The 144,179-nt window shown below is 41.3% G+C and overlaps 3 protein-coding genes across 6 annotated transcripts; 2 read left to right on the forward strand and 1 right to left on the reverse strand.

Annotated features, from left to right (window-relative positions):
* Window positions 1–30,119: 30,119 nt before the first annotated feature.
* LOC129815698 (replication termination factor 2-like) lies at window positions 30,120–97,948 on the forward strand. Of its 2 annotated transcripts, none has more exons than XM_055869736.1 (9): window positions 30,120–30,312; window positions 30,819–30,913; window positions 37,073–37,166; window positions 37,665–37,804; window positions 38,405–38,483; window positions 80,780–80,893; window positions 85,353–85,407; window positions 96,356–96,433; window positions 96,867–97,948. In XM_055869736.1, the coding sequence occupies exons 1-9, from the start codon at window positions 30,136–30,138 to the stop codon at window positions 97,076–97,078; spliced, it is 1,044 nt and encodes a 347-aa protein (XP_055725711.1). In that variant the 5' UTR covers window positions 30,120–30,135; the 3' UTR covers window positions 97,079–97,948. The 2 variants fall into 2 exon arrangements, with proteins under 2 accessions (XP_055725711.1, XP_055725710.1); XM_055869735.1 differs by having other exon boundaries at window positions 30,121–30,312; window positions 96,864–97,948.
* On the reverse strand, window positions 65,045–75,630 carry gcnt7 (glucosaminyl (N-acetyl) transferase family member 7). Its single transcript, XM_055869734.1, has 4 exons — window positions 75,288–75,630; window positions 67,333–68,326; window positions 66,506–66,601; window positions 65,045–66,305 (listed from the first exon to the last, which is right to left on the reverse strand). The coding sequence occupies exons 2-4, from the start codon at window positions 68,297–68,299 to the stop codon at window positions 66,067–66,069; spliced, it is 1,302 nt and encodes a 433-aa protein (XP_055725709.1). The 5' UTR covers window positions 68,300–68,326; window positions 75,288–75,630; the 3' UTR covers window positions 65,045–66,066.
* A 5,405-nt stretch (window positions 97,949–103,353) lies between the features above and the next one.
* Window positions 103,354–119,665, forward strand: tfap2c (transcription factor AP-2 gamma (activating enhancer binding protein 2 gamma)). Of its 3 annotated transcripts, none has more exons than XM_055869737.1 (8): window positions 103,354–103,915; window positions 105,054–105,512; window positions 105,727–105,778; window positions 107,440–107,523; window positions 109,440–109,662; window positions 114,049–114,167; window positions 117,617–117,758; window positions 118,092–119,665. In XM_055869737.1, the coding sequence occupies exons 1-8, from the start codon at window positions 103,868–103,870 to the stop codon at window positions 118,384–118,386; spliced, it is 1,422 nt and encodes a 473-aa protein (XP_055725712.1). In that variant the 5' UTR covers window positions 103,354–103,867; the 3' UTR covers window positions 118,387–119,665. The 3 variants fall into 3 exon arrangements, with proteins under 3 accessions (XP_055725712.1, XP_055725713.1, XP_055725715.1); XM_055869738.1 differs by having other exon boundaries at window positions 107,440–107,511; XM_055869740.1 differs by lacking the exon at window positions 107,440–107,523.
* Window positions 119,666–144,179: the final 24,514 nt, after the last annotated feature.

A 144,179-nucleotide genomic window follows, 5' to 3' on the forward strand; every position in this document is an offset into this window, starting at 1 on the left:
AACTTTTGCACTGTAATCGTTTTGCCTATTCCAGCAATCCCAGTGGTCAAGACAGTCTTGATCTTCTGGGTTTGAGACGAATTAAAGATGTCATCACTGGATTAGAGTAAAATGTGAATCCTCCATTCTGGAGGCTTTCTCAACCAATACCACCTCGGGCTCAAAACTGATGCCTTCAGTTCTACCCTCTGTGAGGTGGAGTTCTGTGTAGATATCTTAAAGACAGGCCGGGCTTTTTGCTATTCCCTGATGTATGTACTTGTTACTTGCTCTTCAATTTTGCTTTGTGTTTTCTTTGGGCTTCCTCCCAATGGGCCTCTGTTTTAGACACTGGAGACCACAGTGAAAATGACAATGTCAGAATAGGAAGTCACGCAAAATAGGAATCACAATGGCAATGACCCCCTTGAAACGATCCCTTATTAAAGGTCCAATGCAGCTGTTTATACCTCAATATAAAATAATTTCTGGGTAACAATTAAGTACCTTACTGTGATTATTTTCAATTCCAATGGTCAAAAATAAACAAAAATTGCTTCTTCGCAAAGAGCAATTACTCAGGCAAAATTTTTGCTTGGACTGTCTGGGAATGGTCTGAGTGGAGAGAGGAAAACGGAAAAATAGCTGTTATTGGCAGAGAGGTTTGGAATTCTCTTTCTTATTGGTTTAATTTACCGCAGGTCACCAGATGGGCCAAAACTCCATCCCACCAAAACAGGCAGAGATTTTAGGCAGTCTCACACTAAAAGTGCATTATTTATTTTATTTAACCTTTATTTAACTAGGCAAGTCAGTTAAGAACAAATTCTTATTTACAATGACAGACTACCCCGGCCAAAACCTGGACGACGCTGGGCCAATTGTGAGCCGCCCTATGGGACTCCCAATCACGGCCGGATGTGATACAGCCCTGATACGAACCAGGGACTGTAGTAACGCCTCTTGCACTGAGATGCAGTGCCTTAGACCGCTTCTCCACTCGGGAGTATGATCATCATTTTCATTATTTCCCAGTATAATCCCAACTTCATAGTGTGGAAATATATATAAAACACAAACAGATAAGCAGGAAAAGGGTAATTAAACGTGTGCATGTAAACATAGGGATTCTACACAGTGCTGACACTACACAATGTTCAGTGGGTGGTCAGTAAATCAAAACACAACCAGTCACTGACTATGTTATCCACACAATAATGGAAAAATCCCTCAGACTTCACCAATATAATTAATTATATTCTGTCCTATTCAGTTGTGTCATGTTCTTCTGAAACTCACCATTCTTATGCTTCCCCTCCAGTGATTTAGCGAGGTCATTCCTGAGCAGGGTTTCGCTCCTCAAGACATGCAGCATGACGGACAGGGAACCATCACTGCCATATTTCTTAATCACCAGGTCGACAGTGTCTGATTTATCCAGACTATTTGGGACTCTAGTGGCTTTAAAAGTTGATCAACTATCAAAGTAGAATTACTTTCCCATTGCTCCTCAACTGTAGTGTATGATATACCATTTTCTAGCTCTGAGTCTCTACTTTTATTCATTGTAAAAAACACAATTTTAAATGTTGCTACATAAGACTGAATCAAGCCGGTCAACAACCAATATAAACACAACATGCAACAATTTCAAAGATTTTACTGAGTTACAGCTCATATAGGGAAATCAGTCAATGAAATAAACTCATTCGGCCCCAATCTGTAGATTTCAACTGACTGGACAGGGGGCAGCCATAGGTGGGCCTGGGAGGGCATAAGCCCACCAACTTGAGTGCCAGGCCCACCCACTGGGGAGTCAGGCCCAGCCAATCAGAATCAGTTTTCCCCACTAAAGGGTGAACATTACAGACAGAAATACTCCTCAGCACCCAATCATACGATCCCACAGGTGAACAGGCCGGAGATGTGGAGGTCCTGGGCTGGCGTGGTTACACGTGGTCTGCGGTTGTGAGACCAGTTGAACGTACTGCCAAACTTTCTAAAACAACGTTGGAGGCTGCTTATGGTAGAGAAATTAATATTAAATTATCTGGCAAGAGCTCTGGTGGACTGCAGATGGTGCTGACGGAGATGGTAGCATAGCGACTAGCTCTTAGAAAACGTTTCAGTATTTAGATTTTTTATGTACTATTTTTTACATTAGTAGGACAGGAAATGTTTTGCGTCATTACATACAGCCGGGAAGAACTATTGGATATTAGAGTGGCGATAACTCACCAGAACTACCATCATTACGACCAACAATACGATATCCCTGGAGCAGATCCTTTGTTCACTCTCCCCAGAGCGATCAAACTTATTCCATGCTCTATCGGAGTCAGTAAAGCCAGCAATATTCTCAGTACATCGCGCAGACAGGAATAAATATCTCTCCGGGAAGCAGAAGGGAGGAGGGGTGTGTTACATGATTAACGACTCATGGTATAATTCTAGGATACAGGAACTCAAGTCATTCTGTTCACCCGACCTAGAATACCTCACAATTAAATGCTGACCATGTTATCTCCCAAAAGAATGAATCTCCGTCATCGCCACAACCATTTACATCCCATCTCAAGCCGAAACCTCGACGTCCCTCAAAGAACTTCACTGGACTTTATGCAAACTGGAAACCACATATCCGGAGACTGCATTTATTGTAGCTGGGGATTTTAACAAAGAAAATCTGAGGACTAGGCTGCCAAAATCCAATCAACATATTGACTATCCTACTAAGACTCTCGACCATTGCTATTCAAACTTCCGGAGCGCTCACAAGGCCCTCCCCCGCCCTCCTTTCAGCAAATCTGACCACGAATCCATATTGCTCCTCCCGTCCTATAGGCAAAAACTCAAATAGGAAGTGCCTGTGCTTCGTGCTATTCAACTCTGGTCTGACCAATCGGAGTCCACGCTTCAGGATTGTTTTGATCATGTGGACTGGGATATGTTCAGGGTAGCGTGCGAAAATAATCTTGATGCATACACGGATACGGTGATTGAGTTCATAAGGAAGAGGAGATGTAGTACCCACTGTAAATGTTAAAACCTACCCTAACCAGAAACCGTGGATAGATGGTAGCATTTGCACAAAACTGAAAGCGCGAACCACCGCATTTAACAATGGCAAGGCGACTGGTAATATGTCAGAATATAAACAGTGTAGTTATTCATTCTGCAAAGCAATCAAACATGCTAAATGTCAATATAGAGATAAAGTGGAGTCGAAATTCAACGACTCAGACACAAGACATTTGTGGTAGGGACTTCAGACAGTCACGAACTACAAAAGCAAAACCAGCCACGCCGCTGAGATCGACGTCTTGCTTCCGGACAGGCTAAACACATTCTTTGCACGCTTTGAGGATAACACAGTGCGGACTGTGGGCTCTCCTTCTCTGTGGCCGACGTGAGTAAAACATTTAAACGTGTTAACCCTTGCAAGGCTGCCGGTCCGGACGGCATCCCTAGCCGGGTCCTCAGAGCATGCGCAGACCAGCTTGCTGGTGTGTTTACGGCCATATTCAATCTCTCCCTATCCCAGTCTGCTGTACCCACTTGCTTCAAGATGGCCGCCATTGTCCCTGTACCCAAAAAGGCAAAGATGACTGAACCTAATGACTATCGCCCTGTAGCACTCACCTCTGTCATCATAAAGTGCTTTGAGAGACTAGTCAAGGATCATATCACCTCTAACTTACCTGCCGCCCTAGACCCACTTCAATTTGCTTACCGCCCCAATAGATCCACAGACGTTGCAATCGTCATCACTCTGAACACTGCCCTATCCCATCTGGACAAGAGGAATAGCTGTAATAATGCTGTTTATTGACTATAGCTCAGCATTCACAACCATAGTACCCTCCAAGCTCATCATTAAGCTCGAGGCCTTGGGTCTGAATCCCGCCCAGTGCAACTGGGTCCTGGACTTCCTGACGGGCTGCCCCCAGGTGGTGAAGGTAGGAAATATCACCTCCACTCTGCTGATCCTCAACACTGGGGCCCCACAAGGGTGCGTGGTCAGCCCCTTCCTCTACTCCATGTTCACCCATGACTGCGTGGCCAAGCACGCCTCCAACTCAGTCAACAAGTTTGCAGATCACACAACAGTAGTAGGCTTTACCAATGATGACGAGACAGCCTACAGGGAGGAGGTGAGGGCTCTGGGAGTGTGGTGTCGGGAAAACAACCTCTCACTCAACATCAACAAAACAAAGGGGATGATCGTGGACTTCAGGAAACAGCAGAGGGAGCACCCCCCTATTTACATCAATGGGACTGCATTGGAGAAGGTGGAAAGCTTCAAGTTCCTTGGCGTACACATCACTGACCAACTGAAATGTACCACCCACACAGACAGTGTGGTGAAGAAGGAGCAACAGAGCCTCTTTAACCTCAGGAGGCTAAAGAAATGTGGCTTGTCACCTAAAACCCTCACAAATTTTTACAGAGGCATAATTGAAAGCATCCTGTCGGGCTGTATCACCGCCTGGTATGGCAACTGCACCGCCCGCAACCACAAGGCTCTCCAGAGGGTGGTGCGGCCTGCCCATCGCATTACCGGGGGCAAACTACCCGCTCTCCAGGACACCTACATCACCCGATGTCACAGGAAGACCAAAAAGATCATCAAGGACATCCACCACCTGAGCCACTGCCTGTTCACCCCGTTATCATCCAGATGGCGAGGACAGTACAGGTGCATCAAAGTTGGAACCGAGAGACTGAAAAACATCTTCTATCTCAAGGCCATCAAACTGTTAAACAGACATCACTAGCACATTAGAGGCTGCTACCTATAGGCATAGACTAGGAATCACTGGCCACTTTAAGAAATGGAACACTAGTCACTTCTTCGGGATCAGTGTCCCTTCCATGGGACGGTTAAGCTAACGTAGGCTAATGCGATTAGCATGAGGTTGCAAGTAACAAGAACATTTCCCAGGACATAGACATACCTGATATTGTCAGAAAGCTTAAATTATTGTTAATGTAACTGCACTGTCCAATTTACAGTAGCTATTACAGTGAAAGAATACCATGCTATTGTTTGAGGAGAGTGCACAATTTTGAACATGAACAGTTATTAATGAACAAATTAAGCACATTTGGGCAGTCTTGATACAACATTTTGAACAGAAATGCAATGGTTTATTGGATAAGTCTAAAACTTTGCACATACACTGCTGCCATCTGGTGGCCATAATCTAAATTGCACCTGGGCTGGAATAATACATTGTGGCCTTTCTCTTGCATTTCAAAGATGATGGTACAAAAAAAAGAATGGTTGTTTTTTTCTTTGTAATATCTTTTACCAGATCTATTGTGTTATATTTTCCTACATTCCTTTCACATTTCCACAGACGTCAAAGTGTTTCCTTTCAAACGGTACCAAGAATATGCATATCCTTGCTTCAGGGCCTGAGCTATGGGCAGTTAGATTTGGGTATGTCATTTAAGTCAAAAACTGAAAAAAAGGAGCGGCTTCTTAAGAAATCTTGCATTACTCATCTCATATGTATATACTGTTTTCTATACTATTCTACTATATCTCATTCACCTAATAATGCTTACATATCTTGCAATACTCATCTCATATGTATATACTGTTTTCTATACTATTCTACTGTATCTTAGTCTTTTCCGCTCTGATGTCGCTCGTCCATATGAATATACAGTGGTTCCTCCTTTAAAAGTTGCAAGCTTACACCGCGGGACTTAGAGGTACCCAGCGTCATGGCTTCATTGCTCCAGACCACCGCAAGTGAGAGTTAGAGCACTCATTAATGCATTTGGGTCCCAAGGTTTTTATATGACCAATCATATCGAGTGGATCCAACGACGAATTTGACGCGAGCCACCCGTCCCTGGTGAATTTCTTCAGCAAAGATGGCTGACAAAACATTTTGGGGGAAGCACATTTAAGTAATTATAACGTCATAAAGAGTCAAGCAAAACATTTACAATTGAGAGGAATATGTTAGTTCATGTAGAGACAAACGATTGTGCATATTTCTTTGTCATAAAGTTAATTTACAAAATCGCTATTTAGCAAGTTTTTTTCCCAGTCATATCCAATAACAGGATATTTGAATGATGTATTACAATTATACACTTCAACAGTGTTTACCACTCTTACTCCTGGGACATTATTGATTACACATTGTAACAATGCAATAGACTAGAAACATGATTTAAGTAAAGGCAGATTTGTAATTGATATATACAGAATAAAAAATAGTGCATGTCATCTTAATTCATTCCTACTTAGATTTGTGTGTATTGGGTATAGTGTGTATTGGCTATATTGTGTGTATTGGGTATAGTGTGTGTATTGGGTATATTGTGTGTATTGGGTATAGTGTGTGTATTGGGTATATTGTGTGTATTGGGTATAGTGTGTGTATTGGGTATATTGTGTGTATTGGGTATATTGTGTGTATTGTATGTAATTTGTTAGATATTACTTGTTAGATATTACTGCACTCTTGGAGCTAGAAGCACAAGCATTTTGCTACCCCCGCAATAACATCTGCTAATCATGTGTATGTGACCAATACAATTTGATTTGATTTGGATAATCTTGCATTCAGCATGCCAAGGGCACGCTCCCTCAAAACTTGAGACATCTGTTGTGTGACCAAACTGCACATTTCAGAGTGGCCTTTTATTTTCCCCAGCGCTACGTGCACCTGTGTAATGATCATGCTGTTTAATCAGCTTCTTGATATGCCAAACCTGTCAGGTGGATGGATTATCTTGGCAAATGAGAAATGCTCACTAACAGGTATGTAAACAAATTCGTGCACAAAATCTGAGAGAAATCAGCTTTTTGTGCATACGGAACATTTCAGGGATCTTTTATTTCAGTTCATGAAACACGGAATCAACACTTTACATGTTGTGTTTATATTTTTGTTCAGTATATATTTGTAATGAGGAATTTTCAAGGTGGTAGCACCAATGACATAAAACTTAGGGACATTATATTTGTAAAGAAATAGGTATTTTAATAACCTTTTCTGTTTTTATTGATCTATACAACGTCTATGTTATAGAGCACATATGTCAGAGTCAAGGCCCGCGGGCCACATCCGGCCCGCGAGAAGGTTTTTTACGGCCCCTGGGATGATCTTGATTTATTATTAGAACCGGCCCGCAGACCGCAGCAAGCCGGCAGCCCGCAGATCTTTTACACGCACCAATACTACATTTCCCACAATGCAACGGTGACGCACCGAGCAGTAGGCTGCTTCATTTCAATATTTATTGGCACAGCAGTCGTCAGCATCACAGTAAAATTAACTTTCAGATACCCATCAAAAATGGCAAAACGGAAGGTGGACACTGAGAACCGGGGGTTTCAAACAAGGTGGGAGTCGGAGTATATGTTCACGGAGGTAGCTGGAAAACCTGTGTGTCTTCTGTGTGGAGAAAGTGTGGCGGTACTGAAAGAGTATAATCTGAGACGACATTATGAAACGAAACACGCGGACAAAAACAAGAATATGGACATGGAACAAAGGCTACAAAAGGCAGAGGAATTAAAACCGAGGCCTCAAATCTCGACAGGCTCTGTTCAAAAAGCCAAATCACAAGGCCAGGCTGCTGTCAAGGCCAGTTTTATTTTGGCAGAAGAGATCGCTAAATCAGCCCGGCCATTTACGGAGGGGGATTTCATCAAAAACTGCATGATTAAAGTTTGTGACGAAGTTTGCCCAGAAAAAAGGCAACTCTTTTTAAATGTGAGTCTGAGCAGAAACACCATTGCCGAGAGAGTAGACCAGTTGTCCATCAATCTAAAAGAGCAGCTTGTGAAAAAGGGAAAAGATTTCATTGCATATTCCTTGGCTGTGGATGAGAGCACCGACATTTCTGACATTGCCCAGTTGTCAATTTTCATCCGCGGAGTGGACTCCAGCCTAAGCGTGACAGAGGAGTTTTTGGCTTCACGTCCTATGCATGGCACAACTACGGGGCATGATTTGTATGAAGATGTGTCAAGATGTGTAAATGAGATGGAGCTGCCTTGGGAAAAACTCGTGGGTTTGACAACCGACGGAGCACCTGCGATGTGTGGACACAGGAGCGGACTGGTGGCGAAGATACGGGAAAAGATGCAAGAGGAAAACGCGACAGGTGAGCTGACAGCTTATCATTGTATCAAACACCAGGAAGCGTTGTGCGGTAAAGCCTTGAAAATGGAGCATGTAATGAGCATCATCACGCGCACAGTTAACTTTATCAGAGCCAAAGGTTTGAATCACCGCCAGTTCAAGGCATTTCTGACGGAGTTAGAAACGGAGCATGGTGATTTGCCTTATCACACAGAGGTGCGATGGCTAAGCCAGGGAAAGGTGCTTCAAAGATGTTTCGAGCTTCGTGAGGAGATTTGTCTGTTCTTGGACAGCAAAGGGAAAGACACAACACAACTCCGAGACGAAATGTTTCTGTGTGAAATGGCTTTTCTGTGTGACATTACGAGTCATCTGAATGCAATGAACTTGCAGCTGCAGGGTCGGGATCATGTCATCTCTGATATGTACAGTACAGTGAAGGCATTTAAAACCAAACTGACTCTGTGGGAGACGCAGATGCGGAAAGAAAATTTGAGCCACTTTCCCAGCTGCCAGACCATGAAAGAGAAGCTCTCTACCAGTGCGTTCCCGAGCGCACAGTTGGTTGATAAAATAGGTATGCTTGCCGCTGACTTTCGACGCCGATTTGCTGACTTTGAAGCACAAAAAAGCAGGTTGGAACTGCTCGGTAACCCATTTGCTGTTGACGTGGAAAGCTCACCACCAAACCTCCAAATGGAGTTGATTGACCTCCAATGCAATGATGCACTGAGGGCCAAAATATGCGGCAGTGGGTGCTGCGGAGTTCGCCCGTTTCCTCCCCGACACAATGCCCCAGCTGCGCATCCAGGCTGCTCAAACGTTGTCTATGTTTGGCAGCACATACCTGTGTGAACAACTGTTTTCTTTGATGAACCTGAACAAAACATCACACAGAAGTCGACTTACTGCTGAACACCTCCACTCAATTCTGAGGATTTCCTCAGCTCAGAGCCTTACCCCGAACATTGATGAACTTGTGGAAAAGATGGGACACCACCAAGTATCACCCTCAACCTCAAACAAGTGAACATTACTGTGCAATCACATATTTAGAGTTTTTACTCAGTTCAAGTTTAAAAGTTCAAGTTTAATATTTGTTTTCACTGCATGTTACTTCTCCTTAAACAAAGTGTTGTTTTTGATTAATAGATTTTTGCACTTTATTTTATTGTATTTCAATCCAATTATATTTTAAAAATATTTCAGTTGAGTGGATGATAGAAAATTGCTATTATTGTTTTTTTCTTTGAAGTAAATTTAGCCCACTTTTGCTAAAATAGAAAATATAGGCTACTGATGGTGCCTTGAATACCGGTTTCTTTCATTTAATGTTCATGTAATGGGGATTTTTATATAAAGGAAATTTGTCTTTTGTGTCTGTTGAAAATTAAAGATTACTGACAGAGCCATAAGAAAATATTGCTTTATTTATCTGATCATATTGGAATATATTTGTTAGGTTTTCAGTAGGTTCAATTAGGTTCACTAGACTATATGCGTCATTTAAAAAATTTTCAATGAACATTCGAACAGTCCGGCCCTCGGCTTGTAGCTAAATTTTTTATTTGGCCCTCCGTCCATTTGACTTTGACACCCCTGTTATAGAGTGATAAATGATGCTGACTCATCTAACCAATAGGCGGCGCTATCACCGTTCCTAGGTTGGTAACTGTTCTTTGAGCAATAGAGAGAGTTAGTTGAGTAGTTGAGTGTTGGTCTCCATGATAGATAGTGGTGTAAAGCAGTTCCTAATAAATGACAAGCAAAGATTACATGATGTGTCCTCCAATTATATGTTGGTCTATTCAAGATACTACAGTCTACTTTCTAGCATTCCAAATAATAGATAGATATCTGTAAATCCACAAAACATGCCACTACAACTCTACTGGGTCACTATTGGGACAAGCCAATTTGCTTACCCTAAGGACTTAAACTTTGACAATGAATAAGCCTTTGTAGTATAACAGACTTGCATTGTTGATAAACAGTTCAATATAAACAAAAACATGTATGATGTGTAACTATTTGTCATTTTAAAGTGTTTTTCATGGTTGCAAAGGGAAGGGATGCAAATGCCACCAAGATTCAAGAAGGACCTTAGGCCTACTGAAACACGTGTTGATGGCTACAGCTTGCTCACTCTGAGAGAAATCTTAGTTGACACAGAAAGAGAAGTGAGTCAAGCAGGATCACTAAGAACAATGACTTGCTATTGTCTACCTCAGAAGTAAAGCAAACCCATATTACAAATGGTCTTCTCATAACACAACACACTTCTCATTTCCATCCCAGTGCATAGATCAATGACGTTGCTTGGTCGCTAGCTCAGGTTGGCTATCCTACCCTCAGACAATTTCAAAATTCTCATTTGAACGACAGTACAACTCCCGCAGCTTTGTTGGCCTGCTAGATTAGACGTCACACCTGAGTCCCTCGAGCTGAAGACTCACATGATTCTAAAATATGCGTTTTATGTTAGATTATGTGTTTGTTTGTTTTACTAAACGTTGCCAGCCAGTACTTCACCACCTGGTTTTGACCTGTAAGCTTTCGAAAGAGAGTCATTATAGATCTGGTGGGAGTTGTAGTTCAAGTGTGAAATGAGAAACAGTTGTAACTTTTCGGCTTCATGCTTCTTCTTGGTCATCAAATATGTAAAATATGTGGAATAACAAGTCTTAACAAGTCACATAATAAAATTCACTCTGTGTGCAGTAATAGTGTTTAGGATGATTTTTGAATGACTACCTTATATCTGTACCCCACACAGACAATTACATTTAAGGTCCCCCAGTCGAGCAGTGAATTTCAAACACAAATTAAACCATGGAGGTTTTTCAATGCCTCGCACCATTGGTAGATGGGTAAAAAAAAAGCAGACATTGAATATCCCTTTGAGCATGGTGAAGTTATTGTATCAATACACCCAGTCACTACAAAGATACAAGCTTCCTTCCTTACTCAGTTGCCTGAGAGGAAGGAAACCACTGGTTGGCTTGTTCCGACTAGCCGCTGGACTGGGGGTGGAACCCGGAGGACAGGCTGGCCGATGACCCAATGAGGGTGCAGAACCCCTTCCAGAACCGGGATGAGAACTGAGGACTGTCACTCCCTGACCTTAGAGAGCCTTTTTATGTCTCTAGTTGGTTTGGTCAGGGTGTGATTTGGGGTGGGCATTCTATGTTTTGGTTTCTATATTTCTTTATTTCTATGTTTTGGCCGGGTATGGTTCTCAATCAGAGACAGCTGTCTATCGTTGTCTCTGATTGGGAATCATACTGAGGCAGCCTGTTTTTCCACCTTAGTTGTGGGTAGTTGTCTTTGTTAGTGGCCTGTATAGCCCTAGTAAGCTTCATGTTCGTTTTTGTTGTTTCTTGTTTTTATTGGCGACATTCAAATAAATGAAAAATGTACGCTCACCACGCTGCACCTTGGTCCGGTCATTTCCCTGACGACGTTCGTGACAGTGTGAATACTTATGTAAATGAGATATTTCTGTATTTCCTTTTCAATAAATGTACTAACATTTCTAAAAGCATGTTTCCACTTTGTCATTACGGGGTGGGGATTGTGTGTAGATTGGTGAGAAAACAAAACAAATGTAATCCATTTTTAATTCAGGTTGTAAGACAACAAAATGTCTAACAAGTCAAGGGTATGAACGCTTTCTGAAGGCACTGTAAGTATAATTGTTTTAATATTCCACTTATGAAATGTAAGCCCATCAATAAATTGTACAGTTATAGAGGGGCAATACAGTAAAACAGAATTTTACGATAGCTCATATCCTATCTTTGTACCCATACAGAATCATGAATCAGAATCAGTTCTGTCTAGAACTGGCTGTAGTATCCCTCTGTCTAGAACTGGCTGAAGTATCCCTCTGTCTAGAACTGGCTGTAGTATGTTTGTGTATTTGGTTCGTGTGTGTGCATATGTATCTGGACTGGGGTCTAGTTCTGGCAGCCCTTGCCAATCCAAACAGAGTAATTCCTTCCCAATCTGAAACTCGAAATGCATTTGACTAGGTGCCCTGCCCAGTCTAAAACTCCACTGGCTGGTTCAGATGGATACAGTCACAGTTCAAGGCCAGCGGGGGGGTCAGAGGTGACGTGGACGTTCAGGGGTTGTGGCTGCCGTGTGTGACCTTAATAGCAGCACACAGTTATCTATTGTTGTAGCCATCAGGGCTTACATTTACATTTAGAGGGGAGGTTCTGCAGGGTTTGAGGGGAAGTACTGCAGGGTTTGAGGGGAAGTACTGCAGGGTTTGAGGGGAAGTACTGCAGGGTTTGAGGGGAAGTACTGCAGGGTTTGAGGGGAAGTACTGCAGGGTTTGAGGGGAAGTACTGCAGGGTTTGAGGGGAAGTACTGCAGGGTTTGAGGGGAAGTACTGCAGGGTTTGAGGGGAAGTACTGCAGGGTTTGAGGGGAAGTACTGCAGGGTTTAAGGGGAAGTACTGCAGGGCAGTTGATGATGACATTACATCGCCACAGAGGATGGACTATAGAAACATTGATAACTGTACCATTACACAGGGATGTACTGTCACAACAATGTGAAAATGTCACTTGATTTTCAGGTGAATGACTCGTAATAATGTTAACGTGCTACTGTAAATATGCTACATTTTGTTTGCATCAATATTTGGTACATCGCTGTCACGCTGCGGCTTCCCACTGGGCAAAACATGGTTCAAGATAGTTTTGTTGTTATTACAGTATGTACAGTTCAATGTATTAACATATACCTGTTGCATGAACGCAGCTAATGGTTGGATTTTCAAAAAGTCATCAACCTGCATAGTTTTCTGTCAATTTAAACCCAGATTTCAACCAGAAATCAACAAGTCTCAGGTTGAATTCAAGTTTGTTGACTGCTCAATCAAATATCAACCAAAATGGTATGGTTTATCTGACGTCTTTGCCCAGTGGGTTGAGAGCTAAGTAATTGGGTAAATAACACAGTGGTAGAACACCAGGATGAAGCTTGGAGGCTTGGTTTGCTTCAGCCTAGGGAGTTTCAGTATTTCGAAAGATAGTTTACTAACAGTGAGAGCACTCCATAGCCTAATGAAAATCCATACCTCAAAACATTTAGCTGTGTGTGAGAGAAGGAAATGTAATAAGACACATAACACAATTTCTGAATTACAGGAAGGCCTAATCGAACCAGCCAGCATAATGGAGGAGCATATGTCTTTGTTTGTCTATTCCTTTATTTTGTATTTTTGCGTAACAAAAAATTACTGTATTACAATGGTGACCTAGGAAATCCCCAGAAATCTATTTCTTGCCCCGTATTAAGTTCAAATCTGTTGTTTTTTTCTGACCTGCATTTCCAAACAGCAAATCAATCATGTGGCCGCAGACGTCTACACAAAGGTACCATTCCACAAACTAATGGTCACTCTCCAACGAGGACGTCGATGGTAAACTAATCTTAACGCTGGAAGGCACAGGAAGCCGATCTTGTTAGCACTCAATGAGCTATCTTCCAAGGAAACTTTTATCTTCGAACCACCCTGACAAAAAGCCTAAGAGCAAGTCTAATGTCACTTACCACTTCTGTGTTGAGACCGACTATACTTACGGATGAGTCGGTCAATAACAGGCTGAAGACATTGTCAAGCAGCGCAGGGGCTCCAAACCGTTGTTTTCTCCCATGGCCCCAAACAAAAATAGATAAAGGGTCTCGGTAGACCCCCAATAGAATATTAGGCCTAAACACAAAGGGTATAATAATAATTTGGTGAGTGCTTATATTTGTCCTATTAGTTAATGTATCTAGTGGTAGTTAATGTAGCTAGTGGTAGTTAATGTAGCTAGTGGTAGCTATTGTCAGATCAATTGCACATGAAAATATAAACATTGATTAACATGAGAGTAGGCTACACATTGCACCTTTGTTGGTGACATGGCATGGTAAAAGTAGGTTATAATATCGATTTTGTGATTGATATGTGATTTTCGTGCATCATTGTCTTTTTGGCCTGCCAGTTTCGTGAAATAAATCCAAACTATTATTTAAAGTGGGGAACCAGTTTGGAAACCTCTGAACTAGAAAAAAAGGATTAGTTATTTTGAATTAAGGTGTTGTTGCTTAAAACTATTATGGGGACTTTCACTTTTACTCAACTTAATTAAGAGTCTATTGATGCACCCGTGTGTCAATCTAAGTAACATCATTAAAAATTCCCATCAAAATCTGTCAGTTTAAGATAGAGATATCAGTTGTTGTGCATCAGCCTATGTCAGCCTTTCGCATCTGCGGTGGAAGGTGGCCGCGCTACTGTCGTGTTTGTCAGACCATGAGACATCCCAAAGTCTTCTCACAAAAATGTCTGTGGAGTCCCATGGGACTCATGCGACCCGTCTGAAGGTAACCCATACAAATGAATGGAAGTATGGGGATATATATATATATAGATATTAAACCTTCATCTGAAGGTAACCCATACAAATGAATGGAAGTATGGGGATATATATATATAGATATTAAACCTTCATCTGAAGGTAACCCATACAAATGAATGGAAGTATGGGGATATATATATATATATAGATATTAAACCTTCGTCTAAAGGTAACCCATACAAATGAATGGAAGTATGGAGGTAGTTTTGTGCAAACAAAAATAAGGAGTTAAATATGTGTCCCAAAAAACAAAAATATTTCCTGAGCTTTCTTATATCGCCTAGATATAGGACAGACACTTCAAAACCTTATTCCTAATGACTTATTGATGTATTTTTTTGGCCATTTATGAATACGTTATTCAATGCGTTTCTATGTGTAGTAAAGGCCAAGTTCAATATTTTATCAAATAATGTTCAAATATATATTTGTTATATCTAAATGGGTTCTAAAATTCATAATCAAATAGCTAAATGATCCATGATAGGGCCATCTTAAAACAACTCCATATGTTCAATTGGTAGACCCCCCCCAACAGCTTAGACTGTTAAAGGTTTTTAGTGAGGGAGGGAAAATATAACTTGCACATTAGGAAAGAGGTTATCCAGAGCCGTTTCTGTCTTAGGTTTATCCCTCATCATCAGGTGTCCAGTAATTACCGGTTGTGTTCATTCTGGAGACGTTTGGTACTCTTTATAATAACTTCATCACCAATTTGTGGCATTGAAACAATTCATGAGAACAGAAAGGAATTGTCCTCTCAGCCTCCCCATAGTCAATGTAGAAGTTGCTTACTAAATAATGATACATTGAAATTCTAATACTTTCAGAACTCGCATATACACAGTCCAAGTCAAAAGTTTGGACACACCTACTCATTCAAGGGCTTTTATTTTTTTAAATGATTTTCTACATTGTAGAATAATAGTGAAGACATAAAAATATGAAATAACACATATGGAATCATGTAGTAACCAAAAAGTGTTAAACAAATCAAAATATATTTTAGATTCTTCAAAGTAGCCACCGTTTGCCTTGATGACAGCTTTGCTCACTCTTGGCATTCTCTCAACCAGCTTTTCCAACAGTCTTGAAGGAGTTCCCACATATGCTGAGCACCTGTTGGCTGCTTTTCCTTCACTCTGAGGTCCAACTCATCCCAAACCATCTCAATTGGGTTGAGGTCGGGTGATTGTGGAAGCCAGGTCATCTGATGCAGCACTCCATCACTCTCCTTCTTGGTCTTAATGTCACGCCCTGACCGTAGAGAGCTTTTTATGTCTCTATTTTGGTTTGGTCAGGGTGTGATTTGGATGGGCATTCTATGTTAATTTTCTATGTTTTGTATTTCTTTGTGTTTGGCTGGGTGTGGTTCTCAATCAGAGGCAGCTGTCTATCGTTGTCTCTGATTGAGAATCATACTTAGGTAGCTTTTTCCCACCTGTGTTTTGTGGGTATTTGTTTTCTGTTTTGTTTAGCACCGGACAGAACTGTTTCGTGTTGTTCCATTTTGTTATTTTGTCTCAGTGTTCAGTTTAAATAAATAATCATGAACACTTACCACGCTGTGCTTTGGTTCGATCCTTCTCATTCCGACGACGAACGTTAAACTTAAAGTAATGATTGACTGTCATTTCTCTTTGCTTATTTGAGCTGTTCTTGACATAATATGGACTTGGTCTTTTTACAAATAGGGCTATCTTCTGTATACCACCCCTTTTATTTTTATTCTTATTTCACCTTTATTTAACCAGGTAGGCTTGTTGAGAACAAGTTCTCATTTACAACTGTGACCTAACCAAGATAAAGCAAAGCAGTGCAACCATAACAACAACACAGTTACTCATGGGATAAACAAAAGTACAGTAGAACAATCTATATACAGTGTGTGCAAATGAGGTAGGATAAGACAGGTAAGGCAATAAATAGGCCATGGTGGCAAAGTAATTACAGTATAGCAATTAAATACTGGAATAGTAGGGTGTGCAGGCGATGAATGTGCAAGTAGAGATACTGGGGTGCAAAGGAGCAAGATAAGTAAATAAATACAGTATGGGGATGAGGTGGATTGGATGGGCTATTTACAGATGAGCTATGTACAGGTGCAGAGATCTGTGAGGGAGGTAAGAGTCTCCAGCTTCAGATATTTTTGCAGTTCGTTCCAGTCATTGGCAGCAGAGAACTGGAAGGAGACGCGGCCAAAGGAAGAATTGGCTTTGGGGGTGACCAGTAAGATATACCTGCTGGAGCACGTGCTACGGGTGGGTGCTGCTATGATGACCAGTGAGCTGAGATGAGGCGGGGCTTTACCTAGCAGAGACTTGTAGATGACCTGGAGCCAATGGGTTTGGCGACGAGTATGAAGTGAGGGCCAGCCAACGAGAGTGTACAGGTCGCAGTGGTTGGTAGTATATGGGGCTTTGGTGACAAAACGGATGGCACTGTGATAGACTGCATCCAATTTGTTGAGTAGAGTGTTGGAGGCAATTTTGTAAATGACATTGCCCAAGTCGAGGATCGGTAGGATGGTCAGTTTTATGAGGGTATGTTTGGCAACATGAGTGAAGGATGCTTTGTTGCGAAATAGGAAGCCGATTCTAGATTTAATTTTGGATTGGAGATGTTTAATGTGAGTCTGGAAGGAGAGTTTACAGTCTAACCAGACACCTAGGTATTTGTAGTTGTCCCACATATTCTAAGTCAGAACCGCTCAGAGCATTGATGCTGGACGGGCAGGTGCGGGCAGCGAACGGTTGAAGAGCATGCATTTCGTTTTACTTGCATTTAAGAGCAGTTGGAGGCCACGGAAGGAGAGTTGTATGGCATTGAAGCTCATCTGGAGGTTAGTTAACACAGTGTTCAAAGAAGGGCCAGAGGTATACAGAATGGTGTCGTCTGCATAGAGGTTGATCAGAGAATCACCAGCAGCGAGAGCGACGTCATTGATGTATACAGAGAAGAGAGTCGGCCCGAGAATTGAACCCTGTGGCACCCCCATAGAGACTGCCAGAGGTCCGGACAACAGGCCTTCCGATTTGACACACTGAACTCTATCGGAGAAGTAGTTGGTGAACAAAGCGAGGCAATCATTTGAGAAACCAAGGCTGTTGAGTCTGCCAATAAGAATGTTGTGATTGACAGAGTCGAAAGCCTAAGCCAGGTCAATGAATACAGCTACTCAGTAATGTCTCCTATCGATGGCGGTTATGATATCGTTTAGGACATTGAGTGTGGCTGAGGTGCACTCATGACCAGCTCTGAAACCAGATTGCATAGCGGAGAAGGTACGGTGAGATTCGAAATGGTCGGTAATCTGTTTGTTAACTTGGCTTTCAAAGACCTTAGAAAGGCAGGGTAGAATAGATATAGGTCTGTAGCAGTTTGGGTCTCGAGTGTCTCCAATGTACTCTCTTCCTACCATACCTTTGTCTGTACATTAAGCGTTGAATCTATGCTATCGTGCCCAGAAACCTGCTCCTTTACCTCTCTGTTCCGAACGTGCTAGACGGCCAGTTCTTATAGCCTTTAGCCGCACCCTTATCCTACTTCACCTCTGTTCCTCTGGTGATGTAGAAGTTAATCCAGGACCTGCAGTGCCTAGCTCCACTCCTACTCCCCAGGTGCTCTCATTTGTTGACTTCTGTAACCGTAAAAGCCTTGGTTTCATGCATGTTAACATTAGAAGCCTACTCCATAAGTTCGCTTTATTCACTGCTTTAGCACATTCTGCCAACCCGGATGTCTTAGCCGTGTCTGAATCCTGGCTTAGGAAAACCACCAAAAACCCTGAAATTTCCATCCCTAACTGTTACATTTTCCGCCAAGATAGAACTGCCAAAGGGGGCGGTGTTGCAATCTACTGCAGAGATAGCCTGCAGAGTTCTGTCTGTACCAAAACACAACACAACTGATTTGGTTAAACACATTAAAGGAAAGAAATCCCACAAATGAACTTTTAACAAGGCACATCTGTTAATTGAAATCCATTCCAGGAGACTACCTCATGAAGGTGGTTGAGAGAATGCCAAGAGTGAGCAAAGCTGTCATCAATGCGAAGGGTGGCTACTTTGAAGAATCTCAAGTAGAAAATATATTTTTATTTTTATTTGTTTTACACTTTTTTGGTTACTACATGATTCCATATGTGTTATTTCATAGTTTTGATGTCTTTACTATTATTCTAAAATGTAGAAAATAGTAAAAATAAAGAAAGAACCTTGAATGAGTAGGTGTGTCCAAACTTTTGACTGGTGCTGTACAAGTGTATTATCGTTCATGCCTAACTAATGATTGCCGTAATAAAGGTCTGTTTTTGTCAGAGTAATTTTTGGTATCCATGATCAAAACAGTTCAGTGAAAAACGTAACTAACCTCCTACAAGGTTATTGTGCACATTGTTACAGATAAATTAATTGATGATAAATAATACACAAATATGTAATATGATATACATTGATTGTACAAAACATTAGGAATGGTCCATGACATAGCCTGAACAGGTGAAATCTATGATCCCTGAATGATGTCACCGGTATATCCAATGAGTGTAGATGAAGGGGAGGAGACAGGTTAAAGAAGAATTGTTAAGCCTTCAGGCAATTGAGAAATGGATTGTGTATGTGTGCCACTCAGAGGGTGAATGGGCAAGACAAAAGATTGAAGTGCCTTTGAATGGGGTATGGTAGTAGGTGCTAGACACACCGGTTTGAGTGTGTCAAGAACTGCAACGCTGCTGGGTTTTCATGCTCAACAGTTTCCTGTGTGTATCAAGAATGGTTCACCACCAAAAGGACATCCAGCCAAGCATTGGAGTCAAAATGGGCCAGCATTCCTGTGGAATGTTTTTGACACCTTGTACACACACACACACACACACACACACACACACACACACACACACACACACACACACACACACACACACACACACACACACACACACACACACACACACACACACACACACACACACACACACACACACACACACACACACACCTTGGCTGAGGACGTCTACATTCCCCTCTGCCTCCTTGGACTTCTTCTTGCAGGTATCATCGCTCAGCTCATCCTTGGGTTTGAATGTTTTAAATCCTGGAAGGTACTTCTCCTGTTTAAAAAGGTTTATTGAAAATAGATAAAAACTTAGATCTAGCTAATCTAAACTGGGCTCCCAATCTGCAGAGGAGATGGAAGGGGTTCAGCTGATGCACAATTGTCATATAGCTCAAACAATAACAACATTTTTTAATATTTAGGCTTTTTGTATTTGGCAGCCTATGGTTAAATTGCTAAGTAATGACATCCTACGTCATCCTTTGTCTATAGGCATGATTTAGCACCTTGCTATCTCTTTCTACACAAAATGAACTGATGCAAAATCCTTACCAGCTCAGAGCAGGGTGGAAACAGCAGTCATTATGATGTCATGATGTAGCTCTTTCTGGGTGTAGATTGTGGCTCCCCCCTCCCCACCCCCCCTCTCTCTCCTAAACCAGGTTTTATTATCTCAGGTCATACATTCCCGGCAGAGACTGTCTCCCCCAGGTCATGCAGGAATAGATGGCACAGAGAGAGAACAAAGGACTTAACTTGGCCAAACTCCTGAATCCCCAAAATGGGAGAATTAAACAACATTTCTACTTTTGAGAATGTGGGAATAGTCCGTGGACACTTAGGGGACAGTTATGACGAGTGTATTTCATTTGGTGACCTCATGAAGGACAGGAAACACACATAACGGTATCTCTTAAAGTGTACATTTCCCAGCTGTCAGGTTTACATCAAAATATTGTGAAACGTATGTGATTAAACATGAAACTATTCGTGAAAAGATGTAACGTGTTATTAACCTTCTTAATGAGAGTATGGATTTTCATATCAAGATGAACTAGTCATTGGCCACACCCCCGTGAGCCCAGACATCACATTAGGCATCATAGAACTGCCCCTTCTTCGACAGAGGATAAAACCACTGCTGAAGAAATTCACACCAGACCAAAACATGCCGGGTGACGCTGGTGTGTGAAGTGGTTTAAACTACAACAAGCCAAAGAGACCCACGGTAAGATGGACGTCTCGAATGGTTAAGAAATCTACAAACAGTAAGACTAGAAAACCATCCCACGTGGAGCATTGGCTACACGGCTGGAAATGGTTAAACTCTGACACTATTGATTCACTACAGAAGGAGCAAATTCTAGATGACACAAGTTACTAGTCTGCAGCTAGAAATGACTTAAACCTAGAACGAGAATACCAACAACCGCCGAAGCATCAATTCTATTAGAACATTTCCGGATGATATTCTGAAGTATCCATTCTAACCACCTACAACCAGCTATGACTTTGATCATCAGGTAAACGCAACCAGAGACTTTTCTCCAGCAGATGGACTGGTGACCACAGAGAGAGACAGCAAGAAATACACTCGTAAATATGTAAATTGCAATGTATTTTCGAATGAGCGGTCATTCGTGTAAAGTATTAGCAATTTCTATGAGTGTAGTAAGCCTCTATGAGTTTCTCGCTCTTGAACTGCCACACCCCTTTTCTTTGTCTACCAAGCCGTCATATCAGTTTTGTCCACCAGGGACTTTTCTTTGTATCATATAGCAACCCAATGTATGAACTAATTGTGTGTGTTTTTATGTATTTCTGTGTTTTGATTAGTTAGTAAATAAACATTTAAGACAATTTGTATATCACTGATTCATAATTTATGCTAAGGTTCGTGCAGATAACCAAGAATTTTACAACGTTTGGAATGAGTCTAACAAGGTAATAATAATACATTAATGAGAATGACTAATCTATTAGATATTAAAATATCTGAAGAGCTATATTTGGAAAATTATAGCTCTGTAAATCAACATTTTCCCGTGGTGCCCCGACTTCTTAGTTAATTAAGTTTACATGAGTAGTTTAATCACGTAATAATAATTACACATAGAGAATTGATTTAATAAAATAACAGTCTTCACATTTAATGATAGTAAAGACACGACAATGGGCATCACAGCCCATATGTCATGACTTCCTCCGAGGTCGGTTCCTCTCCTTGTTCGGGCGGCGGTCGGCGGTCGACGTCACCTGTCTTCTAGCCATCGCTGATCCATCTTTCATTTTCCATTGGTTTTGTCTTTATTTTCTACACACCTGGTTTTCATTATCCAATTACATGTTCATGTATTTAACCCTCTGTTTCCCCCATGTTTGTTGTGCGTGATTATTTCTGTGTTCAGTTCGGTTCATGATGGCTGGTTTTTCGACGGGTGCTGTGTTCACCCTCTCGTATTATTTACCGTTGGTTATTGGTCAAGTGTATTTGTTTACCTTGGGCCTTTATTTTTTGAGTAAAGTACGTTGCTCACTCATTTTGCTCTCCTGCGCCTGACTTCATACACCAGCTACACTCACCTTCTGACACCATGTTTAGATCCTGAATCAGGCCACTTGAAGCTGTTTCAGCACTGGGCTTGATGACCTCGTCTTTCAGGTCCTTTAGGAGCAACTCTATGGCGGAGGGTGATCCAATACTGCCGATTGGCTCCCACACATCTATCTCATCAACCCATAGAGAGATGCTATTAGATGCTGGAGAATATGGGTATTTATCACTGAATATCTCCACATGGCACACAGACTTAGAATGTAGTCTTGTTCCAAGCCAATGAAATCATTGACATATGACCGTGTCATTCGGAGTCCATGCTGAAAGATACACCATAGCACCACAAGGCAAATAAATGATTTCAGCAATAACATTATTTTCTCATTCTTATCCATGGTTGTCATAGATTCAAGAAAATATTGACATTATTAATAAGGTCAATCACAAATCTCTCTAACTTTAGGGCATCAGTATTTGGTAGGCTATCCTATAGTTATTAAACCACAAACACAGACAACAGGTCTAATTAAAAAAATAGGTATACCTTGATATACAGTAACTTACTTCAAAAAATTGTTTTCCAATACATTTCTTTCTTTAAAATGTTGAATTAGAATTATTGAATTTGTCTCACGTAATGTAAATGTTTTCCCCATATTTGTGTTTTGTTTGAGAAGATTGTGATATTAAAGATATTGAAACTGAATAAAGTGGTGTCTTTATTGTTTGGTATCTTGAGAATTCTGTGAATGAATTCTGTGTGATCAAAATCTAAACAGTTCAGTAGTATCTAACAATTCACAACATTACACACAAATCTAAAAGTAAAAGAATGGGATTAAGAAATATATAAATATTAGGATGAGCAATGTCAGTGGCATTGACTAAAATACAGTAGAATACAGTATATACATATGAAATGAATAAAACAGTATGTAAACATTATTAAAGTGACCAGTGTTCCATTCTTAAATTGACCAGTGATTCCATGTCTATGTACATAGGACAGCAGCCTCTAAGGTGTAGGGTTGAGTAACCGGGTTGTAGTCGGCTAGTGAAAGTCACTAAGTTCAGGGCAGAGTGCTGGGTGGAGGATGGCTGGCTGGATGGCTATTTAACAGTCTGATGGCCTAGAGATAGAGGGTGTTTTTCAGTCTCTCGGTCCCAGCTTTGATTCACTTGTACTGACCTCGCCTTCTGTATGATAGTGGGTGAACAGGCTGTTATTCGAGTGCTGTAGGTGTCGAGGAGGCAGGCAGTGTGCCTCCGTTAATGCTTTGGGCAGACCACACCACCCTCTGGAGAAACCTGTGGTTGCGGGCGGTGCAGTTGCAGTAACAGGCGAGGATACAGCCCGACAGGATGCTCTCAATGGTGCATCTGTAAAAGTTTGTGAGGGTCTTAGGGACCACGCCGAATTTCTTCAGTCTCCTGAGGTTGAAGAGGAGCTGTTTTGCCTTCTTCACCACACTGTGTATGTGGGTGGACCATTTCAGATTGTCAGCGATGTGTATGCCGAGGAACTTGAAGCTTTTCACATTCTCCACTGTGGTCCCGTCGATGTAGATGTTGGCATGCTCCCTCTGCTCTCTACTGAAGTACGGAATCAGCTCCTTAGTTTCGTTGACATTGAGGGAGAAGTTATTTTCCTGGCCCCATTCCGCCAGGGCCCTCCCCTCTTCTCTGTAGGCTGCCTCGTCATTGTTGGTAAAGTACATACAGCACATTTATACAGTGCCTTCGTAAAGTATTCAGACCCCTTGACTTTTTCTACATTTTGTTACGTTACAGCCTTATTCTAAAGTGGATTAAATTGTTTTTTTCCCTCATCAATCTAAACACAATACCCCATAATGACAAAGCAAAAACAGGTTTTTAGAAATGTTTGCCAATTTATACAAAATATATAAACTGAAATATAACAATTACTTTAGTATTCAGACACTTTACTCAGTACTTTGTTGAAGAAACTTTGGCAGCGATTACAATCTTGCGTCTTCTTGGGCATGACGCTACAAGCTTCGCAAACCTCTATTTGGGGAGTTTCTCCCATTCTTCTCTGCAGATCCTCTCATGCTCTGTCAGATTGGATGGGGAGTGTCGCTGAACAGCTATTTTCAGGTTTCTCCAGAGATGGTTGATCGGGTTCAAGTGTGGGCTCTGGCTGGGCCACTAAAGGACATTCAGAGGCTTGTCCCGAAGCCACTCCTGCGCTGTCTTGGCTGTGTGCTTAGGGTCATTGTCCTGTTGGAAGGTGAACCTTCACCCCAGTCTAAGGTCCTGAGCACTCTGGAGCAGGAAGGATCTCTCTGCACTTTGCTCCGTTCATCTTTCCCTCGATTCTGACTAGTCTCCCAGTACTTGCTGCTGAAAAACATCCCCACAGCATGATGCTGCCACCACCATGCTTCACCGTAGGGATGGTGCCAGGTTTCCTCCAGATGTGACGCTTGGCATTCAGGCCAAAGAGTTCAATCTTGGTTTCATCAGACCAGATAATCTTACTTATCATGGTCTGAGAGTCTTTAGGTGCATTTTGGCAAACTGCAAGTGGGCAGTCATGTGCCTTTTTACTGAGGAGTGGCTTCTGTCTGGCCTCAAAGGCCTGATTGGTGGAGTGCTGCAGAGATGGTTGTCATTCTGGAAGGTTCTCCTATCTCCAAAGAGGAACTCTAGAGCTTTGTCAGTGTGACCATCGGGTTCTTGGTCACCTCCCAGACCAAGGCCCTTCTCCTCCGATTGCTCAGTTTGGCCGGGCGGACAGCTCTAGGAAGAGCCTTGGCAGTTTCAAACTTCTTCCATTTAAGAATTCTGGAGGCCACTGTGTTCTTGGGGACCTTCAATGCTGCAGAAATGTTTTGGTAGCCTTCCCCAGATTTGTACCTTGACACAACCCTGTCTCAGAGCTCTACCGACAATTCTTATGACCTAATGGCATGGTTTTTGCTCGGACATGTTCTGTCAACTGTGGGATCTTATATAGACACATGTGCCTTTCCAAATTATGTCCAATCAATTGAATTTATCACAGGTGGACTCCAATCAAGTTGTAGAAACATCTCAAGGATGATCAATGGAAACAGGATGTACCTGAGCTCAATTTTGAGTCTCATTGCAAAGGGTCTGAATATTTATGTAAATAAGGTATTTGTGTTTTTTATTTGTAATACATTTGCAAGAATTTCTTAAAACCTGTTATCGCTTTGTCATTGTGGTGTATTGTGTGTAGATTGATGAGGGAAATGTTTTATTTAATAGATTTTATATTAAGGCTGTAACGAAACAAAATGTGGAGAAACGGAAGGAGTCTGAATACTTTTCGAATGCACTGTTTCTACAATACAAAATCCATGTTTGTGTAGAGTCAGCGTGTTATCATGTGTATGTGTGTCTGTGCATGTGTGTGTGTCTCTTCACAGCTGTTCCATAAGGTGTAGTTTTGTCTGTTTTTAAATCGGATTCTACTGCTTGCATCAGTTACCTGATGTGGAATAGAATTCCATGTAGTCATGGCTCTATGTAGTACTGTGCACCTCCCATAGTCTGTTCTTGACTTGGGGATTGTGAAGAGACATTTGGTGGCATGTCTTGTGGGGAATGCATGGGTGTCCGAGCTGTGTGCTAGTAGTTTAAACAGACACCTCGGTACATTCAGCATGTCAACACTTCTTACAAAAACAAATAGTGATTAGGTCAATCTCTCCTCCACTCTGAGCTATAAGAGATTTACATGCATATTATTAATGTTAGCTTTCCGTGTACATTTAAGGGCCAGCCGTGCTGCCCTGTTCTGAGCCAATTGTAATTTTCCTAGGTCCCTCTTTGTGGCACATGACCACATGACTAAACAGTAGTCCAGGTGAGACAAAACTAGGGCCTGTAGGACCTGCTGTTTAGAGCAGTGCTTTATTATGGACAGACTTCTCCCCATCTTAGCTACTGTTGTATTAGCATGTTTGACTATGACAGTTTACAATACAGGGTTACTCCAAGCAGTTTAGTCACCTCAACTTCCTGAATTTCCACATTATTTATTACAAGATGTAGTTGAGGTTTAGGGTTTAGTGAATGATTTGTCCCAAATACAATGCTTTCCGTTTTATAAATATTTAGGACAAATGTATTCCTTGCCACCCATTCTGAAACTAACTGCAGCTCTTTGTTAAGTGTTGCAGTGATTTCACTTGCTGTGGTAGCTGATATGTATAGTGTTGAGTCATAGACACACTGGTGTTACTCAAAACCAGTGTCAAGTCGTTAGTAAAGATTGAAAAAAGTAGGGGGCCTAGACAGCTGCCTTGGGGAATTCCTTATTCTACGTGGATTATGTTGGAGAGGCTTCCTTTAAAGAACACCATCTGTGTTCTGTTAGACAGGTAACTCTTTATCCACAATATAACAGGGGGTGTAAAGCCATAGCACATACGTTTTTCCATCAGCAGACTATGATCGGGTGTCCTGTTTCGCCAAGTCTTCTTTAACGGAGTCGATCTTTGTGTTGACCTCAGTGGCGAGAGTGGCTATTTGTGCGGATAGGTCAGTGGATAGTGACTCCACCTTAGCCAGCATAGTCTGTTTAGACTTATTGATAGCCACCATTATCTTGGCTAAATTGGGGGTCAGAATCCATGTCAGTGTCCGGTGAGCCCAAGAGGCTTGCTCTTTTGTGACCCGTGGCCATTGTGTTTTGACATTGTTTGAAAAAAAATCCCGAAAATGTAACGGCTCTCTTTCGGTGAGTGAGTTGACCAAGGCGCAGCGGGTGATGAATACATAATGTTTTAATGACAAGACGGAAAAACACGAAACGAAATACACTTGAATGATTTACAAAATAACAAAACGAACTAGACAGACCTAAACTATGAACTTACATGAAACGAGGAACACAATAAACAGGAACGACCGAACGAACGAGACGAGACAGTACCGTGTGGTGCAAAATACACAGACACAGCGACAATCACCCACAAACAAACAGTGAGAACCTCCTACCTTAATATGACTCTCAATTAGAGGAAAACGCAAAACACCTGCCTCTAATTAAGAGCCATACCAGGCAACCCAAAACCAACATAGAAACGGAAAACATAGACTGCCCACCCAAAACTCATGCCCTGACCATCACACACATACAAAACAGGTCAGGAACGTGACAGAACCCCCCCTCAAGGTGCGAACGCCGGGCGCACCAGCACAAAGTCCAGGGGAGGGTCTGGGTGGGCATCTGACCACGGTGGTGGCTCAGGCTCCGGACGCTGTCCCCACACCACCATAGTCACTCCCCGCTTCTGTATTCCCCTCCCAATGACCACCCTCCAACTAAAACCACCTAAATGAAGGGGCAGCACCGGGATAAGGGCCAGCACCGGGATAAGGGGCAGCACCGGGATAAGGGGCAGCACCGGGATAAGGGGCAGCACCGGGATAAGGGGCAGGTCCTGGCTGAGGGACTCTGGCAGGTCCTGGCTGAGGGACTCTGGCAGGTCCTGGCTGAGGGACTCTGGCAGGTCCGGGCTGAGGGACTCTGGCAGGTCCGGGCTGAGGGACTCTGGCAGGTCCGGGCTGAGGGACTCTGGCAGGTCCGGGCTGAGGGACTCTGGCATGTCCGGGCTGAGGGACTCTGGCAGGTCCGGGCTGTGGGGCAGCTCATGACTGTGGGGCAGCTCATGACTGTGGGGCAGCTCATGACTGTAGGGCAGCTCATGACTGTAGGGCAGCTCATGACTGTAGGGCAGCTCATGACTGTAAGGCAGCTCATGACTGTAAGGCAGCTCATGACTGTAGGGCAGCTCATGACTGTAGGGCAGCTCATGACTGTAGGGCAGCTCATGACTGTAGGGCAGCTCATGACTGTAAGGCAGCTCATGACGGTAGGACAGCTCCTGACTGTAGGGCAGCTACCTGCCCTCGGCCCACTACCTCTTAGCCCCCCCCCAAGAAATTTTAGGGTAGTACTTGCGGGCTTCCAGCCTTGCTTCCGTGCTGCCTCCTCATAACGTCGCCTCTCCGCTTTCGATGCCTCCAGCTCCGCTTTGGGGCGGCGACACTCCACTGGCTCTGCCCAGGGTCCTTTACCGTCCAGGATCTCTTCCCATGTCCAATCCTTCTTTTCCCACTGCTGCTGTCGTTGCTGTCCGTTAACCCGCTGCTTGATCTGGGTTTGGTGGGTGATTCTGTAACAGCTCTCTTTCGGTGAGTGAGTTGACCAAGGCGCAGCGGGTGATGAATACATAATGTTTTAATGACAAGACGGAAAAACACGAAACGAAATACACTTGAATGATTTACAAAATAACAAAACGAACTAGACAGACCTAAACTATGAACTTACATGAAACGAGGAACACAATAAACAGGAACGACCGAACGAACGAGACGAGACAGAACGAGACGAGACAGTACCGTGTGGTGCAAAATACACAGACACAGCGAAAATCACCCACAAACAAACAGTGAGAACCTCCTACCTTAATATGACTCTCAATTAGAGGAAAACGCAAAACACCTGCCTCTAATTAAGAGCCATACCAGGCAACCCAAAACCAACATAGAAACGGAAAACATAGACTGCCCACCCAAAACTCACGCCCTGACCATCACACACATACAAAACAACAGAAAACAGGTCAGGAACGTGACAGAAAATGGCAGGAAAAACTGCCAAATTAGTGAATTGGGTTTGATTCCCAATGAAATGTTACAAAATTAACGTGGTTATGTTATGACGCAAGCCCGTGGAAAGTTAGAGACCCACTGCCCTTGAATGTCACAGTATAATTCGCATTCTGGTTGATACTATTTATACTTTATAAACGATTGACCTTTTTTGTATCCCCATTAATTTCAATGACAGAATGTGGGCATAAAAGCTCCATAGACTTCAAAGGCAAATGTGGATTTGCCACTGATGTTGAACCGTTTCTGTTACAAACACCAACCCAAAGTTCCAATGTGCAGACTGACTCAACATAGCTTCAACAAAGCTTTTCGCTACCATTCATATTTCATAAACTATATAGCTTGTTGTATCCCCATTCATTTCAATGGTGGAATGCAGGCTTCAACATTACAAACTGAAATCCCTGCCACAGAACTTTCAGAATGTTCAAACTAAAACAATTATAAAGCTTAAAAACACATTCTGTAGTACTCACTCTAGCCTACTATACTAATCAACTACTGTATAACCTGCTATAATAACTCCACACCTACAAACCACCCCAAAATAACTCACTATAACTAATCCATAGCCTATGACAACCCTGTTACTACAATTACTACTACTACCATTACTACTGCTGTGACTACCACTACCACTAGCTCTGGTCCAGGGTGTAGCTAGTACCTAGCTATCGCTGGTCCGCACTAGCTCTGGGAAGCACTAACTAGCTCTGGTCCAGGACGTAGCTAGTAGCTAGCTAGCGCTGGTCGGTACTAGCTCTGGTCCTGCTCTAGTCTAGCCTGTAGCTAGTAGCATTGATCTAGCTCTGGTCCTCAATAACTAGCTCTGGTCCAGGGTGTACAGACTGACTCAACTAAGATTGCTTCAATAAAGCTTTATGCTACAATTTACCACAGTTGCTACTAATACCACTACTATTGAAGTAACTACTACTACTATTACTACTACCACCACCACCACTATTGCGACAGTAACAACTACTATAGTACCAAAACCATTACTACTAGCCCACTATAACCCACTATAATACCTCCACACCTACAAACTATCCCAAAATAGGTCACTATGACAACCCTATTACTACAATTTCTAACGCCGTCCCTACCACTACCACTTCTTTAATTACCATGAAAACACCTCAAAAGGAGCAAGCAAACCACATTTTCTTCAGGAAATGTATTTTTTCTAGTTACAGTCGAATGCTGGAGATCTGTATTGCGTTAGACCTGACCTGATGAAATATTAATATTAATTTGTTTATTTGGGAACACGTCTTGTAGTTGAAGTGCAAGAAAGAAGCTTACAAAAAATGACCAATTCTTACAACATATTTTGAAAAATAATGTAAACTTAAATGCCGTTTTTTAACAATAGCATAGCTATTCATCTTGTTTTGGTATAATTTACTCTTGACAAGGTTGAAGTCGTAGTAAAAACCTATATGCTGCTCCCTGGTGTTCATTACTGGAAAATATTTTAACAGGCAAACCTATTTCTGAACACTAGAGAGCGACATCAAAATTTGTGGAACATTGAGAGATGTTCTTTGAATATTCTTTGTTTATTTTACAACCAGCCTGTTTGGATTTTCACCGAGCAAAATTAGCAGGCCATTCCAAGAAATCACCTTTTGTGCTCTTTGTCAAAATGGGATGTGATGGTGGAACTATTCCTAAAAGGCATGAGTTGGTGAAAGGCCCAAAGAAAGTTGAGAAGGTAACCTTATAGCTAGCTAGCTTAAACTAGCTAACGTTAGTTAACGTTTTTGAGCTAGCTAACGTTATGGAGGTTTTGTTAAAGAAAACAGAGAAGCTATAGTCCACTCAAACGACCTTAATGTTAGATACATGCATGTAAACACTTAGCTTGCTTTTATTCATCAGTTAGTTCGCTTACTAACTCGCCATGCCCACGTAAAGTCCGCTAGCTAGCTAGCCTGTTATGCTAGTTTCAGAAATAACAAACCATCAACATTCATCATAGTTGATGAGATACTTTGCCATGGCTGTGTAATTAGCTAGTTAATACGGAGCATTATGTGACAGGTGGTAGGTAGTGCAGTGGTCCTGCATCTCAATCAGAGTTACTGTAACAATTCCTTCCTTGGTGTCTCCTATCACTAATGGTATTTAGCTAGCGACGAAGTATTTAAGATATAACCAAATGCAACGGAACAGCAGTGGGCATGAACTACGTTGAAAGTGTTAATCTCTCCACTCAAGGTTGACAAAAATGCAGCGCTTGCTGCTCGGTGGAAGTATTGTGCTCTCAGCACGGAGAAACTCCGGAGCCCAATTGTTACTTGTGATCTGGGAAGGTGAGGATTATTTTAATCAGTTTTTTTTTTTTATTTGATTTATTTTAACTTTGTTTAACTAGGAAAGTCAGTTAACAAATTCTTATTTACAACGATGGCCTCCTGCGGGGACAGGGATGGAATAAAAAAAAATATATATAGGAAAAAACACACATCACGACAAGAGTCAACACTACATAAAGAGAGACCCAAGACAACAACATAGCATGGCAGCAATACATGACAACAACATGGTAGCAGCACGAAACATCGTACAAACATTATTGGGTACAGACAACAGCACGAAGGGCAAGAATGTAGACAACAATACACCACGCAAAGCAGCCACAACTGTCAGTAAGAGTGTCCATGATTGAGTCTTTGAATGAAGAGATTGAGATAAAACTGTCCAGTTTGAGTGTTTGTTGCAGCACGTTCCAGTCGCTAGTTGCAGCGAACTGAAAAGACGAGCGACCCAGGGATGTGTGTGCTTTGAGGACCTTTAACAGAATGTGACTGGGAGAATGGGTGTATGTGGAAGTTGAGGGCTGCAGTAGATATCTCAGATAGGGGGAGTGAGGGTTAAATAAATAAGCATCAACCACTGGGTCTTGCGACAGGTATACAGAGATGACCAGTTTATAGAGGAGTATAGAGTGTAGTGATGTGTCCTATAAGGAGCATTGGTGGTAAATCTGATGGCCGAATGGTAAAGGACATTTAGCCGCCTGAGAGCACCCTTACCTGCCGATCTATAAATTACATCTCCGTTGTTGTGTACTATTCATATAGCTGGTGTGACACTTATGTATTTACACTGAACAAAAATATAAACACAATTTCAACAATTTTACTGAGTTACAGATATATAAGGAAATCAGTCAAATGAAATAAATTCACGAGGCCCTAATCTATGGATTTTACATAACTGGGTGGGCCTGATGGGGCATAGGCCCATCCACTTCAGAGCCAGGCACACCCACTGGGGAGCCAGGCCCAGCCAATCAGAATTAGTTTTTCCCCACAAAAGGGCTTTATTGCAGACATAAATACTTCTCAGTTTTCATCAGCTGGTCTCAGATGATCCTGCAGGTGAAGAAGCCAGATGTGGAGGCCCTTGGCTGGTGAGGCAGATTGGACGTACTGCCAAATTCTCTAAAACAACATTGGAGGTGGCATATGGTAGAGATATGAACATTCCATTTTCTGGCATCAGCTCTGGTGGACATTCCTGCAGTCAGCATGCCGCTTGCTAAAGCAAGTTCCTTGCTCTGAACATGAGAACATATGAAAGCTGGTGGTTCCTTTTAACATGAGTCTTCAATATTCCCAGGTAAGAAGTTTTAGGTTGTAGTTATTATAGGAATTATAGGACTATTTCTCTCTATACCATTTGTATTTCATATACCTTTGACTATTGGATGTTCTTATAGGCACTTTAGTATTGCCAGTGTAACAGTATAGCTTCTGTCCCTCTCCTCGCTCTTACATGGGCTCGAACCAGGAACACATCGACAACAGCCACCCTCGAAGCAGTTACCCATGCAGAGCAAGGGGAACAACTACTCCAAGTCTCAGAGCGAGTGACGTTTGAAACACTATTAGCGTGCACCCCGCTAACTAGCTAGCCATTTCACATCGGTTACAACAGCCTAATCTTGGGAGTTGATAGGCTTGAATTCATAAACAGCAGAGCTGCTGGCAAAACGCACGAAAGTGCTGTTTGAATGAATGCTTACGAGCCTGCTGGTGCCCACCATTGCTCAGTCAGACTGCTCTATCAAATCATAGACTTAATTATAACATAATAACAGACAGAAATACGAGCCTTAGGTCATTAATATGGTCGAATCCGGAAACTATCATCTCGAAAACAAAACATTTATTCTTTCAGTGAAATACAGAACCGTTCCGTATTTTATCTAACGGGTGGCATCCATCAGTCTAAATATTCCTGTTACATTGCACAACCTTCAATGTTATGTCATAATTACGTAAAATTCTGGCAAATTAGTTCGCAATGAGCCAGGCGGCCCAAACTGTTGCATATACACTGACTCTGCGTGCAATGAATGCAAGAGAAGTGACACAATTTCACCTGGTTAATATTGCCTGCTAACCTGGATTTCTTTTAGCTAAATATGCAGGTTATTAATATATACTTCTGTGTATTGATTTTAAGAAAGGCGTTGATGTTTATGGTTAGGTACACGTTGGAGCAACGACAGTCCTTTTTCGCGAATGCGCACCGCATCGATTATATGCAATGCAGGACACGCTATATAAACTAGTAATATCATCAACCATGTGTAGTTATAACTAGTGATTATGATTGATTGATTGTTTTTTATAAGATAAGTTTAATGCTAGCTAGCAACTTACCTTGGCTTCTTACTGCATTCGCGTAACAGGCAGGCTCCTCGTAAGGCAGGTGGTTAGAGCGTTGGACTAGTTAACCGTAAGGTTGCAAGATTGAATCCCTGAGCTGACAAGGTAAAAATCTGTCGTTCTGCCCCTGAACAAGGCAGTTAACCCACCGTTTCTAGGCCGTTATTGAAAATGACTTGCCTAGTTAAATAAAGGTGTACATTTTTTTTTTTATCGTCAAAATCTGTGAACGCTGAGCTGTAGTCAATGAATAGCATTCTCATGTAGGTTATCCTTTTGTCCAGGTGGGAGAGGGCAGTGTGGAGTGCAATAGAGATGTCATCATCTGTGGAACTGTTTGAGCGGTATGCAAATTGGAGTGGGTCTAGGGTTTCTGGGAAAATGGTGTTGATGTGAGCCATTACCAGCCTTTCAAAGCACTTCATGGCTACCGACGTGAGTGCTACGGGTCTGTAGTCATTTAGGCAGGTTACCGTACTGTTCTTGGGCACAGGTACTATGGTGGTCTGCTTGAAACATGTTGGTATTACAGACTCATTCAGGGACATGTTGAAAATGTCAGTGAAAACACCTGCCAGTTGGTCAGCACATGCCCGGAGCACACGTCCTGGTAATCTGTCTGTCCCAGCGGCCTTGTGAATGTTGACCTGTTTAAAGGTGTTACTCACGTCGGCTACGGAGAGCGTGATCACACTGTCATCCAGAACAGCTGATGCTCTCATGCATGCCTCAATTTTGCTTGCCTCGAAGTGAGCATAGAAGTAATTTAGCTCGTCTGGTAAGCTCATGTCACTGGGCAGCTCGCGGCTGTGCTTCCCTTTGTAGTCTGTAATAGTTTGCAGGCCCTGCCACATTCAACGAGCATCGGAGCCAGTGTAGTATGATTCAATATTAGTTCTGTATTGGCACTTTGCCTGTTTGATGGTTTGTCGGAGGGCATAGCAGGATTTCTTATAAGCTTCCGGGTTAGAGTCCTGCACATTGAAAGCAGCAGCTCTACCCTTTAGCTCAGTATGAATGTTGCCTGTAATCTATGGCTTCTGGTTGGGGTATGTATGTACAGTCACTGTGGGGACGACATCCTCGATGCACTTATTGATAAAGCCAGTGACTGATGTGGTGTACTCCTCAATGACATCGGTAGAATCCCGTAATATATTCCAGTCTGTGCTAGCAGACTAGTCCTGTAGTTTAGCATCTGTTTAATCTTACCACTTTTTTTTATAGACCGAGTCACTGGTGCTTCCTGCTTTACTTTTTGCTTGTAAGCAGGAATCAGGAGGATATAATTATGGTCAGATTTGCCAAATGGAGGGTGAGGGAGAGCTTTGTATGCGTCTCTGTGTGTGGAGTAAAGGGGATCTAGAATTTTTTTCTCCCTCTGGTTGAACATTTAACATGCTGATAGAAATAAGGTAAAACTGATTTAAGTTTCCCTGCATTAAAGTCCCCAGACACAAGGAGGCCGCCTCTGGATGAGCGGTTTCCTGTTTCTTATTTCCGTATAGAGCTGACTGAATGAATGCATATTCGCTTTTGCTTGAGATACGAAATACATCTTTCCATATTGCTCCACTTTTCCTGAGACAAAAATAACATTTGGTGTATCATTATCCTGGAAGAAATACTTAATTCTGCATGAGTTCATTTCATATTTGGCTACATGTAAGATGTTCTAGCCCTGTCAGTGTCCAGATTTCAGTTAGTATTCCATTAACCCATCTCAAGTTCAAAGGTGTCATTTTAGCTCTCTCATTTCAACTCTCTCATTTGTTGGCAAAGTAAACATGTTATAATGCAATATATTAGTCTCTCACAATATTAGTCTTTCACAATAAACGAGTAATTCACAATAAGTAGTTATAGTAATAGACATTCACAACAGTGTTGTGGGTGTAGAGATGTGCAACGAGTCATCTTGTGACATCGTCATGGAGAGAATAGATACTTTATTGTCTGTTGGTTAGAACGGAAATATGTCTTCTGCTTTTCCCAACTGCCTGCAGTGCAGCACCCCTGGGTGGAGAACAATTGTGGTCAAAGAGTCATCCTGGGCAGAAACCATTGTAGTTACGCACCACACTCATTTATTGGTCCTGTAGAGCAGTGTTTCCTGGTACTAGAGTTGCAAATTGTTGCACATTTTACTTTTTGCAATAGCACTACACACCTGAATCAAATGATCGAAGCATTGATACATTGATAATTTGAATCAGTTGTGCAGTTTTAGGACAAAAATAAGAATATGCACACATTTGGGTCCCCGGGACCAGGATTGAGAAACAGAGGTTGGCGAGAAAGACCAGCAACTGGAAGGTTGATGGTTTAAGACCCGGATTGGGGCAACACAAATATGGGAATGGAACTGAACTAGCAACTGGAAGGCTGTTCGTCATTGATACCATGTATCATCTGCTACCATTGTGCCCATGAGCAAGGCATCAAACCCCCTAGACTTGCTCCCCATCTACTGGCAAGCTAGCTAGTTAGCTACTGGCAAGCTATCTAGTTAGTTACTGGCTAGTTAGCTACTAGCAAGTTAGCTACTGGCTGGCAAGCTAGCTACTGGCTGGCAAGCTAGCTACTGGCTGGCAAGCTAGCTACTGGCTGGCAAGCTAGCTACTGGCTGGCAAGCTAGCTACTGACTGGCTCGCTAGTTACTGGCTAGTTAGCTACTGGCTGGCTGACTGGCTAGTTAGCTACTGGCAAGCTAGCTACTGGCTAGTTAGCTACTGGCTAGTTAGCTACTGGCTAGTTAGCTACTGGCAAGCTAGCTACTGGCTAGTTTGCTACTGCAAGCTAGCTACTAGCTGGCTAGCTAGCTAGTTGCTGGCTAGCTCGCTAGTTAGCTACTGGCTGTCTGGCTGGCTAGCTAGCTAGTTAGCTACTGGCTGGCTGGCTGGCTGGCTAGTTAGCTAGCTAGAGATGTTACAGCAACCCACAGTCAGATTTATTTTCCTGTATCATAAAAAGTTAGCTTTTTGGGTGGCAAAGACAGCTTTTAACAGAATAAATAGCTTTTGCTAGGCCTTCAGACACTGAGTGGAAAACAGCTAACTGGCTAGCAAGCATATTAGTTTGACAAATAACGTTACCTGAAGTGAAATGTAGCCAGATCTTCATAGCAGTGATCCACACACGTTGTTCTGTTGTTTCAACGAACCTCAACAACACAGCACTCGATCCTTAGCTACACTTAGTAGCTAAAGCTAGCTAGTTAGCTACTGACTAGCTAGCTAGTTAGCTAAACAACTTCTTGTTGTAGCTTTCCTTCAGACTAGATGCTTTGTGGCATATTGCTGCCTTTCACAGGTCGGAGTGCGAATTACAGATTTGGGACACATAAATATGGGATTGGCTAAGGGGAGCTAGCTGCAACTTGTTGATGGCGCTCACTAGTTTTAGTTACTAAGGGGCTCCCGAGTGGTGCAGCAGTCTAAGGCACTGCATCTCAGTGCAAGAGGCGGCACTACAGACCCTGGTTTGACTCTAGGCTGTATCACAACCGGCCGTGATTGGGTTACCCCATAGGGCGGCGCACAATTGGCCCAGCGTCGTCCGGGTTAGGGTTTGGCCGGGGTAGGCCATCATTGTAAATAAGAATTTGTTCTTAACTGACTTGCCTAGTTAAATAAAGGTTAAATAAAATAAAAAATCTTGCCCCATGCAACAGTAAATGGTCAGGGGCCAAGATTCAACATTTAACAGTTCTCAAATTTTTGTCAAAACAGGTCTATTAGATAGAACTATCACACATGTATTCCATAATCAAAATTTTATTCTTGTTTACAGACTTTATAACAAAGATGCCGTGATTGAATTCCTTCTGGATAAATCCGCAGATAGACCCAACAGCGAGGTTGTATCACACCTTCGTGGCATTAAGGTATGGTAATTATCCGTGGTCTCACGGCCACACATATCATTTAGTGATGGGGGAAAAAATCTATACAGTTATCGCAATATTATTTTTTGATGATATTATATTGTTAATTGACTCTTAAGTATTGATTTGTAAAAAATAGTTTTTTATCCTATATCTTGTTCTACATCTTCTTTTGAAATAGCGAGCCAACATCTTTCCTATACTTTTATTTCCCTGATTGATCAGAACTCGTTTTCTCGTGCTCTCTTGTATTTCCGGAGCAGATATATAGTGAGCAATATGTTTGGAACATCACATTGCAATAAAATCTCAGTACCAAATTACAATACATATAGAATCGTGAGAATCGCAATACATATCGTATCATCACTTAAGTATCGTGATAATATCTTATTGTGAGGTCCCTGGCAGTTTCCAGCCCTAATATCATTGCATTATCTAAAGGGAATCAAATGAAATAATAACCCATAATATTATGGTGTGTGTGTCATTCCACAGGACATAAAGGAGCTGAACCTGACTGACAACCCAGCCTGGGAAGGCGAGAGGAGGAACACCAAAGGGGACCGCTACGAGGACATGCACTGTGCCATGTTCATCTGTCCTGTGGTGGGCCTGGAGATGAACGGCAAACATAGGTACTGTGTGCGTGCATGTGCGTGCATGTCATTCCTCATGGATTTCTTCATCACTCTGAGGGATCTACCTAAATTTGTCCAATTAGTAAGGCTTGTTCTCCTTTGCAAAATGTTTTGTTACGGTGTGAACTAATGTATAGGACCCTAGATACTAGCATCTCGTCAACGTCTCACCATCTTATCAATGGGTTTCAATGAGAAGCATAGATGGGTGCAGTTTGGTCTCAAGGTCATCTCACAATGTCAGCATCTAACGGAGTACTGTCACTGAATCTAATGCAGTTGCCTCTAGCCGGAGTGTCAGCCTGACTTCACAATGACAGTAACAGAGTTGGCAAGAGCGCACACAGATCTGGGACCAGGGTCTGTGCAGTAGGACTCAGCGCTAAACTGTAGAGATGAGATTGAGTGATAACGTGAGCCACTCCACTATTTGAGCGTTGTCATTTTCTTTAATAATTTTTTTGAGGAGAATATAATTCTGAACTCCTTCTGGATAGGAATAGAAGGAAGGAGACGGGCAGGTAGACAGAGTAAAAGGGGACAATAGAGGTTTGTTGCATCACAACCTTAACCCTTGTGTGTGATCTTGTCTCTCAGGTTCTGTTTTCTGCGTACCTGTGGTTGTGTGTTTTCCGACCGGGCCCTGAAGGAAGTCAAGACTGAGATATGTCACAAGGTTGGTCAGACTGTATGTAGCATCCTCTCCAACAAGCTATCTGCTGTTCTGCAGTTGGTCGACTTTCAAGTTTTATTGTACAGTTTCTTGCAAGCTCTCGCCCAACAATGCAGTGACTCATTTCCATAGTACACATGAAAAGTAGAAGTGAGAAGAACACGAGGAAGTAGATAAGCTATATACAGAGTCAGTTCCAGGGTCAGTACCTATACCTTATTTACAATGTGCAGGTATACTGGAGTTGTAGGGGTAGATAGAGTGCCTTCAGAAAGTATTCACACCCCTTGACTTTTTCCACATTTTGTTGTTACAGCCTGAATTTAAAATGGATTCAATTGTGATTTATTTTTTGTCACTGGCCTACCCACTATACCCCATAATTTCAAAGTGGAATTATGTTTTTTGAAATATTTACAATTTAATAAAAATGTTTGTTATTATTGTTAGTTATTATTGTTATTATTGACAGAGTGAAAAGAAGGAAGTCTGTACAGAATTAAAAAAAAAATATAAAAAAAAAAAATTGCATCCTGTTTGCAACAAGGCACTAAAGTAATACTGCAAGAAATGTGGCAAAACAATTAACTTTTTGTCCTGAATCCAAAGTGTTTTGTTTGGGACAAAAAATAGAACACATTACGGAGTACCACTCTCCATATTTTCAAGCATAGTGGTGGCTGCATCATGTTATGGGTATGCTTGTAATCGTTAAGGACTGGGGAGTTATTCAGCGAAACAAATGGAGCTAAGCACATGCAAAATCCTAGAGGAATACCTGGTTCAGTCTGTTTTCCACCAGACACTGGGATATTAATTCACCATTTAGCAGGACAATAACCTAAAACACAAGGCCAAATCTATACTGGAGTTGCTTACCAAGAAGACAGTGAATGTTCCTGAGTAGCTGAGTTACAGTTTTGACTTAAATCTGCATGAAAATCTATGGCAAGACCTGAAAATGGTTGTCCAGCAATGGACAAATCAACAATATATTTGACATGAAAAGAATAATGTGCAAATATTGTACAATCCAGGTGTAGAATGCTCTTAGACTTACCCAGAAAGACTCACAGCTGTAATCGCTGTCAAAGGGGATTCTAACATGTATTGAATACTTGTCTAATCAAGATATTTTTGTGTTTTACTTTTCATATATATATTTTAAATTTTGTCTTCCACTTTAACACTAGAGTATTTTGTGTAGATCGTTGACAAAAAATTGAGAAATCCATTTTAATCCCACTTTGTAATACAACAAAATTTGGAAGGGATGTGATTAATTTCTGAAGGCACTTGTATGAATAGGCACCAGGAAATATGATAAACAGACTAGCAGCAGTGTGTTTGATGCTTGTATATGAGTCTGTTTTTAGTAGTCAGAATGAAGTGTGTGTGTGTGTGAGTGAGTGAGTGGCCTTGTCCGATTACCCATACTTGCGTCCTAAATAGTACTTACTCAGGTGGTAAAACAGGACTCTGCTGCCTGCTTGTTTGTGTCCCGCTTGAGTATGTGACAAAAGAGAGATGAATAGTACAGTCGTGGCCAAAAGTTTTGAGAATGACACAAATATTAATTTTCACAAAGTTTGCTGCTTCAGTGACTTTAGATATTTTTGTCAGATGTTACTATGGAATGCTGAAGTATGATTACAAGCATTTCATGTGTCAAAGGCTTTTATTGACAATTACATGAAGTTGATGCAAAGAGTCAATATTTGCAGTGTTGACCCTTCTTTTTCAGGACCTCTGCAATCCGCCCTGGCATGCTGTCAATTAACTTCTGGGCCACATCCTGACTGATGGCAGCCCATTTTTGCATAATCAATGCTTGGAGTTTGTCAGAATTTGTGGGTTTTTGTTTGTCCACCCGCTTCTTGAGGATTGACCACAAGTTCTCAATGTGATTAAAGGTCTGGGGAGTTTCCTGGCCATGGACCCAAAAAAACGATGTTTTGTTCCCCGAGCCACTTAGTTATCACTTTTGCCTTATGACAAGGTGTTCCATCATGCTGGAAAAGGCATTGTTCGTCACCAAACTGTTCCTGGATGGTTGGGAGAAGTTGCTCTCGGAGGATGTGTTGGTACCATTCTTTATTCATGGCTGTGTTCTCTGGCAAAATTGTGAATTAGCACACTCCCTTGGCTGAGAAGCAACCCCACACATGAATGGTCTCAGGATGCTTTACTGTTGGCATGACACAGGAATGATGGTAGCGCTCACCTTGTCTTCTCCGGACAAGCTTTTTTTCCGGATGCCCCAAACAATCGGAAAGGGGATTCATCAGAGAAAATGACTTTACCCCGTTCCTCAGTAGTCCAATCCCTGTACCTTTTGCAGAATATCAGTCTGTCCCTGATGTTTTTCCTGGAGAGTAGTGGCTTCTTTGCTGCTCTTCTTGACACCAGGCCATCCTCCAAAAGTCTTCACCTCACTGTGCGTGCAGATGCACTCACACCTGCCTGTTGCCATTCCTGAGCAAGCTCTGTACTGGTGGTGCGCCGATCCCGCAGCTGAATCAACTTTAGGAGACGGTCCTGGTTCTTGCTGGACTTTCTTAGGCGCCTGAAGCCTTCTTCACAACAATTGAACCGCTCTCCTTGAAGTTCTTGATGATCCGATAAATGGTTCATTTAGGTGCAATCTTACTGGAAGCAATATCCTTGCCTGTGAATCCCTTTTTGTGAAAAACAATGATGACGGCACATGTTTCCTTGCAGGTAACCATGGTTGACAGAGGAAGAACAATGATTCCAAGCACCACGTTCCTTTTGGAGCTTCCAGTCTGTTATTCGAACTCAATCAGCATGACAGAGTGATCTCCAGCCCTGTCCTTGTCAACACTCACACCTGTGTTGATGAGAGAATCACTGACATGATGTCAGCTGGTCCTTTTGTGGCATGGCTGAAATGCAGTGGAAATTTATTTTGGGGGGGATTCAGTTCATTTGCATGGCAATTAATTGAAATTCATCTGATAAATCTTCATAACATTCTGGAGTATATGCAAATTGACATCATATAAACTGAGCCAGCAGACTTTGTGAAAAATAATATTTGTGTCATTCTCAAAACTTTTGGCCACGATGTATACGACGTTTAGAAAATCGATTGTACTTTAAATTAGACTTGGGCGGTATCCAGATTTTCACATTGTCATACTGTCCTTCTCTTATCCCAGGATTTACAGTATTAGCAGCATAGCAAACAAGGGGGCACTAAAAACGCAAGAAAAGCCCATTGGGTCTCTATTACCAGAATGCTAAAACGAATTGTGAAATCATATAGTTTTCACTCATCAGCATTTCACTAACATAAACTAATTGCTAAGACAGGCAAATCCAGCTCATGCCAAGAGTGAGCAAAGCTGTCATCATTGAAAACGGTGGCTACTTTGAAGAATTTCAAATATTAAATATATTTTGATTTGCTTAACACTTTGGTTACTACATGAATCCATATGTATTATTTCATTGTCTTCACTATTATTCTACAATGTAGAAATTAGAAAAATTGAAGAAAAACCCTTGAATGAGTAGGCGTTTCCAAACTTTTCACTGGTACTGTAGGCTAAGGCGTTTTTGGTCTGCTTAAAATAACAAGTATTTCATCATAAGCATATTATTTTTTACCCATACTGGATACATTTTTTCTCATTGAAAAGTGTTTCTTGTTTTCTTGGCTGTTGTCAGAGCTTTTAAACAAAATATTGAACCATATTTTTTTTCTGAACGTGTCAGCATCGGGGACTCGGGATCTGGCTGCGTTTTTGTCGTCATGTTAATCATGCCTTTTGATTTAAACATATGGATGTTAGGCTTCCTGTTTAATTATTTAATTCATGGATCAAGCATTTGCAGTCATTCTGATCTTGCGCCCAGTGATCCGTGCTTTAATTTATTATGTTGCTGTCCGGCGATAATCTGCCTATAACCAGCCTGAGTAGGCCTATAACTCCATTCCTATTCTATTCAGAGTTTGGAGAAATTAATTGAAATGAGCTATTATCAGGCTGGTTAATGCGATGCATGTCTGTTGAATTTGAAAAAATCCACCCAGCCCCATCTACTCAGCCAGTCAGGAGACGCTACTGTGTTGCTGCCGTGGCATACTACATACTTTTTACTAAACGTTATGTGCTAAATAGTATGCGATGATGAGTACATAGTATGTAGTACGCTAGTAGGGGTATTCGGACACACCAGTGTGTAGAATCCTGTTTGTGTGCATAGACAGTCTGTGTAACTGTTTTGTTAGCTACAGTGGGCGCCAAAATTACTGGCACCCCTGACTGGCAATGCACAAACAATACTTAAAAAATATAAACAATATAATTAGAGAAACTCAAAATACCAAAATGTGAAAAATACTGTACTTTATTAATGTTGGAAACCACCAAAATCATTTATTGATTTAATTAAAAATCAAGGTCCTCCAAATCAAGATTCACAATTAATGGCATTTTAAAATATTATTGTAAATAACATCTACCAACATTAAACCAGGAATTAAATTCCACTTATTTAAGTTTATCGAAGTGTTAAGGAACTATATTGAGATATTATATCACTTCCTGTTTCAATATGGTATAAAAATGAGGTAACAGGCATGCAATATCCCTTTGTCATCCAACACCATGAAGAAAAGAACTGGCAGTTCAAAAGAGACAGATTGTCGTAGACCTTTATAAATCTGGTAATGGCTACAAGATGATCCACAAACGATTGAATATATGACTGAGCACTGTCAGGGCAATTATTAATAAATTCAAAAGATATGGAACAATTGAATACCTCACGGGTAGAGGACGCAAATGCATTTTGCCCGTCAGGATAGGGAGGAGGATCGTGAGAGAAGCAACAAAACCCCCAAGAATCACTGTGAAAGAATTGCAGGCCTTGGTGGCGTCTTGGGGTCACCAGGTTTCAAAAAGCACCATCAGACGCCACCTCCACAACCACAGGCTCTTTGGAAGGGTTGCCAGAAGAAAGCCCTTAATGACCCCAAGATACAGACGCAAGTGCTTGGAGTTTGCCAAACTCCAAACAGATGAGACCAAAATTGAACGTTTTGGTCAGATACAGCATCGGCATGTTTGGCGTTGAAACAGTTAATCGTTGAAACGTTAATTCCAGAGGTCCAGAGGCCCTGGTTAAGATTGATGGCATAATGAATTCCACCAAGTATCAGGCAATTTTGGCTGACAATCTGGTTGCCTCTGCCAGAAGGCTGGGACTTGGCCGTAGGGGGACTTTCCAACAAGACAATGACCCAAAACATACCTCAAGATCCACACAGAAATGGTTCTGTGACAACAAAATCAATGTTCTGCCATGGCCATCTCAGTCACCGGACCTCCATCCAACCGAAAACCTGTGGGCTGAGTTGAAGAGGGCAGTTGATAAGAGCAAACCCAAGAATGTGAAGGATCTTGAAAGTATCTGCATAGAGGAATGGTCCAAAATCCCTCCAAATGTGTTCCTTAACCTTGTCAAACACTACAGGAAAAGACTGTTATCCTTGCCAGAGGTGGTTGCACTAAGTACTAAATGAGGAGTGCCAATAATTATGAAACCTTGATTTTGGTGAAATGTATTTTATATTAAATAATTGAATGATTTTGGTTGGTTCCATTGAAACATTAATAATGTACAGTATTTCTCACATGTTGGTATTTTGAGTTTATCTCTAATTATATTGTTTATATTTTTAAAGTATTGTTTGTGCATTGCCAGTCAGGGGTGCCAGTAATTTTAGAGCCCACTGTATTTAAAAGTCTTATGGCTTGGGAATAGAAGCTGTTCATGAGCCTGTTGTTTTCAGACTTGTTGCTCTGGTAACGCATGCTGCACAGAAGCAGAGAGAACATTCTATGGCTTGGGTGGCTGGGGTCTTTAACAATTTTCCAGGCCTTCCTTTCACACTCTGATATGGAGCTCCTGGATGGCAGGGTGCTCGGCCCCAGTGATGTACTGGCATTTGGATTTGACATGGGACCTCCCTTGCTGTGTTTTTTTCACATTATTACTTCAGTGCCTTTCCATACAAGATGCATGGTTGGAAAAACATGTATTTTGTATATTTGTATTCTTCTTTTTACTCTGTAATTTAGGTCATTATTGTGGAGTCACTACAGTGTTGTTGATCCATCCTCAGTGTTCTCCCATCACAGCCATTGAACTCTGTAGCCAATAGCCCCATCGTAATATCCCTAAGCAGTTTCATTCCTGTCCTGCAGCTCAGTTCAGAAGGACGACTGTATCTTTGATGTGTCTGGGTGGTTTAATACCTAATCCATAGCATATCTATGAAGTTGATCATGCTTAAAGAGATATTCAGTGTCGGGTTTGTAATTGTTACCTATCACTGAACTTCTTTTGAGGCTTTCAAAAATCTCCCTGGTCTTTGTAGTTAAATCTGGCATTGAAATTCAATACTTAACTGAGGGACCTTACAGATGTTGTTTAAGTTACATGGACTCACACGAGTGAGAGAGAGTCCATGTAACTTATGTGATTTGTTTAGCCAAATTTGACTCTTGAACTAATTTAGGCTTGCCTAAACAATGGGCCTGAATACTTATGCAACGACGATTTTAGTTATGCATCTTTTTCCTTTAAATGTTATATATTTTTTCTTCCACTTTGACACTCAAGTATTTTGTGTAGATTGACAAAGACATCACAATTAAATTAATTTTAATCACACTTTGTAACACATTTTTAAAAATCCAAGAAGTCTGAATACTTTTGCAAGGCCTTCCACTTATCTAGGGTGGGTAGTGTGGAGTGCAATTGAGATTGTGTTGTCTATGGATTGGTTGGTGTGGTATGCAATTTGGAGTGGGTCTGGGATGATGGAGTTGTGTGCAATAACCAGCCTTTCAAAGTGATTCCTGATTACAGACGTGAGTGCTACAGGGCGGTAGTCATTGTGGCAGGTAGCCTTACGTGCTGACCACACCGCTCGTGCGCATGTTGATTTTTTTCCACCCACACCAGACATGATCAGGACACAGGTTGAAATATCAAAAAGAACTCTGAAGAAACTATATTAATTTGGGGACAGGTCGAAAAGCATTAAACATTTTTGTCAATTTAGCTAGCTAGCTTACTGTTGCTAGCTAATTTGTCCTGGGATATATGCATTGGGTTGTTATTTTACATGAAATGCACACGGTTCTCTACTCCGACAATTAATCCACAGATAAAATGGCAAACTAAGTTTGTTTCTACTAATCTCTCCTCCTTCAGGCTTCTTCTTCTTTGGACTTTATATGTTGGTTTTATAACTTTAATGTGCATTACCACCACCGACTGGAGTGTGGACCTCAGTTCATCTTTCAATCACCCATGTGGGTATTTGCTCCTAAAAAACTATGAGGAGATGAGAGAGGTGGGACTTGCAGAGTGTCAAGTGTCACAAATAGAACCAAGTTCTATTTTAGCGCATGGCTACGCAGACGCGTGCGAGCAGTGTGGGTGCAATGATTGAATAACATGTATGTGTACATTTATTTTGCAACGCTCATGCATACAACGCGGGGGATGTGGTCAGCATGTTAGAGTTCTTGGGAATAGGAATGATGGTGTTTAGCTTGAGACTTGGGGATTACAGACTGGGACAAGGAGAGGTTGAAAATTACCAGGTTGCCAGCTCTTCTGCGCATGCTCTGAGGATGTGCCCTGGAAAACCGTCCAGCCCCGTGGCCTTGCGAGTGTTGACCTAATTGAAAACCTTACTCACGTCAGCCTCGGAGAGCGAGATCACCCAGTCCTCTGGGTTGGTGGGGGCCCTCATGCAAGGCTTGGTGTTGTTTTTGTCAAAGCGTGCATAATGTGCATTAAGTTTGTCTGGGTGAGAGGCATTGTTGGGCAGATCCCAGCTGTGTCTTCCTTTGTAATCCGTAATTGACTGTAGCCCCTGCCACATGCAGCAGGCATCGGAGCCTGTGTAATAGGATTCCACTTTGAGCCTATACTGTCCTTTTGCTTGTTTGATGGCTCTGCAGAGGTCGTAGCAAGACTTCTTGTACTTGTTTGTGTCCTCAGCCGTAGCATAGGAGTTGGCTGTGATAGCTCTGTGTGTGGGTGCCCCTGTCCTTTACCTTAGCGCCAACCTCTGTGTTAATCCAGGGCTTTTGATTGGGGAAGCAGTGAATCATCACTGAGGGTACAATGTCGGCGAAGCATTTCCTGATGAAGTCAGTCGGGGTCAGTCTGGCTTATGTTGGGTACCAGAGCTCTAGTTGTAGTGACATCTCAAGGATGATCAAAGGAAATTGGATGCACCTAATCTCAATTTGGTGTGTCAGAGCAAAGGGGTGTGACATGAATACTTGTGTAAATGAGATTTCTGTATTTTCAATACATTTGCTAACATTTCTGTAAACATGTTTTCACCTTGTCATGATGGGTTATTGTGTGTAGATGGGTGAGAGAAAAAAATCAAGGTCTATGAATAGATTCTGAAGGCACTGTACTTAAAAAGTAGATGCTAATATTCCAATTTATAAATAAAAAAACTTAAAGTAAATAGTTTCAACGGAATTGAAAAACCATCCCGTGGCTGCAGCGATTGTATTACTGCCACACCGGCGGTCACGAGTCATGAAGGCAGTCAAATTTTCATGTGACCGTTTAGTTACGGTAATTAGGCTTCTCCAAGTTCTGATGCTGCTGGTCAATAGTAGCCTACCAAACTTGCTAACTGCCTGGTACTCAGCACTCTATTGTCCCTCTAACCACTCTGACATCAATGCAAATGTGTTTGAAAATCAAACGCTTCATGAGAGCCCATGAGCTCAACGTTTCGCCACATTTCTATAGGCTATGCAATTTCGTGAGAAAACAGAGTGATGGCCTCTATTAAAAAGAGGATCTCTTCAGTTTTCTATAGGCTAGGCTTACTATATTTATTTCTTAACTTTCCTAATACTAAGCAAATATTAAGAACATTGCTTATCTTTACAACAGGAGTATAGCCTACCTGGCTGGCATGAAAATGAACCACAGAAAAAGTGTCCTCTCTTCGCTATGACAGATGCAGAGATGACTTTTTTCCCCCCCTGATCCTGTTTCGAGACAGGTGCATGATAATGGTCCATTCTACATTAAAATGAATTTCACACATATATTATTTAGTATATGTAAAGACAAGATTAAATCAAGAATATTCTAATGGGTGAGAATATTAGCCTAACACTTGTGAATGATATATTATCACTTGTGAATGATGCCCAGCTAAACTCAAGAAATAATGCCTTTTTGCGACTTTTTCTAAGCATAGTCGCACACCTCATGTAGCCTAGCCCATAGGCCTGTATGTTTTTCTAAGCATAGTCGCACACCTCATGTAGCCTAGCCCATAGGCCTATATGTTTTTCTAAGCATAGTCGCACACCTCATGTAGCCTAGCCCATAGGCCTATATGTTTTTCTAAGCATAGTCGCACACCTCATGTAGCCTAGCCCATAGGCCTATATGTTTTTCTAAGCATAGTCGCACACCTCATGTAGCCTAGCCCATAGGCCTATATGTTTTTCTAAGCATAGTCGCACACCTCATGTAGCCTAGCCCATAGGCCTATATGTTTTTCTAAGCATAGTCGCACACCTCATGTAGCCTAGCCCATAGGCCTATATGTTTTTCTAAGCATAGTCGCACACCTCATGTAGCCTAGCCCATAGGCCTATGTTTTTCTAAGCATAGTCGCACACCTCATGTAGCCTAGCCCATAGGCCTATATGTTTTTCTAAGCATAGTCGCACACCTCATGTAGCCTAGCCCATAGGCCTATATGTTTTTCTAAGCATAGTCGCACACCTCATGTAGCCTAGCCCATAGGCCTATATGTTTTTCTAAGCATAGTCGCACACCTCATGTAGCCTAGCCCATAGGCCTATATGTTTTTCTAAGCATAGTCGCACACCCCATGTAGCCTAGCCCATAGGCCTGTATGTTTTTCTAAGCATAGTCGCACACCCCATGTAGCCTAGCCCATAGGCCTGTATGTTTTTCTAAGCATAGTCGCACACCTCATGTAGCCTAGCCCATAGGCCTATATGTTTTTCTAAGCATAGTCGCACACCTCATGTAGCCTAGCCCATAGGCCTATATGTTTTTCTAAGCATAGTCGCACACCCCATGTAGCCTAGCCCATAGGCCTGTATGTTTTTCTAAGCATAGTCGCACACCCCATGTAGCCTAGCCCATAGGCCTGTATGTTTTTCTAAGCATAGTCGCACACCTCATGTAGCCTAGCCCATAGGCCTGTATGTTTTTCTAAGCATAGTCGCACACCTCATGTAGCCTAGCCCATAGGCCTGTATGTTTTTCTAAGCATAGTCGCACACCTCATGTAGCCTAGCCCATAGGCCTATATGTTTTTCTAAGCATAGTCGCACACCTCATGTAGCCTAGCCCATAGGCCTATATGTTTTTCTAAGCATAGTCGCACACCTCATGTAGCCTAGCCCATAGGCCTATATGTTTTGATAAGGTTTGTATCACAACTACAGTGGCCAAATAACTTCTTAAAATTAAGCACATTAATCCACTTTACAAGGGGTGTAGAGCCTAACTGGCATACATAAGCAGCGCGTGAGTTTCAAGTTTGGGGAAGATAATTTTCACCATAAAAAAGCACCTTTTTAATAAAAGCATTATATGCGTAATTGCATTTTTGGTCACTTTTGATAATGATGTTTTCCCGCTAATGGAACATTTGTGCTTAGCCATGTGCGCATTGCTGTGCTTATAATGTGAAGAAATAGCCTAATAGTCTAAACATTTTAAGCTAAATCTTGTGATCTGCTGTGTCAGCCTCATTGCTTAAAAACATTTGTTTGATGCTAGTGGTTGTATTCATTTGGGATCTATCGCATCCCACAACTGTCCCAGACTATGTTTGGAAAATGTATTTCTCACACAGAATAGAATAGGTTGACTTTTGTGCTGTGGGGGATAGTTGATTGACATAGGCTAGTGCTTTTGTTGTTCGTTACGCCTACTCATCTTGTTGGCTGACAAAGTAAATGTGGACAGTTCTTCCAATATCTTCAACATGCACCTCAGAATTGGATAAGGACTCAAGCAGTTGCGTCCCCGATGTGTCTGTCTTCGCTTGAAGCCTGTGAGAAAGACCCGATCACGTGATGGAGAGCCATGTGAGTGAGATGAGAGGTGCTTCGGGGCAGGCAGGCATGGATTTTTCTAGGGTGTATTATGGCCACACAAAGTGAATGCCACCGGGAAATCTGAGGCATTATCAAGTGCTTCTCATATTGTGAATGAGAGACTGACGAAGTGTGTACAGCCTGCGCAAAAAACAAAGCAGAGCTCATGCCTTTCAATCAACTTTTTTCAAATCATCATTAGTCGCATCATGAAGCCTTACAATGTATTACAAATCAAAACGTATAGCCCAACATTTGTAGAACAACATTAAGTTAACCTCTCTAGGGTACGTGAGACGTTAGCGTCCCACCTCTTCAACAGCCAGTGAAACTGCAGGGCGCCAAATTCAAAACAACAGAAATCCCATAATTAAAATTCCTCAAACATACATGTATTTTACACCATTTTAGGGATACACTTGTTGTAAATCCAGCCACCGGGTCCGACTTCAAAAAGGCTTTACGACGAAAGCAAACCAAACGATTATGTTAGGTGAGTGCCTATTCACAGAATAACACAGCCATTTTTTCAGCCAAAGAAAGGATTCACAAAAAGCTGAAATATAGATATAATTAATCACTAACCTTTGATTTGATGATCTTCAGATGACACTCATAGGACTTCATGTTACACAATACATGTATGTTTTGTTCGGTAACGTTAATATTTATATCCAAAAATCTGAGTTTACATTGGCGCCTTGGGCCTCCCGGGTGGCGCAGTGGTCTAGGGCACTGCATCGCAGTGCTAACTGCGCCACCAGAGTCTCTGGGTTCGCGCCCAGGCTCTGTCGCAGCCGGCCGCGACCGGGAGGTCCGTGGGGCGACGCACAATTGGGCTAGCGTCGTCCGGGTTAGGGAGGGTTTGGCCGGTAGGGATATCCTTGTCTCATCGCGCTCCAGCGACTCCTGTGGCGGGCCGGGCGCAGTGCGCGCTAACCAAGGGGGCCAGGTGCACGGTGTTTCCTCCGACACATTGGTGCGGCTGGCTTCCGGGTTGGAGGCGCGCTGTGTTAAAGAAGCAGTGCGGCTTGGTTGGGTTGTGCTTCGGAGGACGCATGGCTTTCGACCTTCGTCTCTCCCGAGCCCGTACGGGAGTTGTAGCGATGAGACAAGATAGTAATTACTAGCGATTGGATACCACGAAAATTGGGGAGAAAAGGGGATAAAAATAAATAAAAATAAAATACATTGGCGCCTTACGTTCAGAAGTTCCTCATAATAAACACACTCATAATAAACATTGCTAAGAGATACAACTGTTATGCATGGGATTTTAGATGCACTTCTCCTTAATGCAACCGCTGTGTCAGATTTCAAAAAAGCTTTACGGAAAAAGCAAAACCATGCAATAATCTGAGGTCGGCGCTCAGAGCCCAATCAAAACACAAAATATAGCCACATTATGCATCAACAAAAGTCATAAAAGCATTATAAATCTTCACTTACCTTTGCTGATCTTTGTCGGAATCCACTCCCAGGACTCCCACTTCCATGAGAAATGTTCGTTTTGTTCGGTAATGTCCATCATTTATGTCCAAATAGTTACTTTTGTCAGTGCGTTTGGTAAACAAATCCAAAGTCACGAAGCGCGTTCAGTAAAAGCAGACAGAATGTCAAATAGTTCCGTAACAGTCAGTAGAAACATGTCAAACGATGTATTGAATCAATCTTTAGGATGTTTTAACATAATTCTTCAATAATGTTCCAACCCGGAGAATTCCTTTGTCTTCAGAAAAGCAAATGGAACGGGAGCAAACTCTCATGTGAACGCGCATGGTCAGCTCGTGGCTGCTGGCAGACCTCTGACTAATTCCTGTCTCCTTCGGCCCCACTTCACAGTAGAGGCATCAGACAAGATTCTAAAGACTGTTGACATCTAGTGGAAGCCATAGGAAGTGCAACATTACCAATATCCCACTGTATCTTCAATAGGAGCTGAGTTGAAAATCGACCAACCTCAGATTTCCCACTTCCTGGTTGGATTTTTCTCAGGGTTTTGCCTGCCATATGAGTTCTGTTATACTCACAGACATCATTCAAACAGTTTTAGAAACTTCAGAGTGTTTTCTATCCAAATCTAATAGTATGCTTATTCTAGCTTTTATGGCTTTGTAGCAGGCTGTTTACTCTGGGCATGCATTTCATCCGGACGTGAAAGAAGTTAAATTAATAACTCTAAATTAAGCATATGGAGTACCTATTTTATTGTTAACTGCTCAACACAGAATAGCTGCATGTGCACATTCCCTCAAATCGCTTACTGAAAATATCGCTGTGTTCAATTGTATTCTTCATACTATAAAATAATGTCACAGAATTCTAAGCAAATCTTGTCTGCTAAATGAGCTAGTATATGTCACAGCCATATGGCATAGCCAGATAAGGAACTAACATAAGGACAACTCAGAGTATGTACTTCTGGAATAGACTACATTTTCTTCATATCATGTTTCTTTAGACCTGTCTAAAATAAATCATGGATTTATTGTGAAGGTGTAGACTATATTACATGGATTTATTGTGAAGGTGTAGGCTCTATGACATGGATTTATTGTGAAGGTGTAGACTATATTACATGGATTTATTGTGAAGGTGTAGGCTCTATGACATGGATTTATTGTGAAGGTGTAGACTATATTACATGGATTTATTGTGATGGTGTAGGCTCTATTACATGGATTTATTGTGATGGTGTAGACTATATTACATGGATTTATTGTGAAGGTGTAGGCTATATTACATGGATTTATTGTGAAGGTGTAGGCTATATTACATGGAATTATTGTGAAGGTGTAGACTATATTACATGGAATTATTGTGAAGGTGTAGGCTCTTACATGGATTTATTGTGAAGGTGTAGACTATATTACATGGATTTATTGTGAAGGTGTAGACTATATTACATGGATTTATTGTGAAGGTGTAGACTATATTACATGGATTTATTGTGATGGTGTAGTCTATATTACATGGATTTATTGTGATGGTGTAGACTATATTACATGGATTTATTGTGAAGGTGTAGACTATATTACATGGATTTATTGTGATGGTGTAGACTATATTACATGGATTTATTGTGATGGTGTAGACTATATTACATGGATTTATTGTGAAGGTGTAGTCTATATTACATGGATTTATTGTGAAGGTGTAGACTATATTACATGGATTTATTGTGATGGTGTAGTCTATATTACATGGATTTATTGTGATGGTGTAGACTATATTACATGGATTTATTGTGAAGGTGTAGACTATATTACATGGATTTATTGTGAAGGTGTAGACTATATTACATGGATTTATTGTGATGGTGTAGTCTATATTACATGGATTTATTGTGATGGTGTAGACTATATTACATGGATTTATTGTGAAGGTGTAGACTATATTACATGGATTTATTGTGATGGTGTAGTCTATATTACATGGATTTATTGTGATGGTGTAGACTATATTACATGGATTTATTGTGAAGGTGTAGTCTATATTACATGGATTTATTGTGAAGGTGTAGACTATATTACATGGATTTATTGTGAAGGTGTAGACTATATTACATGGATTTATTGTGAAGGTGTAGGCTATATTACATGGATTTATTGTGAAGGTGTAGACTATATTACATGGATTTATTGTGAAGGTGTAGACTATATTACATGGATTTATTGTGAAGGTGTAGGCTCTATTACATGGATTTATTGTGATGGTGTAGACTATATTACATGGATTTATTGTGATGGTGTAGACTATATTACATGGATTTATTGTGAAGGTGTAGACTATATTACATGGATTTATTGTGATGGTGTAGACTATATTACATGGATTTATTGTGAAGGTGTAGAATATATTACATGGATTTATTGTGATGGTGTAGGCTCTTACATGGATTTATTGTGAAGGTGTAGGCTATATTACATGGATTTATTGTGAAGGTGTAGAATATATTACATGGATTTATTGTGATGGTGTAGGCTCTTACATGGATTTATTGTGAAGGTGTAGGCTATATTACATGGATTTATTGTGAAGGTGTAGGCTCTATTACATGGATTTATTGTGATGGTGTAGACTATATTACATGGATTTATTGTGAAGGTGTAGACTATATTACATGGATTTATTGTGAAGGTGTAGACTATATTACATGGATTTATTGTGAAGGTGTAGGCTCTATTACATGGATTTATTGTGAAGGTGTAGACTATATTACATGGATTTATTGTGACGGTGTAGACTATATTACATGGATTTATTGTGAAGGTGTAGACTATATTACATGGATTTATTGTGATGGTGTAGACTATATTACATGGATTTATTGTGATGGTGTAGACTATATTACATGGATTTATTGTGAAGGTGTAGGCTCTATTACATGGAATTATTGTGATGGTGTAGACTATATTACATGGATTTATTGTGATGGTGTAGACTATATTACATGGATTTATTGTGATGGTGTAGACTATATTACATGGATTTATTGTGATGGTGTAGACTATATTACATGGATTTATTGTGATGGTGTAGACTATATTACATGGATTTATTGTGAAGGTGTAGACTATATTACATGGATTTATTGTGAAGGTGTAGACTATATTACATGGATTTATTGTGATGGTGTAGACTATATTACATGGATTTATTGTGAAGGTGTAGACTATATTACATGGATTTATTTGACTTTTTAAAATGTAGATGCTTCAGAGGTCTGCATCAGTGACCGACAGTTATTTGCTTGACAATCACCGGCTGAAGAAATTTGTGACCGCCAAAGCTCTACCTGTGGCTATTTCCAAATACCCCAGTGTACTGCCCAAGCCTACCCCTCACTTACACTACCCACTTCCCCAATGGTTTTCTTTGTTACACAAAACCTGCGGTTATAGTCAGTTAGCCACTTCAGGTAGTTTGCTAATGGAGAGTGGTGCTGTTTGCGTGACTCTTCTACTGTAGATTACTCAACCTTTAGTACAGCTAGTTCTGTGCCGTGCCCTGCGGAATTTCTGTCAGATGGAGGTGGGGTTCTATCTGTGATCCATTTAGCTGTTTGTGCTCACTTGTGAATGATTAACTGTTTTTGACTTGTTTGATTCCATTGAGTTGGCCACATTTCTGTTGCTAATGCATCAATCATTTGCCTTGATATGAACATACAACTCTCCCTTTTTTGAGTTATCGTAATGATACAACGTGTTGTTTAGCCAAATAAGCAAATAAAAGGTAGGAGCTACCGTTTCTGTATACCACGGTGCACATAGAAAAGTACCATGGTGTGTGTCATCCACCATGCCTGCCCCATAAAGCTGTGACCATGAACCCAAAGTTACCGACACCGACGTTGCCTTCCTTTATTTTGTGTACTTCTGTAATTTCCTGCATTTTTTTTCTCTTCTACATAATGTTCCTGTAGGTGGTTCTTAAACCATTATTTGGTCCACAGTAAAAGCCTATTCATTACGTTGATTCCTGCTATGAAAGCGTCTGCCTGTCCCTGTTTCTCAGTCGTCTGCTGTGTGAGCGAGTCACTCTTACTCCCTCTCCCCACTATGTTCATGGAGGAGGGAGGGATGCATTCTGAGAAGAAAAAGCATATGACCATTGCTCAAAATGCAATTGTGTGAAAAATACAGTTTTCAAAGCAACTAGTGTTATAGTTATAAAAGAGTCTCACAGCTTTCTGTGAGTATATAATGTATTTCTCACCTTAATATTGAGTTCATGGCATCACTTTACAAGTGGTAGGCTGTAAGTATGGCTTTGATGTGCCCACAGAGTAGAGCGCACCATTTGCAGTGAATAGGCCTACATCAAGTAGCCTAGGCCTAGCGCTGAAAAAGTCAATCCGCCATCGTTACCAAAATGGAAAAAATCAAATGACTTTATTATTGAAATAGCATGGACTACCGAGGATAAACGAATTGGTACAATTTAAGGCCATGTGGCAAACAATAATGCATGCAGTAGGGATGGGGTTGTAAGCATGTGGGTCTGGGCAGAGGAGAGGTAGATGTAGTTTGTTGGCGTCTGTAAGTTGTTTTTCGTATGCGTATGTTTGTTAATGGTGTAGGGGGTAAAAAAAAATGTCTGGGAAAAAAGGTTTTTGTAGGACATTAGCCAACATTTACTGATTAGGTTAATCAATTATCCTACATGGTTATATAGCCACACTATCATATTTGGAGTTACCAATCTACCTAAGTGTTTTGAGTTCCCTCTTCCTGGTGGCGAACAATATAGCCTATAGGCCAATATACACAATAGATGCTGGCAAATTTCTCTGTAGAGCAACATTTTTTTGTATTTTTTATTCTGTATCCTATTTTGACAGGTTGCACATCCAAAATATCATTCATGCATTCCCTGGATATGTTAGATGAAATGGTATTATTCAAAAGTAGGCCATCTCTGTTGTAAAGTAACCGTCCATTAATATCGTGTCAAATCAGCATCTAAAGTCCATTGCGCGAAAGATGGTGCTGTCGAGCAAGATGAAACCTCATTGAACAACCAAACACTGAGTCGACGCGCAGAGGATGGGTCCCTCAAGCAGAGAATGAGTTCCGCAAGCGCATAGACCAGTCCAGAGCAATGTTCCCTCAAAAAATAAATTGTCACTCAGCAAATTTCAGGTCTGCTGAGCGCAAACTTGAACATTTGGAAAATTCGGTGCAACTTCCAGTGCGTGTTTACTGTGTGCCGTCATCATGTGTGGTGTTCAATGTAGGCCTACATTGCATGAGACGTTTGTCCTTCAGACAAGGAGGTGGCTGAAAATGTTGTTGTGTTTGATGCAAGAAACCACGTTACAAAATAAAATGCATTAATATTCCCATACCATTATTACAGAGAATACTCACAACCGCTCATGCTATAAACACAATCCAGTTCAAAGCGAATGGCACCGATCCATATATGGCAATAGTTATTTGCATATAGGTCTACTGCAGCTCTGAATAGTTATGGTCTGTGTAGAGTCCTGGCTGAGTCGTGTATGTCAATGCAATAGAATCATACTTCGATGCGTTCTGCCGACAACAAAATTTGCATTCTAATAAGTCTTGCATAATTTGTTGTGTTTCAGTATGTTCTGTTGAAAGTGGCTAATATTGTGATGATTCGATCACAATTCCCACAGAAGAGAAAGGTTGATTAGTGTTAACTAAGGGGGAAAACTCTGAACTTCACTCAACTTTCTAATCTCGTGCTTCTCTGTGCGAGCTAATATTTCTTCTGTTCTGTAGTCCTGGGGGAGCTGCGTACCCGCGCGCACAGCTTAGAGGGGATATTGGTCGAGAGCGCAGAAATTTGTTGGAGAGAGCAGATGTTCCTCGAGTGGACATGCCGAACTTGAGAGCTGGCAAGTGTGAGTTTGGGCAAGCAGAACATCATTGCCGCAGATCAAAAAGAAGTATGTTTGAATGAAAAAATATAGAACCGTAAGCAAAGAAACATGATTCAAATGTGTAATTTTTTTTATTTAAAAGCATCAAATTCTCCAAAAATAGTCACATGTCTTTGTCAAGTTTTCACCACAGAGTTTCTAAACCATACTGTACTGTCTTCGTTTTAACTTTACATTTCTGTTGTTGCTTTTTCAAGTCTTGACACCTTTTGGGTTTCAATTTCTCTTTTTTCTCTCGATTGAACACCTTAAATTGGTCACTTTCATTGGAGTGATGGACGAACTAACAAATGCTTGCCATTTTTCAGTCCAGTGTTGTCATGTGGTTGGTTGAGTCCTCTTGGGTGCATGATGTCAAAAAGATGCGCTTCAGAGCCGTATGTTTAGCTTGCTAGCCAGCTTGAATAGTAAGCACTGAATGACTTGGAAAACCCAGCTTCAACTCATCCTCTGCACATTCTGCAATCTCGACTGGTCTGTGTGCTGGCGGGACTCATCCTCTGCTCGCTCAACCACATTCTGCGATCTCGACTGGTCTGTGTGCTGGCGGGACTCATCCTCTGCTCGCTCAACCACATTCTGCGATCTCGACTGGTCTGTGTGCTGGCGGGACTCATCCTCTGCTCGCTCAACCACATTCTGCGATCTCGACTGGTCTGTGTGCTCGCGGGACCCATCCTCTTCTTGCTCGACAACATTCTGAGCTCTCGACCGGCCTGTGTGCTCCTGGGACCCATCCTCTGCTCGCTCAACCACTTTCTGCGCTCATGGCCGGTTTGTGTGCTGGCGGGATCTATCTTCTGCTCACGTGACCTATCTTCTGCTCACGTGACCTATCTTCTGCACTTACAACACAGTGTTCGCTTGCTCAATGATGTGTCATCTTGCTCGACAGTGCCATCTTGCACGCAATGGACTTTAGAGGCTGATTTGACGCCATTCATTAAAACTTTCTTCAAATCTTTGTATTTATTGTTGTCGAGCAAAATAGTTACATTTGTCACGATATTACTTTTTGTCCATATCACCCAGCTTTAGCACTTCCCCCAAAATAATTTTTCATAATTTATCGCTGATTTTATCGTTACCGCAAGAAATGGGTACATTTATCGCTATATGTATTTTGTTTATATCGCCCAGTTCTACTTCTCCATCCACCATGCCTGCCCCATCCACCACGCCTTCCGCCTGCCCCATACGCCATGCTTTCCCGATCTGCCATGCCTTCCGCCACGTCTGCTCCATCCCCCACGCTTGCCCCATCCCCCATGCTTGCCCGATCCCCCACACCTGCCCCATCCACCACGCCATCCGCCATGCCTGCCCCATACGCCATGCTTGCCCCACTGTTTTCTCGCCTTTCATTGACGACATGTTCTATTTACGGTAAGAATGTGATAAGAGAAATAGGACATACAATACACAGGGAGTCCTATTGAGAAACAACAGATGGCCTTTGAAAATCTATGTGCTGTGAACGTACGACAGTAACAACCACCTCCTAGCCATCCACCACGCTAGCGGTGCTTTAATACTGAGCGCCCCTCGGTGTCATGGAAACCAGATAACCCCCAGATCTGTGCCTGTCATTATTCCCATGATGCCTCCTGCCAGCTGAGCGGAGGCTGAGCCAGCCTATATGAGGAAGCTGCCAGATGATGGGAAACAGATGCTGCTGTGGTATAAGCAGAGGGAGCAACACAACAGGTCACCTCTGACTCCAATGTTTAATTTATTCAAAACATTTGGGAATTTCAATGAATAGCTACACTTCCTTTACAGTGAACAAACAACACATTTTTGGTAAAAAATGTATGCTGTATGATTTCCATAAACAAAGCCCTTAATAATATCATATGTTAAATCAATTGTCTTTACAACATTTGAAAATGGTTTGATGTAGAAGTTGAATAACATAACAGCCTCTTCCTAATTTCCATTTGTTGGAACCTGTTCTCTTCATTTGGTGGTGCAAATGTAGAATATTAGTGAAGATATCAAAACTATGAAGTAACACACATGGAATCATGTAGTACCCAAAAAAGTATTAAACAAATCCAGATATTTGATATCCTTCAAAGCAGCCACCCTTCACCTTGATGACAGCTTTACACACAGGGCTGTCGCTGGCCTACACGTAGTACCATCATTTCAAAGTAGAATTATCTTTTTAGAAATTGTTACAAATAAAAACAAATGTCGAGTCAATACGTACTCAACCCCTTTCTTATGGCAAGCCTAAATATGTTATTTTTTTACATTTTATTTTAACAAGTCACATAAGTCAAATGGAGTCACTCTGTGTGCCATAGTGTTTAACCTGTTGAGGATGGGGGCGCTGTTGTCACTATTTATGCTAATCGTGTAATTTTTGAAACGGCTTCCCACAAAATTCTTGATCGTACAATATGCATATTATTATTATTATTGGATAGAAAACAGTCTATAGTTTCTATAGGAGTTGAAATTTTGTCTCTAAGTGGAACAGAACCCATTCTACAGCAATTTCCCTGACATGGAGTCAGATTTCAGAAATGTTGGCCCCTGATCTGGAGTCAGTTAAAAGGCCACAGTTATTGCTATGAGTATACGGACACTGCTTACGTCTTCCCCTGGATGCCTTTACGTGATGACGATTTGAATGGGGTCGATTGCGCGTTCACAGGCACTACAAATTAAAAAACCCTGTAGCTAGGAACTCTTTTCTTGCTGCGTAATGCGCCTGGAGGACATCGACCCGCACTTGTTCCAAGCATTAGTGGAGGGAGTAATATTACTCTGGTCATGTTTCTACTCGTTATGGGAGTTAAAAACATCATAAGGTAGTTAATTTAAAGCGTTTTATAGCAATTTATATCCGTTTAGTGCGATTTTGGGACATTTATTTCTGAAACGCTGTGAATTGCTGGGCACGCTTCCAGTTCATCCCGAACGCAGTTGGCATTTCCACATGGCAAGAGGACAGCTTTCCACCAAAAGACGATTAGACCCAAGAAAGGATCCTTTGCCCAAGATACTGATGGAAGAACAGCTCAAAGTAGGACATTTTTATTATGATAAATCGTGTTTCTGTCGAAAAATGTTAGTGGCTTAGGACGCCATGTTTTTTGACGTAGCTTCGCTTGGCGCAAACTGTATTGAAAAGTAAGGATAATTTAAAAAATGTAATTCCGCGATTGTATTAAGAATTAAATTGTCTATCAATCCCTGTCCACCCTATATTTTTTAGTCACGTTTATGAGTATTTATGTATAAGAGTAGATCACTGTCTAATATGGCGCACGGACATTTTCTCACCAGCTGGGCTACATTTCACATTGTCTAACCATGATTTTGGTGGCTAAATATGCACATTTTCGATCAAACTCTATATGGATTGTGTAATATGATGTTACAGGAGTGTCATCTGAAGAATTCTGAGAAGGTTAGTGAAAAAATTAATATATTTTGGCGTTGTTGACGTTATCGCTCACTTTGGCTAGAATCAATGCTGGGCTGCTATGTGCTATGTGCTATGCTAATATAACGATTTATTGTGTTTTCGCTGTAAGACACTTAGAAAATCTGAAATATTGTCTGTATTCACAGGATCTGTGTCTTTCGATTAGTGTATGCTGTGTATTTTTACGAAATGTTTGATGATTAGTAAGTAGGTAAACACGTTGCTCTATGTAGTTATTCTAGTCCATTTGTGACGGTGGGTGCAATTGTAACCTATGCCATCTACCTGAAATATGCACATTTTTCTAACAAAACCTATCCCATACCATAAATATGTTATCAGACTGTCATCTGATGAGTTTTTTTCTTGGTTAGGGGCTATAAATATCTTAGTTTAGCCGAATTGGTGATAGCTACTGGTGTTGGTGGACAAATAAAAGATGGTGGATTATGCTAATGTGTTTTTAGGTAATAGATGTACATCTTTACATATTGTGTCTTCCCTGTAAAACATTTTAAAAATCGGACATGTTGGCTGGATTCACAAGATCTGTGTCTTTCATTAGCTGTATTGGACTTTAATGTGTGAAAGTTAAATATTTAAAAAAAATATTTTTTTTGAATTTCGCGGCACTGGTTTTTCAGTGGGGGTGGGGGGGGGAGTGCCGCTAGCGGCACCCTCATCCTAGACAGGTTAACATGATCTTTTGAATGACTACCTCATCTCCGTACCACACACATACAATTATCTACAATGTCCCCAAGTCGAGCAGTGAATTTCAAACACTGAGTCAACCACAAAGATAAGGGAGGGCACATATTGGTAGATTTGTAAAAATGAAGAAAAAAAATCAGACATTGATTTTTTGAGCATGCTTTTGAGCATGCTGAAGTTATAAATTACACTTTGGATGGTGTATCAATATACCCAGTCACTACAAAGATACATGCTTTGCTAGAGACGTTGCCGTTGAGGAAGGAAACCATGAGGCTAATGGTGACATTAACATAGTTTAATGGCTGTGAAAGGAGAAAACTGAGGACTGATCAACAACGTAGTTACTCCACAATACTAACTGAAATGACATAGCGAAAATAAGTAAGACTGTACAGAATAAAAATACGAAAAAATATACATCTTGTTTACAATAAGGCACTCAAATAAAACTACAAAAAATGTGGTAAAGAAATTAACATTTATGTCCTGAATACAAAATGTTATGTTTGGGGCAAACACAACACATCACTGAGTACCACGCTTCATATTTTCAAGCATGGTGGTGGCTGCATCATGTTATTGGTATGCCTGGCAAGGACTAGGAAGGTTCTTGGGGGGGGGGGGGGGGGGGGAATAGAGCTATGCACAGGCAAAATCCTAGAGAAAAACTTGATTCAGTCTGCTTTCCAACAGACACTGGGAGACATTCACCTTTTTTAAGCAGGACAATAATCCAGAACACAAGGACAAATATAATAGTTTACTTTAAATAGATTGTTCTTAACATGTAATCCAGTGTAACAAAAAACATCTATTTATTTTAGTTTTTGAAATGGCAATAAATATTCAAGTTGTTGGCACACATCTAAGCCGCCATGTTCAGAGAGTTGTGTATTGGTCTCACCTGTAAAGTTTACTGAATCCCTTTGGTACAGTGGCCTATTTGGGTCTGTTGTCAAAGTGCACCACATGTCTCTGAAGGGCCTTGCGTGGTGCAGCGGGGGGGACTTATGAATTCCTTACTGATTATGGTTGCATCATCCTCTCAACCAATGTGCCCCTTAACCTGTCTAGGATCAGCGTGCCGCTAGCGGCACTCCCCCCCCCCCCCCCACTGAAAAACCAGTGCCGCGAAATTCAAAAAAAATATTTTTTAAAAATATTTAACTTTCACACATTAAAGTCCAATACAGCTAATGAAAGACACAGATCTTATGAATCCAGTCAACATTTCCGATTTTTAAAATGTTTTACAGGGAAGACACAATATGTAAAGATGTACATCTATTACCTAAAAACACATTAGCATATTCCACCATCTTTTATTTGTCCACCAACACCAGTAGCCATCACCAATTCGGCTAAACTAAGATATTTATAGCCTCTAACCAACAAAAAAACTCATTAGATGACAGTCTGATAACATATTTATGGTATGGGATAGGTTTTGTTAGAAAAAAGTGCATATTTCAGGTAGATGGCATAGTTTACAATTGCACCCACCATCACAAATGGACTAGAATAATTACAATGAGCAACGTGTTTACCTAACTACTAATCATCAAACATTTCGTAAAAATACACAGCATACACGAATCGAAAGACACAGATCCTGTGAATACAGACAATATTTCAGATTTTCTAAGTGTCTTACAGCGAAAACACAATAAATCGTTATATTAGCTTAGCACATAGCAATTAGCAGCCCAGCATTGATTCTAGCCAAAGTGAGCGATAAAAGTCAACATCGCCAAAAGATATTAATTTTTTCACTAACCTTCTCAGAATTCTTCCGATGACACTCCTGTAACATCACATTACAACATGCATATACAGTTTGATCGAAAATGTTTATATTTAGCCACCAAAATCATGGTTAGACAATGTGAAATGTAGACAAGCTGGTAAAGAAAACGTCCTTGCGCCACTTAGACAGTGATCTACTCTTATACATAAATACTCATAAACGTGACTAAAAAATATAGGGTGGACAGGGATTGATAGACAATTTAATTCTTAATACAATTGCGTTATTACATTTTTTAATTTATCCTTACTTTTCAATACAGTTTGCGCCAAGCGAAGCTACGTCAAAAAACATGGCGTCCTAAGCCACTAAAATGTTTCGACAGAAACACGATTTATCATAATAAAAATGTCCTACCTTGAGCTGTTCTTCCATCAGTATCTTGGGCAAAGGATCCTTTCTTGGGAGAAATCGTCTTTTGGTGGAAAGCTGTCCTCTTGCCATGTGGAAATGTCAACTACGTTCGGGATGAACTGAAAAGCGTTCCCAACTTTTCACATCGTTGCAAAAATAAATGTCCCAAAATCGCACTAAACGGATATAAATTGCTATAAAACGCTTTAAATTAACTACTTTGTGATGTTTGTAACTCCTATAACGAGTGAAAAGATGACCGGAGAAATATAACAGGCTAAACTAACGCTTGGAACAGGAGAGGGTCGGTGTCTTCCACGCGCGTTACGCAGCAAGAAAAGACTTGCTAGCTAAAGGTTTTTTTCATTTGTAGGGCCTGTGAACGAGCAATCGAGCCCGTTGGAATCGTCATCACGTAAAGGCATCCAGGGGAAGACGTAAGAAGTGTCCGTATAGTCATAGCAACGACAGTGCCCGTTTAAATGACTTCAGAAAAGTGGCCAACGTTTCTCAAATCTGACTCCATGTCAGGGAAATTGCTGTAGAATGGGCTCTGTTCCACTTAGAGACAAAATTTCAACTCCTATAGAAACTATAGACTGTTTTCTATCCAATAATAATAATAATATGCATATTGTACGATCAAGGATTTTGTGGGAAGCCGTTTAAAAAATTAGCCACATTAGCATAAATAGTCTAAACAGCGCCCCCATCCCCAACAGGTTAAGGTGTCCGCATGCATAGTTCGAGGTTTGGTTTGCTCCAAGCAGAACTTGTCTAGAAAAAAAGTGTCAATATTACAAAAATGAATATTTGTCCCTCTTAAGCAACAACATAGCCAGTACACTCCCTCAAAATATCCCAAATTAATGTAAGATTAATCATGAAATCTGTAATAAATGTTGACATTTTTGCAGAGGTTGTCTTAGTCATGCAATTTTACATCTAAGATGTTTGGTGCAGTATTTCTCAAGGGAAAAAATGTGCATGAAAACTGGTCATCTCTCGTTGAATGACAACAAACACGTCCATACTTCTCTCTTAGGGCTGGGCGGTATACCCTATTTACAGTTCCAGTATTGATGCACGGATTGATACTTTACCTTCTATGACAGTATTTCAATGTTTGGTTTGTTAAATGTGATACCAAACTCTGGCGCATATAATGTTTTTTTTTTTATAGTTTACTCTGTTTGCTACTTGAGTCCTCTCTCTCCCTCTCCTCCTGCTGCTGCATGTTGCTAACCACACCTGCCTGCCTACTGTCACTCAAGGAGAGAGCAGTTGCTCGACCACAAGCATTTTCTTGCCGTTCACTCTGGATGTTCAAATGTTGGTGACATTTTGCTTTCCACAAGTGTTCTATACATTATTAGTTTTGTGTGTCTTACTATCTGCAAACAACTATCTGCCAGTTTGTCTTTTCTTAATCGCTAATGCTAATTACTAGTTAGCTGGCTAGCTAGCTTGCTAAATGTACAACATAGTTATCTAATACTGCCTATGTACCAGTGCTGGTGTAGGTCTTGGTAAGCATGTTTCCATTATATTTCCAGGATTCCAACACTTCACATATTAACTAGGCCTATATTTCTTTGCCCAAATGCTGCATGGACCAGTGTGGAAATTATAATAAAAGTGCAGGAATATATTTTTTAAATTGAACCTTTATTTAACTAGGCAAGTCAGTTAAGAACAAATTCTTATTTACAATGACGGCCTACGATCAGTGGGTTAACTGCCTTGTTCAGGGGCAGAACGACAGATTTTTACCTTGTCAGCTCGGGGACTCGATCTAGCAACTGTTTGGTTACTGGCCAAATGCTCCAACCACTAGGCTACTTGCCGAAATGTATGAAAATGCTGAAAATAATTATTGTTTGGAGTTGGATAGAACAGTGTAAATAAGGGTTTTTAGTTTTTTCCTTTCAATTAAGACCTAGACAACCAGATGAGGGGAGGTCTTTACTAATCAGTGACCTTAATTCCTCAATCAAGTACAAGGGAGAACCAAAAACCAACAGACACTCGGCCCTCCGTGGAATGAGTTTGATACGTGGTATAAATAGAGAGAACCCCCACTGAAATGTGTTGCCATCCTAGAACTACTCATAAGGCATATTTAGAACTTTTATTCAAAAACATAAAATACCGTAAAAAATATTGTAATATGATATTTTGTCCATATCGCCCAGCCCTATTCCCACTCCTAGTAGGAGTAGTACTGTAGACCAATCACTGATGAACGGGCGTAGACTTCGGCTACTGAACTTTGATTTGTCTCCATAAAAAATGTTGTGTGCTCAAACAGCTGAAAAAACTAACAAAATGTTCACAATGTTGTCATAATATATGCAGAAACTATTTCGACTGGCAGGCATGCGGCTTTAGTGAAACACCAAGTCTATTTTTATCACAAAGCGTTTCAGGACAACCGAGATATGTCAATAACAAGTCTTCTCTGGTCACCTCGCATTCGGTTTCCTACGATTGGAAAGGAATTCAGCTTTTAATTACGTATCCATGCAGTGACATTCTCGAGATTTTGGCTTAACGCACCAAGCAGCACACCCTAGCAGCACACTTTAGTACAGCCCTCTAAAGCGATACAGTAACCAACAAGTCTATTGGAGATGTACATTCCGGTCAGGAGGAACGCCACGGCCTCGTCAAAGTCCCACTGTGGCGTTGAAAAGACCGGTTTTGTTGCCTTGCGTGGCAAGTTGCCACCATGACTGAATGGGAACCGTGGCTTGCTGCAGGACCTTTTCCCTGTGCCACTGCTCCAGGCAGTCCAAAGCATCTGGGAAGGTCTTGCTCTCAAACTTGTTGGCAAACATGCTGTTTCTGTTGATGATCCACTGCAAATCCTCCAGACCGTAGATGCAGATGTCCCTGACATAACGACCTGCGAGAAGATGAGCAGCAGCAGAAAGGCCATCAAGATGAGATCAGATCAGTGTCAAAATCTATCAACTGCTGTTGTGTAAACTGTTTACTTCCTAATCAGAAGGCTAATCTAATCTGGAACCAAAGAGCAAAACATGCCCTAGACAAGTGAGGTCAAGACTGTAAACTGACAATGACTGGGATCAGGAGTTTTTGTACCTTTGCATCCATTGTGTTTCGTCCCCTCTTGGTCCCTCCATTTTATCGCCCGGATCTCGCCGCTCCATCCTCCGTCTACATGACTTCCTGGCGCTTCTAGGAGCAGATAACCGATCCAAAACAGATTAAATCTCATTCTCACATTTCATTATTCATAGCCTTTTGATTGTCATCAATGATTCATGGGACACTGATCTACTCATATACTGTAGATAAAGCAAGCTGCAAATAAATCAGAGCCTACAGTATGAATGAATTCCCCCAAACTTAATTTTAAGTCCTTCTAGGGAGTTTTTCCTAGCCACTGTGCATTTGCATTACTTGCTCTTTGGGGATTTAGGCTGAGTATCAGTAAAGCACTTTGTGACAACTGCTCATGTAAAAATGTCTTTATAAAATTGATTGAGCTAGGCTGGCCTACTGTACTTGAAACAATGTGGGGATGTTGAACCCATTCCTTTAAGTTTCAAGCTTTATAAAGGCTAAAGGTAATCTTTGAACAGTGAACATCCCAAATAAATTTGTTTTCCTTTCATGAAATTACATGAACTCACAGGTACTGGGCCGCCAGGATTTATTGACTTCGCATAGCTTTTTCATCACCTAGGTGTTTGCTTTTGGAATGCATTTCAAATTGGAAAGGTTGAGCATATGGAAAGGTCTAGGGTTGTAGAAGTCTCATCTGTTTTCCTCACGGATGTAACAGTTCTAAACGTCCCTATATATTGCCATAAACTCAGTACCAATTGTGTTGTGGAGATTAACTTCTATTGGCCACTGTATTACAAAGTAGCTTTTTATGAGCGGTTCTAAAGCCTGGCCTTTACCTTTGATGTGATTGAGTGTCACCCAGTAGTGCTCATCTGGGCTGAATGTGTCTTTGGACCACTCCAGCAAGTCCCTGGACACCTGACTTCTCAGTACAAACTCCACAAATGTCCTTGTTAGCGCGTAGTAGGCTGTTCCAAAGTAAATCTGCACCCCATGTGGTGGAGCACCCTTCTTTGGTGCACCTCGCTTGGGGGCCACGTGGGAGCCCCTGATCTCCCTGTACCTCAGCTGAGTCCGGTGCCTCATGGACGCCGGCTGCTTGATGCCCGGGGTCATGTTCCTGTCCCTCCACTCCTTGCTCTGCATGTAGCGCACCAGCTCCAGGTTGCTCTTGACGGGGAAGTCCTGGCCGCACAGGTTGACCACCTTCCTCCAGGGCACCGGAGATGCCGCCAGGTCCCCCATACAGTTGATGTCAGCCTGTAGCCGCGAGAAGCCGGCGTAGGTCACCATCTCGCTGCGGCTGGCCAGGAACACGTTGGGGAAGCAGCCCACCAGGCTTTCCACGGCTTCCCTGTACTCCTGCGGAGCCTTGACGTCCACATGGATACAGTAGACATTCTGGGGTGCGTAGATGGCCCTCAGCAGGCGCACAAGCAGCTCCAGCTCCTTGTGGACGGTAAGGATGAAGGCCAGAGGGTAGTCTTCCTCCTCACGACTAAGCGGGCTGGTGATGAAGTGGAGCTCCCTCACCAGGCGGGAGCAGTCCAGGTCCCCACCTCCACCCCCCATACCCAGAAGATAGCTCTCCACCTGGCAGTCGTGGTGTTGCCATGCTGGAGAGCCCTCAGTGCTGGGGAGGAAGGCTTGGCAGTACTGGGAGAAGGGCCTGCAGCCCAAGGGCCCGTGCTGAGCTTGGGGATCTGTAGGGGCCTTGGTACTCAGGTAGATGACAGAGCAGATGAACATGCAGATCCCCAAGCAGAACAGGAAACTGCACTTGGTGCCTTCCAGCTGGAGCATAATAGTCCAGCACCGGACGGACACCACCTGCAACAAAAGACCAAGGTTAGGCTGTGCTTTGAAACAACAAAGCCCGACTCGAGACATTACAAGTCTCTAAGACTCTGACCCTTCCATACAGAAGAACCAAAATTATTCTTAGCAATGTTGTACAATCTGAGACTCCGTTTTGTTTCCTTGTTGCTGCTTAGTTTGGGGTTCTAGAGGTGTTTAATGATCCATCATACAGTAAGAAAGAGCAGCTTTCTATGGAGCTCCTAGTAGTCCCATAATAACAGATGACTCATGAAACAAGTGTGTAGAGAGAAATACATAGCCAGTGCAGCTAGATGGACTTAGGAACCTGGCTCAGGAAGTTGAAGAAATGAATCACTAAGCAGTACAGGTAGCTTGCTCTCCTTTACCACTAGCAGTTACCAGACGCGGTTTACTAGGTAATTGCTTCCCAGGTCCCCAGGGCCGTAACCAAGTGAGGTAAGATCGCCTTTTCCTTTTGTGGAACAGAGGCATGGAACAGTCTGCAAACTACGTTTCACATAAATGTACTAGTGCTCCTTAGTGAGTTTAAAACTCTGGCCCAAATTCTGTTGAAAAGGTGTGTAAGTGTTTCCTGTAGGCCTAATCCACTCTTAATGACGTGTTTGTATTGTATGTCGAAATGTTTTAATGTTGTATTGACTGCTGCTGCTTTCTTGGTCAGGTCTACATTGCAAAAGAGGTATTTCTTCCTGGTTAAATAAAACATTAAAAAATAATATAGACCGAGAAGCTCAGTTCTGGTTACTTTTTAAAAGGACATTCTAGTCCAAAATGATTTTTGTTTAAATTATGTTGACACCATATTGGCAAAATTATTTGTTTAAATTATTTGTTAACATATTGGAGCATGCATATAGCAAATGCATGTTCCATATTATCAGGTATGCTTTTAGCAATGAGCATTATCACCTGTTGCCCAATTGATGCAGTATTTTGGCAATAAATAAATAGGCTAAAGCATGGGGTTGCCTATCTGCATTTACCCACTGTACCCTGTTTGGCTAATAATTTTCTAGATACCAAATGTGATCTTTTAACTAGTTAGTATTCTATTGATGAATTTTATGTCCCAAAAAACATACATTAACACAGTGAATGTAATGTAGCACCACCTTTTAGGGTAACTTGGTAAACTGCTACCCGGGGTAACTCTACTTCTCACATAAACATATTTTTAGGTGGGGTGGTGTTTTACACCAAGTTACCCTACAATTGAGCCTTGTTACCTCTAGCCCCACTCTCCTCTATGCACTCATAGCAAATTGTGGAGCGGTAACATTCTTAACCATGGCTCTGCATATTTAGGCATTGAGAAAAAATAAAGTAGGAATGGAAAAATAAAGTATTCATACCCCTTTACTTATTCCACATTTTGTTGTTACAGCCTGAATTCAAAATTGATTAAGTCGATTTTTCTTTTCACCCATCTACACACAATATCCCATAATGAAAAAGTGAAAATGTTTTTAGACATTTTTTCATGTTAAATGAAAATTAAATACAGAAATATCTAATTTACATAAGTATTCACAACCCTGAGTTAATAGATGTTAGAATCACCTTTGGCAACGATTACAGCTATGAGTCTTTCTGGGTAAGTCTCTAAAAGCTTTGCACGCCAGGATTGTACAATATTTGCACATTATTCTTTAAAAAACTTCCAAATCTGTCAAGTTGGTTGTTGATCATTGCTAGACAGCCATTTTCAAGTCTTGCCATAGATTTTCAAGACAATTTAAGTCAAAACTGTACCACTCTGGAACATTGTGAAATTTGAAAGGTGAATTTGTCTCCCAGTGTCTGTTGGAAAGCAGACTGAACCAGGTTACTCAGTGACGTGTTTTTGGATATGCCCCAAACATAATGCTTTGTATTCAGGACATAAACTGAATGTCATTGCCATATTTTTTGCAGTTTTACATAAGTGCCTTATTGCAAACAGGATGCATGTTTTGGAGTATTTGTATTCTGTACAGGCTTCCTTCTTTTCACTGAGTAATTTAGGTTAGTATTGTGGAGTAACTACAATGCTGGTGATCCATCCTCAGTTTTCTCCTATCACAGCCATTCAACTCTGTAACTGTTTAAAAGTCACCATTGGCCTCATGGTGAAATCGTTGAACGGTTTCCTTCCTCTTGAGGCAACTGAGTTAGGAAGGACGCCTGTATCTTTGTAGTGACTGGGTGTATTGATAAACCATTCAAAGTATAATTAATAACTTCACCATGCTCAAAGGGATATTCAATGTCTACTTCTTTTATTATTATTTTTTTGTCTACCAATGGGGGATCTTCAATGCGAGACATTAGAAAAACCTCCCTGGTCTTTGTGGTTGTATTTGAAAATCACTGCTCGACTGAGAGACCTTACAGATAATTGTTTGTGTGGGGTACAGAGATGAGGTAGGCATAAGAAAAATTATGTTAAACACTATTATTGCACAGAGTGAGTCCATGCAATTTTTTATGTGACTTGTTAAGCACATTTTTACTCCCATGAAAGGGATTGAATACTTATTGACTCACGACATTTACTAGACAAAAATAACCGCAACATGCCAAAATTTCTACGATTTATACCGAGTTGCAGTTTCATATGAGGAAATCAGTCCATTTTAAAATAAATAAATTAGGCCCTAATCTATGGATTTCACATGACTGGGAATACATATAGGCATATGTTGGTCCCAGATACCTTAGAAAAAAATGGTAGGGACGTGGAGAAGAAAACCAGTCGGTATCCTGTATGACCATCATTTGCCTCATGCAGCATGACACATCTTCCTATAGAGTTGATCAGGCTGTTGATTGTGGTCTGTGGAATGTTGTCCCACTCCTCTTCAATGGCTGTGCAAAGTTGCTGGATATTGGCGGGAACTGGAATACGCTGTCGTACACGTTGATCCAGAGCATCCCTAACATGCTGAATGGGTGACATTGAGCATGCAGGCCATGACAACTGCGACATTTTCAGCTTCCAGGAATTGTGTACAGATACATGGGGCTGTACATTATCATGCTGCAACATGAGGTGTGGCGGCGGATGAATGACATGACAATGGGCCTCAGGATCTCGTCAGGGTATCTCTGTACATTCGAATTGCCATTGATAAAATGCAATTGTGTTCGTTGCTTATGCCTGCTCATACCATAACCCCACCGCCACCATTGGGCACTCCGCTTGCCCACTCGACACCATACACACTATCTGCCATCTGCCCGGTACAGTTGAAACCGGGATTCATCCGTGAAGAGCACACTTCTCCAGCGTGCCAGTGGCCATCGAAGGTGAGCATCCCTGAGACGGTTTCTGACAGTTTGTGCAGAAATTTGGTTGTGCAAACCCACAGTTTCATAAGCTATCCAGATCCCGCAGGTGAAGAAGCCGAATGTGGAAGTCCTGGGCTGACGTGGTTACTCATAGTCTGCGGTTGTGAGGCCGTTTGGACGTACTGCCAAATTCTCTAAAATTATAGCCTTATGGTAGAGAAGTGTAAGTTCAATTCTCTGGCAACAGCTCTGGTGGACATTCCTGCAGTCAGCATACCAATTGCACGCTCCCTCAAAACTTCAGACATCTGTGGCATTGTGTTGTGTGACAAAACTGCACATTTTAGAGTGGCCTTTTATTTTCCCCCAGCACAAGGTGCACCTGTGTAATGATCATACTGTTTAATCAGCTTCTTGATATTACACTCCTGTCAGGTGGATGGATTATCTTGGCAATGGACAAATGCTCACTATATATAATTATAATTAATTATTTTGTAATTCCACTTTGACAATATGGGGTATTGTGTGTAGGCCAGTGTCACAAAATTTGTATAAATGTTAACATCAGGCTGTAACACAACAGAATGTGGAAAATGTCGAGGGGTGTGAATAGTTTCTGAAGGCACTGTAACTAGATGAACTATTCTACTATGGGATAGTCGGATTTTTATATTCATTACTTGTTTTGTTTGCAGAAGAAAAGTAAATGCTGACTGTTCTAGCATCTTCAAAGTGTTTTTTCTTCTTCGTATTATAATTTTTTTTTTAGAGGATCTAGCAATGATTTTGCCATGGAGCCACGCCATATGTAAATGACTGCAGCGGAAACACTGACAAATTCTAGCTCCTAAATACAATATCCCTTCTCTAAATAGAAGCACATGGCCGCCATTACTTTCATTCATTAAACATTTTCAATAATAAGTGGACACAGCTTAATCATCACGTCGGTCTACCAGTTGCTCCTGCTAACAGATGAATTATCTCCCTAAGAAGTGAGCTACACTGCTTTGCTTCGTTCACCGAGAGTCACTAAGAATCGTCTAGAAAAGGGAGACGTTTTGCTCTTTAACACCCTCTAGAGTCGCCTAACAGCACACTAGAGAGAAGTATTCACCTGAGACTTGCTGAAACCCTGTAATCGGTGGCAACCCGTCACAGAGATTTGGACATCGGGCTTGTTATGGAAACGTGTGAGAGTGTAATGAGATCACAAGGGTCTCCCACAGAAAGGACACAGGCCATTGTGACATTAGGAAAAGAACAAACAAATTTGATCTCTGCAGTAACTACGTCAACAGACAGAAAGCTGTCTAGGCATACTGACTCGTGAAGTAGAGTAGCTGTCTTGTTTGCTTATGACAAACGTTTTAACTGCCATTGATTCATTGTTGCAGTAACAGTTAATAGGAAACGTTTTAACTGGATGTTAAATCGTTGACTGGAGCTGTTTAATTTCGACAACTCAAAACATTGTGTAGAATGCAATTTATCCAGTATGTAACTGACGTACTGGATAAACTGGTCTGTACTGACATGCTGAATAAACTGATCTGTAGTAACATATTGCATTAACTGATCTATAGTTCATCCAGTATGTTGCTATAGATCAGTATGTTGCTATAGATCAGTATAGATCAGTATGTTACCATAGATCAGTATGTTACTATAGATCAGTATAGATCAGTATGTTACTATAGATCAGTATAGATCAGTATGTTACTATAGATCAGTATGTTACTATAGATCAGTATGTTACAATAGATCAGTATGTTACTATAGATCAGTATAGATCAGTATGTTACTATAGATCAGTATGTAACTATAGATCAGTGTGTTACTATAGATCAGTGTGTTACTATAGATCAGTGTGTTACTATAGATCAGTATGTAACTATAGATCAGTGTGTTACTATAGATCAGTATGTTACTATAGATCAGTGTGTTACTATAGATCAGTATGTTACTATAGATCAGTGTGTTACTATAGATCAGTATGTTACTATAGATCAGTGTGTTACTATAGATCAGTATGTTACTATAGATCAGTATAGATCAGTATGTTACTATAGATCAGTATAGATCAGTATGTTACTATAGATCAGTATAGATCAGTGTGTTACTATAGATCAGTATGTTACTATAGATCAGTATAGATCAGTATGTTACTATAGATCAGTATGTTACTATAGATCAGTATGTTACTATAGATCAGTATAGATCAGTATGTTACTATAGATCAGTATAGATCAGTATGTTACTATAGATCAGTATGTTACTATAGATCACTATAGATCAGTATGTTACTATAGATCAGTATGTTAATATAGATCAGTATAGATCAGTATGTTAATATAGATCAGTATAGATCAGTATGTTACTATAGATCACTATAGATCAGTATGTTACTATAGATCAGTATAGATCAGTATGTTACTATAGATCAGTATGTTACTATAGATCAGTATGTTACTATAGATCAGTATGTTACAATAGATCAGTATAGATCAGTATGTTACTATAGATCAGTATGTTACTATAGATCAGTATGTTACTATAGATTAGTATGTTACTATAGATCAGTATAGATCAGTATGTTAATATAGATCAGTATGTTACTATAGATCAGTATAGATCAGTATGTAACTATAGATCAGTATGTAACTATAGATCAGTATGTTACTATAGATCAGTGTGTTACTATAGATCAGTATAGATCAGTATGTAACTATAGATCAGTGTGTTACTATAGATCAGTGTGTTACTATAGATCAGTATAGATCAGTATGTTACTATAGATCAGTATAGATCAGCATGTTACTATAGATCAGTATGTTACTATAGATCAGTATAGATCAGTATGTTACTATAGATCAGTATGTTACCATAGATCAGTATAGATCAGTATGTTACTATAGATCAGTATGTTACTATAGATCAGTATGTTACTATAGATCAGTATGTTACCATAGATCAGTATAGATCAGCATGTTACTATAGATCAGTATGTTACTATAGATCAGTATAGATCAGCATGTTACTATAGATCAGTATGTTACTATAGATCAGTATAGATCAGTATGTTACTATAGATCAGTATGTTACCATAGATCAGTATAGATCAGTATGTTACTATAGATCAGTATGTTACTATAGATCAGTATAGATCAGTATGTTACTATAGATCAGTATGTTACTATAGATCAGTATAGATCAGTATGTTACTATAGATCAGTATGTTACCATAGATCAGTATAGATCAATATGTTACCATAGATCAGTCTGTTACAATAGATCAGTATAGATCAGTATGTTACTATAGATCAGTATGTTACTATAGATCAGTATAGATCAGTATGTTACTATAGAGCCGTTTATCCGGTAGGTCACTATAGATCAGTATAGGAAGTCATGATTGCCAAAAAGAGCTGACTTTACAACCACCTGTTGCCATTATTAGACTAAACACTGCTAGTTCTCATGGAGACATACGTTTATTTTTATCTCCAGTTAATGAACCCAATATTCAAACACTCTTAGGTGTTTGTAATTAAAAGCTCATCGGGGCAATGTGTGTTACCACCACCATTTCGATAAATACAATCTTTCATCACCTCCAAGAGTTAATGAAACACACACACAGAGAAAGAGCCTCAGACTAAGGCTAACCAGTTACCTTAATTGCAGTTGAGTCCGGGTCCTTTTGCTGAAGAAGATCTTAAACATTAAGCCCCTGACCAAAACATGGCGAGCCAGAACCAGCAGGGAGTCAAGCCAGGTACACAGGGAGCTGGAACCATTGGTCGGCAAGCGATGGGCGGGTGGAGCTGAAGCTGTTACTGCGCGCTGCTTTTGTTGTAGTTGTTTCTGGGCAGCACGTGGCTCGCAAGGTCGCTGTGCTCCGCATGTTTCACAGTTTTTTTTGTTTTGTGTGTGCGTCTGTCATATCTTGTCCTCGCGTCTGTTTTTTAAGGCACTCCCTCTGCATTTCCCCTGAGACGTTGGCCGGCCCTGCCTGGTAACAGGCGGCTTCTCTCTCATTTGGCACACACACACACTCATACACAAGCACCGGCAACCAACAGTCTCCTCCCCCATTCAAACTACTCATGACTTCCCTTTTTCTCTCTTTCTCGCTCTCTCATCTTCTCACCCCATCTCTCTCTTTCTCTCTTTTTCTTTTTTCTCTCTCCTCTCTCACCCCATCTCCCTCCCTTTCATTTACCTATTTCTGATAAAAAAACAAAAAAACAAAGCCACCCCAATCTCCTTTCTTCCGTTTTCAGATGTGCAGCAGTCACAGCATGGAGTATCATTTCCTTGCCTCTGTTTGCCTTTCTCTTTCTGTCTCTGTTTCTATCTGTCTGTGTTTCTTTATTTTCTTTGAGACCTCTCTGGTGGTTATGCTGCCTGTGGTTTGTTTAGTACTGAGTAGAGGGAGGCCAGCAGCGACGACAGCCCCAGCCAAGGTTTGTTTGCTGCCTGATCAGCGACTGAGATTAGCCATCGTTGTGTTAACAGGGCCACATGTTCAGAGGTCACATTGAGCTGCCACCAGGACACAATAGGTCCCCCCTGCTGGTTGCCTTTTGTCTTCCTTTGGCTGAGTGTGACGTTATTAGTCTGCATGTGTCTAACCTCTCGTTTTATTAATGAATTAAACATTCAGTAGTGATCCACATAGGTCAGTGTTTTGTTTTTATGGAAAAATCGTGATAGGAAGTCCCATAGGGTGGCGTACAATTGGCCCAGAGTCGTCCGGGTTTGGGTAGGCCGTCATTGTAAATAAGAATTTGTTCTTAACTGACTTGCCTAGTTAAATAAAGGTTCAATGAAAAAAAATATTTCTGCACTTTTATTATCATTTCCGCACTGGTCCATGCAGCATTTGGGCAAAAAATATAGGTCTAGTTAATATGTGAAGTGTTGGAATCATGGAAATATAATGGAAACATGCTTACCAAGACCGACACCAGCACTGGTACACAGGGAGTATTAGATAACTATGTTCGCATACATGGATGAACGCTTCTCCCTCTCTGTCACGGATACCATGGTTGCCCTTAGTTTGAAGATATAATCCTGAAAGACAGGTGTTTTATACAACAGCCATCTTTGTTCTCTTTTCGACTCCCTCCGCATTTGCAATCAAATGCCAGAACTTTATCAATCTGCTTAGCCATCATACTCTGCTTCCACCGGGCATTGCAGTGATTTCAAAACTTGGTCAACTTCTGTGACAACAACACTGTTGATTGCCATTTCTTCCCCATCGCTGTCACCAGAAGACTACAATGTCTGGTTCAATGTTATTTTTTATTTTGTTTACCTAAATCAGGGATTTCCTCACCGTCTAATTCATTTTCTGAACCAGAGAAAGTCAGCATGGCATGATCGTCCTCCAGAAAGTCAGTCAGTCAATCACACATTTTTCCCACTGATCTTTGTCAATAGCGCCAGCTAAATTCAGGGCAGCAAGAATGTTGAGAGTAGTAGCAACACTTTTGCAGTTCTCCATGATATCTTTTTAAAAAGCCACAGTTGCAAAAATGATCTACACATACTGAGCAGCTCATGTTATAGACAGAAGCATGCTACACGTCAGACCAATCCAAACGAATCTCTCGGCATGTCCAGCCCATCCATTATCTCAGCCAATCATGTCTAGCGGGAAGGTTCCTGCCTTTTTCTGTGGCTAGGCTGGCCAATTACCGTCATCCAAAATTCCAGGACCCTCACAGCCCTATTTGCTTCCATACTGTATAAAATCACTTCAGTTGGTTGCAGCTATATTTATTTTTTATTTAATTTATTTCACCTTTATTTAACCAGGTAGGCTAGTTGAGAACTAGTTCTCATTTACAACTGCGACCTGGCCAAGATAAAGCAAAGCAGTTCGACACATACAACAACACAGAGTTAAACATGGAATAAACAAACATACAGTCAATAATACAGTTGGGGAAAAAGTCTATATACATTGTGTGCAAATGAGGTAAGAAGGGAGTTAAGGCAATAAATAGGCCATGGTGGTGAAGTAATTACAATATAGCAATTAAACACTGAAATGGTAGATGTGCAGAAGATGAATGTACAAGTAGGGATACTGGGGTGCAAAGGCAAGATAAATAAATAAATACAGTATGGGGATGAGGTAGTTGGATGGGCTATTTACAGATGGGCTATGTACAGGTGCAGTGATATGTGAGCTGCTCTGACAGCTGTTGCTTAAAGCTAGTGAGGGAGATATGAGTCTCCAGCTTCAGTGATTTTTGCAGTTCGTTCCAGTCATTGGCAGCAGAGAACTGGAAGGAGAGGCGGCCAAAGGAAGAATTGGCTTTGGGGGTGACCAGTGAGGTATGCCTGCTGGAGCGTGTGCTACAGGTGGGTGCTGCTATGGTGACTAGTGAGCTGAGATAAGGCGGGGCTTTACCTAGCAAAGACTTGTAGATGACCTGGAGCCAGTAGGTTTGGCGACGAGTATGAAGCGAGGGACAGCCAACGAGAGTGTACAGGTCGCAGTGGTAGGTCGTGTATGGGGCTTTGGTGACAAAACGGATGGCACTGTGATACACTGCATCCAATTTGTTGAATAGAGTGTTGGAGGCTATTTTGTAAATGACAACGCCGAAGTCGAGGATCGGTAGGATGGTCAGTTTTACGAGGGTATGTTTGGCAGCATGAGTGAAGGATGCTTTGTTGCGAAATAGGAAGCCGATTCTAGATTTAATTTTGGATTGGAGATGCTTAATATGAGCCTGGAAGGAGAGTTTACAGTCTAACCAGACATCTAGGTATTTGTAGTTGTCCACATTCTAAGTCAGAACCGTCTAGAGTAGTGATGCTGAACGGGCGGGCAGGTGCGGGCAGCGATCGGTTGAAGATCATGCATTTAGTTTTACTTGCATTTAAGAGCAGTTGGAGGCCACGGAAGGAGAGTTGTATGGCATTGAAGCTCATCTGGAGGTTAGTTAACACAGCGTCCAAAGAGGGGCCAGAAGTATACAGAATGGTGTCGTCTGCGTAGAGGTGGATCAGAGAATCAGCAGCAGCAAGAGCGACATCATTGATGTATACAGAGAAGAGCGTCAGCCCGAGAATTGAACCCTGTGGCACCCCCATAGAGACTGCCAGAGCCCTCCGATTTGACACACTGAACTCAGAGACGTAGTTGGTGAACCAGGCAAGCCAATAATTTGAGAAACCAAGGCTGTTGAGTCTGCCGATTTAAGAATGCGGTGATTGACCGTGTCGAAAGCCTTGGACAGGTCGATGAATACGGCTGCACAGTATTGTCTCTTATCGATGGCAGTTATGATATCGTTTAGGACCTTGAGCGTGGTTGAGGTGCACCCATGACCAGCTCTGAAACCAGATTTCATAGCGGAGAAGGTACGGTGGGATTCGAAATAGTCGATAATCTGTTTGTTAACTTGGCTTTCGAAGACCTTAGAAAGACAGGGTAGAATAGATATAGGTCTGTAGCAGTTTGGATCTAGAGTGTCACCCCCTTTGAAGAGGGGGATGACCGCGGCAGCTTCCAATCTTTGGGAATCTCAGACGATACGAAAGAGAGGTTGAACAGTAATAGGGGTTGCAACAATTTCGGCAGATCATTTTAGAAAGAGAGGGTCCAGATTGTCTAGCCCGGCTGATTTGTAGGGGTCCAGATTTTGCAGCTCTTTCTGAACATCAGCTATCTGGATTTGGGTGAAGGAGAAATGGGGGGGACTTGGGCGAGTTGCTGTGGGGGGTGCAGGACTGTTGACCGGGGTAGGGGTAGCCAGGTGGAAAGCATGGCCAGCCGTAGAAAAATGCTTATTGAAATTCTCAGTTATAGTGGATTTATCGGTGGTGACAGTGTTTCCTAGCCTCAGAGCAGTGGGCAGCTGGGAGGAGGTGCTCTTATTCTCCATGGACTTTACAGTGTCCCTGAACTTTTTGGAGTTTGTGCTACAGGATGCAAATTTCTGCTTGAAGAAGCTAGCCTTAGCTTTCCTAACAGCCTGTGTATATTTGTTCCTAACTTCCCGATCTAACTTCCCGATCTAACTCGGGAAGTTAGTGAAATTCCCATATGCCATCCATGCCTATTAGCTTTGTGTGACAGGGGTTGTAACATAGAATTAGAATACTGGAATGGACATGAGCCTTCTTATGACGGTCCAAAGTTCAGCCATGTTGGTCAGAGAGTTGGTCAACCATAGTTTTCTAGTGCTGTGATAAGATATTGTGCAAAACATTGAATGTGAAGAATTTATCTACACTGTATGTGTTTTTAGCTAAACAGCCAGCCAGTTTTAGAGGAATGATTCCATCATTTTGTTTAACTGCAAATATGCCGACATTCCATTCAAACAATGCAGTCAATCGACAGCCATACACTGGCTGAAATCAGTTGATGTTAGGACTTAGACAAGTTGTAAATGCAACAAGTACTGATATTGGATCATGTAATAACACTCACAGCTTTCCAAGAAAACAAAATCTGAGACATGTATGGTCTGTTTACATATATTTTAGAGGCTATAAATAGAGAATGTGTATAAAACCCATATAAACTGTATTTATAATTATAATGCAATATTATAGGTTGACTATAATTCCATCACACAACTTCTGATACATCACATGCCTTTTATTTTCCTGCAGCTATGCCTCTACTGACATTCATTCCAATTAGACTGGTTTTGGATTTCTCCCTGACCAAGGTGGTTGCCATTTTGTCCCCATTTTGGAACTTTGAGGGTTTATGACATATCCCCTCTAGTAATATAATAGGATCTCTATGGGTTGTAATATCTTAGTACTAGACTTAGGCTATGTAACTATTTATTGTTTTGTGATTGTAACTATGTACCACTGACATTTGGATTGTATTATTGATCCCCAGTACACTGACTGAACTATGACCTTTGCTTCATGTCTTTGTTGTTGCGGCTCTAAAGTACACCAAATGTATTTCATATGTTTAACTTGTTTTTTGTTTTTTAAACATTGTGCATAAAATAGACATACTGTAGGCGAGAAGCCCTAAATTAAGCTTTTCATTAAGCCATCAATGTCATGTTAAATTCATGAATTAAAATAAGATACTGAAAAGCATGTATGTCATAAAAATAATGTAGAAAAATGTCAGGGCTTAGCTAAACCTTCTCTTGGTTGTAGTGTGGCGACCCGTTCAAAGAAGAAGACCTCGTCGTCCTCAACGGGACCAAGGAGGAGGTGGAGAAACTGAGGAAGATAATGGAGGAGAAGAGAGCCAAGGCCAAGGCAACAAAGGTTTGTGTTCCTAGAGTTTTCAAATCAAATTTTAAGGGGTAATCCTAACTCCCACTTAAAGGGATCGTTCATCCAAATTACAAAATGACATGTTGGTTGCAAACTTGTTAGCATTTTTGGTACACTACAATTCCAATGCAAGAATGGTACCTACAGTGGCAAGAACAAGTATGTGAACCCTTTGGAATAATCTGGATTTCTTCATAAATTAGTTATAAATTTAGATCTGATCTTCATCTAAATCACAACAACAGACAAACACAGTCTGCTTAAACTAATAACACACAAATTATTGTATTTTTCTCTTCTATATTGAATACATCATTTAAACATTCACAGTGTAGGTTGGAAGAAGTATGTGAACCCCTAGGCTAATGACTTCTCCAAAAGCTAATTGAAGTCAGAAGTCAGCTAATGAGGAGTCCAATCAATGAGACAAGATTGGAGATCAAATCAAATGTATTTATATAGCCCTTCGTACCTCAGCTGATATCTCAAAGTGCTGTACAGAAACCCAGCGTAAAACCCCAAACAGCAAGCAATGCAGGTGTAGAAGCACAGTGGCTAGGAAAAACTCCCTAGAAAGGCCAAAACCTAGGAAGAAACCTAGCCTGGTTCCTCTCTATGAGGGGTGGCCAGTCCTCTTCTGGCTGTGCCGGGTGGAGATTATAACAGAACATGGCCAAGATGTTCAAATGTTCATAAATGACCAGCATGGTCAAATAATAATCACAGGAGTTGTCGAGGATCCAACAAGTCAGCACCTCAGGAGTAAATGTCAGTTGGCTTTTCATAGCCGATCATTGAGAGTATCTCTACCGCTCCTGCTGTCTCTAGAGAGTTGAAAACAGCAGGTCTGGGACAGGTAGCACGTCCGGTGAACAGGTCAGGGTTTCATAGCCGCAGGCAGAACAGTTGAAACTGGAGCAGCAGCACGGCCAGGTCGACTGGGGACAGCAAGGAGTCATCATGCCAGGTCGTCCTGAGGCATGGTCCTAGGGCTCAGGTCCTCCGAAAGAGAGAATTAGAGAGAGCATACTTAAATTCACACAGGACACCGGATAAGACAGGAGAAGTACTCCTGATATAACAAACTGACCCTAGCCCCCCGATATATAAACTACTGCAGCATAAATACTGGAGGCTGAGACAGGAGGGGTCAGGAGACACTGTGGCCCCATCCGATGATACCCCCGGACAGGGCCAAACAGGAAGGATATAACCCCACCCAGTTTGCCAAAGCACAGCCCCCACACCACTAGAGGGATAACTTCAACCACCAACTTACCATCCTGAGACAAGGCAGAGTATAGCCCACAAAGATCTCCGCCACGGCACAACCCAAGGGGGGGGGGGTGCCAACCCAGACAAGAAGATCACGTCAGTGACTCAACCCACTCAAGTGACGCACCCCTCATAGGGACGGCATGAAAGAGCACCAGTAAGCCAGTGACTCAGCCCCTGTAATAGGGTTAGAGGCAGAGAATCCCAGTGGAGAGAGGGGAACCGGCCAGGTAGAGACAGCAAGGGCGGTTCGTTGCTCCAGAGCCTTTCCGTTCATCTTCACACTCCTGGGCCAGACTACACTCAATCAAATGACCCACTGAAGAGATAAGTCTTCAGTAAAGACTTAAAGGTTGAGACCGAGTCTGCGTCTCTCACGTGGGTAGGCAGACCATTCCATAAAAATTGAGATCTATAGGAGAAAGCCCTGCCTCCAGCTGTTTGCTTAGAAATTCTAGGGACAATTAGGAGGCCTGCGTCTTGTGACCGTAGTGTACGTGTAGGTATGTACGGCAGGACCAACTCGGAAAGATAGGTAGGAACAAGCCCATGTAACGCTTTGTAGGTTAACAGTAAAACCTTGAAATCAGCCCTTGCCTTAACAGGAAGCCAGTGTAGGGAGGCTAGCACTGGAGTAATATGATCACATTTTTTGGTTCTAGTCAGGATTCTAGCAGCCGTATTTAGCACTAACTGAAGTTTATTTAGTGCTTTTTCCGGGTAGCCGGAAAGTAGAGCATTGCAGTTGTCTAACCTAGAAGTAACAAAAGCACGGATACATTTTTCTGCATAATTTTTCGACAGAAAATGTCTGATTTTTGCAATGTTACGTAGATGGAAAAAAGCTGTCCTTGAAACAGTCTTGATATGTTCGTCAAAAGAGAGATCAGGGTCCAGAGTAACGCCAAGGTCCTTCACAGTTTTATTTGAGACGACTTTACAACCATCAAGATTAATTGTCAGATTCAACAGAAGATCTCTTTGTTTCTTGGGACCTAGAACAAGCATCTCTGCTTTGTCCGAGTTTAAAAGTAGAAGGTTTTCAGCCATCCACTTTCTTATGTCTGAAACACAGGCTTCTAGCGAGGGCAATTTTGGGGCTTCACCATGTTTCATTAAAATGTACAGCTGTGTGTCATCCGCATAGCAGTGAAAGTTAACATTATGTTTTCGAATAACATCCCCAAGAGGTAAAATATATAGTGAAAACAATAGTGGTCCTAAAACGGAACCTTGAGGAACACCGAAATGTACAGTTGATTTGTCAGAGGACAAACCATTCACAGAGACAAACTGATATCTTTCCGACAGATAAGATCTAAACCAGGCCAGAACTTGTCCGTGTAGACCAATTTGGGTTTCCAATCGCTCATAAAGAATGTGGTGATCGATGGTATCAAAGGCTGTTGGTTAGAACTACCCTGTTCTAGAAAAAACACTCACAAAATTTGAATTTGCTATTCATAAGAAGCATTGCCTGATGTGAACCATGCCACGACCAAAAGATATATCAGAAGACCCAAGATTAAGAAATGTTGACTTCCATAATGCTGGAAAGGGTTACAAAAGTATCTCTAAAAGCCTTGATGTTCATCAGTCCACGGTAAGACAAATTGTCTATAAATGGAGAAAATTCAGCACTGTTGCTACTCTCCCTAGGTGTGACCGTCCTGCAAAGATGAATGCAAAAGCACAGCGCAGAATGCTCAATGAGGTTAAGAAGAATCCTAGTGTGTCAGCAAAAGACTGGAACATGCTAACATCTCTGTTGATGAATCTACGATACATAAAACACTAAACAAGAATGATGTTCAGGGGAGGATACCACGGAAGAAGTAACTGCTGTCCAAAAAAAAACATTGCTGCACATCTGAAGTTCACAAAAGAGCATCTGGATGTTCCACAGTGCTAATGGCGAAATATTATGTGGACAGATGAAACTAGAGTTGAGTTGTTTGGAAGGAACTCAACACTGTGTGTGAAGAGAAAAAGGCACAGCACACCAACATCAAAACCTCATCCCAACTGTAAAGTATGGTGGAGGGAGTATCATGGTTTGGGGCAGCTTTGCTGCCTCGGGGCCTGGATAGCTTACTATCATCCAAAAAACAATTGCAGTCAATCAACAACAGAAGAAAATACGACTTCTGGAGTGGCCCAGTCAGAGTCCTGACCTCAATCTGATTGAGATGCTGTGGCATGACCTCGAGCGGTTCACACCAGACATCCCAAGAATATTGCTGAACTGAAACAGTTTTGTGAAGAGGAATGGTCCAAAATTCCTCCTGACCATTGTGTAGGTCTGATCCGCAACTACAGAAAATGTTTGGTTGAGGTTATTGCTGCCAAAGGAGGGTCAACCATTTATTAAATCCAAGGGTTCACATACTTTTCCCACCCTGAACTGTGAATGTTTACACGGTGTATTGAATAAAGACATGAAAACATATAATTGTTTGTGTTGTTAGTTTAAGCAGACTGTGTTTGTCTTGTTGTGACTTAGATGAAGATCTGCATAAATTGGTAATAAAATGTTATCTGAAGTACAGGTAATTCCAAAGGGTTCACATACTTTTTCTTGCCACTGTATATTAGCATTTTTGCACTTCATGTCCAAATCATATTTAGGTAGCTTAATTGAGTTACACAATCAATTTTAAGGTACTTTAGGATGATTTGGAGATGAAGCGCGAAAATTGTAATATAGGTACCATTGGCTTGCAATGGATTTGTGCCATAAATGCTAAAAAGTTAGCATTTGAAACTTTGTCCGTAGACTCTTTACAGCAGTGGCGTCAAAAATCTTTCCGTGGAGGGCCGAGTGTTTGCGGCTTTCTGGGATTTCAATTCAATTCAGACCTAGACAACCAGGTGATGGGAGTTCCTTACTAATTAGTGAACTTAATTCATCAATGAAGTAGAAGGGTGGAGCGAAAACCTGCAGACACTTGGTCGTCCATGGAATGAGTTTGACACATCTGGTTGACAGGGTAAGGAAACCAATTTGTAATTTCGGTGAACTATCCCTTTCAGTCAATTTTCCACCTATTCATGATGCTTGCATGATGCATTGATGTCAAAGTGTAGATTTGACTCACCATAGGTAGAAGTTAGGATTCTCCACTAGTTATGTGAGTTGCCTGGAATTTACGGTAAAATGTGTTGTTTTTTTTAGAAATCAAAGAAGAGCAAATTTGCTGAGGCTGTTTCCAAGCCATCAGAGTCAAAAGGTAGGAAGTAGTGATGCACCGATATGACATTTTTGGCCGATACCGATATCCAATATTTTCCTTGCCAAAAAAAAACGATATTTAACATTTTAGCAGCCTTTTAAGCATTCTATTACAGTTAAATAGTTAACACACACATGGACACAGCGGTCTAAGGCACTGAATCTCAGTGCGAGAGGCGTCACTACAGTTCCTGGTTCGAATCCAGGCTGTATCACATCCGGCCGTGATTGGGAGTCCCATAAGAGTCCCTTAACTGACTTGCCTAGTTAAATAAGGCACACACACACACGCACACATTCACCACACTGACCAAAAAGTGTTTTTGTTGGCATTTACGTATGTCCCCATTACCAGTAAAACATAATCAAAACCTGTTTCTTTCACTTACTTGCTGTGCTGTTTCGTGGTTCATTTGTTCAGTCGTTTCATTCTCAACCAAGATTTCTATGGAACACCGTTTGGGTCTTTGCATGTCAAAAAAGATACACATCAAATAACACTATTTGACATGTCAAATTAGCTTGTTGACCAATCAAGACCTGAATATGACTGTACTTCACACAATAATTTAACACGTTCATACATTTTTTACATAGTTTTTGCACATTAATTACACTCACTCGTATTTCATGTCACCACGATTCATCTATGTATGCTATGATGCTCGTAAAGTTGTCTCGCGCACCTACAGTGCTGGTCATAAAAAAAAGCTAGCTAGCTCATGGATGCAAACATTGTTCTTCCCCAAAAACAGAGCAAAACAACATCTGTTTCAGTAGCTATCATTAGCTAGCTAACTACATAGACAGTTGTCATCATCTGAAATAACCTTAATTTATAAGACAGTTCTTATTTGATTAATGGTGGTCGGACCCATCTATGTGAAGCTAGCTACAATAAGGATTAGCCACAATAGTGGACTTTGCGGTTTGCCTTCAAAATAAAAGTATGTAATTGACAGAGATGCAAATGAATACAAATAGTAGAATTATGCCATAGTTGAATAGATCATGCTAAACGAGGTTGGAATGTTATATGAAATCAACAAAATATAATAATTTGTTAACCTCTCTGGGATATATGGGACGCTAGCGTCCCAACTGGCCAACATCCAGTGAAAATGCAGAGCGCCAAATTCAAATAAATTACTCTAAAAATTTAACTTTCATGAAATCACACATTCAATACACCAAATTAAAGCTACACTTGTTGTGAATCCAGCCAACATGTCAGATTTCAAAAAAGCTTTACGGCGAAAGCAAACGATGCTATTATCTGAGGATAGCAACCAAGCAAACAAACACAGACCATCATATTTCAACCCTCCAGGCGCGACACAAAATGCAGAAATAAAGATATAATTCATGCCTTACCTTTGACGAGCTTCTTCTGTTGGCACTCCAATATGTCCCATAAACATCACAAATGGTAATTTTGTTCGATTAATTCCGTCGATATATATCCAAAATGTCAATTTATTTGGCGCGTTTGATCCAGAAAAACACCGGTTCCAACTCGCGCAACATGACCACAAAAGTTACCTGTAGCTTTGTCCAAACATTTCAAACTAATTTTGTAATACAACGTTAGGTATTTCTTAACGTAAATCGATAAAAATGAAGACGGGATATACTGTGTTCAATACCAGAGGAAAACAAAATGTAGCTAGCTTTCAGGTCACGCACCTCTAACAAAGAGTACACTTCCCTCTACCCTTATTCTGAACAGTGTTACTTCTTCATTTCTCAAAGGAAAAACCTCAACCAATTTCTAAAGACTGTTGACATCCAGTGGAAGCAATAGGAACTGCAAGAAGGTCCCTTAGAAATCTGGATTCCCAATGAAAAACCATTGAAAAGAGTGACCTCAAAAAAATTAAAAAATCTGAATGGTTTGTCCTCGGGGTTTCGCCTGCCAAATAAGTTCTGTTATAGTCATAGACATGATTCAAACTGTTTTAGAAACTTCAGAGTGTTTTCTATCCAAATCTACTAATAATATGTCTATATTAGCTTCTGGGCATGAGTAGCAGGCAGTTTAATTTGGGCACGCTTTTCATCCAAAATTCCGAATGCTGCCCCCTATCCTAGAGAAGTTAATTTGACAAAAATCTGTTGAAATCACACTAGATGTATTATACTTTACAATTGTATTGGGGGTTATTTCACTGTACAGTCTTACCTCTGGATTGTGGATCAATTACATGGGGTATCAGTCTACTCCGTGACACCCAGAGAACATTAGAATTCTAGCTCTTATTGCGGGACTGTGAATTGAGCCACATTTATTGTCAACTTGTGTGTATTGAACACTATTCCAGAGGAAAAACAATACTACGTGGATGTTTTGTAGTCTGAGGAGGCGTTGGGAAAAAATATATTGAGTATTGAGTAGACTGATACCCCATTTCATTGATCCCCAATCCTTAGGTAAAACTGTACAGTGCAATATGAATGTCAATACACACAATACGCTGACTGGGGAGGTGATTTCACATAGTCACAGTCCCGCGATAAGAGCTACAACACGAATATTTGCGTAAACTCTTCACAGTTGTGTTCTGTGGGTGTCACTGAGTAGACTGATACCCCATTTCATTGTTTCACATTCCAACATTGTTTAACATTATCTAGTCTAAATATGTCATGATTTCACCAATTGTAACCTTCTACATCACTTATAAAGAGGTACTTTTATTTTGAAGGCAAATCGCGAATTCAACTATTATGCCTAATCCTTATTGTGGCTAGCTTCACAACACATAACCCGGTCAGGTCGAGCTTTACTTATTTATTTATTTATTTACCGTTATTTTACCAGGTAAGTTGACTGAGAACACGTTCTCATTTGCAGCAACGACCTGGGGAATAGTTACAGGGGAGAGGAGGGGGATGAATGAGCCAATTGTAAACTGGGGATTATTAGGTGACCATGATGGTTTGAGGGCCAGATTGGGAATTTAGCCAGGACACCGGGGTTAACACCCCTACTCTTACGATAAGTGCCATGGGATCTTTAATGACCTCAGAGAGTCAGGACACCCGTTTAACGTCCCATCCGAAGGACGGCACCCTACACAGGGCAGTGGGATATTTTTTTTAGACCAGAGGAAAGAGTGCCTCCTACTGGCCCTCCAACACCACTTCCAGCAGCATCTGGTCTCCCATCCAGGGACTGACCAGGACCAACCCTGCTTAGCTTCAGAAGCAAGCCAGTAGTGGTATGCTGCTGGCAACTTGCCAGATGAAGCTAGCTGGCTGCTTATAACGTTAGCTTTGGGCAACAGGGTTAAGTAGCTGGCTAGCTATTTATTTTCATGAACTGAAGTTCAATTTCAATAGGCGAACAACAAGTGGCTACGTAGCTAATACTTAATCACAAGGATTCATAAATCATTGCTAAGAATTGTGAAAATGACTGCAGTTTCTACTTGCCATTGTTTTCAGGCTGGTTGTATTACTGCTAGCTAGGTACCAAGATAAAGCTAGCAAACTACCCCAGAAGTTGCGGTCAAACAAATAATGCTTTATTACCAACATGGTATTGTAAACACATCGTTCGTGACCGGTGTTTGCTTATTTGCACACTTTTTTGTACAGCTTTGACAGTGCTACTGATGGTAGTGATGGCGCTTGGCTTGCACGTGCAAATTCAGAACACACATTTTATAATAGAACGGTGATATTTGACGTGTAAAATTAAAAGCTTATTTAACGCGTCAAATAGTGTTATTGTCAAATAGTGCTATTTGACGTGTATCTTTTTTGATACGCAAAGACGCAAACCACGTTCCATAGTATGTTGTGAAGTTAATAGTAGTGACGGTATTACTGTGTAACTCCGGTAGGGCAACATCTGAACAAGTGTGCACTTGGTAACGTTAGTGTGTACCGGTGCTCGACCAGTCACGAAAGCCAACATCACCCACGACAGAGGACGGTTGATTGTTGAGGGCAGTGAATTATGTTATCTTGGCGTTAATAGATTTCGCCTTTGAGTTGCCTCGCTGAAATGTTCTTACTCTTTCAAGTGACTGCTTGACTTTTTGACTGCTCGATCCACACAGCAGACATTGTGGGCTGGGTTAGGAATGCTGTGTTGCATGTGTAGCGCTAAATTTTACGTGGCTTCATTACGTCATGTACCTACGTTATATAGGTATGCACGTCAGCTTTGACATCGTTTTTTCACATCAGCGTTAAAATAGACATAGAGGCCGACACCGATATGTTCACCGATATATTGTGCATTCCTAGGAGGAAGTGTGGAGGACATATCTTATTTTTGTTTTATACATACGTTATTAATCTACAAAACTCAAATGGGCCATGTGGACATAGTCAAATCAAATTGTATTGGTCACCTGCACCGAATACAACAGGTGTAGACTGTGTAACACAACATTTTAATTAAAAAAGGATGTAAAGTTAGTAATGAGGCTATATACAAGGAGTACCAGTACTGAGTCAATGTACAGCCTTCCGGGTAGTCGAAGTAACAGTATGTACGTGTAGGTAGGGGTAAAAGTGACCAGGCAATCATGAATTCTAATAATCAGTGTAGCTGCAGTGTACGTAAAGTGTGTGTGGGCAGAGTTTAGTGAGTGTGCATAGAGCCAGCAAGGGGGTCAGTGCAAGAATAATTAAGGTAAAGACATACACTGAATATAAACGCAACATGTAAACGTGTTCGTCCCATGTTTCATGAGCTGAAATTTAAAGCTTATTTCTCTTAAATTTTGTTCACAAATTTGTTTATATCCTGTTAGTGAGCATTTTATCTTTGCCAAGATAATCCATCCACGAGACTGGTGTGGCATATAAAGAAGCTGATTACACAGTATGATCATTACACAGGTGCACCTTGTGCTGGGGACAATTAATTACCACTCAAATGTGCAGTTTTGTCACACAACACAATGCCACAGATGTCTTAAGTTTTTATGAAGCATGCAATTGGCATGTTGACTGCAATAATGTCCACCAGAGCTGTTGCCGGAGGATTTCATGTTAATATCTCTACCATAAGCCTACTCCGGCAGTTTGCTGATGTCAACGTTGTGAACAGGGTGCCCCAGGATGGCTGTGGGGTTTTTGTATGGGCAGGCATAAGCTACGGACAATGAACTCAATTTTCTCTATGGAAATTTGAATGCAAATGTACACTGACAAGATCCTGAGGCCCATTGGTGTGCCATTCATCCTCTCCATCATCTCATGTTTCAGTATGATAATTCACAGCCCCATGTCGCAAGGATCTCTGTACACAATTCCTGGAAGCTGAAAATGTCCGGTGTTTCTGTACTGCACATTAGATGGAGTTTGCAAAACAAATGGCCACTGGATTGATGCAAATAATCATGATATTATCCTACCAGGAAGGCTAATTTGTAGCTAGTTGATATTAAATTGAGGTTTTTGGGAAAGCCTTTCCATATACCAGAAGACAGTTAGGTCTATCATTAGCATCTATATTTTTCCTGTTCCTTAATTGTTTGAAACCTGGACGTTTTACTTCATATTATGGAGGCATACCCAGCCAAAATCCGACCATAGAAATAACTAAGGGAAATATTTGTAAAACATTTCATTGTTTAGCAGCCAAAGGCATTATCCTAGTCATATTAGAAACCCATGATAGTTGTTACATCTTTAGATCTCCCGGTTGTACATTTCTAATGGATATTTCCATCTCTGTCCATGAAACCCATCACATGTGCATTTTACAACTGTTCCCCCCCCCCATAAATTGCATTTTGGATCATTTGCGCGTAGGCTTACCGCTGTGTGTATATTGCTGCGCTTAAAATGTGAATAAAAAATGATTGATCAATTTTAAGATAAACATTCATGATCTGTTCCATCAGCCTTTTTTAATTGATACAGCTTATACCTCCACTACACTACTTTGATTTGCATCAGTGGGGATTAAGAAGTGAGAATATGCAATGCCTACTGAAAAAAGTAGTATACGCCATATTACCCACCACTGTACAAACACTGTATGAACTTGGTTCAGACAGTCATATTTTGAGCAGGTACTTCTGCGGTCTGGCTTGGAGAGAGGCAAGACTCCCTGCTCAGCTCTCTTTCTCTCTGCGGTTTCCTGTTTTAGCCTAAAATTATGAAACAATGCACTACTTGACGAGTGAACAAGGCGTTTGCTGAAAAACAAGTTTTTTTTCCATTTATGTTTTGAGGTTTGACTTTAGCACGTAGGACGCACCGATTTGTTTCACCACGTCGGTATGTGTTACACCTGTACTGGTTGCCATCTCGTTAATAGGAAGGTGTTTCACCTGTGCTGGCCCAAGTGCTATTGGCAGCGGTCTGAGGCACTGCATCTCAGTGCAAGAGGTGTCACTACCGTCCCTGGTTCGGATCCAGGCTGTATCACATCTGGCCGTGATTGGGAGTCTTATAGGGCGTCGCCCAATTGGCCCAGCGTCGTCCGGGTTTGGCCGGGGTATACCGCCATTGTAAATAAGAATTTGTTCTTAACTGACTTGCCTAATTATATTAAATAAAAGTGGCTGGCCCAGTGCTTCAGTTGTCTTGATAGATGTGGATGATCCCTATTTTGATTTCTAGACAAACAATCCTCTATCTGATCTTCCCAGTTTTTAAATTTTGCTCCACTTTTTGGTCTGCTTCCTGTTTTGTGTAGGTTTTTCTTTTGATTGCCTCTTCTTCTGCAAATTTAGTGGGCACACATTGTGGGTGTCTTTTAGGTTCCAGTTGTTGCTAGTCAGTGGACACACCCATGAGTGTCTTTCAGAACCCCTCCTAAAACCACACCTGTTATGTTTTGATTGTTGTCAGTAACTCTTTGTTAGTTTCCCTTTCTGTTTGGGCGACAACATTCTTGCTGGGGAACGTACAGTTGAAGTTTACATACACTTAGGTTGGCGTCATTAAAACTCGTTCTTCAACCACTCCCCAAATTTCTTGTAAACAAACTATAGTTTTGGCAAGTCGGTTAGGACATTTACTTTGTGCATGACACAAGTAATTTTTCAAACAATTGTTTACAGACAGATTATTTCACATATAATTCACTGTATCACAATTCCAGTGGGGCAGAAGTTTACATACACTAAGTTGACTGTGCTTTTAACTTCTCTAGGGTAGGGGGCACTATTTTCACCTCCGGATGAAAAGCGTGCCCAAAGTAAACTGCCTGCTACTCAGGCCCAGAAGCTAGGATATGCATAGTTGGATAGAATTTGGATAGAAAACACTCTAAAGTTTCCAAAACTGTTAAAATAATGTCTTTGAGTATAACAGAACTGATTTGGCAGGCGAAAACCTGAGAAACATCCATCCAGGAAGTAGGATTATTATTATTTTTTTTAAAGTTTTTTATTCAATGCCATTGACTTAGGACTCAAATTGCACTTCCTATGCCTTCCACTAGATGTCAACAGTCTTTAGAAATTGCTTCAGGCTTGTATTATGAAAATTGAGTTAGTAAGACCAGTCTGAATGACTGGACCCTACAGTGTCACAGAGCTTTTTCATGCGCTCGACCGAGAGCGCGCCTTTCTTGTTTACCTTTTATATTGACGACGTTATTGTCCGGTTTAAATATTATCGATTATTTAGGCTAAAAACAACCTTAGGATTGATTCTAAATATCGTTTGACATGTTTCTAATAACTTTACGGATACAATTTGGATTTTTCGTCTGCCTGTTGTGACTGCGTTTGAGCCTATGGATTACTGAAGAAAACGCACGAACAAAACGGAGGTTTTTGGATATAAAGAGAGACTTTATCGAACAAAACCAACATTTATTGAGTAAATTAATGTCTTCTGAGTGAAACCATATGAAGATCATCAAAGGTAAGGGATTAATTTTATCTCTTTCTGACTTGTGTAACTCTTCTACTTGGCTGGTTACTGTTTGTAATGATTTGTCTGCTGGGCTCTGTTCTCAGATAATCGCATGGTATGCTTTCGCCGTAAAGCCTTTTTGAAATCTGACACCGTGGTTGGATTAACAAGAAGTTTATATTTAAACCCATGTATAACACTTGTATGCTTCATGAATTCATGAGTATTTCTGTTTTTGAATTTGGCGCTCTGCAATTTCACTGGATGTTGGCCAGGTGGGACGCTACCGTCCCACGTACCCTAGAGAGGTTTTAAACAGCTTGGAAAATTCCAGAAAATGATGTCATGGCTTTAGAAGCTTCTGATAGGCTGATTGACATGGAGTCAATTGGAGGAGAACCTGTGGATGTATTTCAAGGCCTAACTTCAAACTGAGTGCCTCTTTGCTTGACATCATGGGAAAATCAAAAGAAATCAGCCAAGACCTCAGAAAAAAATGTGTAGACCTCCACAAGTCTGGTTCATCCTTGGGAGCAATTTCCAAATGCCTCAAGGTACCACGTTCATCTGTACAAACAATAGTACGCAAGTATAAACGCCATGGGACCATGCAGCCGTCATGCCGCTCAGGAAGGAGACGTGTTCTGTCTCCTAGAGATGAACCTACTTTGGTGCGAAAAGTGCAAATTAATCCCAGAACAACAGCAAAGGACCGTGTGAAGATGCTGGAGGAAACAGATACGAAAGTATCTGTATCCATAGTAAAACAAGTCTTATATCGACATAACCTGAAAGGCCGCTCAGCAAGGAAGAAGCCACTGCTCCAAAACCGCGATTTAAAAAGCCAGACTACGTTTTGCAACTGCACATGGGGACAAAGATCGTACTTTTTGTAGAAATGTCCTCTGGTCTGATGAAACAAAAATAGAACTGTTTGGCCATAATGTCCATCGTTATGTTTTCGGAGGAAAAAGGGGGATGCTTGCAAGCCGAAGAACACCATCCTTCACGGGGGCGGCAGCATCATGTTGTGGGGGTGCTTTGCTGCAGGAGGGACTGGTGCACTTCCCAAAATAGATGGCGTCATGAAAATTATGTGGATATATTGAAGCAACATCTCAAGACATCAGTCAGGAAGTTAAAGCTTGGTCACAAATGGGTCTTCCAAATGGACAATGACCCCACGCATACTTCCAAAGTTGTTGCAAAATGGCTTAAGGACAACAAAGTCAAGGTATTGGAGTGGCCATCACAAAGCCCTGACCTCAATCCTATAGAAAATCTGTGGGCAGAACTGAAAAGGCGTGTGCGAGCAAGGAGGCCTACAAACCTGACTCAGTTACACCAGCTCTTTCAGGAGGAATGGGCCAAAATTCACCCAACTTATTGTGCGAAGCTTGTGGAAGACGACCCGAAATGTTTGATCCAAGTTAAACAATTTAAAGGCAATGCTACCAAACACTAATTGAGTGTATGTAAACGTCTGACCCACTGGGAATGTGATGAAATAAATAAAAGCTGAAATAAATAATTCTCTCTACTAATATTCTGACATTTCACATTCTTAAAATAAAGTGGGGTGATCCTAACTGACCTAAGACAGGGAATTTTTACTGTGATTAAATGTCAGGAATTGTGAAAAACTGAGTTTAAATGTATTTGTCTAAGGTGTATGTAAACTTCCGACTTCAGCTGTAACTATTCACATCCTTTGACTTTTTCCACTTTTTTTTTGTTACAGCCTGAATTCAAAATGGATTAAATTGACATTTTGTGTCTCTGGACTACAAATAATACCCCATAAGTATTAACCCCCCTGGGACAATACACCTTTGACAACAATTACAGCTGTGAGTCTTTTGGGAAATGTTTCTAAGAGCTTTGCACACCTGGATTGTACAATAGTATTTTTTTTTAATAGTTCTTTTTAAAATTCTTCCATCTCTGTCAGGTTGGTTGTTGATCATTGTTTAAAACCGTTTTCAGGGCCTCCCGGGTGACCAGAGTCTCTGGGTTCGCGCCCAGGCTCTGTCGCAGCCGGCCGCGACCGGGAGGTCCGTGGGGCGACGCACAATTGGCATAGCGTCGTCCGGGGTAGGGAGGGTTTGGCCGGTAGGGATATCCTTGTCTCATCGCGCTCCAGCGACTCCTGTGGCGGGCCGGGCGCAGTGCGCGCCAACCAAGGGGGGCCAGGTACACGGTGTTTCCTCCGACACATTGGTGCGGCTGGCTTCCGGGTTGGAGGCGCGCTGTGTTAAGAAGCAGTACGGCTGGTTGGGTTGTGCTTCGGAGGACGCATGGCTTTCGACCTTCGTCTCTCCCGTGCCCGTACGGGAGTTGTAGCGATGAGACAAGGTAGTAATTACTAGCGATTGGATACCACGAAAATTGGGGAGAAAATGGGATAAAATTTTAAAATTAAAAAAAAAAAAAAAAACGTTTTCAAATCTTGCCATAGCTTTTCAAGCTGATTTAAGTCAAAACTATAACAAGGCCTAAACATTTGCACCACCATGGAATATTGTTACATTGTCTATGTTCTCAATTTAAGAGAACATGGTCCAACAAATGGAAATTAGGAAGAGGCTGTTATGTTATTCAACTTCCACTTTGACATCAACCCATTTTCAAATGTTTTAAACACAATTGATTTAACATATGATATTATTAACGGCTTGTTTATGGAAATCGTACAGCATACATTTTTTTACCCAAAACGTGTTTGTACGCTGTAAAGGAAGTGTAGCTATTTATGGAAATTCCCAAATGCTTTGAATACATTAAACATTAGTTATAAATTAACTTGGTCTTAACTTAGCTTGTTCTTATCTTCATTTTATGACCTTGTAAACCGGTTGTCGATACGATTCACACAAACAAACCATACATCACAACATCTAACCGTACATCACAACAAATGAACAAGGCACTAGGATCTGTTCTCCCTTGAGAGGTAGGCCCAACGGGGCATTGAAAGGTCTTTGTGGTAGAATCTGTGCTTCAAATTCACTGCTCGATTGAGGGACTTTACAGATAATGATTGATGTTATGGATTGTTCAAACTTTTTATGTATTTCTTGTTCACATTCACCTGTTTTGTTCCTATGTAGAAAATCCAGACTCCAGCGAAACCGTTTTTGCAGAGGGCAAAACTTCAACAGAAAATGGAGAAGAGCGCAGCCAGCCAGGTGTTTATTTGTGGATTATTTGTCTAGGGAGATATATATTAACACGTTGAACGAACAATCATTCAATGCAGTGCACCATAGTGTGTAGCTTGCACTCATTTTTATTGCCTTTCCGACACTATACTCCCCTTACAGTTCATATCAGCAGCATGATGTCTTAACCCTAAAACTGTCACTGTGCCCTTGAGCAAGGCACATAACCCCTAAAGTGTTCTCCATCCTGGACCGGATCCGTGTGTGTGTGCGTGGGTGCGTGCGTGCGTGCGTGCGTGTGTGCGTGCGTACGTGCGTGCGTACGTGCGTGCGCGCTCATTTGAAGGCATTGAGATAGACAGGAGACCAATTTCTGTTTTTCACAAAAGTGGCAAAGTATTCTATTTTATGCTACACAATAGTGGTCATGATAGGTCATTTTGTCTTCTCACCCTAGCAGTCCCTGGGCCCTCTGGTTCTTCCAGCTCCTCCAAGGTGATCAAACCCTTGGCGGCATCCGGAAGCTTGGCGGAATCCGGGAGCAAGAGGTCCATCCAGTCCATGGAAGAGAAGTCGGAGACGTACAAATCTCTCTTCACCAGCCACAGTTCAGCCAAGCGCACCAAAGCCCAGACATCCAACTGGGTTACCCACACCCCCTACCACTTCTAAATGACCCCACCACCCCTTTAAATAACCCTTTATTTGAAGGGTACCTAAAAAAAAAATATATATATTATAATCTATACTTAATGCATTCATGAGCACATGACCGTTTCATAAATGCTTATGTCAACAACGGCAAGTTGAAATATGCAGTATAAGTGCACATTTCTGTGACAAAGGGAATATCAACTTGCTACTGCTTATGAATGTGTTGTATGTAGGTGGAGCCCTTGTGGTGGTGTCATTTTAATAAAGTGTTACTGAATTAGACAGATTACTTTTTCTTGTAGGTATCCTTGGCTCAGGCTGGTGAATCAATACATGTGCTATAGGTTAGGGTTACTAATTCTCCTTTTCCTTTTTCTATGAATTGGCTGTATTATATGTTGGTCTTATCTAGGTTATCTATCTAGTTGTTTTTTTTATAGATGTGGATTACTATGATTCATCTTTAGATTATGGTTTGCTATGCAATATATTATAAAAATGTTTAGAAATTATATTACAAGGACTTAGTTTATAGAAAGTGGAATAGTGAGTTTCCTGCATTCTAGCTGTTTGGGGTTTTAGGCTGGGTCTCTGTACAGCACTTCGAGACATTAGCTGATGTACGAAGGGCTATATAAAATAAACTTGATTGATTGATTGATTGTTTATTCAAAACATCTTATTGCTTATGTAAGTAAACAGTGTTTATACTCTATTGACATCTCCTCCAAATAACTTGTCAGCAATCAAAATATAGATTGATATAAACATTTTAATGTTCATATTTGATTTTTATTTAAACGGATACCCTTTAAATACTTTTCCCATGCATGTTTGTTCAACCCTCAACCCAAACAATGTCAAAATAAAGTATTTTTTCCTTAAAAATGGGTATTCCTTTTTATTATAGGACAACATATAGTACTGTGTACAAGTTAAGGTGCATTAAGTCAAATGAAACAATTAATGTGTTCCCTTCTGCTGGTATTTTAGTTCTATCCCCAAATTACTGCCGTGTCTCATGTTCTGTGTTTTCAGGTTTGTGTTGGAGTTAAAGCTTTTGCTTTATATTTCAATTCATATTAAAATAATATTACATTATTTTGTATTCTAGGACACCATGAAAGTGTGAAATGTACCCAAACTGGAGTGCAAATACACTGCTCAAAAAAATAAAGGGAACACTTAAACAACACAATGTAACTCCAAGTCAATCACACTTCTATGAAATCAAACTGTCCACTTAGGAAGCAACACTGATTGACAATAAATTTCACATGCTGTTGTGCAATTGGAATAGACAAAAGGTGGAAATTATAGGCAATTAGCAAGACACCCCCAATAAAGGAGTGGTTCTGCAGGTGGTGACCACAGACCACCTCTCAGGTCCTATGCTTCCTGGCTGATGTTTTGGTAACTTTTGAATGCTGGCAGTGCTTTCACTCTAGATGAGACGGAGTCTACAACCCACACAAGTGGCTCAGGTAGTGCAGCTCATCCAGGATGGCACATCAATGCGAGCTGTGGCAAGAAGGTTTGCTGTGTCTGTCAGCGTAGTGTCCAGAGCATGGAGGCGCTACCAGGAGACAGGCCAGTACATCAGGAGACGTGGAGGAGGCCGTAGGAGGGCAACAACCCAGCAGCAGGACCGCTACCTCCGCCTTTGTGCAAGGAGGAGCAGGTGGAGCACTGCCGGAGCCCTGCAAAATGGCCTCCAGCAGGCCACAAATGTGCATGTGTCTGCTCAAACGGTCAGAAACAGACTCCATGAGGGTGGTATGAGGGCCCGACGTCCACAGGTGGGGGTTGTGCTTACAGCCCAACACCGTGCAGGACGTTTGGCATTTGCCAGAGAACACCAGATTTGCAAATTCGCCACTGGCGCCCTGTGCTCTTCACAGATGAAAGCAGGTTCACACTGAGCACATGAGCACATGTGACAGACGTGACAGAGTCTGGAGACGCCGTGGAGAACGTTCTGCTGCCTGCAACATCCTCCAGCATGACCGGTTTGGCGGTGGGTCAATCATGGTGTGAGGTGGCATTTCTTTGGGGGGGCCGCACAGCCCTCCATGTGCTCGCCAGAGGTAGCCTGACTGCCATTAGGTACCGAGATGAGATCCTCAGACCCCTTGTGAGACCATATGCTGGTGCGGTTGGCCCTGGGTTCCTCCTAATGCAAGACAATGCTAGACCTCATGTGGCTGGAGTGTGTCAACAGTTCCTGCAAGAGGAAGGCATTGATGCTATGGACTGGCCCGCCCGTTCCCCAGACCTGAATCCAATTGAGCACATCTGGGACATCATGTCTCGCTCCATCCACCAACGCCACGTTGCACCACAGACTGTCCAGGAGTTCAGGAGCATGCCCAGCGTTGTAGGGAGGTCATACAGGCACGTGGAGGCCACACACACACTACTGAGCCTCATTTTGACTTGTTTTAAGGACATTACATCAAAGTTGGATCAGCCTGTAGTGTGGTTTTCCACTTTAATTTTGAGTGTGACTCCAAATCCAGACCTCCATGGGTTGATAAATTTGATTTCCATTGATCATGTTTGTGTGATTTTGTTGTCAGCACATTCAACTATGTAAAGAAAAAAGTATTTAATAAGAATATTTCATTCATTCAGATCTAGGATGTGTTATTTTAGTGTTTATTTTTTTGAGCAGTGTATGTATTTTAGGGTCACACAAAAGTGTGAAGGAAACATTGATAGCGCAGCAAAAGATGTGCTTGGCTTTAATAATTGAGTCAAGCCACAAGATGGCAGCAGAGGTTTAACTTTGCCTTTAGAATCTACTTAGTGTAGAGCAGACAGACCTCTGGAATTCTACTCTGCAGATGGCTAGAGTCAACTAATTTAGGATATGCAGCTGCGTTTACGCAGGTAGACCAATTCTGATCTTTTTTTTCACTAATTGGTCTTGACCAATCATATCAGCTCTTTTGCCAACGATTGTACAAATGCCACCTATGACCTCTAGAAAAATTCACATTGGGGAAATTATGTTTCCCGTTCAAGTAAATAAATTAGATAGTATTTTCCCTTGTCATTTCTATCTTGTAAATGTTTTGTTAATTATCCCGTTTTTTTTTTTTTTTTTTTTTTTTTTTTTTACAGATACTGTATGTTCATACGCATCTTCATGTATTTCTTAAAGATGGATCAAATAAAATAGAGCGACCATGCATTTATTCCCCTAAGTCATTACTTTGTCACAGTGGATGTAAAGGCTAGCCGTATAAGCCTTCAGTCGTTCGTTGAACGAGACTTGGAACGCATCAATGCACCTCTCTTGATGTTGTAGGCGGAAATGCTCGGTATTTCGCTGCAAGCTATCCTGTGTAATGAAGAGTTTTGGTTATCCTCTGGCACTAGGCTTTGGAGTTGCCACTATTTCAGGATACATATTTGAATCTCTGTACATTTGACATTTTAGTCATTTCGCAGACTCGTATCCAGAGTAATTTACGAGCAATTAGTGTTAAGTGTATTGCTCATGGGCACATCGACAGATTTCTCACCTAGTCGGCGAGGGTATTCCAACCAGCGACCTTTCTGTATTGTGTTAATAATTAGGCCTACCCTACACAAGTTTACGATAGGCTAAAATACGTTTAACGTTTATATGAGACTGGATCAATTGAGTGTCTAGTATTTTAGGCCTAAGGAATCCACAAAACACATTGGAAAATAAAATGTAACTGTAGTTAATTGAAATGGAAAGAAACTCAAATAAATAAGCCTTTTGGCTATTCAGAAGCTCCTCTGATGGTTTAAATGCGTTTATTCTATGAAGATACACTTCCATAAGCGTCGTGTTGGCTACCCTCGAATGTGTAGATTCAACTACAATGTAATTGCAGAGATATGTAGGGAAGTCGAACAACCTTAGACTAGGCCTATCACAGGAATGTGCATAGGGTTTCACTCAGGTGCATTACCGTGCAGGGCGCATGCGCATGCGCATTCCAAGAGAACCAGGTGAAGTCAGTAATATAGACTTGCGAATTCCCTCTTTCATAGCCTCTCCACTGGAATTATACCGCGATCCTCACAGATGTCTTTACTCGAGAGGCTCGAATCAGACTGGCGGGTAAGGAAATGCATGTTTTGCTTTTTATTTAAAATGATTATGACAATTACTTATCTATCTTTCGACCTAATAATTCAGCACGTTACATTAATTGTAGGTTACAGGTTTTTAGGACCTTGTGTTCGTTTGTACTATGCTACTGCGCGGCCCTTGATAGTGGCTTTACTATTGCTAAATATACCATTTCAATTAGTTATTATTATTAAACCAATATTTATGATAATAGACCCTATAACGTTGATCTATTGAAATACTCGGGTGCTCACGACTTCGGAGGTTAAAGCCCTGCAGAAGAGATAGTCATAGGCCTACATTTGCCATACACCTTGGTCATTACATATCGTGTATGATTTAAAAATATAGAACCAACGTCAACTCAGATTGGAAGTTCATACTGGCAACTGGTTTTCTGATAAACAATATTCGTTTCAAGAACATTATGTCTCACAATACTCAGTAGCCTATAGCCTAGACCAAATGTGCACCTTTTAAAATAATAATATATAGGTTACACTAATAAATTAGTAGCCTAAATAATATTAGACTATTAATAGAAAATCTGTTACATTGATATTGCATGTCCATCAAAATTGGTAATTTGTCTCTGAATATAGTCAAACATAGACTATATATTCTACATGAGTTTAGCTTCTTCAGTGTGACAGAATTTTTGCAGAATTCACCTACGTGTTTGTTCTATTTCGAAAGAGGATTTCATATTTACGCTAAACGCATGGCCCACGTGAAGCCTAACATTTGTAACTAATTGCCTTTATGGATAACAATTTAGGCCTACTTTAAAAAGGGATATTCTGTCAAGAGTTCTTGTTTAAACGAATTGGCATTGCCATGATTGTCATTGACATGATAAAAAACCCTGTTCAAAACACAACGGCTAGGCAATTATTGCGTGTCTAACCTCATTTACTCTCTGCCACCGCGATGTAAAGATCCCTTAATTAGTGAGCATTCATTTCTGGTTCATATCTTAACACGCTCAGAAGAAGCACACGCAGCTTAAAGCCACTGCGTCGTTCATGGATGAGCTGATCTTCCCCAATCGTTATTGTTTCCCAGGCGTCGAATCATTATTAAGCATTCCCAAAACAACGATAAAGACACGTGTATTGTTTCTCCATGCATATTAACAATTATCAGACAGAAAAGTATTCAAACCCTTAGCTTAACTAGCTGCTGTATCTATAGGGTACATCATATTTTACAATGATATTGGAAACAACAAAAAGAAAAACACAAATATGGTCTTTAAAATAGGCTATAACTCCTGTTTTGCGTGAAGTTATGCATATATAAACATCAAGGGCACCTTTATTTTGGACATTGCAATGCTCCACCAAAAATGTTAATGAAGCTCTAAGGGGGAGATTTTCGTTAAGATGCCTGGTGCTTAGTGGTTTGAAGAAGAACTATGCTTTTAAGCCTTGGGGCTTTAAGGTTTTGAAAGTACCAAACGTCAAGGTAAAGCCCCGAAATGCAGCTATTCCTTTTTAAGTACGTATAAGTAGTCTAGGTGTCAATTATTTAAAATGTTTAGGATGGAAATCGGAATATTTTAAATGAGCGCGTTGACTCTTGCTTTATTAAATTAAAGCTGGAATCCTAGATCCATTTTTGACCCATTGATTCTTGAAGAATATAACCTATAAATGCATCGCGAGCTTAGTTCAACTGTCAGAACCCATCAGAACCCCAAATATACGCTTTTTTTCTCCAGTGTTTGTAAACAACGTAAATGTAAACAAACACGGTATAGCCTCAAAACATGGTTAATAAAACTATAATTCTTATATCATGGAGGGGGGGGGGGGGGTGTTATTGTTTCAACTAAGGAGTCTAGCTTTTAGCGAAATTGGCTAATGCATGTTTAAAGCCTTTTCGTAGGCTATTGTTTTGCAAATTTCTATTGAAGATCTTATTGTCAACTTAACATGGCTGAAAAAAATATCAATTTTCTCGAGTATTCATAGGCTATTGTTATCACTTACAGGATTTTTAAATCAAGGTTTCTAACTATGATATTATTATAGGCTATGCAATATTCTGCATTCAGTTATTCGGCCACAATGACCAATAATAGCATAATAATAATAAAATATTATTATCGAAAGTATATGCCTATAATGTTTTTGTCAAGAGAGCAACTGCAGACGGACAGCAATATGATTGGCTCCTTATTCCAATAATAACCAATCAGCAAACGTTCTCTTCTGGCATATTCAAGATGACATCACGACAAAGGCACGCCCCCTAAAAATATCTAACCTATGAAATATAGTACATATACTTTCAAGCGGATTCAGTAAAGAGCAAAGGTTTGAACATCATCACTTTGTCCGTCAGAGGGAGTCGAGTTTCATATATTCAGCGCTTCGTCCCATAGTCACTGCGTAACTGCTTACCGCGTCGGACTGGAAGGGATCTTGCTTGAAAAACTGTTTTCACTCATAGTTGCTGTTAAGACTTATGTTGATATCCGCCCGAATCACGCTCAAACGTCAGTAAGCTACGCTCCAAAGTCAGTGCGCTTCAAGGAACCGCAGCCCCACTCGAGTTGAATAAGTCTATTCGTGATTTCTAGGAAGTGGTCTACAGTTTTACTTTGTTTCCCACCTGGATTAACTCGGAGACGACCACCAATTTACCTGGTCAACCTTCTTGGTTTAAGCTTTTGTCTGTCAGAAACTATGCTGTGGAAACTAGCAGATAACGTGAAGTACGAGGATGACTGTGAGGTGAGTTTTAGCTGCACAAACCGCACGGCATTACGTTTCAACAAGGTTAGAAAAACAGAAAGAACATTATTTAATAAAAAATATTGTGGCCCTCATGCGCCGCATCGCTTTATCGCGTGTTTAATGGGTAGACTTTTTGTTTATATATATTTGTTGCGCGGCAATCCCTTTTAGACACACTACTTGATAAAAGCTTGACGGAAAGAAAATTATTTTCATGGGAAATGGTTATAACTATGAAGCATATTTTGAATAAGAAAGATCAGTTGTTATCTTACGCAATTTTTCATTGTCGAGTGTAAGTTCAAGTGCATTAGCATAAATGTTTTTTCTTTCTTTTTTGAATGGTAGCCTAAATATGTTTCGTAATGTAACACTATAAGTTGTATATAGGCTATTCTAGATGGGTTACTCTTTCCGCAGTATCTCGACCAGTGCATTGGCTACCGAAGACATGTGGTTTGATTTCAATAAATAACATTTTATTTTGTGTTAAATAAAGTATATTTTGTGTTACTTGAGTTGGATTTAGGTGATAGTATAAAGCTTTTTGATTTACTTAGGCAGGCCTATTGTTCTGAGCTGAGTCAGGTTATTGTAAATCATTACAATTACCAAAGTATTGTTGTTATTATTGTTATTATTATTAATAATAATATAGGCCATAGGGTAGTAAAATAGTCCCCTCCAGACTGTCTTTTGAGAGGTGATGTGGTAACAGCAACATCACAACAGTCCACATAGATTGCATGCTATCAGAAATAAGAACATTATTTTAGTTATTTTTCTGTGCAACAAAATATGCATTTTTACTTTGAATTGTGAAACCATGTCTTCCTTTTCAAGGCTGTTCTAAGCAGCCTTCGTCTGATAATTGTGTACTGAAATAACATTTCGGCCTCTACATATTATGCATGAATGTGTAAAACATTTCACCAAATGTTTTCCTAATCGATGGTGAAAAATAAATATTGATGTCTGCATCAGGCTAGGCTGTCAACATAGTTGTCTTTCCAATAAATTCTGTTGAGGACTGTTGATTCACTACGGATTTGTCTAATTGACATTGGGCACAATATATTATAATTTATCCCTATATCATTATCAACCTAAACTAAGGTCTCTCTTCTGTCCCCAGGAAAGGCACGACGGGAGTAGTAATGGGAACCCCCGGTTACCTCACCTCCCCGCGGTGAGCCAGCACATTTACAGCCCGTCACCGTCCCTCTCCCACTCCGCCAACTCAGACTTCCAACCCCCGTACTTCCCGCCTCCATACCAGCCTATATCATACCCCCAGTCCAGTGACCCCTACTCGCACCTCGGGGACCCTTTCAACATCAACTCCATACACCAGTCGTCCTCTAACCAACAGCAGTCATGGCCGGGGCGACATGGTCAAGAAGGACTGGGACCTCATTCGCGAAGCGGACTCGCGAGCCAGATTCTGGGCCTGGACGGCGGCTCGTCCGGCTTGAGGAGAGAAGGCTTCCGTCGGCCAGAGCTGTTACCGCCTCACGCCCATAGCATTGAGTCAACCATCATTGGTGATAACATAGGACTGCATGAAATGGGCCATGGCCTGGATGATGTTCAAGTGAGTGATTTGATTGTGACTTTGTTGTCTGAGTGAAATTGAATGAGGCATGCTGTCTAAAACAATGGTCAGGCTAAAACTAAATAGACTTGCAAAGGAAAGGCATGCTTTTATTGTCATGAATGGAATGGAAATGTCATATTTCATAACTAACTCCCTTAATTATTATTCTAAGAATAAGTATTACATATTGTTTTTTTGACTTATTTTTCAGCATGTAGATGACCACAGTATTATAATGGCAGATCAGACAGTCATCAAAAAAGGTGGGTTTATTTTACTTTCCAAATATGTAGCCTACAATATATTGACATATGAGAAATGCTTTCACAATTTCAAGACAATATTCCCTTACTGGTTTGTGAGTTACACATGCTTGATGTATAAGGGCACAGTGCCAGAAATTGGTGTGCAACAGGTAACAAGAATGCAATAGAGAAACATTGAGAGCTGTTTACATTTACTCCATAGCTGAGATTGCGTGTTACTAAGTACATACCTGGAAAATTCTACTTCTACAAATATTTAGCAATTATTTGTACAGTGACATGTCTTTGCATTTGATGATAGAAAATCTGAGTAGGAAAGGATGATAGTTGTACTTGTTGGTACATACGTTGATAATCCCAGTAGTCATTAGGTTCACTTAGCTAAACCTAGTTTGGTCCTCTGTGGATTCCTGTGCTGAGGTTGTTTGAATAGAACATCAGAAAAATAACCTTTTCAAAATGGCAGCCTATAGCTGACAAGATGGGACTGAGGACATTGTGCAACCGTTGAAATACTGCATTGAGAGAGAGAGGGAGAGGGAGCGCTTTGGAAAGTCTTTAGAGGTCTAAGCTGGTGCAGTCGACTCCTTTTGAATTCCAGTTGAAAGCAGTCCAATGGGTCGTTGCTCTTCTTGAGACTCGCTGGCTGACTTTCTGCAGAACCAGCTTTAGCTGGGGTGTGGCATCCTCCTTGCATGCGAAGGACAATTCAGTAATTTGTTGGGACATGAAATATTTTGAATGAGGAGGATTCAGTGTTATCTAGTAGGCCCTACCCTCAGCAGTCTTTCATTCAGTCATTTTGTGCGTTGATTTGAAATTCTGCACCACCTTTGTAACCTAATGAATGTATAGATTAATGAATTGTAGATAGTGAATTCATGGTTATCATATTAGTAGTAAATTGATAATAGATGTTAGTGAGATTTGTTAAAACAACATCACTGTGAACATACAGGTTCAGGAACTGTGACGGTAGATAACATTATTGTGATGTGGTGGGTGACACATGTGAGAGTTTGTGTGAAGGGTATGTCCTTTGCCACATTGGCAAGAACGGTAAAGAATAGTTCATGTATTTTCTGTAATAAAGCCTACATGTATAATGCTAAACTGCTTGCTTCACAGGATGAAGTATGAGACTGATACAGTGCAAAAAATGTATAGTAAACATTATTTAGAATGAATAGCCTAACGTGCATGCACACATATTTATTTGTATTTTTAGCACAAATAAACAAAATTAGTACCAAAATCTGAAAGCTTGAATAAAATATTAAATTCAGCTACAGTATAAGCATTTGTGTTAAAGCTACCTAAATGGTATTAATGCTTTGTTTTGCCTATTTTTTTCAATGGCAGCCATTTTGGATTGTATTAAATTGTTGGACATTTTTGATGATTCGTTTTAAATCAATTCGACAATCCAATAAAAAACATACAATATTAAGGAGGTAGCAAGTTGTACAGCACGATAAAGGACATATAGTCTTCGTTACAGTGTGTGCTGGCTCACAGTATTGATCTTCCACTCAAGGTCAGACTGTGGGTAGCCTACATTCTTGTAAACGGTGGCAGCCATACCTCACTCTTAGCCTTGTACCCTATAGATGAGCTCTAAATTGTAATTTTGTCCCCCTTTGTGATTCTTGTCTCAGTACTAGGACTACGAGGGGGCAGAAACCTTGATCGCTTACAGAGGACTTATTATGAGGGGGGCATTCTTGCGGGTGAGGACGAAGGTATATGTAGTGTACTTGTATGTTTGTCTGGGTGTGACTTGTGTGGTTTGACCCTTGAAGTTTTGATGTAAAATGACCACCCAGTTTGCCAGTTTGGGCCCTGTTGCAGTACAACAGAAGTTTTGATCTAAAATGACCACCCAGTTTGCCAGTTTGGGCCCTGTTGCAGTACAACAGAAGTTTTGATCTAAAATGACCACCCAGTTTGCCAGTTTGGGCCCTGTTGCAGTACAACAGAAGTTTTGATCTAAAATGACCACCCAGTTTGCCAGTTTGGGCCCTGTTGCAGTACAACAGAAGTTTTGATCTAAAATGACCACCCAGTTTGCCAGTTTGGGCCCTGTTGCAGTACAACAGAAGTTTTGATCTAAAATGACCACCCAGTTTGCCAGTTTGGGCCCTGTTGCAGTACAACAGAAGTTTTGATCTAAAATGACCACCCAGTTTGCCAGTTTGGGCCCTGTTGCAGTACAACAGAAGTTTTGATCTAAAATGACCACCCAGTTTGCCAGTTTGGGCCCTGTTGCAGTACAACAGAAGTTTTGATCTAAAATGACCACCCAGTTTGCCAGTTTGGGCCCTGTTGCAGTACAACAGAAGTTTTGATCTAAAATGACCACCCAGTTTGCCAGTTTGGGCCCTGTTGCAGTACAACAGAAGTTTTGATCTAAAATGACCACCCAGTTTGCCAGTTTGGGCCCTGTTGCAGTACAACAGAAGTTTTGATCTAAAATGACCACCCAGTTTGCCAGTTTGGGCCCTGTTGCAGTACAACAGAAGTTTTGATCTAAAATGACCACCCAGTTTGCCAGTTTGGGCCCTGTTGCAGTACAACAGAAGTTTTGATCTAAAATGACCACCCAGTTTGCCAGTTTGGGCCCTGTTGCAGTACAACAGAAGTTTTGATCTAAAATGACCACCCAGTTTGCCAGTTTGGGCCCTGTTGCAGTACAACAGAAGTTTTGATCTAAAATGACCACCCAGTTTGCCAGTTTGGGCCCTGTTGCAGTACAACAGAAGTTTTGATCTAAAATGACCACCCAGTTTGCCAGTTTGGGCCCTGTTGCAGTACAACAGAAGTTTTTAGGTTAGGTTCTTATTATTCACTCGATTAGAAGCTACAGACCATTGAACGTTTGATCCAAAATGGTCATCCAATTTGGGCCATGTTTCTGTAAAACAAGTCTTTATTTTAGTCACTCAATTAGAAGTAGCGACAGGGTTGGTCTACGGCAAGGCAGGGGAGAAGGGACTCTCTGTGAAGTAGCATGGAAGAGTTGTGTATGTGTATGGATGTCATGTCAGTGGGTGGTAGGAATGAGGGGACTTTTAGCTGTGAAACCTCAGGAATGACTGTTGGTGAAAAACACACTAGTTCATCGTAGTTATCTAGTGAATGGCCACTTATGGTGTATATCTTGGCTTCCGCAAAGGAAACAGGTTTGTTGTTTACATGTAATAATTCTGAGTTATATAGATTTTTTTACAAATCATTATGATGATGTTACATTTCACAGTTTATTATAAGAGAAAGCATGTTAAAGTTGGAATCCAAGCTGCACTGTGGGGCGGCAACAGACAGTGGAGAGGGATTTTTACAACTGTCGACAAATGCAGCCAGTCTTGATGAATCAAATCCTTTTAAAAAACTAAAAATTTTCTAGGAATTTGTCAAAGAAACAGTCTCTTCACCCATAACATGTTTACAATGCAGCACAGCCTCCATAAAGTCCAATAATGTTGTCTAATGTCTGTCTATCCTCTCTGCAAACCATCATTTCCAATGGGACAGTAAAGATACTCTACATTAACCTTGATCCTCGTACTTTTCCTCTCATTATCATTTCTCTTAACATTATTTAGATTATTAACCAACACTCATACTAACCTCTCCTCTCTCTCCACCCCGTCCCCAGGCCCCGTGTCCCTCCCCAAGGGCAACTCATTGGGCCTGCCCTTCCAGAAGGAGTCCCTGTTAGGCATGGTGTCCAACCCCACCGAGGTGTTCTGCTCAGTGCCTGGACGTCTCTCGCTTCTCAGCTCCACCTCCAAGTACAAGGTGACTGTGGCAGAGGTGCAGCGGCGTCTGTCTCCTCCCGAATGCCTCAACGCCTCTTTGCTGGGGGGAGTCCTACGTAGGTCAGTATCCACACAATATGATTCCATAATGAGATGGTTAGAAGACATTTTAGGGGTGTTAAACATGCTTCTGACAGGTCTTGCAAAGCAATATAACATCAATCATAATGTGCTATACCTGGTAAAGTGTTACCCCAAAGGTTTAAATAAACAAATACATTATAACTGCATCATAATGCATTATAATGGCAGGTGTTACTGTTTTTTCATTGGATGCAATTATGAACAATGGCCAACATCTAGTCTGTTAAAATATGGTTGACAGAAGCGCAAAGGATCACTGATTTTGGTCCTGCTGATTTGGTATATTTAGGAAATCATGGAGAGATGTCCATACAAAACATTACATGCATGTCTCCGAGAGATGTCCCTGGTCAGTTGGATAATGCTGCTGTTCTATAGTTAGTGAGCTACAGATGTACAGTGCAATCGAAAAGTATACAGATCCCTTGACTTTTTCCACATTTTGTTACCTTGCGGCCTTATTCTAAAATGGATTTAAATTTTAAAAAATGCAACTCATCAATCTACACACAATACCCCATAATGACAAAGCAAAAACAGGTTTTTAGAATATAAAAATATTTTTTTAAATAGTGAGCTACTTCAGATGTGTTGACTCAGGGGTGTGCATGCTAGATTAAATGACATATTTATGTATTTTCAATAAATTTGCTAACATTTCTAAAAGTGTGTTTTCACGTTGTCATTAAGGGGCATTTTGTATAGACGGGTGATACAAAAAAATCAATTTTTGTCCATTTTGAATTCAGGCTGTAACACAACAAAATGTGGAATATGTGAAGGGGTATTGAAGGAACAGTGCTTCAGGGTGCTGCTGGATACTAAACTAATGAAAGCTTGGTATCAGTTGCAGGTCTGTAGTGTGAAGAAAAGTTGCGACCTGGTTCATAGATAGACAGTAGGTCAGTAAAGCAACGTTGACGGATACGTAAAAAAGGGCTTCTCTAAAAGCAGCTGTTCCTCTTCAGTAATTGTGTGGTTGAAAGCATCTTGACTACCTTTTTGTATACTCTGCAATTCCTGCTACTTTGCTTTGGGGAAAGGTTACATCAGAGTAGTTAGCACCAGTATAAGAGAGCGCGAGAGAGACAGAGTGTGTGTTCAGGGGGGTTGCAGGGCTATTTTAATTGCTGCTGAGTAGTTGACCTTGTGCCCCATATGTCAGCAGGCAGTCTGTTGAGGGACTATGGGATTCTGACCAGGGCCCCTGCCTGTTTCTGCTGGGAAGGCATGTTTCTCACTTCCCATGTGCCCCTGCCAGTGCCATAGACGTTAAACGCCTCTCTCACACACACACACACACACACACTGAGACACGGTTAAGTAGGTCATGAAGCGATAGGATAGAGTGGGGGCTGTGGAGAGAGGGAGGCAGTCACACACATGCCTCCCCAAAGACGCTGTCTCTCTCACCCACCAAAGAGGGAGCGAAGCCTGCCAATCAGTCATGCGGAAAAATGAATCGTGTGTGTGTGTGTGATTTCCCTGCTATGTGCTTAAGGCGGGAAAAGCATAATTTGTGTCAGTGTTTTATTTTTTTTTAGGTCAGGAAGGGTATCGGAGGCTCTTTTTCGTTTGATTTATTTGTTTCAAAAGTGTATGATGAGGCCTCCTTCAGGGATGGGCCTTTCACTGCTATGCTCTCTCAAAGTGACAGGAAGCCTGGAGTTAGGGTGACAGGAAGTCTGGAGTTAGGGTGACAGGAAGTCTGGAGTTAGGGTGACAGGAAGTCTGGAATTAGGGTGACAGGAAGTCTAGATTTAGGTTGACAGGAAGTCTGGAGTTAGGGTGACAGGAAGTCTGGAGTTAGGGTGACAGGAAGTCTGGAGTTAGGGTGACAGGAAGTCTGGAGTTAGGGTGACAGGAAGTCTAGATTTAGGGTGACAGGAAGTCTGGAGTTAGGGTGACAGGAAGTCTGGAGTTAGGGTGACAGGAAGTCTGGAGTTGCTGTCTCTGCGCTTTATAGAAAAACCATTCCACCACAAATAGCCTATAGAATGGAACATGCTAAATTCTAAATTTAGAGTAGATTTGTCAAACTCATTTTGCCCTGGGGGCCACATTCGGTCTTCAAAGATGCCCGGAGGGCCGCACTAAAAATGTTACCTGACTGTCTAGATTTCATATTAGTGATTATTTGGCGAGCTGGACACAGTCAAGAAACTGTATGAATGTAGGTCCATTATCATTTCTACACAGTTTCTATTTGGTTTCAGTCATTTTAAAGTATATTAAGTTTGCTCCCCCAAAAATATAATATACATAATAATATACATAATATATGTATATATACATATACATACAGTTGAAGTCAGAAGTTTACATAAACCTGAGCCAAATACATTTGAACTCAGTTTTCACAATCCCTGACATTTAATCCCAGTAAAAATTCCATGTCTTAGGTCAGTTAGGAACACCACTTTATTGTAAGAATGTGAAATGTCAGAATAATAGTAGAGAGAATGATTTATTTCAGCTTTTATTTCCTTCATCACATTCCCAGTGTTTCAGAAGTTTACATACACTCAATTAGTGTTTGGTAGCATTTCCTTTAAATTGTTTAACTTGGGTCAAACGTTTCGGGTAGCCTTCCACAAGCTTCCCACAATAAGTTGGGTGAATTTTGGTCCATTCCTCCTGACAGAGCTGGTGTAACTGAGTCAGTTTGTAGGCCTCCTTGCTCGCACACGCTTTTTCAGTTCTGTCCACACATTTTCTATAGGATGGAGGTCAGGGCTTTGTGATGGCCACTCCAATACCTTGACTTTGTTGTCCTTAAGCCATTTTGCCACAACTTTGGAAGTATGCTTGGGGGTCATTGTCCATTTGGAAGACCCATTTGCGACCAAGCTTTAACTTCCTGACTGATGTCTTGAGATGTTGCTTCAATGTATCCACACATTTTCCTGCCTCATGATGCCATCTATTTTGTGAAGTGCACAGTCAACTTAGTGTATGCAAACTTCTGACCCACTGGAATTGTGATACAGTGAATTATAAGTGAAATAATCTGTCTCTAAACAATTGTTGGGAAAATTACTTGTGTCATGCACAAAGTAGATGTCCTAACCGGCTTGCCAAAACTATAGTTTGTTAACAAGAAATTTGGGGAGTGGTTGAAGAACGAGTTTTAATGACTCCAACCTAAGTGTATGTAAACTTTCGACTTTAACTGTATATACACTACCGTTCAAAAGTTTAGGGTCACTTAGAAATATCCTTGGTTTTGAAAGAAAAGCACCTTTTTGTCCAGTAAAATAACATCAAATTGATCAGAAATACAGTGTAGACATTGTTAATGTTATAACTGAATTTTGTAGCTGGAAACAGATTTCTTTATGGAATATCTACATAGGCGTACAGAGGCCCATTATCAGCAACCATCACTCCTGTGTTCCAATGGCACGTTGTGTTAGCTAATCCAAGTTTATTATTTTAAAAGGACAATTGATCATTTGAAAACCCTTTTGTGATTATATTAGCACAGCTGAAAACTGTTGTTCTAATTAAAGAATCAATTAAACTGTCCTTCTTTAGACTAGTTGAGTATCTGGAGCATCAGCATTTGTGAGTTCGATTACAGTTCGATTTCTTCTGAAACTGGTCAGTCTGTTCTTGTTTTAAGAAAGGAAGGCTATTCCATGCAAGAAATTGCCAAGAAAATGAAGATCTCGTACTCCCTTCACAGAACAGCGCATACTGGCTCTAACCAGAATGAAAAGAGAAGCGGGAGGCCCCGGTGCACAACTGAGCAAGAGGACACGTACATTAGAGTGTCTAGTTTGAGAAACGGACACCTCACAAGTCCTCAACTGTCAGCTTCATTAAATAGTAACCGCTTAACACCAGTCTCAACGTCAACGGTGAAGCGGTGACCCCGGGATGCTGGCCTTCTAGGCAGAGTTGCATAGAAAAAGCCATTTTGAGCATGTAATCGAACCCATAAATGCTGATGCTCCAGATACTCAACTAGCCTAAAGAAGGCCAGTTTTAGTGCTTCTTTAATCAGTACAACAGTTTTCAGCTGTGCTAACATAATTGAAATTGGGTTTTCTAATGATCAATTAGCCTTTTAAAATGATAAGCTAACACAAAGTGCCATTGGAACACAGGAGTGATGGTTGCTGATAATGGGCCTCTGTACACCTATGTAGATATTCCATTAAAAATCTGCCATTTCCAGCTACAATAGTCATTTACAACATTAACAATGTCTACACTCCATTTCTGATTGTTTTTATGTTATTTTAATGGACAAACATGTTTGGTTTTCTTTTAAAAACAAGGACATTTCTGAGAGAGAGAGAGATTATAAGAAAGCTTACATATTGTCAATTAATGATGACGCTATTTTTCCTACAGAGCTAAGTCTAAAAATGGTGGCCGGTCATTGAGAGAGAAGCTGGACAAGATTGGGCTCAACCTGCCCGCTGGAAGGAGAAAGGCTGCTAACGTCACCCTGTTAACTGCACTGGTAGAAGGTACGCCGCTCAATTTCCTCTTTAAACTTAAACTGTGGTAAATGTGCCCCAGAGTGGTCACAACATATAACACCATAGAAATACAATGCATAGAATTCATCTCCATCTTTACTCTTTGAACAAGCTGGCTCGTCCAAAAATGGTCTGTCAATTGAATTGATTATTGCACATATTATGCACGGAGAGATGTGATCAGCAATATCTGATTAAGTTGTCTGAGATGGTGATGAGACACCGTTGCTTACACCCATGGTTGTTTCTACCATCTATCTATTCATTATACAGTATTACTATGATAAACAGAAAAGTTGAGATCCCTAAGCTACTGTGACAGTATTACTATAATACTGGCTGTATATAGTATATAGTAACAGTGGCTAGTACTTTTCTTGTAATTTCTTCCTTTTTGGTCAAAATGGCTGTGACCAATCTGATGTTTGAGTTCTTGCTGGTATTCCTCTGTCTTTGAATATCAAGGCGGCGTCGACGTTATCCACACTGACTGTCTTGGTGATATTTTGAGGTTATCAAGACGCTGGCAAGACCGAAGAGCACGAGAATAGCCCTGAAACTTTATCGAGTCCAGGCCTGTCTATTACGGCTGTGACACTATCTAATACAACACACATGACCAAAGAAATGTGTAGCTTGTAACCTTCCTGTCTTACAGATCACACAAACTCTTCAAAGATGTAAAGGGAACATGTGAAATCACCACACAGTACACTACTCCAGAGCTGTAGCCAGGGTGTGAGTTTTAATGTGTGTGAGTGTGTGTTGGTGTGGGTGGGGTTTTCTATACAATTGAATAACTCTAAAATGCTATTTGGAGAATGGCAAAAAAAAATCAAATTACCCAAGGCATTATCACATTGGGTACTGTAGCGTCATTCACCTCAGTCGATCTACAAACACATAGTCTATTAGCTATACAATTAGCCGATACACATTAATTCACATTAACTCAGCACCGGAATTAAAAAATATAACCGAGGGATCTGTTATCAGAAAAAGTATTGTATTAACAATAGGTAAACAAATGCTTTACAGAGGGGGAAAAAACGTTGCCGTTTTACAGCTAATTTCCTGCAATTCTACACATTTTGCCATAGGGTCGGGATAAATGTTTTCAGTTTTAAAAGTACATTTCCTGCAATTCTACACATTTTGCCATGACTTATGCCATGTTAATATGATACAATACATGGCCAAAAGACACGTGCTCGTCAAACATCTCATTCCAAAATCATGCTATAACAGCCTCCCCTCTTCTGGGAAGGCTTTCCACTAGATGTTGGAACATTGCTGAGGGGACATGCTTCCATTCAGCCACAAGAGCATTAGTGAGGTTGGGCACTGATGTTGGGCGATTAGGCCTGGCTCACAGTCGGTGTTCCAATTCATCCCAAAGGTGTTCTATGGGGTTGAGGTCAGGGCTCTATACAGGCCAGTCAAGTTTTTCCACACCGATCTCGACAAACCATTTCTGTATGGACCTCGCTTTGTACGGGGGCATTGTCATGTTGAAAAGGGAAAGGGCCTTCCCCAAACTGTTGCCACAAAGTTGGAAGCACAGAATCATCTAGCATTTCATTGTATGCTGTTGTGTTAAGATTTCCCTTCACTGGAACTAAGGGGCCTAGCCCGAACCATGAAAAACAGCCCCAGACCACTATTCTTCCACCACCAAACTTGACAGTTGGCACTATGCATGGGGCAGGTAGCATCCTCCTGGCATCCGCCAAGCACAGATTTGTCCGTCGGACTACCAGATGGTGAAGGGTGATTCATCACTCCAGGGAACACGTTTCCACTGCTCCAGAGTCCAATAGCAGTGAGCTTTATACCACTCCAGCCGACGCTTGACATTGCGCATTTTGATCTTATGTTTGTGTGCGGCTGCTCGGCCATGGAAACCCATTTCATGAAGCTCCCGACAATCAGTTCTTGTGCTGACGTTGCTTCCAGAGGAATTTTGGATCTCGGTATTGTGTTGCAACTGAGGACAGACGATTTTTACACGCTACGCGCTTCAGCACTCGACGGTCCCGTTCTGTGAGCTTTTGCGACCAAGCTTTAACTTCCTGACTGATGTCTTGAGATGTTGCTTCAATATATCCACATAATTTCCCCCCTCATGATGCCATCTATTGTGGGAAGTGCACCAGTCCCTCCTGCAGCAAAGCACCCCCACAACATGATGCTGCCACCCCCGTGCTTCACGGTTGGGATGGTGTTCTTCGGATTGCAAGCCTCCCCCTTTTCCCTCCAAACATAACGACGGTCATTAAGGGCAAACAGGTCTATTTCTTTTGATTTTTCCATGATGCCAGCAAAGAGGCACTGAGTTTGAAGGTAGGCCTTGAAATTCCTTCCACAGGTACACCTCCAATTGACTCAAATTATTTCAATTAGCCTATCAGAAGCTTCTAAAGCCATTACATCATTTTATGGAATTTTACAAGCTGTTTAAAAGCACAGTCAACTTAGTGTATGTAAATTTCTGACCCACTAGAATTGTGGTACAGTGAATTATAAGTGAAATATTCTGTCTGTAAACAATTGTTGGAAAAATGACTTGTGTCATGCACAAATTAAATGTCCTAACTGACTTGCCAAAACTATAGTTTGTTAACACAAAATTTGTGGAGTGGTTGAAAAACGAGTTTTAATGACTCCAACCTAAGTGTATGTAAACTTCCGACTTCAACTGTATGTAGCAACGGCCCTGCCCATCTCCTCTCATGAAGTATTTCATGAAGATGTCTCTTGTCTAGATTCGTTCGTTGTTTTGAGGCAGAATAGTCACCTCCGTTTATTTATGAATCCCATCTTTGACGCCCTCATCAGTCACACCTTGGCTAGACAATGTCTAAACAATGACGCATAGTTGTGTGCCCAATATTCATTTAATTACGTCTAACCACTCATAGCCACGTGTGATTTAATTTTCCCCTCTTATCCCTAATCCCTATAAATGGGTGCAGGAGAATGACTCGGGGCCGGTGTTATTTAGAGACCTTCAAAGTCTGAATCAAGGCTGGTTATCACGTGTTCCACTTGCCAGGAGGGCCAACTGACCTTAAAGCCTAGCGTTTCTGAATTGCTACATTCCACATGTGATGTGCATGTTTATCAATAAGTGACTCTGTTTGGTGCTACAGGCCGTCCGGGTGCAGTTAGCCACATCAGCCCATTAAAGACCATGCAGGAAGTCCCCCTTGAAGATGGGATACATTCACCCTCAGTGGCTTGTCTTCCCCCGAGCTAAGAGACTGAGCACGACTGATTATTGTTCCTTGTACTGTTCCACTATCTCCATATAGTGCCCCTGTGGGCTGTGGTATGTCAGCAAGACCACATTTGCATTTCGGTCTCCTAGATAAGAGTTTGGTGTCTTATTTTGCATCTGTTTGTGGAATTTTCAAACTGTGTCTTTGTCTTTATAGGAGAAGCCGTTCACTTAGCAAGGGATTTTGGCTACTCGTGTGAGACAGAGTTCCCGGCAAAGGCCATCGCTGAATACCTTGGTCGACCACACGTGGAACGTAATGAGGTCAACTCCCGCAAGAACATGCTCCTTGCTGCTAAGTGAGTGTCTCTCTGTCTTTCTCTATCTCTCTCTCTCCTCCAAATTAAGGGACGTAATTTACATAAAAGCCCTGCAGGGTTTTGAAGGTAGGTGAAGTTTTGACTCGGTTTTCAACGTTTAAAAAAAAATATTTCTGTAGTTTTCAATCTGCTCTTGACTTATAAAACATCTTGATAACTATGCTACTTTTGAGACCTCCCAATTTCATAGTGTCAACATGAAACCGTGTACTTCTCTTACTGGATCATTGTCAACTAGATATAAATCCAGTGGTCCATGTCTGGGTCATGTACATTTCGCTATCAACATTTCTGTCATCTTTTTTTCACCAGGCAAATCTGTAAAGAGTTCACCGATCTGCTGACTCAGGACCGTTCGCCTCTGGGGAACACGCGGCCAGCGCCCATCCTGGATCAGGGCATCCAGGGCTGCCTGACCCACTTCAGCCTCATCACCCACGGCTTCGGCTCGCCAGCCATCTGCGCCGCCATGACCTCCCTCCAGAACTACCTGAATGAGGCCCTCAAACAGGTGGACAAAATGTACCTGAGCTCAGGCAGCGACACGCAGGGCTCCTCCGACAACGGTAGCAAAGCCTCTGACAAAATGGAGAAGCACAGGAAATGAGGAAATACTATCCTGTTGGACTGTACAGCCCCCCCTTTCCCCTTTGGACTTCTTTGACATCGATATTTAGAAGCGAAAATGATCTGTATGATTCCGATTCTAGATTTTTTTGTGTATCCACCCAGTTGAATTGAACATTTTACCCCGTTATGGCCAATGTTTACAAGTTTAGTTTCTCAAATAACACTGCTTTTGCCCGGCTACCACCTTTGGGCTGCTTTCAATGCGAGATCGACCTACCTTGGTGCCTACTGTAGTAGTGGGTGCTTAAACTGTGCACAGCCAAAGGGTCTGGACTTAGTTGACATGGGGTAAGGAACAGAAAGCAGACTTTGTTGTTTCCCTAGAGGACATCATTTCAAGATGGGTTGCTGTGGCTGTGAATTCTTTTCAGCTTTTTTCCCCTCTTCTGTCTGGAGGCAAAGCCTCTGATTTCCTGTGTCTCTTCCGCGGTGCTCAGTTCCCATTGGACTTACCAAAGGACACTTTTTTTCTACGGAAGAGAAGAAAATCCACTTCATTTGTTTTTCATTCGTTGCTTGAATTTTCAAAATGACTTCAATGGGTACAGTGTTATTGTGTTTTTTTCATGGGAGTTTTTTTAGTAGGTCTGGAAAAAAGCCTGTTTGTCTGTTTTCCCCAGAAACCTTAAAGGCGATTTGCAATAGCAGCCATTCAGTGTTGGATCAGGGATGGTTACTCAGTGTTGGATACCGGATGGTTACTTGTGGGCTGTGACAAAAGGCAATGGGCTCTTTGCTACTTTGAACCCTGTCTTTAAGTACACATATTGCCCATTGGTTCCTTTAGTATTTGTAAACTTTGCAATGTAAAAGGAATCAGTCCTGGACCAGATTAGATATCCCTCACCTTCAGTACAAAAACTATTCAATATTGATGTTAAATGTATCCAATCCTAATAAGACATTTTCATCTGAACTCTATCCAGTATGCCAGCAAGAGTGTATGTGTTTTATTGTTTGTGTGTGTCTGTGTATGCAAAATGTTTATATTTCTTTCGAGAAAGATTTTTTTTTTTTGTCCGTTACCTTTACCCTGAATGTAAATATTTTCTAATTGATGTTGTAATTTAATGGGATATGTAAATAATGGTATCATTCTGGTGAATGGCTTCACTTTTTACAATGTGTTAAACTTTTCTAAATGGGTTAGTTTTTATAATGTAGAGGTTAGGCAGTGGGTATGATATGCTTTTTGAATATGTGTAAAACTGTTTTAAAGTCCTAGGAAAAGTAATAAAAAGACAACCCTGTTATAAGGACTTTGTTGATTTTCTCCTCTCTGGGCGAGAGCCTTACATAGACATTAATGAGCTATCAGAAAAGGACTTCTGTCCCTCTCGCCATGTCTCTCTTTCTCGCAACCACACACACACACACACACTCATGCACACACACACACACAAAGTACAAAAGCCCCTGTTTTTTCAGCTTTGTGTATAATAAATGATGGACAAGTCATGTGTGTGAAGATTTTCCTATTAATAAACAGTAAAAGTCCCACAAATAATGGGAACATTGGGCATCATTATCTGTAGTAATTTAGCTACACAAATAAGGAATGTGGCTTGGTGCATGAAAATGGTAGAAAAAGGCCTCATTTGAGGGTCATGCACTCAGGTCCAAGCCAAACATTGCTAGTTTATGTTTTCACTTAGTTAACCATTTGGTGCACAGCACACATACCTGTTTGTCCCCCTAAAACTGTGGTTCATTTTGTGGACTTTATTTTTTAGGAAGTTCCCCCTTTTCACATTCATATGCCCGTCTGGAGAACAGGTGTTTTCATGTGTTGCCTAATCTAAACTGATCTCTACTTTATCATATGACACACTGACAAATGTGTGAGTTGGATGTTTCACAATAGGGGGAACCCCATTTTGATCTGTGAGGAAAACAACGATTGAACTAAGGTGCTGTGGTGCTCAATGTGTTGACTCTTGAGCAAGGCAGTTTAATAATCTTCCACTGATTCATGAAGCAAGTCTATTTACATGGATCACATCAACTCTCACAACACAAATCCCTGCCCCCATGTGAAACAAAGGTATAATACCATTATCCATGTTAGACACTTGACTCAAGATTACAGCGGGATTTCAGAGTAGCTTTCACTTAAGTGACACCGAAGGTATGTAGGAAGCCTACAACATATCTCTTATCTGGGCTATCCAACGCCTCATTGAAATGTGTTACTACTGACATCCCTATTTTACTACCCTGTGTCCTGCGGTGTTGTTCACTAAGAAACCATTGGCTGTATCCCGAATACCCATACTAGCGTACTAAATAGTATGTGAAAATGTTTTTTATAGTATGTGAAATGTCTAAACTAGTACTCCAAATACGCCATCTAATGTGCAACTGCGTTGACCCCCGCCATTTGTTCATTTTGGTACAGCGCGTCAATTTACCTGATTATCAGCTGTTGTCAAACACGTGAATCGGAAAAGACTAGTGAATTCTACCACAGTAGATCAAACGCCAAAATGAGTATGCAGTTTAAGTATGTAGTACGCTAGTATGGGTATTCGGACACAGGCACCGCCTAGTTGGACAAATAGTTTGCTGTTTGACTCATGTCATGTCTAGCAGCCCAACAAGTAGAAACGTCTCCCTTAGAACCTGTTTGACCAGACCTGTCACCCCCGCTGTAGCTGAGCACTCTGCTAGCGGTTGTCCGTAACTGCCTTCAGTTACATTAATTTATTTCTCCAGAGGGGTTGAAAGCTGAGACAAGGAACTGCTTCAATTGTCTTTGATGACTGGTCTAGCACGGTTACGGCAACACTTCCTTCCTCTTCGACCAGAGGAGATTTTATTTATTTTCTTTCCACTATCAAACTCTTGTTAATGTTTGTCTACTCACAGGTGTTGCTTTTTGCTGTTAGCTTAAGCCACAAACTAGTTATTAGCTAAGTAACCGTTTACAGTTCTCACCATCACTGTTTGGCCTTTTGAAAGCCTCCAGTGGATGTCATAGTTTCGTTAGTTTACTGTAATACGCTCAGAATGTAATGATATCAGAGATAGCTTGGCCTTCTATGTAGCTAGGGTTTAGATTGACACGTTTCACTCCTTTACATGTACAATATTCAATAAAAGCTGAATGGTCCTGTATTTGTGCCTGTTGATGAACTTGGAAAGTGTTTTTCCCCTGCCACTTCCCCACATTCATCACAACTAGATACTCATTTGCATTGGCACTATTCCACTCATAACATGGTAGTAAGGGATATGGAAACCCCCTTTCCTCCTTCCCCTTTTTCATAGACATGTTATTTGTTTTGATGGTGCTTTGTTGATAGCAAAGGGAGCATGTCAGTTCAGCAGTATAAAACTATGTTTTTTAGTTGTATCGCTATATGGTCAAACTGCTGCACCCACTCACACATTTTCAATCAACACAGGGTGGTTTATATGTGAAGCAAGTTTGGACCTGTTACGCCTACCTGTAACTGATTCTAATTTACGTCTGTTCTCCGAAACATAATTGACGAGCTAATATATAATAATTGTTTGATCTCATTTCGATGCCCGGAGTTAGTTATCAACTCTCAATTCATCAGACCATAAACTTATTTTATGTAAGCCGTGACTCGATGACCTTTCTATTTAGGTCACGAGAAGTAACATGACACTGTTGTTTCAAGATAGAGGAGGACAGATCATGAAACACTCACTGGCTTCAAAGATGACAAGAATCCTCAACTGTTACCCAAGTTGTGTGTCATTCTTTTGGCAAATTAACTATCCTGTCTTGATTTAAACAAATGGGTTCAGTTGACAGCCCCTCAGTGGGAATGTGTTCATGTATGATTGACTGCATTCCAAAATGTTAATGTTAGTTTCATAGAAGAAATGTCAACGTCAATTAGAAGCTCATCACTTCTTTTATCCACTCAATTCTTAACCGTTTTCTAACAGACGCAACCTAACAGCCTTTTAATTCTGCTGCTCTACATTAAGAGGAATTTGCAGTCGCTCTAATCGGTACTGAACCTCTTGACCACTGAAACCACTTAATAGCACAAGGTTGAAAACATGGGCGGTCAGTGGGGTGTCAGTTAAATAACAAGGACATCCAACTACAGCAGGGATGATAAGCAACTAAATGTGGGGAGAAAATGTGGAAGAAATTCATCTAAATTACAGACGAGAATGGGTTTAGCTAGGGTGGGGCGGAGGGGCGCATAGACCCAGGGAAGGATGGGTTTAGCTAGGGTGGAGAGGAGGAATGCATAGACCCAGGGAAGGATGGGTTTAGCTAGGGTGGAGAGGAGGGGTGCATAGACCCAGGGAAGGATGGGTTTAGCTAGGGTGGAGAGGAGGGGTGCATAGACCCAGGGAAGGATGGGTTTAGCTAGGGTGGAGAGGAGGGGTGCATAGACCCAGGGAAGGATGGGATTAGCTAGGGTGGAGAGGAGGGGTGCATAGACCCAGGGAAGGATGGGTTTAGCTAGGCTGGAGAGGAGGGGTGCATAGACCCAGGGAAGGATGGGTTTAGCTAGGGTGGAGAGGAGGGGTGCATAGACCCAGGGAAGGATGGGTTTAGCTAGGCTGGAGAGGAGGGGTGCATAGACCCAGGGAAGGATGGGTTTAGCTAGGGTGGCGAGGAGGGGTGCATAGACCCAGGGAAGTGGGGAAGAGGGGGGAGGAGGTTGCACTCACTGCCTAAGTGACTCCTCTTCTCTGCTTTTGTTATTTTATTTTGGACTCATTCTGTGGGAACATGGTGGCCTGTCCCTCTTCCTCCTCGGCCGCCGACCCAACACCCCTCCCTTCCCTGCTCCTCACAAATTCTACCAATTAGGCTGCAGTCCAGGCTGCAGTGTCGCCGGGGCCACAGCGACCCTTCTATCCCTTTACTACCCTCATAGACAACAGATGTCTAGATTTCTCAGGGAACTAGCTTTGCTAGCTACCTCCACTAGGAACCAAAATAAGGATCTTTCCCTCTTCCTGGAACTGCTAACTAACTGGGACTCTGCCGCTTGTGAAAGAGGTCACTTTTATCGAGGACAAGATTCCCCCCATTCGCCAGGGCCTCCTCTTCCTCCCTCTTTCTATTTAGCACAACAACAGAAAAACAGATAAATTACAAGATGGCCGACACAGCATCTCTAGCCAAATTAAAAGCGTCTGTCGTCTCCCGAACAAACACACAGGCAGCCCTGTCCACCTATCTAGCACTGAGCAGCAACAGTAATTGGAACAAGCTGTTTGGTCAACAAACTACATGTGCACAGATGTGGTACTGTACAGCCCAAATGGCTTGACAAACACAGCCTTCATAACAATGGAGTTGAAATGTCTGTTCGCATAAGTATTATCCTTTGACATTTGTCCAGTATTGTCTTCAATTCTATGGATTATGGTCCTTATGGATTATGAAGAGATTATTGATTTCTCTTCCACTTCTTTCCTCTAGGTCTCCCTCTCTCTCTATTTGTCTCCTTCTCATTGCTGACCACATGGCTGATTCCCAAGCTTACGGTGTTAATGATTGTTAGCAGACTCCTAATGCTGCTGTAATGTGCTAGCTGTTAGCACTGAGTGGGAGGACTCTGTGGGGGAGAGGGACAGGAGTCACCCAGGAGCCACCTGTTAGCTAGCCCAGTCCAATGCATCATGGGAAGGCTTGGTGATGCCAACTGCCAATCAGTGTGTGACACCCACATACTATAAATGTAAGAATTTAGGCTGATAGAATTACAAACACATATTTTCAAAAAACAAAGGTTTTCTGGAATACAACTCAAATGTAGCCAAACGAAGCACCTTATGAAATTCTGTTGTACATTATGTTATTGCAAAAGCGGAAAATTACAGAAAATAAAATAAAATGAAGGGAAATTACTGAGGTGCATGACACAGCTAATTTCTATGCATCAGAAAAGTCACTTGGGACAAATCCTGATCTATGTGATGGCCTATTGACACACACAGAACATAAAGCATATACCGTCATTGTTTCTCAGTTATAGTGTTGCTATTTCCAATGGAATAAAAAACTTTTAAAACCAACAGTGGAGATTGTAGCAGTGAATCATGAAGCAGGAATTCTGGTTGTGACTTTGTAGCAATGTTATAGATGAGATTTCTCAGATTTCTCTCTTTACAAAGTACAGTTGAATTTGGAAGTTTACATGCACCTTAGCCAAATACATTTAAACTCAGTTTTTCACAATTCCTGACATTTAATCACAGTAAAAATGCCCTGTCTTAGGTCAGTTAGGATCACACTTTATTTTAAGAATGTGAAATTTCAGAATAACAGTAGAAATAATTATTTATTTCAGCTTTAATTTCTTTCATCACATTTCCAGTGGGTCAGACTTTTACATACACTCAATTAGTGTTTGGTAGCATTGCCTTTAAATTGTTTAACTTGGGTGAAACATTTCGGGTAGCCTTCCACAAGCTTCCCACAATAAGCTGGGTGAATTTTGGCCCATTCCTCCTGACAGAGCTTGTGTAACTGAGTCAGGTTTGTAGGCCTCCTTGCTTGCACACGCTTTTTCAGTTCTGCCAACACATTTCCTATAGGATTGAGGTCAGGGCTTTGTGATGGCCACTCCAATACCTTGACTTTCATGTCCTTAAGCCATTTTGCCACAACTTTGGAAGTATTCGTGGGGTTATTGTCCATTTGGAAGACCCCTTTGTGACCAAGCTTCAACATCCCTTCTGCAGCAATGCACCCCCACAACATGATGCTGCCACCCCCGTGCTTCACGGTTGGGATGGTGTTCTTCGGCTTGCAAGCTTCCCCCTTTTTCCTCCAAACATAACGATGGTCATTATGGCCAAACAGTTCTATTTTTGTTTCATCAGACCAGAGGACATTTCTCCAAATAGTATGTTCTTTGTCCCCATGTGCAGTTGCAAACCGTAGTCTGGCTTTTTTTATGGCGGTTTTGGAGCAGTGGCCTCTTCCTTGCTGAGTGGCCTTTCAGGTTATGTCGATATAGGACTCGTTTTACTGTGGATATAGATACTTTTGTACCTGTTTCCTCCAGCATTTTCACAAGGTCCTTTGCTGTTGTTCTGGGATAGATTTGCACTTTTCGCACCAAAGTACGTTCATCTCTAGGAGACAGAACGCGTCTCCTTCCTGAGCGGTATGACGGCTGCGTGGTCCCATGGTGTTTATACTTGCATTCTATTGTTTGTACAGATGAACATGGTATCTTCAGACATTTGTAAATTGCTCCCAAGGATGAACCGGACTTGTGGAGGTCTACAATTTTTTTTCTGAGGTCTTGGCTGCTTTCTTTTGATTTTCCCATGATGTCAAGCAAAGAGGCACTGAGTTTGAAGGTAGGCCTTGAAATTCATCCACAGGTACTCCTCCAATTGACTCAAATTATGTCAATTAGCCTATCAGAATCTTCTAAAGCCATGACATAATTTTCTGGAATTTTCCAGTTGAAAAAATTACTTGTGACATGCACAAATTAGATGTCCTAACCGACTTGCCAAAACTATAGTTTGTTAACACGAAGTTTGGGAAGTCGTTAAAAAATGAGTTTTAATGACTCCAACCTTAGAGTATGTAAACTTCCGACTTCAACTGTATATTGTAATTCAACCTCTTAGTATATTGTAATTCAACTTCTTTACAGACCACTGAACCATCTAATTAAGTCCAGGCAATGTCTTACTTAGCAAAGATTTCAGGAAGAGTAAAGATAACCAAGAGCACGTTGTGGCGAAGGATACTGTATGCTGTAGCAGAATTCAAATGTCCCATGAAACAAAGTAGATACAGCCTTCAAATTAACCTCTCTGGTCTGTTTATGTAAGGGCTGTCTCTCTCCTCATCCTCGGACGAGGAGAGGAGAGAAGGATCATCAGACCAAAATGCAGCATTCGGGAAATAAGCCATCTTTTTATTTAACACGACGATGGCAACACGAAACAAAACACTTTCAAATATACAAAACAAGAAAACGACGTTGACGAAACCTGAACATAAACTTACATAACTAAACGTAAACTCACGGACAGGAAACAGACGACATCAAAATAAACGAACAACCAAACAGTCCCGTATGGTACATACATTCGACGACACAGGAGACAATCACCCACAAACAAACAGTGAGAACACCCTACCTAAATATGACTCTTAATTAGAGGAGAACGCAAAACACCTGCCTCTAATTAAGAGCCATACCAGGCAACCACAACCAACATAGAAACAGATAACATAGACTGCCCACCCAAAACACATGCCCTGACCTAAACACATACAAAAACAACATAAAACAGGTCAGGACCGTTACAGAACCCCCCCCCTCAAGGTGCGAACGCCGGGCGCACCAGCACAAAGTCCAGGGGAGGGTCTGGGTGGGCAGTTGACCACGGTGGTGGCTCCGGCTCTGGACGCTGTCCCCACACCACCATAGTCACTCCCCGCTTCTGTCTTCCCCTCCCAATGACCACCCTAAAACTAACATCCCCTAAATGAACGGCCAGCACTGGGAGAAGGGGCAGCACCGGGACAAGGGGCAGCACCGGGACAAGGGGCAGCACCGGGACAAGGGGCAGCACCGGGACAAGGGGCAGCACCGGGACAAGGGGCAGCACCGGGACAAGGGGCAGCACCGGGACAAGGGGCAGGTCCCGGCTGAGGGACTCTGGCAGATCCCGGCTGAGGGACTCTGGCAGATCCCGGCTGAGGGACTCTGGCAGGTCCCGGCTGAGGGACTCTGGCAGGTCCCGGCTGAGGGACTCTGGCAGGTCCCGGCTGAGGGACTCTGGCAGGTCCCGGCTGAGGGACTCTGGCAGGTCCCGGCTGAGGGACTCTGGCAGGTCCCGGCTGCGGGACTCTGGCAGGTCCCGGCTGAGGGGCTCTGGCAGGTCCCGGCTGAGGGGCTCTGGCAGGTCCCGGCTGGACGGCTCTGGCAGGTCCCGGCTGGACGGCTCTGGCAGGTCCCGGCTGGACGGCTCTGGCAGGTCCCGGCTGGACGGCTCTGGCAGGTCCCGGCTGGACGGCTCTGGCAGGTCCCGGCTGGACGGCTCTGGCAGGTCCTGGCTGGTCATGGCAGGACGGCTCTGGCTGATCATGGCTGGTCATGGCAGGACGGCTCTGGCTGATCATGGCAGGACGGCTCTGGCTGGTCATGGCAGGACGGCTCTGTAGGGAGGAGAAGGAGAGACAGCCTGGTGCGTGGTCTAGGCACTGGCTGCGCTGGAGAGGAGGAAACAGCTGGAGAGAGAACCCGGAGAGACAGCCTGGTACGGGGGGCTGCCACCGGAGGACTGGTACATGGAGGTGGCACCGGATCTACCGGACCGTGAAGGAGGACACGTGCTCTTGAGCACCGAGCCTGCCCAACCTTACCAGGTTGAATGGTGCCCGTAGCCCTACCAGTGCGGCGAGGTGGAATAGCCCGCACTGGGCTATACTGGCAAACCGGGGACACCACTCGTAAGGCTGGTGCCATGTATGCCGGCCCGAGGAGACGCACTGGTGGCCAGATGCGTTGGGCCGGCTTCATGACATCCAGCTCGATGCCCAACTTAGCCCTCCCAGTGCGGCAAGGTGGAATAGCCCGCACTGGGCTAAGCACGCGTACTGGGGACACCGTGCGCTTTACCGCATAACACGGTGTCTTACCAGTACGACGCCTTCTACCTCCACGGTAAGCACGGGGAGTTGGCTCGGGTATCCTACCCGGCTTTGCCACACTCCTCGTGTGCCCCCCCAAGAAATTTTTGGGTCTGACTCACGGGCTCCCAACCGCGTCGCCGCGCTGCCTCCTCATACCAGCGCCTCTCAGCCTTCGCTGCTTCCAACTCCGCCTTGGGACGGCGATATTCCCCTGGCTGAGCCCAAGGTCCTCTACCGTCCAGGATCTCCTCCCAAGTCCAGGAGTCCTTGTTGCTCTGTTGAGCACTCCCTTGCCGCTTGGTCCTAGTTTGGTGGGTGATTCTGTAAGGGCTGTCTCTCTCCTCATCCTCGGACGAGGAGAGGAGAGAAGGATCATCAGACCAAAATGCAGCATTCGGGAAATAAGCCATCTTTTTATTTAACATGACGATGGCAACACGAAACAAAACACTTTCAAATATACAAAACAAGAAAACGACGTTGACGAAACCTGAACATAAACTTACATAACTAAACGTAAACTCACGGACAGGAAACAGACGACATCAAAATAAACGAACAGCCAAACAGTCCCGTATGGTACATACATTCGACGACACAGGAGACAATCACCCACAAACAAACAGTGAGAACACCCTACCTAAATATGACTATTAATTAGAGGAGAACGCAAAACACCTGCCTCTAATTAAGAGCCATACCAGGCAACCACAACCAACATAGAAACAGATAACATAGACTGCCCACCCAAAACACATGCCCTGACCTAAACACATACAAAAACAACATAAAACAGGTCAGGACCGTTACAGTTTACCATCAATCACGCCTTCAAATTAACCTCTCTGGTCTGTTTACCATCAATCACGCCTTCAAATGAACCTCTCTGGTCTGTTTACCCCAAATCATGCCTTCAAATGAACCTCGAGACAGTTAACCTCCTTGGTTTCAAAGTACTGTAATGTTTGTGACTGTAGAGTGAACACTTGAGATTAACAATCTTCAGGGATGGACTGGGACCAGAAATTGGCCCAGGCAATTCTAACACACGCACCCATTTGGTGCTATTAAACTGGCAATTTTTTCCCCCTCGCGGCACCTATTATCAGCCAAATTGGGATTATTCTGCGCAAAACCCCCAATTTAGACCGGCCCGCTGGGCTAAAGATGGACCAGCCCGTCTTGTTTTTGCCAGAACTGCCCTATAACCAGTCTGTCTCTAAGGATAGTTAGACTAGTTCAAGTAATAAATGTTACATCCAAGGATAGATTGAACGTCATGACTATTGTGCATGGTCTGTGAAGGAGTCATGTCCTGTCTCAAACTAATGTGCATGGTCTGTGAAGGAGTCACATCCTGTCTCAAATTAATGTGAATGTTCTGTGAAGGCATCAATTCTAGGGCTGTGGCCGTCATACTCCAAACATAGTCTGAGACAGTTGTGGGATGCGATAGATCCCAAATGAACGCAACAGATCAGAACGTTTAGCTTAAAATGTTGATCAACTATGAGGCTATTTATTCACATTATAAGCGCAGCAGTGCGCACATGACAGTAGGCTATAAGCCCGAATGTTCCGTTAGTGGGAAAACACCATTATCAAAAGTGAAGATGTTTGGATCCACCAAGACTCCTGATTGTCACTCTGACAGATCTCCAGAGTTCCTTTGTGGAGATGAAGAAACCTTCCAGAAGGACAACCATCTCTGCAGCACTCCACCAATCAGGCCTTTATGGTAGAGTAAGCCACTCCTCAGTTAAAGGCACATGAAAGCCTGCATGGAATTTGCGAAAAGGCACCTAAAGGACTCTCAAACAATGAGAAACAAAATGTTCTGGTCTGATGAACCCAAGATTGAATTCTTTGGCCTGAATGCCAAGTGTCACATCTGGAGGAAACCTGGCACCATCCCTATGGTGAAGCATGGTGGTGGCAGCATCATGCTGTGGGGATGGTTTTCAGCGGCAGGAACTGGGAGACTAGTCAGGATCGAGGGAAAGATGAATGGAGCAAAGTACAGAGAGATCCTTGATAAAAATATGCTCCAGAGTGCTCAGGACCTCAGAGTGGACAACGATTCACCTTCCAACAAGACAACGAACCTAAGAACACAGCCAAGACAATGCAGAAGTTGCTTCGGGACAAGTCTCTGAATGTCCTTGATTGGCCCAGTCAGAGCCCGGACTTGAACCCGATCAAACATCTTTGGAGATACATGAAAAAAGCTGTGCAGTGACGCACCCCATCCAACCTGACAGAGCTTGAGAAGATCTGCAGAGAAGAATGGGAGAAACTCCCCAAATACAGGTGTGCCAACCTTGTAGCGTCATACCTAAGAAGACTCGAGGTTGTAATCACTGCCATAGGTGCTTCAACAAGTACTGATTAAAGGGTCTGAATAGTTACATATGTAAATGTGATATTTCAGGTTTTTTTCTTTAGTAAATTATCTAACATTTTTAAAAATGTTTTTTTGCATTGTCATTATGAGGTATTCTGTGTAGATTGATGAAGGGGAAAAAACAATTTAATCAATTTTAGAACAAGGTTGTAACGTAACAAGATGTGTAAAAAGTCAAGAAGTCTGAATACTTTCCAAATGCACAGTATGTAATCAGTTACATGTAATCTGTTTACAAAAAAATCTGTGACATGTAATCAGTTACGTTACCAGCAAAACTATTGTAATCAGACAATAGATACTTTTAAAAACTACACGATTACTTAAATTCAGACTTCAGTTTCCAAAAAAATACATTATGACGCCATTCTGTTTTCTCAATGACATTAAATTCATAATTGAAAAAGGTGCAAATTCAAGTTTGTTCCACCTGAGTGAGTCTGACCACAAGTCATAGACCCCTATGATGACACACCAAATGCGTTTGATGGATCCTTTTTGTCTTTGTCTAATGGCTCTTAGGAGGAAAGTAATCCAAAATTAATCAGATACGTAATCCAAGAATTCCATTACTGATTCCAGTTTTGGACAGTTAAGTAGTAACTGTAACGGATTACATTTAGAAAGTAACCTACCCAAATCTTGGCTTCATGTCCTGTCTATGTTATACGCTGTCATACCTCTAGGTGTAGCATGCCATTGCATCATACACACTTTTATTAGGATATTATCTTAACTGTCATCTTTAAGTTATGCCTTTAAAGGGAATACCCATACTGAATATTGTTTTCTCCCTGTGAAACCTTGGCCTTGATGACACGTAGACGGTGTACTGGTTGACCCTTGTAAGGAAGTCAAGTTCATCAGTACTGTTGTTTAATAAAATACATTTGTTATCGTCGTAATTTGAATTTACTTCAACAGGATAATTGTAGCAACTCTTGAAGGTTCTGAACAGTAATACCATACAGTTCATGTAACTACTACAACCAGAAATAATTCAAAACAAATCTGGATGAGATATTCTGTGCTATTCTGTGATACGTCTTGACTTGACCACTTTCATGTTTGTTTTCAGTATTTGTGTTGTTTGATTGTTTGTGTTGGTCGTTGTTGCTGTGGCACAGTAGGATGTGTGGAAAATGTCTGTACTGTAAGGGGAGGCAGGGATAGAATACAGGTGGGGGGAATGCCCACAGGCACACACCAGCCTTTATGGTTCAGCTAAAGGTAACATGCCCTCCGACAGTCCCTAACCAGCTGTACTATAAAGATAGAAGAGCAGAGGAGAGCAAGGGAGAACCCCCCCAAAATATAATATGTGAGTACACTGTCAATTTCACCAAGAAAGCAGTTCTGGTTACATTGAAACGTTGAGGGAAGTCAATCGTTACAGTGAGATAGAAACAGACATTTACATAAAAGATTTACCAAAGATTAATACAATATTAAATAAAAAAAATCCCTTTATAAACTATTAATAAGTCAGAAGCTTACAATATATATTTGTAAAAAATGAGATATGTATCTGAGAAAGAGGCAATAGTGAACATGTGAGACCAAAGCTGTGTTGAATGGGCTTTCTTACAATAAATGCTTCCAGTATGGAGTGAATCACTGGAAACCACATTCATTTCCTGCATGTGTTTATTCAGCAGAGATGCGATACAAGCTGTCCCGACTTGTTTGCAATGTGCAGGATCGAGGGAGAAAAGATTAGCTGACAGAGAGGACCATATTATCCAGGGTAGGGCCATGGCTGTGCTTTAAATGTACCGTATGACAATAGTTTAGGGACTAGTCAAGATAGAGAACACCAAAAGAGAAAAAGTTAGGACATCTTCGAAGAGCGATGAGAGGGATGTTTTTTTTAAATTCTTATTTGATTGACATTGGATATCTCCAAAGAAATGGCTGATTTGAGCTAGCAAAATGTTTTAGTCTCAAGTAAACAATTGATGTATGATAGACTCTTGGATTGTTATGGGAAGCAACCTGGTAGAGTAGTGCTGGATACAGTATGTACAGGGGGGTCCGGAATTCTCTTGATTAAAAAAAAGACTGTATAAAATAAAATACAAATACTGAGCTGTATAATTTGATTTATTCAGTCTTTTTTGTTAATCTTTATCAAGGAATCCAATAATTCCGCACCCCCCTGTACATTGATTAAGAAATTAGTTATTCATCATTCTATAACCGGTGACAATACTGTTTCGTAACAGATTCCATACTCACCACCACACCCACTTATTCATGTGTTGGAGAGAGACTAGTGCTTACAGTATACTCTGGCATCCGGCCAGAGTACAGATGTCTGCCAAAAGAGGGAAGGTGGTGACGAAAAGTGTCAATGCCGCCCTGTCAAATTGGCTTCCCCCATCTTGAAACAACAGGGGAGGGAGGAAGAAAAGCCTTGCTGATCGCTCTACCTGAATCAGGATGTTCTCTACCCATCGTTCCATTAAGTCAAGAGACTTGAGAGGTGTAAAGAGGTCTGATATGGTAGGATAGCGTATTGCTGTCCATTCTAGTTCACACACACGACATGCCCAGCTCTTAAAGCTCAGTAAAGCTAAGTGAAATGTTTATGTTACTTTGAGGTAAAAACATCATGTTACTTTGAGGTAAAACCATCATGTTACTTTGAGGTAAAAACATCATGTTACTTTGAGGTAAAAACATCATGTTACTTTGAGGTAAAACCATCATGTTACTTTGAGGTAAAAACATCATGTTACTTTGAGGTAAAACCATCATGTTACTTTGAGGTAAAACCATCATGTTACTTTGAGGTAAAAACATCATGTTACTTTGAGGTAAAAACATCATGTTACTTTGAGGTAGAAACATCATGTTATTTTGAGGTAAAAACATCATGTTACTTTGAGGTAAAACCATCATGTTACTTTGAGGTAAAAACATCATGTTATTTTGAGGTAAAACCATCATGTTACTTTGAGGTAAAACCATCATGTTACTTTGAGGTAAAAACATCATGTTACTTTGAGGTAAAACTTGACTTAACCTAATAGAACATATGCATTTTCTGAAATAACACAGGATAGCGCAAAGCGTTTGGTGAACATTTTTCCACTTTTGGGGTACAACTGGTACAACTGTTTACTTTGAAACTCTGGCTCTTGATGGCTTAGGAATATTATCACGTTAGATTTGCTTTAGAGTCGCTTCACTGGCAAGTTAACCAACTTCAAAGAGATATATGGTTGTAATGTGCACGGCATTAAATTGGCTTACTTTGCTGCAACAAATTGTGGTAGACCAGCTTTCATGGATTAAAGTGGTAGGCTTCCAATGCCTTTGAATATTAAACCTTGTGTGAGAGAGAAAGTGAAACAGAGGGAGGGAGGGAGAGGAGACTTCACATCAATGGCTAGATATGAACAGCAGGGTACACTTAGATGGCCTGAAATGTCAAACCACAGAACAAATGCAGAAATCTCTCTCTTGTGTCTGAGGGCTGTGCGTGTGTGCGGGTGATTGTGCTTGCAATATGTGTGCGTGTGTGTGTGTGTTTGTGTGTGTGTGTGTGTGTGTGTGTGTGTGTGTGTGTGTGTGTGTGTGTGTGTGTGTGTGTGTGTGTGTGTGTGTGTGTGTGTGTGTGTGTGTGTGTGTGTGTGTGTGTGTGTGTGTGTGTGTGTGTGTGTGTATGTGTGTGTGTGTGTGTGTGTGTGTGTTTGTGTGTGTGTGTGTGTGTGTGTGTGTGTGTGTGTGTGTGTGTGTGTGTGTGTGTGTGTGTGTGTGTGTGTGTGTGTGTGTGTGTGTGTGTGTGTGTGTGTGTGCGTGCGTGCATGCGTGCATGCGTGCGTGCATGTGTGTGAGAGAGAGAGAGCACTCCGCCCATGCACCTGTCTGTCCTGGGTAAAGAGAGACTAAATGAGCGTGACTACCACAGACAACGGTTCTGCTGACGTCCCCACTTCAGGAGAAATGGGTATGTCAGAGAGAAAAAACGACCAAAATACAGTAGAGCATGAGAGAAAAAGCGAGGGAGGGCACTGAGAGAAAGAGAGAGGGGCTGACAGGAAGAAGAGGAGATGGAGAGAGAGAGGGAGAGAAGTCAAGTGGAGGGGGGAGAGAGGTAGAGAGAGAGAAGCATAGTAGAGAGATAAGGAGAGAGAGAGAGGCTAGCGGAGGATAAAGAGCGAGATAGCAGTAGATGGATCCCAGATGGCAGAGACAGTGAGGCTGATAAACGTCTTATCTCAGCATGTTTTCACAATGAGAGATGCTGCACACAGTATTGTCTGATTACGCTGTGGTCTAACTGCAGCTTTCTATCAGTATAATATTCATTATCAGCATCAAAATAAAGATTCAGCATCAAAGCACTCCACTCTATATTTTCCATATAAAAATTGTATCTCAAAGGTGTATTCAAAGAAAACAAACAGATTAAAGGTTTTATGTCTGCATTATCTGATAGTAGTTTCTTACCACCCAATCTGACAATAGGAGTCATGTGCATTTTAACTGAACACAATTACATTACAAGGAAAATGACAAGTGTATTTTTTGTATAATGTGATTGATAGCTGTACTTTGTTTTGATTATGAATTATGCATTTCATTTGTTAAATTATTATTTATTTAAAAAATTGTGCACACCTACTTAAAGAAATAGTCCTTGTCAGGAATCTTAAGCAACTGAAAATTCGTGGCACATTGTACTAATTGGAATTTGTAACATATCATACGAAATGCATATATATATATATATATATGTTTTACATATCATACAAAATGGATGACGTACTGTAGTACACAATTGGGCACAATTTTCGGGGAACCCATTTTGGCTCTTGAGCGCTACTTTCAAAACTACTGGCTGATATCATACAAAACCTTTGGGCACCAATTATTGTGTGTTGCTGAAAAAATAAAAAAAATAAAAAAATAATATATATATATATATATATATATATATATATATATATATATATATATATATATATATATATATATATATATATATATATATAAATCAATCATTTGACTACTGGCTCATAACATTGATAAACAGCGTGCCCAGAGCTCATTTCAGAGTATCCAGTTAATTAACATTCTCATAAGACATCAGTGCAGCTATTCAACGTTGTGTGTATGTTCATGCATGTGTGTTAGTGGCTGTTTTGTTTGGCATCTCTGTCCTTGTCTGTATTTGTGTTGATATCTGCGGTGGTATCAGATGGCTGGGGTATTGTCACAGCAGGTGTGAGGGTTGGGTGTGTATCGGACGGTTGTCACCATAGAGATGTGTCGAGGGGTAAAGGTTATTGTGACATAACATTAATAATACAGATTGGGAATGATACCACGTCATGATATCACTTTGGGTTTATTGCAAAAGTTTTTGTCTGGGCACGAGGGAGCTTGTACTAAATGACATTGTGGAAATCTAGCAACCACCTCATTGTGTATCATAACACAAATGAGTCTTGTGGCGTATTGCAACGCCCTATATATTGATTGGTTGTTTAGCAACCAAACCGACACATGCGCAGCTATGGGGCAAAATAGACTGGGTTGGCTTAGACTGTTAACAATATGTAAACTATATTTAGTCTCCAATGTTCATTGAAAACATAAATAAAGTTGCACAATGAGCTATTGTCTCTCAAATACATTGTTACAGTTGTTGGTTAGCTAGCTACAGTAGCTAGCACATTTTAGCCATACTAGCATAGATGTGACATCAGTCAAATCATCTCAAAACAAGACATGGTATCAAAAACACGATCAAACAAGCTGAAACAAGCCACTTACAATTTACCACATGGCAGTTTCTTGTCATTGTTAATAGCTATCTGGACATCCAGAACCATAACAACACAGGGCCTTCTGCCCCTTTGAAGCACCCACATCATTTTCGTGATGTTGTCAGCTAACCTGCCGTTGGAAAGTTTTATTGACATGCTGCACACAGGCACACGCACGCACACGCAAGTACCAACACGCACAAACATTTATTAAGCAATTCCTCTGTTATTTAAATGTAACATACTGTATATGTGACTAAATGGGGTTCGAAACCTGGCCTCCGGTACACCACAAAACTGCCCACTGATCTAAAGCCTATACATATGCATACATATTAGCTGAGCTAAAATATAAACCTATACATATAACTGCTGTACTATACATATTGTTACTGTACTATAAATAACATTATTGTACTGTACATACAGCTACTATACTATACATACAGCTACTGTACTGTGCATAAAGCTACTGTACTATACATATAGCTACTATACTATACATACAGCTACTATACTATACATATAGCTACTGTACTATACATATAGCTACTGTACTATACATGTGGCTACTGTACTGTACATATAGCGACTGTACTACACATATAGCTACTATACTGTACATACAGCTACTATACTATACATATAGCTACTGTACTGTACATATAGCTACTGTAATACACATATAGTTACTATACTGTACATACAGCTACTATACATATAGCTACTGTACTGTACATATAGCTACTGTACTATACATACAGCTGCTGTACTATACATATAACTACTGTACTGTACATATAGCTACTATACTATACATATAGCTACTATACTATACATATAGCTACTATACTATACATATAGCTACTGTACTGCAAATGTACTTTAGCTACTGTACTATACATATGGCTACTGTAATCTACACATAACTACTGTACTATACATATAACTACAGTACTATACATATAGCTACTATACTATACATATGGTTACTGTAATCTACATATAACTACTGTACTATACATATAACTGCTGCAATCTACATATAACTACTGTACTATACATGTAGCTACTGTACTATACATATAATTACTATACTATACATATAGCTACTGTACTGTAAATGTACTTTAGATACTTTACTATACATATGGCTACTGTAATCTACATATAACTATTGTACTATACATATGGCTACTGTTATCTACATATAACTACTGTACTATACATATAACTACAGTACTATACATATAGCTACTGTACTATACATTTAGCTACTACACTATACATGTAACTGCTGTAATGTACATATAGCTACTATACTATACATAAAGCTACTATACTTTACATATAGCTACAGTACTGTACATGTACTGTAGCTACTGTACTATACATATAGCTACTATACTATACATGCAGCTACTATACTATACATATAGCTACTGTACATGTACTGTAGCTACTGTACTATACATATAGCTACTATACTATACATATAGCTACTGTACTGTACATGTACTTTAGCTACTGTACTATACATATTACTGCTGTACTAGCTATATGCTATATGTGCTCCCGAGTGGCGCAACAGCCTAAGTCACTGCATCTCAGTGCAAGAGCCTTCACTGCAGTCCCTGGTTTGAATCCAGGCTTTACCACACCTGGCCGTGATTGGGATTCCCATAGGGCGGTGCACAATTGGCAGAGCGTCATCCGGGTGTGGCTGAGGTAGGCCGTCATTGTAAATAAGAATTTGTCCTTAACTGACTTGCCTAGTTAAATAATTCAATAACATACAGCTACTGTACTATGCATAACTACTGTACTATGCATAACTACTGTACTATACATAACTACTGTACTATACATAACTACTGTACTATACATAACTACTGTACTATGCATAACTACTGTACTATGCATAACTACTGTACTATGCATAACTACTGTACTATACATAACTACTGTACTATGCATAACTACTGTACTATACATAACTACTGTACTATGCATAACTACTGTACTATGCATAACTACTGTACTATACATAACTACTATACTATGCATAACTACTGTACTATACATAACTACTGTACTATACATAACTACTGTACTATACATAACTACTGTACTATACATAACTACTGTACTATGCATAACTACTGTACTATACATAACTACTGTACTATGCATAACTACTGTACTATACATAACTACTGTACTATGCATAACTACTGTACTATACATAACTACTGTACTATGCATAACTACTGTACTATACATAACTACTGTACTATACATAACTACTGTACTATGCATAACTACTGTACTATACATAACTACTGTACTATACATAACTACTGTACTATACATAACTACTGTACTATACATAACTACTGTACTATACATAACTACTGTACTATGCATAACTACTGTACTATGCATAACTACAGTACTATACAAACAGCTACTTTTCTTTACGTATAACTACTGTACTATACACATAACTACTGTACTATACATAACTACTGTACTATACATATAACTACTGTACTATACATAACTACTGTACTATACATAACTACTGTACTATGCATAACTACTGTACTATGCATAACTACAGTACTATACAAACAGCTACTTTTCTTTACGTATAACTACTGTACTATACATATAACTACTGTACTATACATAACTACTGTACTATACATATAACTACTGTACTATACATAACTACTGTACTATACATAACTACTGTACTATGCATAACTACTGTACTATGCATAACTACAGTACTATACAAACAGCTACTTTTCTTTACGTATAACTACTGTACTATACATATAACTACTGTACTATACAAATAGCTGCTGTACTATACATATAACTACTGTACTATACATATAACTACTGTACTATACAAATAGCTGCTGTATTATGCATAACTACTGTACTATACATATAACTACTGTACTATGCAAATAGCTGCTGTACTATACATATAACTCCTGTACTATACATATAACTACTGTACTATACAAATAGCTGCTGTACTATACATTTAACTACTGCACTATACATATAACTACTGTACTATACAAATAGCTGCTGTACTATACACATAACTACTGCACTATACATATAGCTACTATACTATACATATAGCTACTTTACTATACATATAGCTACTGTACTGTACATGTACTGCAGCTACTGTACTATACATATAATTACTGTACTATACATATTGGTACTATACTTTACATATAGCTACTGTACTATACATATAATTACTGTACTATACATATTGGTACTATACTTCACATATAGCTACTATACTATACATATAACTGCTGTAATATACATATAGCTACTATACTATACATAAAGCTACTATACTTTACATATAGCTACTGTACTATACATATAGCTACTATACTATACATATAGCTACTGTACTATACATGCAGCTACTATACTATACATATAGCTACTGTACTGTACATGTACTGTAGCTACTGTACTATACATATAGCTACTATACTATACATATTACTGCTGTACTAGCTATATGCTATATGTGCTCCTGAGTGGCGCAACAGTCTAAGTCACTGCATCTCAGTGCAAGAGCCTTCACTGCAGTCCCTGGTTTGAATCCAAGCTTTATCACACCCGGCCGTGATTGGGAGTCACACCCGGCCGTGATTGTTATCACACCCGGCCGTGATTGTGGCTGAGGTAGGCCATCATTGTAAATAAGAATTTGTTCTTAACTGACTTGCCTAGTTAAATAAATCAATATGCATATAGCTGCTGTAATGTATATATATCTACTGTACTATACATATATCTACTGTACTATATGTATAACTACTGCACTATACATGTAACTCTTGTACTATACAGCTCCTGTACTATACAAATATCGACTGTACCATACATACAGCTAATGTCCTATACATTTAACTACAGTACTATACATATAGCTACTGTACTATACATAGATCTACTGTACTATACATACTTTTTCATTTTTTTATTTCACCTTTATTTAACCAGGTAGGCTAGTTGAGAACAAGTTCTCATTTGCAACGGCGACCTGGCCAAGATAAAGCATAGCAATTCGACACATACAACAACACAGGATAACACATGGAATAAACAAAACATAGAGTCAATAATACAGTAGAAAAAAGAAAACAAAAAAGTCTATATACAGTGAGCGCAAATGAGGTAAGATAAGGGAGTTAAGGCAATATATAGACCATGGTGGCGAAGTAATTACAATATAGCAATTAAACACTGGAATGGTAGATGTGCAGAAGATGAATGTGCAAGTAGAGATACTGGGGTGCAAAGGAGCAAGATAAATAAATAAATACAGTATGGGGATGAGGTAGATAGATGGGCTGTTTACAGATGGGCTATGTATAGGTGCAGTGATCTGTGAGCTGCTCTGACAGCTGGTGTTTAAAAGCTAGTGAGTGAGATATGAGTCTCCAGCTTCAGTGATTTTTGCAGTTTGTTCCAGTCATTGGCAGCAGAGAACTGGAAGGATAGGCGACCAAAGGAGGAATTGGCTTTGTGGGTGAAAAGTGAGATATACCTGCTGGAGTGCGTGCTACGAGTGGGTGCTGCTATGGTGACCAGTGAGCTGAGATAAGGTGGGGCTTTACCTAGCAGAGACTTGTAGATAACCTGTAGACAGTGGGTTTGGCGACGAGTATGAAGTGAGGGCCAACCAACGAGAGCGTACAGGTCGCAGTGGTGGGTAGTATATGGGGCTTTGGTGACAAAACGGATGGCACTGTGATAGAATGCATCCAGTTTATTGAGTGTTGGAGGTTATTTTATAGATGACATCGCCAAAGTCGACGATCGGTAGGATGGTCAGTTTTATGAGGGTATGTTTGGCAGCACGAGTGAAGGATGCTTTGTTGCGATATAGGAAGCCAATTCTAGATTTAATTTTGGATTGGAGATGCTTAATGTGAGTCTGGAAGGAGAGTGTACAGTCTAACCAGACAGCTAGGTATTTGTAGTTGTCCCACATATTCTAAGTCAGAACCGTCCAGAGTAGTGATGCTTGATGGGCGGGCAGGTGCGGGCAGTGAGCGATTGAATAGCGGTCCCGTGTGGTCCCGTGTGGCTCAGTTGGTCCCGTGTGGCTCAGCGGTCCCGTGTGGTCCCGTGTGGCTCAGTTGGTAGAGCATGGCGCTTGCAACGCCAGGGTTGTGGGTTCAATTCCCACAGGGGGACCAGGGTTCAATTCCCCACGGGGGGACCAGGATGAATATGTATGAACTTTCCAATTTGTAAGTCGCTCTGGATAAGAGCGTCTGCTAAATGACTTAAATGTATATAGCATGCATTTAGTTTTACTTGCATTTAAGAGCAGTTGGAGGCCACGGAAGGAGAGTTGTAATGGCATTGAAGCTTGTCTGGAGGTTAGTTAACACAGTGTCCAAAGAGGGGCCAGAAGTATACAGAATGGTGTCGTCTGCGTAGATGTGAATCAGAGAATCACCAGCAGCAAGAGCGACATCATTGATGTATACAGAGAAGAGAGTCGGCCCGAGAATTGAACCCTGTTGCACCCCCATGGAGACTGCCAGAGGTCCGGACAATAGTATCAGAGAAGTAGTTGGCAAACCAGGCGAGGCAATCATTTGAGAAGCCAAGGCTGTCGAGTCTGCCAATAAGAATGTGGTGATTGACAGAGTCGAAAGCCTTGGCCAGGTTGATGAATACGGCTGCCAGTATTGTCTCTTATCGATGGAGGTTATGATGTTGTTTAGGACCTTGAGCGTGGCTGAGGTGCACCCATGACCAGTTCTGAAACCAGATTGCATAGCGGAGAAGGTACGGTGGGATTCGAAATGGTCGGTAATCTGTTTGTTAACTTGGCTTTCGAAGACCTTAGAAAGACAGGGTAGAATAGATATACGTCTGTAGCAGTTTGGCTCTAGTGTCACCCCCTTTGAAGAGGGGGATGACCACGGCAGCTTTCCAATCTTTGGGAATCTCAGACGATATGAAAGAGAGGTTGAACAGGCTAGTAATAGGGGTTGCAACAATTTCGGCAGATAATTTTAGAAAGAGAGGGTCCAGATTGTCTAGCCCAGCTGATTTGTAGAGGTCCAGATTTTGCAGCTCTTTCTGAACATCAGCTATCTGGATTTGGGTGAAGGAGAAATGATGGGGGCTTTGGCGGGTTGCTGTGGAGGGTGCCGGGCAGTTGACCGGGGTAGGGGTAGCCAGGTGGAAAGCATGGCCAGCCCTAGAGAAATGCTTATTGAAATTCTCAATTATAGTGGGTTTATCGGTGGTAATAGTGTTTCCTAGCCTCAGCGCAGTGGGCAGCTGGGAGGAGGTGCTCTTATTCTCCATGGACTTTACAGTGTCCCAGAACGTTTTTGAGTTTGTACTACAGGATGCAAATTTCTGTTTGAAAAAGCTAGCCTTAGCTTTCCTAACTGCCTGTGTATATTTTTTCCTAACTTCCCTGAAAAGTTGCATATCATGGGGGCTATTCGATGATAATGCAGAACGCCACAGGAGGTTTTTGTGCTGGTCAAGGGCAGACAGGTCTGGAGTGAACCATATTATTCCTAGTTGTAAAAAAATTGAATGGGGCATGCTTATTTAAGATGGTGAGGAAGGCTTTTTTAAAGAATAGCCAGGCATCATCTACTGACGGGATGAGGTCAATGTCATTCCAGGATACCCCGGCCAGGTCGATTAGAAAGGCCTGCTCGCAGAAGTGTTTTAGGGAGCGTTTGACAGTGATGAGGGGTGGTCGTTTGGTCGCAGACCCATTACGGATGCAGGCAATTAGGCAGTGATCGCTGAGATCTTGATTGAAAACAGCAGAGGTGCATTTGGAGAGCGAGTTAGTTAGGATGATATATATGAGGGTGCCCGTGTTTACGGATTTGGGGCTGTACCTGGTAGGGTGATTGATAATTTGTGTGAGATTGAGGGCATCAGGCTTAGATTGTAGGATGTCCCAGTTTAGGTCACCTAGTACCACGAGCTCAGAAGATAGATGGGGGGCAATCAATTCACATATGGTGTCAAGGGCACAGCTGGGGGCAGAGGTTGGTCTATAGCAAGCGGCAACTTGTCTGGAAAGGTAATTGTTTAGAAGTAGAATTGTTTGGGTAAAGACCTGGATATTAAGACAGAACTCTGCAGGCTATCTTTGCAGTAGATTGCAACACCGCCCCCTTTGGCAGTTCTATCTTGGCGGGAAATGTTATAGTTAGGGATGGAGATTTCAGGGTTTTTGGTGGTTTTCCTAAGCCAGGATTCAGACACGGCTAAGACATCCGAACTGGCAGAGTGTGCTAAAGCAGTGAGTAAAACAAACTTAGGGAGTAGGCTTCTAATGTTAACATGCATGAAACCAAGGCTTTTATGGTTACAGAAGCCAACAAATGAGAGCACCGGGGAGTAGGAGTGGAGCTAGGCACTGCAGGACCTGGATTAACCTCTACATCACCAGAGGAACAGAGGAGAAGTAGAAAAAGGGTACGGCTAAAGGCTATACCAACTGGCCGTCTAGCATGTTCGGAACAGATAGTAAAAGGAACAGGTTTCTGGGAACGATAGCATAGATTCAAGGCATAGTGTACAGACTAATGTATGGTAGGATGTGAGTACATTGGAGGTAAACCTAGGCATTGAATAATGATGAGAGAGATATAGTCTCTAGAGATGTTCAAACCAGGTGATGTCATCGCATATGTAGGAGGTGGAACAACATGGTTGGTTAAGGCATATTGAGCAGGGCTAGAGGCTCTACAGTGAAATAAGACAGTAATCACTAACCAGGACAGTGATGGACGATATTAGAGAGAGGCATGCGTAGCCAAGTGAACATATGGGTCCAGTAAGTGGTTGGGCTGGCTGGGGACACGGCGATTCAGACAGTTCGTAGGCCGGTGCTAACAAGCTAGCAGTTA

The sequence above is a fragment of the Salvelinus fontinalis genome, chromosome 18 (assembly GCF_029448725.1).
Source record: "Salvelinus fontinalis isolate EN_2023a chromosome 18, ASM2944872v1, whole genome shotgun sequence".
Classification (NCBI taxonomy): domain Eukaryota; kingdom Metazoa; phylum Chordata; class Actinopteri; order Salmoniformes; family Salmonidae; genus Salvelinus; species Salvelinus fontinalis.

Coding starts and splice junctions, on each gene's coding strand:
- LOC129815698 (XM_055869735.1), top strand. CDS start 30,136: ATGTTCTTTGAATATTCTTTGTTTATTTTACAACCAGCCTGTTTGGAT. Junction 80,894..85,352: donor CCAAGGCCAAGGCAACAAAG/GTTTGTGTTCCT, acceptor TGTTTTTTTTAG/AAATCAAAGAAGAGCAAATT. Junction 96,434..96,863: donor AGAAGAGCGCAGCCAGCCAG/GTGTTTATTTGT, acceptor TTCTCACCCTAG/CAGTCCCTGGGCCCTCTGGT.
- gcnt7 (XM_055869734.1), bottom strand. CDS start 68,299: ATGCTCCAGCTGGAAGGCACCAAGTGCAGTTTCCTGTTCTGCTTGGGG. Junction 66,602..67,332: donor GACACTCAATCACATCAAAG/GTAAAGGCCAGG, acceptor ATCTGCTCCTAG/AAGCGCCAGGAAGTCATGTA. Junction 66,306..66,505: donor GAAACACAATGGATGCAAAG/GTACAAAAACTC, acceptor ATCTTCTCGCAG/GTCGTTATGTCAGGGACATC.
- tfap2c (XM_055869737.1), top strand. CDS start 103,868: ATGCTGTGGAAACTAGCAGATAACGTGAAGTACGAGGATGACTGTGAG. Junction 103,916..105,053: donor AGTACGAGGATGACTGTGAG/GTGAGTTTTAGC, acceptor TTCTGTCCCCAG/GAAAGGCACGACGGGAGTAG. Junction 109,663..114,048: donor CTGGGGGGAGTCCTACGTAG/GTCAGTATCCAC, acceptor TTTTTCCTACAG/AGCTAAGTCTAAAAATGGTG.